Source organism: Coregonus clupeaformis, chromosome 29 (assembly GCF_020615455.1).
Source record: "Coregonus clupeaformis isolate EN_2021a chromosome 29, ASM2061545v1, whole genome shotgun sequence".
Classification (NCBI taxonomy): Eukaryota; Metazoa; Chordata; class Actinopteri; order Salmoniformes; family Salmonidae; genus Coregonus; species Coregonus clupeaformis.
The window spans coordinates 45007363-45151541 of record NC_059220.1 but is presented as its reverse complement, the minus strand read 5'-3'; the positions used below and the strand labels follow the sequence as shown (position 1 = coordinate 45151541).

Sequence of the window (144179 nt, the reverse complement as noted above, 5' to 3'; positions counted from 1 at the left end):
GGACAGTTTTATGTAGGCCCTAACAGTTTGTTGGCACTGTTTGTCACCGTTATGGTCCAATTAATGTATTGTTTAGTGTTGTGTTGTGTAGTGGCTTAGCTGGCGTGCATCTAAATGTTTTTTTTTGGTTTGCCCCACCAACATTTACATGCTAAAATCGCCACTGGTTAATACTATATATAGCTAATTGGTTCCTCGAGCTAAGTTCCTGGTAGCTAAGATCATGTTTTTTTGGTCACTACCATGGCAGGAAAATACCATGGTAACACTTTGTTAAGAATATTTACATACGTTTTTTCATTGTAATACCATTGCAGGAAAATACCATGGTATTTACACCAGTGCCATGGTATTTTCCTGCCATGGTAGCGACCAAAAAAACATGATATTTTTTTCATTGTACTAGCTACCATGGTACCATTGACTACTCCCTCTGCAATGGCAAAGCATACGCCTAGAACCCTCTTAAACCCCTTTAGCTCATAGTGAAAAACAACAACACACATGGTCTAGTAGTGTAATGTACCCTCTTAAACCTTGGGACCTGGATAGAGAATGGTGAGAAGAATGCAGGGAGTCTGAAACCTTGAAGATTTAAAATAGTTAATCTGGTGCATCTCTCTTCAATACAGTTTTCAGTTGTCTCGCTCTCTCTCATTCAACTGACTTGGCTACTCTTATACAATTATACAGTGAGGGAAAAAAGTATTTGATCCCCTGCTGATTTTGTAAATTTGCCCACTGACAAAGAACTTATCAGTATATAATTTTAATGGTAGGTTTATTTGAACAGTGAGAGACAGAATAACAACAAAAAAATCCATTAAAACGCATGTCAAAAATTTTATAAATTGATTTGCATTTTAATGAGGGAAATAAGTATTTGACCCCCTCTCAATCAGAAAGATTTCTGGCTCCCAGGTGTCTTTTATACAGCTATCGAGCTGAGATTAGGAGCACACTCTTAAAGGGAGTGCTCCTAATCTCAGCTTGTTACCTGTATAAAAGACACCTGTCCACAGAAGCAATCAATCAATCAGATTCCAAACTCTCCACCATGGCCAAGACCAAAGAGCTCTCCAAGGATGTCAGGGACAAGATTGTAGACCTACACAAGGCTGGAATGGGCTACAAGACCATCGGCAAGCAGCTTGGTGAGAAGGTGACAACAGTTGGTGCGATTATTCGCAAATGGAAGAAACACAAAATAACTGTCAATCTCCCTCGGCCTGGGGCTCCATGCAAGATCTCACCTCGTGGAGTTGCAATGATAATGAGAACGGTGAGGAATCAGCCCATAACTACACGGGAGGATCTTGTCAATGATCTTAAGGCAGCTGGGACCATAGTCACCAAGAAAACAATTGGTAACACACTACGCCGTGAAGGACTGAAATCCTGCAGTGCCCGCAAGGTCCACCTGCTCAAGAAAGCACATTTACAGGCCCGTCTGAAGTTTGCCAATGAACATCTGAATGATTCAGAGGAGAACTGGGTGAAAGTGTTGTGGTCAGATGAGACCAAAATCGAGCTCTTTGGCATCAACTCAACTCGCCGTGTTTGGAGGAGGAGGAATGCTGCCTATGACCCCAAGAACACCATCCCCACCGTCAAACATGGAGGTGGAAACATTATGCTTTGGGGGTGTTTTTCTGCTAAGGGGACAGGACAACTTCACCGCATCAAAGGGACGATGGACGGGGCCATGTACCGTCAAATCTTGGGTGAGAACCTCCTTCCCTCAGCCAAGGCATTGAAAATGGGTCGTGGATGGGTATTCCAGCATGACAATGACCCAAAACACACGGCCAAGGCAACAAAGGAGTGGCTCAAGAATAAGCACAATAAGGTCCTGGAGTGGCCTAGCCAGTCTCCAGACCTTAATCCCATACAAAATCTGTGGTGGTAGCTGAAGGTTCGAGTTGCCAAACGTCAGCCTCGAAACCTTAATGACATGGAGAAGATCTGCAAAGAGGAGTGGGACAAAATCCCTCCTGAGATGTGTGCAAACCTGGTGGCCAACTACAAGAAATGTCTGACCTCTGTGATTGCCAACAAAGGTTTTGCCACCAAGTACTAAGTCATGTTTTGCAGAGGGGTCAAATACTTATTTCCCTAATTAAAATGCTAATCAATTCATAACATTTTTGACATGCGTTTTTCTGGATTTTTTTGTTGTTATTCTGTCTCTCACTGTTCAAATAAACCTACCATTAAAATTATAGACTGATCATGTATTTGTCAGTTGGCAAACGTACAAAATCAGCAGGGGATCAAATACTTTTTTCCCTCACTGTAAATAGCCAACATACAAAAAAAAAACATTTGTAAAAAGGTATTAATTATCATCTTATCTCATCGATACATTTTAATCATGTAATTCTCAACATATCCCTTAAAACAGCAAGTTACAATGTTTCCCTTTGTTTACAATCAATGTTGCATTATGTGAGTACCATAAATTACTTTGTTTTTGGTCACATTTACATTTACATTTACATTTTAGTCATTTAGCAGACGCTCTTATCCAGAGCGACTTACAGGAGCAATTAGGGTTAAGTGCCTTGCTCAAGGGCACATTAACGTCATTTAGCAGACGCTCTTAGCCAGAGCGACTCACAAATTGGTGCGTTCACCCTATAGCCAGTGGGATAACCACTTTACAATTTGGGGGGGGTTAGAAGGATTACTTTATCCTATCCCAGGTATTCCTTAAAGAGGTGGGGTTTCAAATGTCTCCGGAAGGTGGTGAGTGACTCCGCTGTCCTGGCGTCGTGAGGGGAGCTTGTTCCACCATTGGGGTGCCAGAGCAGCGAACAGTTTTGACTGGGCTGAGCGGGAGCTATGCTTCCGCAGAGGAAGGGGAGCCAGCAGGCCAGAGGTGGATGAACGCAATGCCCTCGTTTGGGTGTAGGGACTGATCAGAGCCTGAAGGTACAGAGGTGCCGTTCCCCTCACTGCTCCATAGGCAAGCACCATGGTCTTGTAGCGGATGCGAGCTTCAACTGGAAGCCAGTGGAGTGTGCGGAGGAGGGGGTGACGTGAGAGAACTTGGGAAGGTTGAACACCAGACGGGCTGCGGCATTCTGGATGAGTTGTAGGGGTTTAATGGCACAGGCAGGGAGGCCAGCCAACAGTGAGTTGCAGTAGTCCAGACGGGAGATGACAAGTGCCTGGATTAGGACCTGTGCCGCTTCCTGTGTAAGGCAGGGTCGTACTCTCCGAATGTTGTAGAGCATGAACCTGCAGGAGCGGGTCACCACCTTGATGTTGGCGGAGAACGACAGGGTGTTGTCCAGGGTCACGCCTAGGCTCTTCGCACTCTGGGAGGAGGACACAGCGGAGTTGTCAACCGTGATGGCGAGATCATGGAACGGGCAGTCCTTCCCCGGGAGGAAGAGCAGCTCCGTCTTGCCAGGGTTCAGCTTGAGGTGGTGATCCGTCATCCATACTGATATGTCTGCCAGACATGCAGAGATGCGATTCGCCACCTGGTGGGACACAGACCATCATAATACATTGTAAACAACTACCATGCTTTCACGTTTCACTACATGCTGCTAGTACAAAACCATGGTCTTTTTTTCTTTGTAAATTATTACCATGGTTCATTTGTGTACCATGGTAGCTTGTACAATGAAAAATATATCAGGGATTTTTGGTCACTACCATGGCAGGAAAATACCATGGTAACACTTGAAAGTTACAGTTGAAGTCGGAAGTTTAAATACACTTAGGTTGGAGTCATTAAAACTTGTTTTTCAACCACTCCACAAATGTCTTGTTAACAAACTATAGTTTTGGCAAGTCGGTTAGGACATCTACTTTATGCATGACACAAGTAATTTTTCCAACAATTGTTTACAGACAGATTATTTCACTTATAATTCACTGTATCACAATTCCAGTGGGTCAGAAGTTTACATACACTAAGTTGACTGTTCCTTTAAAGAGCTTGGAAAATTCCAGAAAATCATGGGAAAATCAAAAGGAATCGGCCAAGACCTCCACAAGTGTGGTTCATCCTTGGGAGCAATTTCCAAATGCCTGAAGGTACCACGTTCATCTGTACAAACAATAGTACGCAAGTATAAACACCATGGGACCACACAGCCGTCATACCGCTCAGGAAGGAGACACGTTTTGTCTCCTAGAGATGAACGTACTTTGGTGCGAAAAGTGCAAATCAATCCCAGAACAACAGCAAAGGACCTTGTGAAGATGCTGGAGGAAACAGGTACAAAAGTATCTACAGTGGGGGAAAAAAGTATTTAGTCAGCCACCAATTGTGCAAGTTCTCCCACTTAAAAAGATGAGAGAGGCCTGTAATTTTCATCATAGGTACACGTCAACTATGACAGACAAAATGAGATTTTTTTTCTCCAGAAAATCACATTGTAGGATTTTTAATGAATTTATTTGCAACATATGGTGGAAAATAAGTATTTGGTCAATAACAAAAGTTTCTCAATACTTTGTTATATACCCTTTGTTGGCAAAGACACAGGTCAAACGTTTTCTGTAAGTCTTCACAAGGTTTTCACACACTGTTGCTGGTATTTTGGCCCATTCCTCCATGCAGATCTCCTCTAGAGCAGTGATGTTTTGGGGCTGTCGCTGGGCAACACAGACTTTCAACTCCCTCCAAAGATTTTCTATGGGGTTGAGATCTGGAGACTGGCTAGGCCACTCCAGGACCTTGAAATGCTTCTTACGAAGCCACTCCTTCGTTGCCCGGGCGGTGTGTTTGGGATCATTGTCATGCTGAAAGACCCAGCCACGTTTCATCTTCAATGCCCTTGCTGATGGAAGGAGGTTTTCACTCAAAATCTCACGATACATGGCCCAATTCATTCTTTCCTTTACACGGATCAGTCGTCCTGGTCCCTTTGCAGAAAAACAGCCCCAAAGCATGATGTTTCCACCCCCATGCTTCACAGTAGGTATGGTGTTCTTTGGATGCAACTCAGCATTCTTTGTCCTCCAAACACGACGAGTTGAGTTTTTACCAAAAAGTTCTATTTTGGTTTCATCTGACCATATGCTCTTCTGGATCATCCAAATGCACTCTAGCAAACTTCAGACGGTTCTGGACATGTACTGGCTTAAGCAGGGGGACACGTCTTGCACTGCAGGATTTGAGTCCCTGGCGGCGTAGTGTGTTACTGATGGTAGGCTTTGTTACTTTCGTCCCAGCTCTCTGCAGGTCATTCACTAGGTCCCCCCGTGTGGTGTCTGGGATTTTTGCTCACCGTTCTTGTGATCATTTTGACCCCACGTGGTGAAATCTTGCATGGAGCCCCAAATCGAGGAAGATTATCAGTGGTCTTGTATGTCTTCCATTTCCTAATAATTGCTCCCACAGTTGATTTCTTCAAACCAAGCTGCTTACCTATTGCAGATTCAGTCTTCCCAGCCTGGTGCAGGTCTACAATTTTGTTTCTGGTGTCCTTTGACAGCTCTTTGGTCTTGGCCATAGTGGAGTTTGGAGTGTGACTGTTTGAGGTTGTGGACAGGTGTCTTTTATACTGATAACAAGTTCAAACAGGTGCCATTAATACAGGTAACGAGTGGAGGACAGAGGAGCCTCTTAAAGAAGAAGTTACAGGTCTGTGAGAGCCAGAAATCTTGCTTGTTTGTAGGTGACCAAATACTTATTTTCCACCATAATTTGCAAATAAATTCATTAAAAATCCTACAATGTGATTTTCTGGATTTTTTTTCTCAATTTGTCTGTCATAGTTGACGTGTACCTATGATGAAAATTACAGGCCTCTCTCATCTTTTTAAGTGGGAGAACTTGCACAATTGGTGGCTGACTAAATACTTTTTTCCCCCACTGTATATCCACAGTAAAACAAGTCCAATATCGACATAACCTGAAAGGCCACTCAGCAAGAAAGAAGCCACTGCTCCAATACCGCCATAAAAAAGCCAGACTACGGTTTGCAACTGCGCATGGGGACAAAGATCGTACTTTTTGGAGAAAAGTCCTCTGGTCTGATGAAACAAAAATAGAACTGTTTGGCCATAATGACCATCGTTATGTTTGTAGGAAAAAGGGGTAGCTTGAAAGCCGAAGAACACCATCCCAACCGTGAAGCACGGGGGTGGCAGCATCATGCTGTGGGGGTGCTTTGCTGCAGGAGGAACTGGTGCACTTCACAAAATAGATGGCATCATGGCGAAGGAAAATTATGTGGATATATTGAAGCAACAGCTCAAGACATCAGTCAGGAAGTTAAAGCTTGGTCGCAAATGGGTCTTCCAAATGGACAATGACCCCAAGAATACTTCCAAAGTTGTGGCAAAATGGCTTAAGCACAACAAAGTCAAGGTATTGGAGTGGCCATCACAAAGCCCTGACCTCAATCCTATAGAACATTTGTGGGCAGAACTTAAAAAGCGCGTGCGAGCAAGGAGGCCTACAAACCTGACTCAGTTACACCAGCTCTGTCAGGAGGAATGGGCCAAAATTCACCCAACTTATTGTGGGAAGCTTGTGGAAGTCTACCTGAAACATTTGACCCAAGTTAAACAATTTAAAGGCAATGCTACCAAATACTAATTGAGTGTATGTAAACGTCTGACCCACTGGGAATGTGATGAAATAAATAAAAGCTGAAATAAATCATTCTCTCTACTATTACTAACACAGACATAGTGGTGAAGCATGAAGATCGGAATGCCGTGAACCAAGAGGTTGGGAGCTCAAATCTCAGTTGAGGACAATAATAATAACTGTTTGAATGAATATGTAATCATGTATGTTAAGTTAAAGTGAAGTTGAAAACATTGTATGTTAAAAGCAAGGGTTGTGTCACGAGTGGTTGTTGTGGAAATTCTAACCAGAAAGGAAGAGAGACTGTAGATTCTTCAAACAAAAACGTTATTATAAGATTTGCAAATCTGGAGCAGTTAACAATCCACTCAACAGTGCAGAGTTAAGAGCCCAACGAACAAGAGTGGGGTCTCAGCTTTTATAACCTTTGTGTATGTGGCAGTTTAGCAGGTGTGTGAGATCATGTTTTTTAAATTTTTACATAGCGTACAAACAAATGATAACGCCAGTTGTGTTACTCCTTTCTGCTGATTGTCGCTGCTGCTCAAGCTAGCCTCTGTTCTTTTCATACCTCCACACAGCTGTGCCCTTGAAAGATACGAAAAGAACAGGATGGACCAAAAACTGTGGTCACTCTCAGAGGCTCTTTGTCTTTGGCCACGTGACCAAGTTACTCAAAAACAAGAGAGGAAAAACACTGGCTTCTTCTTACATGAGAGAAACAGACAGTGGACATTTACAGGTTTAAGGCTCATACAGCGCATGTGCATAACAAAGTTTGTAATTTGCATCGCACGGCTGAGGCACCACTACAGCCTGGGGTTTGATCCTAGGCTGTGTCACAGCCAGCCGTGACCGGGAGCCCTATAGGGTGGTGCACAATTGGCCCAGTGCTGTCCGAGTTAGGGGATGGTTTGGCGGTGGGCTTTCCTTGGCTCATCCCGCTCTAGTGACTCCTTGTGGCGGGCTGGGCACCTGTAAGCTGACTTCAGTTGTCAGTCGAATTGTGTTTCCTCTGACACATTGGTGCTGCTGGCATCCTGGTTAAGCGAGTAATGTGTTAAGAAGCAGCGTGGATTGGCGGGTCATGTTTCGGAGGATACATGTTTCGACCTTCGCCTCGCCTGAGCCCTTTGGGGAGTTGCAGCGATGAGACAAGATTGTAACTACCAATTGAATACCATGAAAAATAAAATAATAATAAAAACAAAAGTGTTGGAACCAAAATTATTTTCCAATTGTTTCGTTCTGAAGATAACAATTATTTTTTGACATTCCATTCCACTGTTCCGACTAGCAAAATAATGTTATGAACAGGTTCGAAACCCAAAAAAGTACCGATTTACACTACTGTTCAAATGTTTGGGGTCACTTTGAAATGTCCTTGTTTTCGAAAGATTTTTTTTTTTTGTCCATTAAAATAACATAAAATTGATCAGAAATACAGTGTAGACATTGTTAATGTTGTACAATTGGCCCAGCGTCGTCCAGGGTAGGGGAGGGAATGGCTGGCAGGGATGTAGCTCAGTTGGTAGAGCATGGCGTTTGCAACGCCAGGGTTTTGGGTTCGATTCCCACGGGGGGCCAGTATGAAAAAAAAATGAAAATGTATGCACTCACTAACTGTAAGTCGCTCTGGATAAGAGCGTCTGCTAAATAATGTAAAATTATACATTATTTTAACCCATTTTATAAGAGATTCTCCAAAATTGAAATGCTCCAGGCATTTATATATAAACTCCAGTCGTACTTTATCAAATACCTTTTCAAAGTCTGCTATGAACAGCAGGCCTGGTTTCCCAGATTTTTCATAGTGTTCTATTGTTTCCAGTACTTGCCTTATATTATCTCCAATGTATCATCCATGTAAAAAACCTGTCTGATTAGAATGAATAATGTCCGACAATACCTTTTTAATTCTATGCGCTATACATTTTGCTAGAATTTTTGCATCACAACACTGAAGTGTAAGGGGCCTCCAATTTTTTTAATGGACTGGATCTTTATATTTCCCACTTGTATTCTGTTTCAGTAATAATGAAATCAGACCTTCTTCTTGAGTGTCTGATAATCTACCATTTACATAGGAATGGTTAAAACATGCTAATAACGGTCCTCTGAGTATATCAAAAAAGGTTTGGTATACCTTGACTGGTATGCCATCCAACTCTGGAGTTTTCCCAGACTTAAAGTATTTAATTGCATCCAGAAGTTCCTCCTCTGTGATTTCACCTCTTTCTGTATGGCTGTTAATTTTACATTATCAATAGAAAAAAAATCCCTACAATTAGCTTCAGTTAGAGGAGATGGAGGTGACTGAAATAAAAACATATGCTTTAAGTACTTTGCTTCCTCCTTCAAAATATAATTTGGTGAATCATGGGTGACTCCATCATTTGTAACCAGTTTCAGTAAATTATTTTTGGTAGCATTTCTATGTTGAAGATAAAAAAATAATTTGGTGCATTTTTCCCCATATTCCATCCAGTTTGCTTTATTTTGATAATATATTACACTTGATCTTTCTTGAATAAGTTTCTCCATTTCTTTTTGTTTTTCCTCTAATTTATTCAGAGCCTCTATGTTAGTTTTTATTGCTATCTGTCTGTTATGTTAGACCTTCTATTTCCTTTGTTAGTATGGACTATTTTGACCTAAATTGCTTTTGTTTTCGAGATGAGTACTGAATTGCATGGCCTCTAAAGGCACATTTAAAAGTGTCCCATACAATAAGGGGATTTGCTGTACCTATGTTATGTCGGAAAAAATCAGTTATAAATTCCTCTGTTCTAGTTAAAAACAAGTTAACATCCAATTGGCTTTGATTACATTTCCAATATCCTCGCCCACGTGGAAATTCAGTAAGAGTAATGTATATTATTATATGATGGTCCGACCGCATTCTGTCCCCTATCAACACTTTTTAAACTTTTGGTGCCAACGAGAATGACATAAGAAAGAAGTCAAGACGACTAGCTTGATTGAGTCTCCGCCATGTATATCTCACTAGGACAGGATATTTAAGCCTCCATATATCTACTAGTTCTAAGGTATCCATGACATTCATGATTTCCTTAAGAACATGAGGGTGATAGTTTGTAGTGTGATTTCCTTTACAGTCCATTGAGCTATTTAAAACAGTATTATAATCTCCCACCATAATAATAGAGTATTGTATTGCTTGCAGGGTTGATAATTTATTATATATATTGTCAAAGAAGTGTGGATCATCATTATTTGGTCCGTAAAGGTTAATGAGCCATATCTGTTTATGGTCCAATAACATATTTAAAATCATCCATCTACCTTGCGGATCTGTTTGGACAATTTGCACATTTGGATCGAAATTACTGTTAATTAATATCATCACCTACAAATAGATGTTACTATTGTGAAATGTTTGAGTAATCTAATCTAATTGAGTGCTCCTATTTGCTTTTTTGTTCACAGTACCATGTTTGCTGTGGTTCATTTCCCGAATTTCAAAAACCTGGTGCATCAAGGACAAATGTTATTGGCCTCCATACAAGAGCCAAGAGAGGTTAAGGAAGGCAGTGATGTCGCCCGAACGGCCTGACATATATACATGGGAGGTGTAATTACTGAAGACAAAGAGTGAGTACATTTACAGATGAACTGATAAGCTCCTGTTTCGTGTTGTTTTCAGATTCATATGAGAAAGCAGAAAAACGCTCAAGCCTGGAAACAAAGCCAGAGTCTCACCAAAGAAAGAAAAAGTAAGATTTAGTGTTTGAAATAAAAGGAATCTAAACACTTCACTACTACTCTGAAAACTTCATGCTTGCTGTCATTCCCAGGCGAAATCCTACAGGGGTCTCTGATGGGTCTGGGGGGTCTGACGCTGATCATAACCATAACCAGCCATAACCCACAAGCGCCAAACACCCCCAAATTCATCCAAAAAAGGGTTGATTCCACACACAAAAAAAGTATATGCAAGATTTAATTAATTCATACAAAGTATAAGTCTAATGTTCACAACCTGCATTTCATTTGCACAATTTGCAACAGTATCTTCTAGACCCTCTTTGTCACTCTCTCTGCTGGGGGTAAGTGCCTCTTACGTACTGAATGTAATGAAGTATATCACATAACATTATGCTTAAGAACTAATAATGTTATAATGTGTTTTTTGAAGGAATGCTGAAATAGTTTGGCTGTAAACTCAGATGTATAGGACAAATAACTATGCTTAACTTTGATCTGAACAGGTCCTCAGTCCTCTTCATCACAGGGGCCAGCTGCTCCCAGTCTGAAGGTACCTGATCTTGCCAATCATATTATCTGAGGTGTAAAGGGAGAAATGCTCTACAATGTTAATCTTTTCAAAATAACAAACACACATCTTCTGTCAGCAAGTTACCACGGGTGTGTTTCACAATAATTATGGCTTTCATGCAACGATTATCAGCACAAACCATTTGTTAGATTTAATTCACAAAATATATTACAAGTAGGATATATAAATAACGGAGAAATGTGACAGAAAATGTAACGTTAATAGAAAGTGTTTGTTATCTTTGCTAGCAAGTAGTCGAAAGCGATTCCTTGCAATCAAACCATTGTCCAACGGGGAAAGTTCACCGCTAGCTAGCCATGAACAAACTTGCCTTGTTCACTCCATGTGTTCACTTGCGAAACACGGTAGCTGACTGATTAAGATGTGCTTCATTCTTCCAGCAGTAGCTAACTTCCAAATCCCTATTTTAGCGCTAGTAATGCTACTACATACGGCCAGATGCAGTTTGTGGGAAACATTGTTGCAAAGGGGGCTTCCCTTTGCCCTTGTGAAAGTGGTTTCCCTTTGGGAATATCTAGCCAAGTCACTGTATCTGGATACTTTTCTGGATACTTTTCCCAAGACGAGATGTGAGCGATACTTACTTTAACTGAAATTCTACATTTTACATTTACATTTTCGTCATTTAGCAGATGCTCTTATCCAGAGCGACTTACAAATTGGTGCATTCACCTTATGATAGTGTCGTATCGGGTGAATGGTGGCAATTATTGCTGATGAACAAAGGAGTCCGCTCATACTGAACTTTGATCACAAGGTTTATTCAGATCACAAGCTTTCAGCATGAGTTACAGATGTCATGACATCCGGAGAGCGACGCCTCAGAATGGCCGCTCTGCCGCTCTTCTTCGTTTTTCCCCCTACTTATAAACAATGCAAAAAGATGCTCCTTCTTCTGGCCAATCACCAGTCTCCCCTGTCTACAACACACTTCCTGTCTGTTGTATGTGACGTTACACTAAAACATTCCCTCTTGATACTAAAATCAACATTCTTTCAGTTCCACTTAAAAACATTTAACAACGTCATAATCTCAATACACGACATATCCCCCCTTCGAGACGAACAGTCTCGAAAACAAACAGAATAGGATTATGACAAGTAACAATTTATCTTATTGAGTATCTTTAACATTAAACCAAAAACATTCTTCTCTAGAGTGTAAATACCTTTCTATGAAATAACTGTTTATGAAGTGTGAATACATTACTATGAAATATGAACAAATCTTTATGGAGTGTAAGAGCGAAAAACTGTCCGGCAACCTTCGTTCCAAATCCATCCATCAATCAAGACAGTAAAATTCTCTCACGGTCCCTCTGCCCCAGGCAACCACCTCGGTACTCCAAATAAACTCATAAACCATGTAAATGCATTTGAAACTATGATGCAATTAAATACACATGTAAGCCCCTGCAAACAAAATCCTATCCAAAAAATATCCACTCTAAGGCTGGTCAACCCATTGGACCCTATAGTGGACCTCTCCCTGCCTAGACTCCCTGTCCCTAAGTATTCACGAAATAAACAAAAACATCTAAGATCCTCACATGTATTCAATAACATCAAATATCCTTCTACAAAAATTAATCCCTAAGGCTATGACACAAATTATGTATTACACATGTCTATATTTCATTGCAGACACTGGAATGTAGTCCACTACACTTCATCTCCCCGTAGTCTCGACTTCCAATGTATTGTTGATGATGGAATCGGAATCTTTCCACACCCTCCTTGTTTCATCTCCTCCAGTCATATTGTCCTTTCATATTGTCCTTGTTTTGAGTATTTCAATCTCCACATGTTCCCCCAAATGCTTCTGAAAGAAAAGGAAAGACCAAACAGTATCAACTAAGAATATAAAAATGATATATAAATGATGTATGAATCACATTAACCCACTTCCCCCTTTTGATTCATAAAATCATACCAAAATCACACTAATATTGAAAAGAGAAAAAAAAAAAAAAAATCATCAACTTATAAAAAATAAAATTTATCCATTCAGTTCCACTTGTCCATCTTCATCCAGATCAGGAACAGTCAACACCGGCATCTGAGTGTTGTCTCCAGGCATCACTCTCCAACCTATCTCAATATCATAGCTTTCTCAAAGGTCAGTAACACATTACAAACCTCACACACAGTGTTATCAAAGCTGCCATTAAAATGTAACCCATCACTGCCCCTACTGGCCTACCTGATCTTGCAACCAAGTCTTCGCTGACTTCTGCTCCCTCAGATCTCCCAAATGCATCCCTTATATTCTTCAATGCATATATAACTATCTGAAGTATCTGGACTCAAAGTATAACTAATATTATCAATATGATCTTCCCAAATGTTACACCATACCATGGAAAAAGTCCCCCCTTCTCCCTTAAATTTATCATTCAATGATAGGCTTGAAGACTATGACATGTCTCTTTTCATCCAATTTCAAACCTAGCTTCAGATTTCTGTGTCCGGTGCTACCCCTCTTCTAATAGTAGAAACCTCATATGGAAGCTTCAACGTTGACATGTAACAACATCCTGTCCATCCATAATGTAAGAATATATATACTTTATCACCACAAACCCTCAAAATATCTCTAAAATTTCCCATAGTTACATTGACAGGCAAAAGCTGCTCTTCTTACTACCTGGAACATAAAAAGTTACATTATATTTGTCCTCTCTAACCTTATGTTCGTGCTTATCCAAAGTCATCATATAATCATCACAATCTGATATTCCCATAAACATACCATTTACATCATCTGTTTTATTAGAACAAAAACAACTTTTAGCCCTCACTGGTTTCACCTCCAATACTTCAGTTACGCTGTTACCTGACTTTACTTCACATCTAACAAATTCCCATAGGGTAATTCATTTAACCAAGAACACCTAAACCTAGGCTTAAACAAATGTTTTGACAACGACATTATTTTATCTGTTACTGACTGTTGTTGATACCACAGTCATGACAAAGCATAAGATTGACACATACTTGATAAAGGTCGAACGACCGTCTCTAAAATGTTTGGTGCTGGAATTCTCACCAGACATGGACCCTCAAGATTCCTCACTGATATTACAGAATGAGCTGCTGGAACCTGCCCATCTATCTCTAATTTTCACAACAGAAGAATCAAACCACTCCATTTAGTTTCTCTCTTCCCTAATGAGCGGTACTGATCAGATACCTCTCCTTGTCTGTCATCAAAATCAAAGACCTCATCCTGTACCTACATGATAGTATCCTTCACTATTTCAGATGAATCTATATTGTCTCTACCACTATCTGCTCTCCTATTTTAACCCTATTCGTACTATCATTGACAGCACTCTCCATCCGTAACATAAAGCCCTGAGTCCTTCTTGCTACCCCCTTTAATTTCAGAAAAGTTGTTGTCGGTGTCATACTTCCTACATTTGCTATTGCCATCGTATCATTTATCCCTTCCAAAGTTACCATTAAAGTAGTTGATTTAGCTGATGTATTAACCTTAATTATTTCTAGTGCGAAAGCTACCCATATCCTATGTGTATTATTTACTGTTGGAGTGACTACTGCAACATATTCTTCCTGAACTCCTTTGGTGACTGTGGAAACTTCAACAGACTTCAAATCTTCCATTATAAGCGTCACTTTACGAATTACATAGCCCTTTAACCAATAATTCTTAACCGGAACAAATTCTAATGCTTGCACTAGATAAGTATACTTCTTCTCCATAATTATCTCTCCATGTGGGAGGAACGTCCCCATCCTAACCCTAATAAGTATTTTTCCTCTAAAATTGGTGCTGGAGCCATTGGCTCCCTTATAATCAAATACGATATATTTATGGCTTTAATAACTATCAATGTTGAAAGAGTTAAATTGCTTCTCACTGTTGTTATAATAGACTGAAGTGTTAATGTCCTTGTTTCCCCAAAGCTTTGAACTCTTTACTTGTACTTCCATCTATCACCCCTAGTGTCACTTTTTCCCAACTCTCAGTCCTATCTCTAATCCCTGACTTTCAAACTTTTGATTATAAAAAATACACCTATAATTACCTTGATCTTCCTACTCTAAAGTGTCCTTCACCATTGTTCTCTCTCTTACTACTAACTTTGAAACTTAGCTTACTGTCTTAGAGTTCCTTCAATCTAGTTCTCCTAACTTCTTTTAATCTAATCTTTTCTCCTAACCTTTAAAAACCTTTTCCCACTGATTTATTCACAAAATCCCTTTACCACCAATTTTTAGAATATGTGATTGGGAAGTCCCCACATGCTTCTGACTTCTTTACACACAGACTTGGCAAACGACTAAACACCTTTTAGCCTAGCCTGAAATCTCTTGGTGTAAGAATGTAACCCAGAATAACAGTCACCCCTTTTAACTTTATTTTTCAGACAGATTGTCTAATAGGCAGTCTAATAGATTATCATCCTTCCTATGATATGATCTTTTTAAGCAAATATGATTCCCAAAAACCTACTTTTTAAACTCTTCTACCAGACAGCCATTTAGTGTACATCTTATTGTACAATTCAATTTAAACAATGCATCTCTTCCCAACACTGCAATAACCGTATCTTCTAATATTAGTATGTCTATTTTAATTTCTCCTTGATTTTTTATAGCATAGCTCAATTGGTTCCCTAAGAGTAATTAACTGTTTTACTACCTCAAATCCCTATCCTAATTAGTTAATTTTACATAGTGAGATGTTTAATCTCTTTTAGGCTCAACACAGATAAGTTTTTCCACTATTCACTATCACTTCTCATAGTCCTCTTTTTACTTCAATTGTTGGATATTTTCTCTTCTTCTCTAATCGATGCTATCAGCTGACACACCCCTTCGTATCTTCTAGGCACTCTAGAATCCTTAGGGTTCACCTGGAGAACAGGTGATCTTGACTGGCCCCTGTATCTTCCTTAAAAATGTTCTCTGTTGTTTCCTCCTGACTTGTTGCAGTCACAGGTAAAGTGACCAACCTGTCCATAATTATAACAGTCTTCTGGAGATTGCTGGAAGTGTAGCTGAAATCTTCCTCCTCCTTCTAAGCCTTCTCGTCCTCTTCCTCTCCAACTCTGTGTCTGTCCAGAAACTGGCTGTGGATATGGAACACCTGGTACCCCCCTTGGCTGGTACAATTGCATTTGATATTGTTCAGTTGAAGCTGTAACAGTGATTGTTGATTTGGTTCACTCTGATTCTTCATAACCAAAGCTTCTCTTCTCCACCAGTTGTATGATTGAGTTTTCTGAGAGTTTCTTCATCCTGTTCTTTGTTGTTGACATATCAGGATTCTTCAACAGCTTATATTCTAAGTTCTGTCCTCAAAATATCATCTTCCATCATCTTCTTACTTTTCTTCTGTGCCAGTCCTTGTAGGACAAACTCCTTTTGAATACACAGCACCTTCAGTCTCCTCTTTCTCGCTGTCTTCATATCAACCGGTGTAATGACTTTTATAGCCTTGCTGTCCTTTCTCCCCATTGTAACAACACTTTTATATTCCTTTATCGTGAATTATTTTATTTTAGACTATATAGCCTATGGCTTCCCCCCTTCAATTATTAATATAACCCAAACAACCCAATTATTATTTTTTTTATTTTTTATTTTTTTAATAAATCAATTAAAAATCATGAATAATTAAAACCAATTTTTATTCCTATATCCTATGTCACCAATTTATCAATTAGTGGTGGCTATCTTACCACAACCCATCAAATGCAAATGTAAGTTAGTTAACTTCAAAGCAATCCCAAAAACAAAGCCTGTAACCCCTTGCTCTATAATTCCCATAAACCCTTATCTTAATTTTACAGAATAATGTCAGTCCTTGATTCCCAACACATCTGTAATTAACCCAAGTGATGCACATAGCCTCCAAAATGCAATTTTTAATGAATCAGTTTGCCAAGCCTATGTGAAATTGTCATAACATCAAATATTTTGTAACCAGACCAGTCTCAAAACCTTTTTGACTTGATCCTCTGTCGCGTCACGTGATGCTACGTCACGCACCCCCTCTCCTTCTCTCTCTCCCTCCTGTCGTCTCCTATCGCCTCTCATATGACAAAAACAGAGACACAGAAAAATATTTTAGTAGTTAATGCAATCACTGAGTTATCTCAACCATATTCAACATTCCTTCGTTCACCCATTATTCACTCTAAGACTAAACTCAGAACTAAATAGATCGCTCAAAAACATTTTTATTTTATTTTAATCCGTCATTTAATTTAATTCATTATACTCCGTCAACATATATTTAATGTATAAATTCACTACATCTCAACAAATAGTTTCATGTTCAAACACCAGCCGCTTTAAAACTATAAGATTCGTGTTAAAATCTCTCCTCTTTGTTCCCACGTCTGTGTCTCCCTGTCTCCCCCTGCAGCCCAGTCTAGTAAAATCCCACGCATGCGCGATACATTCAAAAATACTTTTTCACCGTGGAAGGGAGATTCTTAGATCTCTCCCCAACCCCAAATAGACGGTTAACAGTCCAGCTGTACCTCCGTTTCCCCCTCATAGTCAAACAACATTTAACAGCGCTCACAAAACATAGAACTTGAATTCCACATACAAACATAATTTAAGAGGCTTTAATCCATCGCAGTGGACCTCTACGGTCACATGTTAGCATGCAGCATATTAGCATTTAGCCTTAGCATTTAGCCTTAGCCTGTATGCACCATGTAGCATAAAAACAATGTACCCGACATTGCGTCTTTAATTACTGTTTCCTTTGTCCTAACTTTAGGCTGCCGTGAGTATGGCTATTTATATGAGCGGTCCCCCCCACGCAGATATCCCGTCGGACAGAAGATGGGCAAGCAACCCCCAATAAATCTACAACCAAACCCCAGTCTAAGACTGACCTGAAACCTCTACCCACTTTTGCGCTGTTTTTAAAATTGTATAATGATTAGCCAGACCCCCAGTCATCAGCAATAACGCCACCCGAGGCACGGTCGTATGGTACATCTCTCCAGTGTACAATCACATAGCATCCAAACTAACAATCTGTGAGGAAAACTCACCCTTTTCTGGCACTTCAGACCGAGTTAGCTTGGCGGCTACGCATGAAGCAAAGGAGGATTGCAGACCAGCCCCACGTTGGGCGCCATTTGTCGTATCGGGTGAATGGTGGCAATTATTGCTGATGAACAAAGGAGTCCGCTCATACTGAACTTTGATCACAAGGTTTATTCAGATCACAAGCTTTCAGCATGAGTTACAGATGTCATGACATCCGGAGAGCGACGCCTCAGAATGGCCGCTCTGCCTCTCTTCTTCGTTTTTCCCCCTACTTATAAACAATGCAAAAAGATGCTCCCTCTTCTGGCCAATCACCAGTCTCCCCTGTCTACAACACACTTCCTGTCTGTTGTATGTGACATTACACTAAAACATTCCCTCTTGATACTAAAATCAACATTCTTTCAGTTCCACTTAAAAACATTTAACAACGTCATAATCTCAATACACGACAATAGCCAGTGGGACAACCACTTTACATTCTAGATTTGTGTATTGTGCTCAATTTGTAACAGAATCATCAAGGCCCTGTTCCCGTGTCTCTTCAGAAGATTTTCTGGCAGCAGTCCACAGTAATTTAAAGTATTCCACTGTACACTTGTTACAGCATACAGTGTATTAGAAAAGCAAAGTATGGCTACTACCAGCAGCAATTCTGTAAAGACACATTTAAATAAAAATAAGAAGTATTCTTATTAGCTGCATTCTTAGGTAGTTATTTTGGAAATTCTCATCTCAAACAGCTCAATCCTCCTCATCACTGGGCCCTGCTGCTCGTCAGTCTGAAGGTAACTGCAATTTGTGCTACTTAGTTGTAGTGTGAGGGGCTCCATAATTACATAAAGTGGAATGTTAAACAATGTTGATCTTTAAAAGAAAGAAGAGAGTTGCAGTACCAGACCACAGTAAAAACAGGAACCTCTTAATGCAACTGACCAATGGGACTCATGGGGGCATGGGGACATGGTTCTGCCAGAGGATATTGTGCTTGCTCTGAAAGACAGGCTGATGCTGGAGGAGCTTGAACATCGGCTTGCTGGGAAAATTAATTGGTAATTGGCAAGAACATGGTATCACACTAAATACAGTTAACACCAGAGGATTTTGGACAGCTACACTTTTTTATCATTGTTAGGGCTCTGTTTATGGGATTAAATAAAGTACAGACTATTGGGGTATTGTACATGTTAAGTAAGTGGGTGCTTATGTAGTCTGTGACTCGGAAGAGCTCCCCACTGCTTTTCTTTGGAGGGACTTTAGACCTGTAGTTTCTGTATGGTTCACTGCTCTATAGACCACTAACTATGGACAATTTATTTTACAGGTGAGGTTTTTGGCTGCTAAAGGGGGCAAGTCTGTCAAAGACTCAGTGAGGAGGATGTTTGCCTGCCTTTTCTCCAACGACCTGTCCAGGCTTTGTAACTGGACTGGCTTGGGACATAAGATCTGTTTCAGGAAGCTAGCTTTAAAAAGCATTGTTCACAGTAAGTTTTTATTAGTCTATGAATTCACTTTCTGGTAATATAGACATCTTTGATTAAACGTGGAGACAGTTTTGAATCTGAAACATGATGTGTTTAAATAGTTCTTGACCTTGTTCATTTATAAAGAACAAATATTGATAAGAATTGTTCTGTGGTTTCAGGAGCAATAAGAAAGAACAAAAAGGCAACAGAGGGGAACCTCCAAGAGGTGGTCGCAACATTTCTGAAGGGAGCTGCTGACAGAGAAGGGGGTAGGAAAGAAAGACAGGCCAATTTTCTGTTAGTCTGTGTATATTGTATTGTACTGTACATACACATTATTTCGTGGTACAGGACATGATTTTCTGTAATAACAATTAGAAAGCCTAAATCTATATATATATTTATTATTATTACTAATTGTATAATACTTATTTAAAAAAAATTATTAAATGTATAAAATGCATATTCATCGTTACCATGTATTCAATGTAGATATTTTTATATTGTAATGTGTCTTACAATAAAATTGCAACGATTAATCAGTTTTGTACATTATTTTGGATTCATTACTGTGTGGAAAGATACTGATAATATGAACAGGGGACCGACCGTGGACCGCCAACATATACTTATTATGAACCAGCGGCCCAGTAGCGGACCTCTGTCGGAAAAGTGGTGGTTGCCGCTGGTGGTCCGCTGGAAAAAACGATTAGCAAAACGCTGGCGAACTGCAGGCGGTGCCCGCCGGTGGGCCGCTAACTTTGCCACCGGTGGACCGCTACTGGCTCGCTGGCTATATGTTTGCTGGGTAATGTCATAGTCAGTCAGCTAATAGAACTAACACGTTAGTAAACCCGCTACAATCATACAGTAATGTTACAGTGTACAGCCAGTAAGCAGTTACACCGGCGGAACCCGGTGGCAATAAATTAGTAAAACCAAAAGCTTACCTTGACTTGGAAGAGTTCCAGTGCTGTGTTGGAAAGGCATAGCCAGCTAGCTAACATAGCATCCCTCTGTTTGAGCAGGGTGTTCCAGTAGGCTAAACTAGTTAGCTGCATTTGCTAGCTAAGTAACGTTAAGTAAAACTGAAAGTAAAAAAAAATAAAAAGACCAAATCTCTCTCTATTTCTCTCTTGCTTCTCTTTCATTTTAGAAGAAATTCATTTGTTCAAAACTGTTCAACTACTGTCTTTCTCTCTCTTTGAGTCAACTACTCACCACATTTTGTGCACTGCAGTCCTAGCTAGCTGTACCTTATGCTTTCAGTACTAGATTAATTATCTGATCCTTTGATTGGGTGGACAACATGTCAGTTCATGCTGCAAGAGCTCTGATAGGTTGGAGGACGTCCTCCGAAGTTGTCATAATTACTGTGTAAGTCTATGGAAGGGGGTGAGAACCATGAGCCTCCTAAGTTTTGTATTGAAGTCAATGTACCCAGAGGAGGACGGAAGCTAGCTGTCCTCCGGCTACAGCATGGTGCTACCCTACAAAGTGCTGTTGAGGGGACTGTAGACATTCTTTGGAAAATAGTTTTTGAATCAATTATTTGGTGATATGTGATTATATTTAGTATAGTTTTATCTAAAAAGGATAACTTTTTAAATGTTTACCAATTTTTATTTTTATGAAATTCACTGAGAATGATGGTCCTCCCCTTCCTCCTCTGAAGAGCCTCCACTGACCCACACCATTGCACCACAAAGTGTGATATATGTCAAATAAACACCAGTCCAAATGCATGCAATGTAAAATGACAGATGCTTACTTATCTAACACTGTTATACAGCTATTCCTATTACTGATGTCAACCTGTTGCATTCACCAAGCTGGGTAGCACATCCTGCAACACTCTAAATGCTAAATGTCAGGCTAATGTCAGGCCAACACCAATGTAGGATGTCATGACAAAGACAGAACAGGGGAGCAAGACAAGGGCACGTCTTTAGAATTGTCTCTGCCTCCTGCCAGAATAATTATCCAGCAGCCACAGCCACTACACTTCTGAACAACTGCCTATTGTGCCTACTGAACCTGAGAGTTGCAGTGAAACCATCTCCTAATAATGGACCTCATGGTTTATCCTCTGCTGCTGTCAAGGTTGAGGGGAATGAACATGAACAGAGTGGCTTCCTAACATGTTCATCGGATTGGAAAGTCGACTGATCACAATAAGGTTCAGACAGAAAATAGTTAATACCACTTCACCCTGAAGTAATGTTCTTCAGATGACTGTCACAGTCCTTGGGATGCTGTGATAGACATTCTGTTACAAAACATAATGAAAATACTTTATAGACTCCTGCTGCATTATAAATGTATGGGAGTCACAATCCAGCTGTTTCCATTAGCATACAAATCATAGCTTGATAGGGGCAAAGATAATTTAGGTCCAGTTGAGCAAATGATGAGCCAATTAGCATCAGCTAATTAACGAGTGGGTGCAAGAATCGGAGGCACGGCTATCTGTGTGGGGGTTTTATGAATAGTTAGTGACAGATGTATAAAGAGAAATGAAAAACGTAATGATGCTATGTTGCAGTATAATCATGAGAACACAATGTTCACTATGCTGTCTGTAGATGGTGCTCTTCTTCCGCATAAAATGTGTGATCAATCTAGATTGCCACATTGCATGTAGTTGTTAACAGTTCCAATGTGTGAGCTAATGAAAATGTCAATTATTGCATTACCAGAGATTTCAAAGGGAAATATATTTCCAAGGGAAATAAAGGGATTCACATTCCCTCATAAGAAACAGAAAGAATATGGGCGTCACGTTGATATTTTCTGGTAATATTCATGCTCTACCTTTACATACCATTGGATATACTGTCTTGTTTCTCATGTTGAAAATGTGTATGGAGCTCAAGAAGGGAAGGAGATGAGGACGAGGGGGACAGCAGCCTCTTCGTCACGGTCGATTTTCACTGGGAGCGTAGCAGACCCCAGGTTAACCAAGGGTTGTCTCTGAGCTACTATTACACAGAGTGTACCAAACATTAGAAACACCTTCCTAATATTGAGTTGAGTGCCCTGTGTTTGAAGAGAAAGCTATCTAGCCCGAGTTAAGGTCAATGTGCTTTATATATTCTGTAAAAGTTTCACAAAATGCTGATAATAAATTGATCAGAAATATATGTTTGATTCTGTGCATACAATACAGTGGACTTTGACATCCAATAAAGCCAAGTTTCAGTGCAGCTTTGATGAGCTTAGAGAGAGACACATTTACTAACATACCTTTCCATTAACAGTTCATTTGTAACAATATTTTAAAACAGAAAACAAATATACATGATGAACAAGAAATCTTAAAAGAACATCTCAGTGAAGAGAAAGGAATAGCACAGTGTGATAATATTGCAATAAAGGGATAGATAGAGTTGTTACATGTCAACAAGCATGTCTTGAGCTGACGTAAAATGTTCTTCAGCATTTGCTAGAAAGTTTACTTTGGAATAAGTGTATAGACATATCTGAGTGACCATTTAGTGCAATTGGAGTAAGCATACATGAATGTAAATCAAAACCAAATTTCATGTAGCTCATGCATTGAAGCTGCTCTGAAGATACTGTATAATTGTTATACTCTAGATGTCATATACCCCCATTAACTTGAGTTTCACTGAAACGATTGTGATCAAATACCTTGAAATAACAGGTATGCAGATTTGATGACATACATTCAAATACAACCACTTATCAGAGGTTTCCCACTTCTTATAGTAAATTCACATCCTTTCTTATCAAATCCATTATCCTTTACAAATCAAAACAAGAAACTACCTGAAGAGAACATTATCATCAGACTTCAACTAGCAAATTAGGTATTCATTGTTTCAAATATTCAAAATAATCTCTTTGACAGGTTTTTAGAAAGGATCTTCATTGTAGTCCTTTGTAGTGTTTTCATGAGTCAGAAGTTTGTCTTACGATGGGTAAGCAGCTAGACTAGATACATCGCTAGCTAGATTTGTACAAAAGGCTACAGTATTTCTTTGAAAGAAAAAGGAATTCCTCATCTTTGATTGCGTCTGACTCCTTTGAAAAATACTCCCCTCAGAATCTTGATTCATTTCTGCTTCGTCTGATTCTTTTTGTTGTTCCTCTCCAGTGACAAAACCAACGTATGGAATTCTTTGTATCAGAGGGTCTGATAAAATAACTCTGTCTCAGGAGAATGGGCCTTTAATTGTGAGCTAGAGGCTATCAAGGCTCATTGGAGCCATTGTACGAGCATAGAAGAAAAGGGACTTGTCTAAATAAATACGCTGTTTGTAACCTCAACCGCTTGCATCAAAGTAATGTGAATAAAATATGATTTAATTATTTCAGAGTAGAATCTAGGCCTATAGGCAATTATTTGATATAGAGAACAAGTGTTTGAACATTTGGGCATAGAATAAACAGGCGGTTGAAACATACTGCAACTGACGCTATATAAGCAAGAATGTATGCATAAAGAAAGATGCTGAAAAAGTATGCAAACAAATGCTTATTTTGGTAGACACAGGAGTACATTTAGTACATTCATGCATGATGTGTCACCTGTATTCTCCAATGGGAAGTCACACAAAGAACAAACAATGCACAGTAGTTATTTAAATCAAACAAAATCAAACCAAATCCAGTGATACAATGACCCCACTCTCCCTCCCTGTGACCAGAAATTCAGGTTATCTGATCCGTCTCAAAATGTTCCCTTTCTAACTGAAAGGAAATGGGAAGGTTGGCTCTGACTTCTGACAAAGCCATTCCCTTAATGGCAACAGCAACATTTTGGAGTTTGGAGTCACAGCTCAACAGAGGTTTCCTCCATGGTCTCAGGTGGCCATTTTGTAACTACAATCATCCTCCTCCCCGCGCCTGAGAGGTTGGCGGCTGATCAGAACTACTGTCAGAGCCATCCCTGTGCACCATGGGAGTGTGCCACTGTGCCTCTCCTCCCTCCGCTCTCTCCTTCTCTTCCTCCCGTTATCTCTCTCCGGCTCTTTCTATTTCTCTCTCTCTCAGATGTTCTCCAGGACATCACAGGGCACGTAGCCTCTCTTCTTTCCACTGGCAACTCGGATGAAGCCACTGTGTTCATCCTCACCGCTTACACAAATCTGGTGAAACAGAGAAGAATACTCTCGTAATTTGGTTGCTTTTTGTACAAGCAAAATACATTTGAACACATTGATTTTACGTCTTTTATACAGGATTAGTTCATGTTTGGAATATTGAGAGCTGCATAAGGATTTGGAGGATGAGGACATTCCATGTATTTATTTCTGTCAAGGTGGGTGCCAGAAGGTATGCGTGCCAAGATAGCTGGGGGGCCACTGGTGCTAATCTTGGAAGGAGTATGTGATGGAATATCCTGACTAGGGTGCAACACGATACCATATAGGGTGATCCTATATGTGGCGAGAAATGACACTCAGTAATGGTTGGCACCTGTTGGATAGAATTAGCTTGCAAACAAGTATATAAGCTAAGAGATTTCTTTTGTTCAGTTAGTTAATATAGCAATGGGCCACTCACGGGCCGTTTGCTATGTGAACCCGGTACCGCAATATTAAATACTTTGAATCAACTCTCCATGTAAGTGTTTAAGTATCTTCTTGCATACTGAATTACTTGATGCCAGAGAAAACTAATCATAACACACATTTAATTAACAATGCACATTGGCCCTAAGGGGCAAAGTAGCTTTAGGGCCACTGTAATAAATATTGGCTGTGTGACTGGATAGAGTGGATGTTGCTACTCATTGGGGATCGAGGCAGAGCTATGAGGTCACTGACTCATCTTCAAAGTGTTTGGAATGAATGCATCTCCATTTGGCGTTACTAGCCTGAACTCTCCTCTGAATCCCAAAATGCCCCTGCAAAGCATTATGGGAAAAGGATTTGAGACAGCAAAGCCATTTGCCATGGCAAAATGGTAATGCCATGGAAACTGCTGAGAGGCGGTGACTCCCAATTGGCCAGCTTTGAAGTGAATGTTCCAGGAGTGAACCTGTGGACTGAGTGGCCAGGATTGCCATTGCCTATGGGAATTGGTGTGAGGAGGAACTATGTCTGATGCCCACTTGTAGTTGGGGCTTGATCATGAGCTGCGCCAAATAAAGTAATACATGTAAACAATTAAGGGACTAACAATAAACATTCTTTAACAATGGATAATAACAATCATGTTTGCTTGTGTATCATTTCAATGCATAAGTGGGTCCTTTTTTGTTGCAAAGTAGTTTGCCATATTGTATTTTAATATAACAGTGGGATCACGTACCTGTCCCTCCTTCAGGGTGATCTGGCCTTGCTCCTTGCAGCCGATGAACGTCCGGTGACACCTGAACACTCTGTCCCCGGCCTTCACTTGGTGAGCAAAGGCTGCTGGGAAGAAACCGATCCTGTCCTCGATCACGCCCTGGAACCATCATCCAGAGGAAATGTCATACATCATGATAGCTACTACTTATACTATCATGGCAGCAGACTTGTGTGTGGTGTAGTGGTTTAAGTGTGAGTACTAGGTGCACTGTAAAAATAGAAAGACTCAAAACACCATGAAAAGTAGTAGTAGTAGTTGTGCACCTAACCTGAGATCTGGTGTTTGGAGGGGGTAAACCCAATGTAAGTGCTTTGAAAGTGTTTTAAAACAGAATAGAAGTACTCTGAAACACTCAAAGTGGTTCTTCAATCTGAATACAGTTTTTTAAGAGAGTGTAACACTTTTTGGAGTTTCAGTGAATTTAAAAGGCAGCATCAAAATGCACACACACATTTTTTGGGCAGAATGTGTCTATCAAATGGTTAAGAAATAAAATTGGTTTATAGCCGGTCTTGACACCTTAACACTCTGCCATAAATTAGAGAGGAGGAGAATCTATCTCTGGCCCTCTAGTATGGTGAAAGGAATGTGCTTTGTCCTACAGAAGACTTTTGCCGCCAAAACTATAATGTCCAAAAACAATATTCCTAACATCTGAATGTTTGGAATGGTCAGTGGGGAGCTAAAGACTAATCATGTCATATTGTTTATTATTTTGTGATGTCATAAAAAAAATTATAACAAAAATACTGTAATTTGGAAAGTATACACACTTTATATGTCAAGTTTACATCCAATATGTTGTGTATATAATATGGAGAATTACGAGAGTATTTTTGTTAAGATAGGAATGTGATTTTAGTTTTCTAACGAGATCATAGGTTTTCATATAAGCTATGCACGGTGACTAGACACGCCCTGAGTGAGCTCAGAGACCGTGTCAGCAAGTAGGAATGCCCCTTTTACCAGAGTGCATAAAAAGCCTTGGTAATGAAATTTACATTAGAGCAGAAAGCGTAGAGCTGTGGCAACACAGCTTAAAATGGTTAGACCAGAGAGACCAGAAAGCGTGGAGCTGTGGCTACACGGCTTAAAATGGTTAGACCAGAAAGACCAGAAAGCGTGGAGACGGTAGTCCACACGTTTGAAATGGTTAGAACTTTGAATCTCAACACGAGGAGAAGAAGATAAACTCACTAGACCAGAACATTGCCAGTCTGCAGCTGTGCGTGTAAAGTGATCTAGAACTTTGACTACCCACACGAGGTGGGAAGGAGAAAATCCCATCGCAGACAATCACAGAGTATCTGCTCTGAGTACACTCCACTACAAGCCAGAAAAAATAAGGACATTGTGACCTCTGGTGGACAATCAGAGCATAACAAGTGAGCTGAGCAAAGACCCAACCAAAACCTCCTTTCCAAGAGGGCTTTTTCTTATGTATTAAGTATGTATGTATTCTGTGTTATTATTTAGTTAGCTAGTAAATAAGTAATTCAGTCAATTTGTGTGGTGCTGAATCAAAGGTAAAGCTGGGATCTTGTGGATCCAAGAATTCTGCGACCATTCAGAATGACGACTGATAAGAGGTAATGATTGATACGTTGACTGTTTTATTCATATTGATAGGTAAATACCTTTTAGAGTTTAATTCGGGAGATGGTAACTCTATAAACAAATTATTCCGTGGTGCCCCAAATCCTAATGAGTTAATTGTTACATGATTAATTTAATCGAGTAACAATTAAACATAGTTAGTTGATTCGATAAATAACAGTCATCATATTAATGAAAGTCACGTCACGACAACCCATTCCCACATTTCCAACTTTTAATTGTAGAGACAAATACAGTATCCTGCAATGCTTGCTGTAAAACCTGTAGTTATTGCTGGTGGATTAAGCACTGTGCTCAACAATGCCTACCATAATGGGTTAAACTGGCAAATGATAAGATACATAAATCAATGTTAAACATAAAAATACTCCAGAGGAAGAGATGTAATTCTGCACTAGGCAGGATTTGAAACACCATAATAATGTTTAGAAGCTATAGAGAGAGGGAACGACACCAAAGGAGAAGGCATCTAATTCTGCACTAAATACAACTTGAAACACCAAAATAGTGTTTAAACATTTCCGGCAAGGTGTTGCGCAACACTTGATTAAGGGGTGTTACAACACACCACGTAATGTTTCAAAACATCTCAAGATGATGTCTTTCAATACTCCAACAAAGTTAAGGTTTCGTCTCCTTCCCATTGGTGGCAGCTCAGTTGCCACTAGTGTTCTGGTGTTACAAAGCACTTAATATAAACAGTGTGTCTTCCAAAAGTGAAACACTTTCATACCTTCCACCAATCATCATTGGAGTCGTCCGCCAGTACGATTCTGTCTCCGGGTCTAAATTGGAAATAAATTGCGTATTAAAAATCAATGTCACAGGAACAGACAAACACGTACATTGAGTGAACAATGTTGTTAAATCCACTTCAATCAGTGTAGATGAAGAGGAGGAGACAGGTTAAAGAAGGACTTTTAAGCTTTGAGACAATTGAGACATGGATTGTGTATGTGTGCCATTCAGAGGGTGAAAGGGCAAGACAAAAGATTTAAGTGCCTTTGAACGGGGTATGGTAGTAGGTGCCAGGAGCACCGCTTTGTGCCAAGAATTGCAACGCTGCTAGGTTTTTCACGCTCAACAGTTTCCTGTGTGTATCATGAATGGTCCACCACCCAAAGGATATCCAGCTAACTTGATACAACTGTGGGAAGCATTGGAGTCAACATGGGCCAGCATCCCTGTGGAACGCTTTTGACACCTTGTAGAGTCCATGACTAGACGAATTGAGACTGTTCTGAGGGCAAAATGGGGGAGTGCAACTCAATATTAGGAAGCTGTTCCTAATGTTTGGTATACTCAGTGTATAATCTAAAATATAAACTGGGTGGTTCGAGCCCTGAATGCTGATTGGCTGAAAGCCGTGGTATATCAGACCGTATACCATGGGTATGACATTAAACGGTAAAAACATTTATTTTTACTGCTCTAATTACGTTGGTTACCAGTTTATAATAGCAATAAGGCACCTCGGGGGTTTGTGGTATATGGCCAATATACCACGGCTAACGGCTGTATCCAGGCACTCCACATAGCGTCGTGATTAAGAACAGCAGCCATTAGCCGTGGTTTATTGGCCATATACCACACCCCCTCAGGCCTTATTGCTTAAACATATTGCTGGTATATCAGTATAAATATTGGAGGACAAAAGACTGTTGGATATCCTGGAGGACAGGATATGATGATTCAGAAACAGGCTACTGCTGTTTCCTACAGGGTAGCTGAAGTCAGTGAAAACAGCCTCTGCCGCCTCCTCACACTGTTCAATTGCACTCTATTATTGTCTGTTAATGGCCATACAAACGATGCCTCAGTTTTCACCTATTGTTTTTCCTTCCTTATGTGTCCTCATTGTTATCCATTCAAAGCCTTTGCGAAGCCTTGACAAATATTTTTCAACCAATGAGAATCAACAGGCAGTGTAAATGTTTCCTGCCTGTCATTCATCTCTTGTGGTCTAATTAGAGGACTGTTACTGAAAATGCTCTCTGAGTGACTCAGAGAGAATAGAGCTTTGGTGCTCTAAATGAGATCTCATCTGACAATAAGAAAGACAAACCTGAAATAATGTTGTTTCATTTACGACTTGTTGCTTCCTCAAGTCATACGTCTCTTTTAAACATGATGTCGATTGAATTGGGACTAGGGTTGCTTTTCATATATATACATTTTCCATATATCCTGGTTAAAAGGATTCCTGGAATTACGAGGGAATAAGCAGGAAATCCGGGAATCCTCCTACCAGGAGTTCTGGAAAACATGGGAATTTTGGGAAAGTTACAGAAATGTTGCTACCCTAATCAGGACTGTTTAGTTTGAACAAATTAATTAATTTTAAAAAGACAGTTGATTTTGAACAATTACGTATATAGCCAATCAGAATATGTTTGGAATCATGCTTTTAGAATTCATCATCACCATCATAATCATGTAGCAATAGGCTAATCAAAAAATGCCAAAGAAAGTTATCACAAGCCAGGTGTCAAATGTTCACAACATGTAATGTAAAAAGAGATTGAAATGTTCCCGCTTTTGATGAGGGTGCCTACATTGTGATTTTTTTGTGTCCGTCTAAAGTATTGATTAAGGTCTGTATTGGGATCCTGAGACCTTGATCCTGTCTAGCTTGGCTTTCATTGGAAAACATTTAAAACAACACTTGCAGCAGTGGGCAACTGTACAGCAGCTATTTGTGGGCTAGGAGTCATGCTGTGCTGTGGGTGTCAATACATTTCAAATTAAGTGTGGTATGATTGAAATCTGTCTAGGCTAGGGAGCAAGGAGGAGGATCTCAGAATATTGGAGTGTCCGAGAGAAGACTATCAGGATTACTGAGGGAACATTGTAGTAAAATGGATACTTAGGGCCAAGGGCTGTTGAGATAGAAACCCGAAAAGTGCCATAAAAAGGGTTCCCTATCTGTTAACGTTTAGGTAGTCCAGACAATTGGCAGTTTACCACAGGTTTCAGAAAATATCAGAGACAGAGACATTTGTCTCATAACCATCTTTCTATCACATCATATTGTCATCAGGTCAAATCACAACCGTATTCATATAACAATATCTTTATAATCTAATGCATTCTTTTCAGTTAATAATTGGTTTACACTCTGTGAAAATAGGGTACAGTTAGGGTACAGTATTGTTCCCTGGGGTACAAAAATATAAATACACATAATGTACCTTCAGAGTGATCTCACATGATACGGTTCAGTACCTTTTAGGGTACATGTGTGGATTATGTAGTATTATGGTACATTTTTGTCCCCAATATTTTGAATATAAAAGTACAATCCTTGGAGGCGTGGCTTAGTAGGGACGTAGTTTTCAGTTAGTTATTTCTGACCACTCCTGAGGGGAAGTGTTGTACCAGTTTAAGTGGTCTATGTTTATGTTGGTTAAAGTTTGAGCATGTCTGCTGCCAGTTCTAAAGACATTTACATTTTAGTCATTTAGCAGACGCTCTTATCCAGAGCGACTTACAGTTAATGCATACATTTTTTTTCTTTCATACCCCCTGTGGGAATCAAACCCACAACCCTGGCGTTGCAAACGCCATGCTCTATCAACTGAGCTACATCCCTGCAGGCCATTCCCTCCCCTACCCTGGACGACGCTGGGCCAATTGCGCGCCGCCCCATTGGTCTCCCGGTCGCGGCCGGCTATGACAGAGCCTGGATTCGAACCAGGATCTCTAGTGGCACAGCTAGCACTGCGATGCAGTGCCTTAGACCACTGCGCCACTCGGGAGATAAGACCTTATAAAGGCTTTCACAAGAGCATGTGACAAAGAGCTGCATTAATATTGTAGCAACCTTAAGCCAACACTGAGCGACCTTGCCAAGAGGTACAGACCTTTTGGCATAATGGTTAAGTTGTTGGCTTGACAGTTGCTGGACCCAGGTTCGAGTCCCGGTCGGGGCTACCCACTGAATTTGCTACATTGATGTCAGAAGTGGGATGGTGGAGTACACGTGAGGGTCTTGGTATAGAGAAGAGGTACATTTTTGCCACTTAATAGGAACACACAGCTTTGTCACTGTGGTGGTACCCTAAAAAGGTACATTTGTACCTTTTGGATCTTTGAAGGTATGAACTACAAGGGTACAATTATGTACTGATGGGTTCTGACTTATAAACTAGAAATATCCTTAATCATGTCACAGAGGGAGAGAGAGGAATGCAGGACGTGTAAGTACTGGCATAACATGTTATTGTTAATTATCAAGTATCCTATGGAAATGAGAAGTGCCATAGTCTGGTTTCTACACCAGAAGTAAATTGTTATCTGTAGGAAGAATGTATATGGTGGAAGCAATCACATGGTTGCAGTCACTGATAAGGGTGGATAGCTGTGGATCAGTGAGGAGTGAGGAATGAGGTCAGGTCACATTAAGGGAGAAGGAACAGTTTATTGCCCGCATCACTTAACTTCCTGCCTAGCAATAAACATGTAATGTTTAGAGGGAAGGGAGGATACTTCACCCAAATTGGGGTATATATATATACTTGTGCTGGTGGAAACATGTCTTTGTCTTATGCAGCTGTGGTACCCAGTGGGTGAATAAACTTAGTTGAGCTTTACTAATCGTCCGTGAGTTTTACTCTGTTCGTTTAGAACCTAACAGTACCTATAACTAATGGTACAATGGACGTACCTTACAGGGTACCTCGATAGCAGGGATACTCATTTTACATTTTTTTTTACATTTTAGTCATTTAGCAGACGCTCTTATCCAGAGCGACTTACAGTTAGTGAATACATATTTTTTTTATACTGGCCCCCCGTGGGAATCGAACCCACAACCCTGGCGTTGCAAACGCCATGCTCTATCAACTGAGCTACATCCCTGCCAGCCATTCCCTCCCCTACCCTGGACGACGCTGGGCCAATGTGCGCCGCCCATGAGTCTCCCGGTCGCGGCCGGCTGCGACAGAGCCTGGATTCGAACCAGGATCTCTAGTGGCACAGTTAGCACTGCGATGCAGTGCCTTAGACCACTGCGCCACTCAGGAGTCTCAACTACTATTTGAGAAGGTCCGGTCACACTAATTTCCTAGGTGGCAAAGGTCCGGATGGATATAGTCATTTATCGGTGTAGTAACAAACCCCCACCTCGCAACCCATGCAACCCCAAACTGTTCACACCCCTCTTGTTTGCATAGAGAACATTTTGCAATTCTATACAACGCTATGAGCCCCACAATCACGCCGGCGTGATTTAGTGCTTCCAACCCCTTTTAAACATTGTGTGTTTTTTTTTTTGTATTGGATTCGTTTATTTCTTCTGTATCCGCTGATACTAACCACTATGTGGGACTTATAGCGTAGTATAGAATTGCAGGAAATGAACTTTAAAACTGCAAAATGTTCTCTACGCAAACAAGAGGGGTGTGAACATTTTGGGGTCGCATGGGTTGCGAGGTGGGGGTTTGTTACTACACCGAGAAACACAATTTTCCCCCACCATGCTAGAATAGCTAAATGCTAATCCCGGATGTTGTGAATCGCGTTCAGCCAATCAGGTTGAAACTATCAGACCAGGGGTTCCGTTTCTTTTGCACCTGCTGCATTAGCAGCATCGCATTAGTGGAATCCAAGACTGTTCTCTGGGAAGATCTGTAGCTATATATGTTTGAGTTGCAGACAATTTTAGCATTTTAGTTTTTTTCCGCCTTCTCAACATTAAATAGAGTTAAGGAGGAAATCGAAGCATATGCAGCCTGAATGGAGAATGTTTTAGGTATGATCCGGTCCACGAGGGATACGAATGTATTGCCGGCTGCATACAATCTATTTGGACGGTAAGATGACACGACTCAATATCACCATCTGCTGGCCTTTGGGCTAGAGTTATAACCAGTTTAGGAGGGCATGCCATTTCTTGAATGGTTTTCCCCCATTGCCCCTCATTCTCCCGACAGTAGGGCCTGCTCCCCTCCATCACCCAACAGTTGAAGGTGCACAGTTGATAATCACCTCGATAAATGCCTCGAAATTTAACCTAAACTATACCGAAACTAATTTCACACATATACAACCAGCCGGTGACAATGCTACGTGCCGATTATCAGCACAAAATGTCCTGACTGAGAGAGCAGGCCCTACATCTCAAGCAAAAAACAACATCAGCAAAGCACTCACCAGCTTTTGTTGTTTATGTGACATGGACATGCTCCAACTGATGCCATTGCGTGAAGATGCACACCATGTAAGCACGAGCTGACAATAAAGGACTATTTTTGACTGCCGTCATATCGACACTTAACAGTATACTCATTATAATGGCATTTTTGCTTTTGTGCTGATTTTCACTATTTATCAAGCACACTTGGTGCTTATAAAGATGTTTAGGCTACTGATGTTTTCATCATTTGGCCGTGCATCTTGTTGACTGTGCATCTTGGTGGTTGGGGTATATACACTGAACAAAAATATAAACGAAACATGCAACAATTTCAAAGATTTTACTGAGTTCATAGAAGGAAAAAAGTCAATTGAAATAAATTCATTAGGCCCTAATATATGTATTTCACATGACTGGGCAGGGGTGCAGCCATGGGTGGGCCTGGGAGGGAATAAGCCCACCCACTGGGGAGCCAGGCCCAGCCAATCAGAATTACAGCCATAAATACTCCTCAGTTTCATCAGATGTCCGGGTGGCTGGTCTCAGTCGATCCCGCAGGTGAAGAAGTCAGATGTGGAGGTCCTGGGCTGGCCTGGTTACACGTGGTCTGCGGTTGTGAGGCCAGTTGGACGTACCGCCAAATTCTCTAAAACGATGTTGGATGCAGCTTATGGTAGGGACATTTTTATTCAATAATATTCAATATTCAATTATCTGGCAACAGCTCTGTTGGACATTCCTGCAGTCAGGAGACATCTTGAGACATTTGTGGCATTGTGTTGTGTGACAGAACTGCACATTTTAGGGTGGCCTTGAATTGTCCCGAGCACAAGGTGCACCTGTGCAATGATCAAGCTGTTTAATCACCTTCTTGACATGCCACAGCTGTCAGGTAGATGAATTATCTTGGCAAAGGAGAAATGCTCACTAACAGGGATGTAACACATTTGTGCACAAAATGTAAGAGAAATAAGCTTCTTGTGCATATGTAAAATATCTGGGATATTTTATTTCAGCACATGGGACCAACACTTTACATGTTGCGTTTATATTTTTGTTCAGTGCATTCGGAAAGTATTCAGACCCCTTGACATTTTCCACATTTTGTTACGTTACAGCCTTATTCTAAAATTGATGCAATTTATTTTCTTCCTCATCAATCTACACACAACACCCCATAATGACAAAGTGAAAACAGTTTTTTTAGAAATTTTTGCAAATGTATAAAAAATAAAAAACAGAAATACCTTATTTACAGAAGTATTCAAACCCTTTGCTATGAGACTCGAAATTGAGCTCCGCTGCATCCTGTTTCCATTGATCATCCTTGAGATGTTTCTACAACGTGATTTGAGTCCACCTGTGGTAAATTCAATTGATTGGACATGATTTGGAAAGCAACACACCTGTCTATATAAGGTCCCACAGTTGACAGTGCATGTCAGAGCAAAAACCAAGCCATGAGGTCGAAGGAAGTGTCGGTAGAGCTCCGAGACAGGATTGTGTCGAGGCCCAGCTCTGGGGAAGGGTACCAAAAAATGTCTGCAGCATTGAAGGTCCCCAAGAACACAGTGGCCTACATCATTCTTAAATGGAAGAAGTTTGGAACCACCAAGACTCTTCCTAGAGCTGGCCGCCCGGCCAACCTGAGCAATCGGGGAGAAGGGCCTTAGTCAGGGAGGTGACCAAGAACCCGATGGTCACTCTGACAGAGCTCCAGAGTTCCTCTGTGGAGATGGGAGAACCTTCCAGAAGGCCTACCATCTCTGCAGCACTCTACAAATCAGGCCTTTATGGTAGAGTGGCCAGACGGAAGCCACTCCTCAGTAAAAGGCCCATGACAGCCCGCTTGGAGATTGTCAAAAGGAACCTAAAGGACTCTCAGACCATGAGAAACAAGATTCTCTGGTCTGATGAAACCAAGATTGAACCCTTTGGCCTGAATGCCAAGCGTCACGTCTGGAGGAACCCTGGCACCATCCCTACGGTGAAGCATGGTGGTGGCAGCATCATGCTGTGGGGATGTTTTTCAGTGGCAGGGACTGGGAGACTAGTCAGGATCGAGGGAAAGATGAACAGAGCAAAGTACAGAGAGATCCTTGATAAAAAACTGCTCCAGAGCGCTCGGAACCTCAGACTGGGGTGAAGGTTCACCTTCCAACAGGACAACGACCCTAAGCACACAGCCAAGACAATGCAGGAGTGGCTTCGGGACAAGTCTCTGAATGTCCTTAAGTAGCCCAGCCAGAGCCCGGACTTGAACCAGATTGAACATCTCTGGAGAGACCTTGAAAATAGCTGTGCAGCGACGCTCCCCATCCAACCTGACAGAGCTTGAGACGATCTGCAGAGAAGAATGGGAGAAACTCCGCAAATACAGGTGTGCCAAACTTGTAGCGTCATACCCAAGAAGACTTGAGGCTGTAAACGCTGCCAAAGATGCTTCAATAAAGTACTGAGTAAAGGGTCTGAAAACGTATGTAAATAGAAATATTTCATTTTTTTATATATATAAAATTGCTAAAAAATATAAAAACCTGTTTTTGCTTTGTCATTATGGGGTATTGTGTGTAGATTGATGAGGGGAAAAAACAATTTAATCAATTCCAGAATAAGGCTGTAACGTAACAAAATGTGGAAAAGTCAAGGGGTCTGAATACTTTCCGAATGCATTATATATATATATATTTTTTGTTGTTATAATAAGAAACTGCAACCGCATAACATTTATTGAACACTATAATTTTTTGGGGTTATATATTTTTTTGTTTTAGCATTTAGCCTATGGTAACATAAACTAATGAAAATGCAATTGTGTTATTTGAAATCTTTTTTTGTATCTAATGTTACATAAGACCTTCATAAACACAACCAAATTATTATTGTTGCGATAGCATATATGAAATGTATTGATTACACCTTCAGAATGTTGCAGTCATAATAACCGTTCATTAGCTCAAAGGAGGGTCCCTCAAGGCCCAGCGGTTCTAGTGTTAATGGTGAAACTGCCACGTTAGTTTGGGATATTACAACAACAAAGAAGTTACTGCAAACAACAAACACTGTTTTTTGCACGCATGATAGAACAGAAGAATATGTACTGTACATTTTTGTACCACGCTGCTCACCTCCGTTTGGACGCGCCTCACCTCCATTTAGTTAACAACACAAAAACAATAACAAATGCGCCTGGGGCGACCAGTGGCGCTGTTTCAACTTTTGCGGATCTCAGCTTTACAGTTTTTCTTAATCACGTACAAGCAATTTTTGGATCTGTGTTGAAACGTATCTATAGCAGAATAGCATTGATCAAATGCTTAAATACATTTACAGAACTTCTGATACTTTTCTTGGCTTTGTACCTGACTTGCATATCTTAGACCACCTTTTCCTAAACTTTAAATTCAAATGTCATCAGTGAATACAAAATGCACTGTTAAAGGGGAAATCTGCACTTGCAACATCAATGTTTTTAACTTTAGAACCCAAAATATAAGCTTGTTTTCCTCCTATGCTTGTAAACAAAGTACATTTAAACACACTATATAGCCTCAAAACATGGTTAAAAACTATAATTTTGATATCATAGATGGTCAGCTTTTTACTGAAATAGGGGTGGGGAGATTGCTTTGTTTCAACTGCTGATTGCTGCTTGAAGTGTTTTGTTCACCGAATATTAACACATTGTTTTCATCAGAAGAGAAATGTGTGCAATTGTGTTTACTGTTTCCGGCAATCAGTGAACTAGTACTGCACACAATTCTAAATCACCCCATCAGTGTCATACCATGTACAATATAGAGAAATACTGTATCTAGGCAAATGGGGCCTGTCAAATTTGTATGATTTTTTACAATATTGCGGACATGCAGAGATGCAGAGACTTAAGTTGGGTTACTTCTAAGTAACTTTGGGTTACTCCTAAGTTATCGTCTCTAACATTGTGACCTTCATTTTAGAGCTTTGCTTTGGTGTGGAGGCCAATACATTCATATCAGTTGTGTTCCTCCATTGTATTCACCCTTCCTTATTTCAATTGTGAATTGTGTTTCTGTGCGCCAATGGAAAGTCTACAAAACTATGAGCAAACCAGTCTATGTATTGAATACATGGATTTGGATTGTGATGATACCAAAGAATGAATCCTTTACACAATGTGCTTTTTCTTCTTCCTTTTTAAAATCAGGAATAATATTTGATGTGTATGAAATGGTTTGGTGAAATATGCATGAAAAGGAGAGTAATTGCCCATAATTCTGCACCTTTGGATAGTTGTACTTCCAATTTTGATCATCATGATTTAGTGACCGCAAAGAAAATGTATTGATCTACTTGTATTTTTTACAAACTTTGTTTTGTCTGCTTGTACTCAAGAGATATGTACGTTTGCGTTAATCTTTTTAATTAATATTTTTGATGAATGTATTTGCAATTTTTTGATTAATGTATTTATGTTTTGAGAAGGCAACTACATTTTGAAAACACATGTACTGTTTCGCAAAAGGCCACAGAGTTGTGTGTCAACAATATTGTTCAAAAAAATGCTTGTACACGATTGAGAAAAACTGTACGTTCAATTCGATACCTTTTTTTCTGAGAGTGTATGATTAAGAGATGGTCTTACGGTTGTTAAACTGAGCAGGTATAAAACGGAAGATCACACAAATCACAGAAAATTAAATTATCATGCGTAACAAAAAAGACAATGTTTGTTCATCTTGTTTTAGAGAAGAACACTGACAAATATCTATTGAGCAGTGATTAGAGCATGCATTCCGTGACGCCTGCCTGCTTATCTAGGTAAACACAGTATGTGTTAGACATTCAAAAGGAGCAAAGGTAATTGTTAACACAATGTGATTACAAAGAAAATGTGTGTGTGTGTGTGTGTGTGTGTGTGTGTGTGTGTGTGTGTGTGTGTGTGTGTGTGTGTGTGTGGATCCCACTGACCTCATCTCCAGGTCTTCACTTTCCTGGGGTGTGAATGTGAACAAAGCCACGTAGGTGTTGAGCTGCAGTATGTCCTTCTGCAGCCGTCTCCTCTCCTACAAAGCAACACACACACACACACACACACACGCACGGGCACACACACACCCACACACAGAAGCTGTCAGCACAATCCACCAAACAGGTTGTCTGAGTATACACATGCAAAAAACGACCACAGCTTTTTGTTACTCACTAATCGAATCAAAGAGGAAATGAATTATTTATTTATTAGGTGTTCACAGCGACATGGTCAAATAATTCAAGCATACATTGGTAACTTTTATTCTAATTTGGCAGACAGAAACTTTGGAAACATTGTCAAAAAAAAAAGATCACTATCTATCACTGGAATTTTAGATACTAATGCTCTGCCATAAGTGACTACCCTTTTTTTTCTCTTTCCTTTCTTGTATGCTAAGCCATTTTGGAACACAAATCAGTCAGTATCTAACTATTTATGTTGACATTTTACATTGTTATATTATTACACAGTACCAGTCAAAGGTTTGGACACACCTACTCATTCAAGGGTTTTTCTTTATGTTTACTATTTTCTACATTGTAGAAAAACTATGAAATAACACATATGGAATCATGTTGTAACCCAAAAAGTGTTAAACAAATCAAAATATATTTGAGATTCTTCAAATAACCACCCTTTGCCTTGATGACAGCTTTGCACACTCTTGGCATTCTCTCAACCAGCTTCACCTGGAATGCTTGTCTTGAAGGAGTTCCCACATATGCTGAGCACTTGTTGGCTGCTTTTCCTTCACTCTGTCGTCCGACTCATCCCAAACCATCTCAATTGGGTTGAGGTTGGGGGATTGTGGAGGCCAGGTCATCTGATGCAGCATTCCATCACTCTCCTTCTTGGTCAAATAGCCCTTACACAGCCTGGAGGTATGTTGGGTCATTGTCCTGTTGAAAAACAAATGATAGTCCCACTAAGCCCAAACCAGATGGGATGGCGTATCGCTGTAGAATGCTGTGGTAGCCATGCTGGTTAAGTGTGCCTTGAATTCTAAATAAATCACAGACAGTGTCTCCAGCAAAGCACCCCCACACCAAAACACCTCCTCTTCCATGCTTTACGGTGGGAAATACACATGCGGAGATCATCCGTTCACCCACACCGCATCTCACAAAGACACGGCGGTTGGAACCAAAAATCTCAAATTTGGACTCCAGACCAAAGGACACATTTCCACCGGTCTAATGTCCATTGCTCGTGTTTCTTGGTCCAAGCAAGTCTCTTTTTATTATTGGTGTCCTTTAGTAGTGGTTTCTTTGCCGCAATCCAACCATGAAGGGCTCCCAAGTGGCGCAGCGGTCTAAGGCATTGCATCTCAGTGCTTGAGGCGTAACTACAGACCCCCTGGTTTGATTCCAGGCTGTATCACAACCGGCTGTGATTGGGAGTCCCGTAGGGTGGCACACAATTGGCCCAGCGTCGTACGGGTTTGGCCGGTGTAGGCCGTCATTGTAAATAAGAATTTGTTCTTAACTGACATGCCTAGTTAAATAAAACAAAATAAAAATCACAGTCTCCTCTGAACAGTTGATGTTGAGATGTGTCTGTTACTTGAACTCTGTGAAGCATTTATTTGGGCTGCAATTTCTGAGGCTGGTAACTCTAATGAACTTATCCTCTGCAGCAGAGGTAACTCTGGGTCTTCCTTTCCTGTGGCGGTCCTCATGAGAGCCAGTTTCATCACAGCGCTTAATGGTTTTTGCGACTGCACTTGAAGAAACTTTCAAAGTTCTTGACATTTTCCGTATTGACTGACATTCATGTCTTAAAGTAATGATGGACTGTTGTTTCTCTTTGCTTATTTGAGCTGTTCTTGCCATAATATGGACTTGGTCTTTTACCAAATAGGGTTATCTTCTGTAATCCCCCCCCTACCTTGTCACAACTGATTGGCTCAAACGCATTAAGGAGGAAAGAAATTCCACAAATTAACTTTTAAAAGGCACACCTGTTGATTGAAATACATTCCAGGTGACTACCTCATGAAGCTGGTTGAGATAATGCCAAGAGTGTGCAAAGATGTCATCAAGGCAAAGGGTGGCTATTTGAATAATCTCAAATCTCAAATATATTTTGATTTGATTAGTTTTGATGTCTTCACTATTATTCTACAATGTAAAAAACAGTAAAAATAAAGAAATACATATATGTTTATTTTAAGCAGCTCTTCTGCATACCTATCAATGATTATACCTTTGTATGACCTTGTGATCAATTTATTTTTGTATATATTTTATTTGAATTAACACTAGAGGCCATGAGTAACTTGGTAAAAAGGAATGGCACCAATTGGCCTATAGGTGGCGCTGTTATAATCAGTCTCACTTAAACCCTCATATCCGCTGCCCCGTTTGACCAAGAGAATTGAACATTTGTATGTAGGTGACTTTCCTCATGCTGAACGAATTTGCCTCAAGGACCCATAAGGTCCGTCAGGCCAGATTCTCCACCATCTTGGAAATGTTGGAAAGAATCTTATCATGAGTCCAAATAACACCAAATTTGGTATGTAGGCCCGAAACAGCTAAGGGATTGGTTAAGAGATGGCTGAGTTATTGATCAATCAGGAAATCAGATTTTACGTATCAATTTTCATCCTTTGTAAATCCACTTCACATTGGCCTATAGTCCCCTGTAGCTCAGGTGGTAGAGCATGGTGCTTGCAACGCCAGGGTTGTGGGTTTGATTCCCATGGGGGGCCAGTATGAAAAATGTATGTACTCACTAACTGTAAGTCGCTCTGGATAAGAGCGTCTGCTAAATGACTCAAATGTAAAATTTTAAGGGTCATCAAAGACATTACCATGATGGTCTGTAGTGACGCCTCAAGCACTGCGATGCAGTACCTTAGACAACTGCGCCACTCGGGAGCCCATGATGAACCATGTTAAGTTTGGAATTTATATCTTAAAAAATAAGGAAATATGAATTAACTTTTGTAATATTTCTTAGATCATTTTTTCCCCTTGACATCCGTTTTGCATCTTAGATTTAAATTATGCAGATGAACAATGTGAAATATCGTGATTAGTATATGATCTGTATAATCACATATTGCTGCCCTATTATGTGGTCTGAATGTAGTGAAAAGTGGTAATTTTATTCTGTAAAATGAGAATGAGTCCTGCCGCTAGGCAGTCAGCATATTACTGCTATGAGAGTCCATTGAACTATTTGGGAATGCTAATGTTGAGTGTACCAACTGAGATTTATATCAACACGGTAATGCTTTCACTGATTGCACATAAAGGAAGATAGTTCCTACATGATAGAGTGCTTGCTTTGTTATCCAACTAATCTTGTGTCCTTTCTGCCATCCTGTGAACCCCAATCATTGCTGCTTGGAGCTATGTTTCCTTTTGATTATTCCAAGATTATAATGAGCTGTTGTTCCAATTGAAGGAGGGAGAATTGCTCAAGTCGTTCTGCCACCTGCTACTGTAAAGTTTCCACAACATTATATCATCAACATGAAGCATCCCCTTGTTTAGTTTTTCTGTTTTCATAATCGGCCAGAAAGTTAAAAGACAATAAAAGCGGGGGCGGAGAGGATGTTGTTAGAGAAGTGCTAACCCAATTATCGCAGACACATTTTGCTAATGTAATTGCACACACCCACACCTAAAGACATTTTTCTACTTTTGTCACAATTAGTCGCGAGTTCACAATTACCTAAAATATTAATGCAACCAGTCAACAAACTTGTTCTCATTGTAGTTCTCATACAGGAGAAAATATTTTGGTGTCATGAATTGAGGGAGAATCATAGCAAAGTAGAGACCGCAATGTATTGTACATTTGCTAAATGGTCTTATTCCATTCCAACAGAAATAACAACAACTCAAAGTCCCTCTCCTCCCAGACTGCAGTTATGGTACTGCATAGCTATGATGTGTCGTGTCCTGGGATGTCCTAGTCCAAAATGGCCAGCATGCATCACCCAGGTGGGCACCTGATATTAGTGATGGATGAGCTGAGTTACTCTCTGGCAATGCTCTGCTGGCTCTGGGTTAAAAGGCAGTAAGGCACAACAGAAACTTTAGGGGATCCATTATGGCAGACCAACAGCTCTCTGGGGGCCATTCGACTCCGATGGCTAGCGCTAGGTGATAATATATGTACTGTATGTGTCTGTATGGTGGCCATTACATTGGGAAAGCGGAGATCACTGAAGAAAGACCAATGAGAAATAGTGAAGCATTAGAGGTTATATGAGGAGCAGTAAATAAGGTCTACAAGCTCACATTTTAGTGTGAGAAGTACAAGCCATTGATTAAAATCAAATCAAATTCTATGTCACATGCGCCGAATACAACAAGTGTAGACCTTACAGTGAAATGCTTACTTACAAGCCCTTAACCAACAATGCAGTTTTAAGAAAGAATACCAAAAAAAATCAAAAAAAAATCAAATATAAAATAATACGAAATAAAACTAACAAATAATTAAAGAGCAGCAGTAAACATAACAATAGCGAGGTTGTATACAGTGGGGAAAAAAAGTATTTAGTCAGCCACCAATTGTGCAAGTTCTCCCACTTAAAAAGATGAGAGAGGCCTGTAATTTTCATCATAGGTACATGTCAACTATGACAGACAAATTGAGATTTTTTTTCTCCAGATAATTACATTGTAGGATTTTTAATGAATTTATTTGCAAATTATGGTGGAAAATAAGTATTTGGTCACCTACAAACAAGCAAGATTTCTGGCTCTCACAGACCTGTAACTTCTTCTTTAAGATGCTCCTCTGTCCTCCACTCGTTACCTGTATTAATGGCACCTGTTTGAACTTGTTATCAGTATAAAAGACACCTGTCCACAACCTCAAACAGTCACACTCCAAACTCCACTATGGCCAAGACCAAAGAGCTGTCAAAGGACACCAGAAACAAAATTGTAGACCTGCACCAGGCTGGGAAGACTGAATCTGCAATAGGTAAGCAGCTTGGTTTGAAGAAATCAACTGTGGGAGCAATTATTAGGAAATGGAAGACATACAAGACCACTGATAATCTCCCTCGATCTGGGGCTCCACGCAAGATGTGCGGGGGCACCGGTTAGTCGAAGTAATTGAGGTAATATGTACATGTAGGTAGAGTTATTAAAGTGACTATGCATAGATAATAAACAGAGAGTAGCAGCAGTGGGGGGGGGGGCAATGCAAATAGTCTGGGTAAATAATAAATAATAATAAATTGGTCATTTAGCAGACGCTCTTATCCAGAGCGACTTACAGGAGCAATTAGGGTTAAGTGCCTTGCTCAAGGGCACATCGACATATTTTTCACCTAGTCGGCTCGGGGATTAGAACCAGCGACCTTTTGGTTACTGGTACAACGCTCTTAACCACTAAGCTACCTGCCGCCCCATTTTAGGGCCTTCCTCTGACACCGCCTGGTATAGAGGTCCTGGATGGCAGGAAGCTTGGCCCCAGTGATGTACTGGGCCATACGCACTACCCTCTGTAGTGCCTTGCGGTCGGAGGGTAGTGCGATGAGTTCTCAATCGTTCAATACATGGGGACATTAAATGTCTGTGTGTTCGGAATATGGGAAAATAAATGGGCTGTAAATTTGAACAGGCCAGCCAGTTGTTTGTGGCTCTTATTTCAGATAGGACAGGAGGAACCATGGGGCAATCTGCTCCTGCAGTGTGTGGTTCATTCAAAGTCAGAGCCTGTGTCTGTGTGCCATGCTTTTATAGACCTGCCTTCAGACAGACAAACGGCCTCCTCCCAGCTGTGCTAACCTCAGCCAGATAAGAGTGGAAAATACCACTTTACATGTTTCAGCGAGCTGGCCAGGAGAGATTGCATAGTATACAGTGGGGAAAAAAAGTATTTAGTCAGCCACCAATTGTGCAAGTTCTCCCACTTAAAAAGATGAGAGAGGCCTGTAATTTTCATCATAGGTACACGTCAACTATGACAGACAAATTGAGGAAAAAAAATCCAGAAAATCCCATTGTAGGATTTTTAATGAATTTATTTGCAAATTATGGTGGAAAATAAGTATTTGGTCACCTACAAACAAGCAAGATTTCTGGCTCTCACAGACCTGTCACTTCTTCTTTCAGAGGCTCCTCTGTCCTCCACTCGTTACCTGTATTAATGGCACCTGTTTGAACTTGTTATCAGTATAAAAGACACCTGTCCACAACCTCAAACAGTCACACTCCAAACTTCACAATGGCCAAGACCAAAGAGCTGTCAAAGGACACCAAAAACAAAATTGTAGACCTGCACCAGGCTGGGAAGACTGAATTCTGCAATAGGTAAGCAGCTTGGTTTGAAGAAATCAACTGTGGGAGCAATTATTAGGAAATGGAAGACATACAAGACCACTGATAATCTCCCCTCGATCTGGGGCTCCACGCAAGATCTCACCCCCGTGGGGTCAAAATGATCACAAGAACGGTGAGCAAAAATCCCAGAACCACACGGGGGACCTAGTGAATGACCTGCAGAGAGCTGGGACCAAAGTAACAAAGCCAACCATCAGTAACACACTACGCCGCCAGGGACTCAAATCCTGCAGTGCGAGACGTGTCCCCCTGCTTAAGCCAGTACATGTCCAGGCCCGTCTGAAGTGCATTTGGATGATCCAGAAGAGGATTGGGAGAATGTCATATGGTCAGATGAAACCAAAATATAACTTTTTGGTAAAAACTCAACTCGTCATGTTTGGAGGACAAAGAATGCTGAGTTGCATCCAAAGAACACCATACCTACTGTGAAGCATGGGGTTGGAAACATCATGCTTTGGGGCTGTTTTTCTGCAAAGGGACCAGGACGACTGATCCGTGTAAAGGAAAGAATGAATGGGGCCATGTATCGTGAGATTTTGAGTGAAACCCTCCTTCCATCAGCAAGGGCATTGAAGATGAAACGTGGCTGGGTCTTTCAGCATGACAATGATCCCAAACACACCGCCCGGGCAACGAAGGAGTGGCTTCGTAAGAACCATTTCAAGGTCCTGGAGTGGCCTAGCCAGTCTCCAGATCTCAACCCCATAGAAAATCTTTGGAGGGAGTTGAAATTCTGTGTTGCCCAGCGACAGCCCCAAAACATCACTGCTCTAGAGGAGATCTGCATGGAGGAATGGGCCAAAATACCAGCAACAGTGTGTGAAAACCTTGTGAAGACTTACAGAAAACGTTTGACCTGTGTCATTGCCAACAAAGGGTATATAACAAAGTATTGAGAAACTTTTGTTATTGACCAAATACTTATTTTCCACCATCATATGCCAATAAATTCATTAAAAATCCTACAATGTGATTTTCTGGATTTTTTTTCTCATTTTGTCTGTCATAGTTGACGTGTACCTATGATGAAAATTACAGGTCTCTCTCATCTTTTTAAGTGGGAGAACTTGCACAATTGGTGGCTGACTAAATACTTTTTTTTCCCCACTGTATGTGTGTGCAGTGTGTGTGTGTGTTTGAAGTTTTATTTCAAGTTTCAAGTTGTATTAGTCGTTTGTAGAGGATACACATGGTATACACCATCCACCAAAATGCTTACTTGCAGGTTCCTTCTCGACAATGCAACAACAATAAGAAATAATAAAAGATACGAATACGAACATAAAGTTAGAGAGGGTAAAGAAAAAAATATTTTTGTTCGGGCGCCAGGCAGGTATTAACCCTGCCGAAAGGAAAAGAGTAGGATAGATAGAGACCCGCTACCAGACACACACACATCAGCAGAACAGACTGCCTAGAGGGTAGCCTGTTTTCCAGATAGCTAGTGGAGAGAAAGGATAAGACACAGCACAGGTGTAACCCAACCAATAATACCTCATATAAGAATAATGGCAGAGCAATTCAAAGGCAACTTCATAGAAACAATTGACTAGAAAGAACCCAGTCATAACCCTTAGAGAATTTGCAATATTCTGTATTACCTCCCAGTGGAGGAGTGAGGGGGGAATGAATGGGTGAGTGGGGGTGTGTTCATAGACAAAATAAAGGCCTTAAAAAGTCCTAAATCTTCTCGGCCAAATGTCAATAGTACCACACCAAATCAATACAGTTCAAACAACAATAAATAAACTTGCACGCAACCTCCCTTTAACTAAAATGTCAACCCAAATCAATTTTTATTTGTCACATGCGCCAAATACAACAGGTGTAGACCTTACCGTGAAATGCTTACTTACAAGCCCTTAACCAACAATGCTGTTTTAAGAAAATAGAGTTAAGTATTTACTAAATTAACTAAAGTAAAAAAAGTAACTGATATAACGTCTTTTTATACAGTATTTGTTAATGTATTTAAACTCCTGAGATGTATGTGGGAGAGAGGATAAGGACACGCCATATGTTATTTATGTTACTGGTGGGTGCCAGAAGGTCTGCGTGCCAAGATAGATTGGGGGCCACTTGTGCTAATCTTAGAAGGAGTACGTGATGGAATAGCCTGGCTAGGGTGCCACACGATACCATGTAGGGGGATCCTATTGTAGGAGATGAGTGACACTCAATAATGGTTGGCAACTGTTGGATGGAAGTAGCTCGGAAAGCATTATATAAACTCAGAGGTTTTCTATGTAAGTCATTCAGATGACAATAGGCTACGCCCGTACCGCTTGTCATGTGAATCCAGTACTGTAAATATTAAATAACTATGAATCAACTCTCCATCTAAGTGTTTAACTACTCTCTTACATCCGGAAGTACTCGATACCAGAGAAACTCGTCAGAACAGATTGGTGTCTAAACGAACAGGATGCAGTTTACAGCCGAACTAACAGGTAAGCAGACTTTCATTTGTTGATTAGGTTAAATTCTGCTTATCAGTGGTAAAGCTGAGCTGTAACGAGCGTTTAAAATTAAATATTGTTTTGAAGGGAATAGATGAGTGGTATTCAAGTACATAAACAGATGTAAGGAGAAATATCAAATTAGACAATGACATGGTGCTATGATTCAAAAACAGGGTGTGTTCAGAGTAATGAGTAAAAAGCAACAGAGGATAAACGAGTGGGCGCAGGACTTCCCTTAATGTGTATTGACATTATAAAGAGATTGGATTAAAAAGATTGGGCGCAGGAATCCCTTAGTGTATAGAAACATTATAAAGAGATAGGTTATGGACTTATGATGTGTTGTATCATCATAAAAGGAATAGGTTATGGGCCTTTGGTCTGGTAAATCATCATAAAAATTAGTCCTTTGTGAAATTACTCAAAACGGTCAGGAAAGAGAGAGAGAACAATAACTCATACTGCATAAAGAATCAGAGCAGATACAATTAAGCATGTTGAATCATGGCACCAATGACAAAATAGGCAAAGACATTTTAATAAAGATCAAGTTGGGGATTTGATTCAAGTATTTGATTACTAATATTGCATGAACTAATAAAAGTAATGGATAGCCAACTTAGTAGACCGGTATCTGGAAAGACAGTCACCATTAAGAGTAAATCAGAGCGTCATTTACCTCGAAGAGAGAGAAAGGAAATGACTAAATTATTACAGACAAATCCGCATTTGAAACAAGTCTCTTTTAAAAGTAGTGAAAATCATGTGTGAATGGATGTTAAGTAAATTAGGATTTTTCTATGGGGAACCATATATCAGTGATTTATCAGCATGGACAGATAATGAGGATTCTTAAGAAGGTATTTTTAAAAGGGATAGGTTAAAGATACAGTGAGGGAAAAAAGTATTTGATCCCCTGCTGATTTTGTACGTTTGCCCACTGACAAAGACATGATCAGTCTATAATTTTAATGGTAGGTTTATTTGAACAGTGAGAGACAGAATAACAACAACAAAATCCAGAAAAACGCATGTCAAAAATGTTATAAATTGATTTGCATTTTAATGAGGGAAATAAGTATTTGACCCCTCTGCAAAACATGACGTAGTACTTGGTGGCAAAACCATTGTTGGCAATCACAGAGGTCAGACATTTCTTGTAGTTGGCCACCAGGTTTGCACACATCTCAGGAGGGATTTTGTCCCACTCCTCTTTGCAGATCTTCTCCAAGTCATTAAGGTTTCGAGGCTGACGTTTGGCAACTCGAACCTTCAGCTCCCCCAGATTTTCTATGGGATTAAGGTCTGGAGACTGGCTAGGCCACTCCAGGACCTTAATGTGCTTCTTCTTGAGTCACTCCTTTGTTGCCTTGGCCGTGTGTTTTGGGTTATTGTCATGCTGGAATACCCATTTACGACCCATTTTCAATGCCCTGGCTGAGGGAAGGAGGTTCTCACCCAAGATTTGACGGTACATGGCCCCGTCCATCGTCCCTTTGATGCGGTGAAGTTGTCCTGTCCCCTTAGCAGAAAAACACCCCCAAAGCATAATGTTTTCACCTCCATGTTTGACGGTGGGGATGGTGTTCTTGGGGTCATAGGCAGCATTCCTCCTCCTCCAAACACGGCAAGTTGAGTTGATGCCAAAGAGCTCGATTTTGGTCTCATCTGACCACAACACTTTCACCCAATTCTCCTCTGAATCATTCAGATGTTTATTGGCAAACTTCAGACGGGCCTGTATATGTGCTTTCTTAAGCAGGGGGACCTTGCGGGTGCTGCAGGATTTCAGTCCTTCACGGCGTAGTGTGTTACCAATTGTTTTCTTGATGACTATGGTCCCAGTTGCCTTGAGGTCATTGACAAGATCCTCCCGTGTAGTTCTGGGCTGATTCCTCACCGTTCTCATGATCATTGCAACTCCACGAGGTGAGATCTTGCATGGAGCCCCAGGCCGATGGAGATTGACAGTTCTTTTTTGTTTCTTCCATTTGCGAATAATCGCACCAACTGTTGTCACCTTCTCACCAAGCTGCTTGGCGATGGTCTTGTAGCCCATTCCAGCCTTGTGTAGGTCTACAATATTGTCCCTGACATCCTTGGAGAGCTCTTTGGTTTTGGCCATGGTGGAGAGTTTGGAATCTGATTGATTGATTGCTTCTGTGGACAGGTGTCTTTTATACAGGTAACAAGCTGAGATTGGGAGCACTCCCTTTAAGAGTGTGCTCCTAATCTCAGCTTGTTACCTGTATAAAAGACACCTGGGAGCCAGAAATCTTTGATTGAGAGGGGGTCAAATACTTATTTCCCTCATTAAAATGCAAATCAATTTATAAAAATTTTGACATGCGTTTTTCTGGATTTTTTTGTTGTTATTCTGTCTCTCGCTGTTCAAATAAACCTACCATTAAAATTATAGACTGATAAGTTCTTTATCAGCGGGCAAATGTACAAAATCAGCAGGGGATCAAATACTTTTTTCCCTCACTGTAAAAGGACCATATACAGTGGGGAAAAAATGTATTTAGTCAGCCACCAATTGTGCAAGTTCTCCCACTTAAAAAGATGAGAGAGGCCTGTAATTTTCATCATAGGTACACGTCAACTATGACAGACAAAATGAGGAAAAAAATCCTGAAAATCACATTGTAGGATTTTCTATGAATTTATTTGCAAATTATGGTGGAAAATAAGTATTTGGTCAATAACAAAAGTTTCTCAATACTTTGTTATATACCCTTTGTTGGCAATGACACAGGTCAAACGTTTTCTGTAAGTCTTCACAAGGTTGTCACACACTGTTGCTGGTATTTTGGCCCATTCCTCCATGCAGATCTCCTCTAGAGCAGTGATGTTTTGGGGCTGTCGCTGGGCAACACAGACTTTCAACTCCCTCCAAAGATTTTCTATGGGGGTTGAGATCTGGAGACTGGCTAGGCCACTCCAGGACCTTGAAATGCTTCGTACGAAGCCACTCCTTCGTTGCCCCGGGTGGTGTGTTTGGGATCATTGTCATGCTGGAAAGACCCAGCCACGTTTCATCTTCAATGCCCTTGCTGACGGAAGGAGGTTTTCACCAAAATCTCACGATACATGGCCCCATTCATTCTTTCCTTTACACGGATCAGTCGTCCTGGTCCCTTTGCAGAAAAACAGCCCCAAAGCATGATGTTTCCACCCCCATGCTTCACAGTAGGTATAGTGTTCTTTGGATGCAACTCAGCATTCTTTGTCCTCCAAACACGACGAGTTGAGTTTTTACCAAAAAGTTATATTTTGGTTTCATATGACATTCTCCCAATCCTCTTCTGGATCATCCAAATGCACTCTAGCAAACTTCAGACGGGCCTGGACATGTACTGGCTTAAGCAGGGGGGACACGTCTTGCACTGCAGGATTTGAGTCCCTGGCGGCGTAGTGTGTTACTGATGGTAGGCTTTGTTACTTTGGTCCCAGCTCTCTGCAGGTCATTCACTAGGTCCCCCCCGTGTGGTTCTGGGATTTTTGCTCACCGTTCTTGTGATCATTTTGACCCCATGGGGTGAGATCTTGCGTGGAGCCCCAGATCGAGGGAGATTATCAGTGGTCTTGTATGTCTTCCATTTCCTAATAATTGCTCCCACAGTTGATTTCTTCAAACCAAGCTGCTTACCTATTGCAGATTCAGTCTTCCCAGCCTGGTGCAGGTCTACAATTTTGTTTCTGGTGTCCTTTGACAGCTCTTTGGTCTTGGCCATAGTGGAGTTTGGAGTGTGACTGTTTGAGGTTGTGAACAGGTGTATTTTATACTGATAACAAGTTCAAACAGGTGCCATTAATACAGGTAACAAGTGGAGGACAGAGGAGCCTCTTAAAGAAGAAGTTACAGGTCTGTGAGAGCCAGAAATCTTGCTTGTTTGTAGGTGACCAAATACTTATTTTCCACCATAATTTGCAAATAAATTCATAAAAATCCTACAATGTGATTTTCTGGATTTTTTTTCCTCAATTTGTCTGTCATAGTTGACGTGTACCTATGATGAAAATTACAGGCCTCTCTCATCTTTTTAAGTGGGAGAACTTGCACAATTGGTGGCTGACTAAATACTTTTTTCCCACTGTATCATCACCCAGGCTACACCAATGGATGTACGGATAGAGGGGAGATCAACCTGGTATCATCTAAATCACTGCAACAGAGTACTACGAGGAAACCAACGACCTAGAGATGAGGGAGCTGAGGACGCTGGAGCTGACAAGGATCAGGTGATGGGAGATGATGGCAAGGGGAATGCTTCTAATGAGCTACGTGTTCTGGCTGATTCCCTCGGCGGAGGGACAGACCTTCGAGAACATCCAAGAACTTCAAGATCTTCCAGAATTTCAAGAATCACCTGACTTTCAGACCATTGATTTCTCTGTCTGTGGAGGGTTTCCCTAACAGAAATTGGGGAGTATATTCGAAATTGGTATTAAGAATAATTGGTAAAACATAATCATTTATCATATAGTTAATGCTTATATGGATGTGGTGTCGAGACAACGATGCTGATATGCTGTGATGACAAGAAATCCGCTGACACTGTCCTTGATTATAATGGTTTATTACATCAAAGATTACAGTATCAATTTACAGACTCCTGCAGACATCTGAAGAACAACTGGCCCAATCTCTAATATGTTATTCTCTCTGTCCTTTGTTCAAAACATGGTATTTATATCCTATGTAACACAAGATGGGTGGTTTTTGATAGACCAATCCCTGGCCTCCCTATATCTCCAAATGTGCTCTATTCCAAGAATGCTATGTAGTAATGCTTTCCAGATGTTTCAGCAAAGCAGAGTAAAGTTCATCTATTACACCATTTGCAAACGTCAGCAAAATCATAGACTTTCAGATACTACATATTTCCCCCCTTCGAGACTAATTAAGTCTCGAAAACAAAAAGAATAGGATTATGACAAATAACAATTTTTGTTCTTGAGTAACTTTAGCAATAAACCAAAATTTATGGAGAATAAACACATTTTTATATAGACACATTTTTGTATGGAGTGTAAATAAATTGTTATGGAGTGTAAATAAATTGTTATGGAGTGTAAATAAATTGTTATGGAGTGTAAGAGCAAAAAACCTGTCTGGCAGCTTTCATTCCAAATATCCATCAATCAATCAAGACAGGAAAATTCATGGAGAATAAGAGCACTTCCTCCCAGCTGCCCACTGCACTGAGGCTAGGAAACACTATCACCACCGATAAATCTACAATAATCGAGAATTTCAACAAGCATTTTGCTACAGCTGGCCATGCTTTCCATCTGGCTACCACTAACCCGGCCACCAACTCTGCACCCTCTGCTGCAACTTGCCCATGCCCCCCCCCCCCGCTTCTCCTTCACACAAATTCAGACAGCTGATGTTTTGAAAGCGCTGCAAAATCTGGACCCCTACAAATCAGCTGGGCTAGACAATCTGGACCCTTTCTTTCTAAAACTAGCCGCGAAATTGTCGCAACCCCTATTACTAGTCTGTTCAACCTCTCTTTCATAACGTCTGAGATCCCCAGAGATTGGAAAGCTGCCGCGGTCATCCCCCCTCTTCAAAGGGGGGTGACACTCTAGATCCAAACTGCTACAGACCTATATCCATCCTGCCCTGCCTTTCGAAAGTATTTGAAAGCCAAGTTAACAAACAGATCACCGACCATTTCGAACACCACCGTACCTTCTCCGCTATGCAATCCGGTTTCCGAGCTGGTCATGGGTGCACTTCAGCCACGCTCAAGGTCCTAAACGATATTATAACCGCGATTGATAATAGACAGTACTGTGCAGCCGTCTTCATCGACCTGGCCAAGGCTTTCGACTCTGTCAACCACCGCATTCTTATTGGCAGACTAAATAGCCTTGGTTTCTCAAATGACTGCCTCGCCTGGTTCACCAACTACTTCTCAGATAGAGTTCAGTGTGTCAAATCGGAGGGCCTGTTGTCTGGACCTATGGCAGTCTCTATGGGGGTGCCACAGGGTTCAATTCTTGGGCCGACACTTTTCTCCGTGTATATCAATGATGTCGCTCTTGCTGCTGGTGACTCTCAGATCCACCTCTACGCAGACGACACCATTTTGTATACATCTGGCCCTTCATTGGACACTGTGTTAACAAACCTCAAACGAGCTTCAATGCCATACAACACTCCTTCAGTAGCCTCCAACTGCTCTTAAACACTAGTAAAACTAAATGCATGCTTTTCAATCGAACGCTGCTGGCACCCGCCCACCCGACTAGAATCACCACTCTCGACGGGCCTGACCTAGAGTATGTGGACAACTACAAATACCTAGGTGTCTGGTTAGACTGTAAACTCAACTTCCAGACTCACATAAAGAATCTCCAATCCAAAGTTAAATCTAGAATCGGCTTCCTATTTCGCAACAAAGCCTCCTTCACTCATGCTGCCAAACATGCCCTCGTAAAACTGACTATCCTACCGATCCTTGACTTCGCGATGTCATTTACAAAATAGCCTCCAACACTCTACTCAGCAAATTGGATGTAGTCTATCACAGTGCCATCCGTTTTGTCTCCAAAGCCCCATACACTACCCACCACTGTGACCTGTACGCTCTTGTTGGCTGGTCCTCACTACATGTTCGTCGTCAAACCCACTGGCTCCAGGCCATCTATAAATCACTGCTAGGCAAATCCCGCCTTATCTTAGCTCATTGGTCACCATAGCAGCACCCACCCGTAGTCTGCGCTCCAGCAGGTATATCTCACTGGTCATTCCCAAAGCCAACACCTCCTTTGGTCGCCATTCCTTCCAGTTCTCTGCTGCCAATGACTGGAACGAATTGCAAAAATCTCTGAAGCTGGAGACTCTTATCTCCCTCAATAACTTTAAGCATCAGTTGTCAGAGCACTTACCGATCACTGCACCTGTACACAGCCCATCTGAAATTAGCCCACCCAACTACCTCATCCCTATATTGTTATTTATTTTGCTCTTTTGCACCCCAGTATCTCTATTTGCACATAATCTCTTGCACATCTAGCATTCCAGTGTTAATACTATTGTAATTATTTTGCACTATAGCCTATTTATTGCCTTACCTCCATAACTTGCTACATTTGCACACACTGTATATATATTTTCTGTTGTATTTTGACTTTATGTTTTTACCCCATATGTAACTCTGTGTTGTTTTTATTGCACTGCTTTGCTTTATCTTGGCCAGGTCGCAGTTGTAAATGAGAACCTGTTCTCAACTGGCTTACCTGGTTAAATAAAGGTGAAATAAAATAAAAAAAGAGCAAAAAACCTGTCTGGCAGCTTTCATTCCAAATATCCATCAATCAATCAAGACAGGAAAATTCTCTCACGGCCCCTCTGCCCCAGGCGACCACCTAAGTACTCCAGATCAATTTATAAATCTTTATCAATGCATTTTAAACTTTTTTTATTTAACAGGTAAGCCAGTTGAGAACAAGTTCTCATTTACAACTGCGACCTGGCCAAGATAAAGCAAAGCAGTGCGATAAAAACAACAACACAGAGTTACATATGGGGTAAACAAAACATAAAGTCAGAAATACAACAGAAAATATATATACAGTGTGTGCGAATGTAGTAAGTTATAGAGGTAATAAGGTAGGTAATAAAGGCCATACCGCTAAACGGTCGCTAATAGCAAGTAGCTAGTTAGCTGGCTAGCTAGCTAGTTTCAGCCAGAGGTTCTGGATAAAAATGTATGAAGAAACAACAGAATCCGTTCCACATTGGGTGAGGCGGGTTGCAGGAAAGTATATTTAGTTAAAGGATGGAAAGTGAGATTGAAAAATATATACGAAAAAGACAAAAAAACTAAAAACAGGCTATTTACATAAAGGACACTACAGAAAACACGACCGCACTGCTATGCCATCTTGGATTCAAAGTACTATGATGCAATTGAATACACATGAAAACCTCAGAAAACAAAATACAATCAAAAATGTCCACATTCAGGCTGGTCAACCCATCGGACCCTCCTGTGGATTCTCTCTGTCCCTGCCTAGACCCAATATCCCTAAGCATCCACGAAATAAACAAAAACATCTGAGGTCCCCACATGCATCCAACAACAGAAAACATCATTCTTCAAAAATTAATACAGAAAGAATATGACACAAATTATGTATTACACATTCAAATATGTCTATATATCATTGCAGACACTGGAATGTAGTCCACTACACTGCATCTCCTCAGCAGTGTCGACTTTCAATGCAACGTCGATGATGGAATCTGAACATTTCCACACCTTCCTTGTTCCACTTCCTCCAGTCCATTCATATTGTCCATGTTTGAGTATTTGAATCCCACTCTACACATACCCATATACTTCTGGAAGAAAATAAAAAAACAACCAGTATCTTTTGCAAAACAACACATGCAAATTAAAACATCAATATCAACAATAATATAAGAATGATATATATATGAATCACATTCCATTTCCCCCTTTTGATTCATAACAAAACACTAAATATCACAATAATATAATTATCCCACAATCAGATATTCAAAATTTCCTAGAGTTATTTCAACCCTAGTTTTCATAACTTTTTTTTTCTTTTTCCTGACTTTCCCCATTTTTTTCAAAAACCATTTCACTGATTTATCCACAAAACTCTCTCCCACTAATTTGAGGATATTTGATCGGGAAGTCCCCACCTGCTTATGACTTCTTCACACAAGAACTTTGCAACCGACTGAGCATATTTTAGCTTAGTTGGACATATTAGGACCTCTTGGTGTAGGAATGTAATAACAGTCACACCCCTGCAAACATTATTTTTCAGACAGATTGTGCACCTGCCTATGACATAGTCAACCTGTTAAAGCAAATATGGTTCCCAAAAACCATACTCCTTTGTGATCTTTCTCCTAACCTCCCCCCTTGCAACATTAGCTAACCCATGTGCTTCCTGAATCATCAGACCTAATAGGTCTAGAGGCGCTACTATCAACCCCTCATGGTTTCTCCAAAGGCAACAAAGGCATGTTACTCTGAGGATTTTTTATTGTCTTCAAAACACCTGCTTTCGAAAGTCCTTCAATTTGTGGTTCAATCCCTTGGATTGCTTCATCTTTCAATGGATACTGATTCTTCCAAGGAGGTTTTGCTCCTGGTCGAAGTTCAACTTTCACCTTAATTGGGCTGATTTCACAAGTCCAATATCAGTACTGTTTTGAGACCACAAACATTCTGGAACTTGTTGCAACATCTCCTCTTTCATAGGGTCTGAATCCATCTTCGCACTGCAAATAGATTCATGTGTCATCCGTACAGCTTGTGGCTCTCCTTGTCCTTGAGCCAAAATCATGATTTTGAGAAATCGCTGATCTTCACTCCTCCAAATCGCCAAATTCTCTTTCATTGGTACGAAAACAGCTTTCTCTGCTTCTGTCATCATTTCTCCTATATGCTTCTGCTTATAGTCTTCAGAAACCAACAAGGTCACATGTGGCACACTCTTCTCAATCTCAAATTCTTTATCCAGATAATCATCTGTGTTTATCTTCATAGCTGCTCCTTGTGGTCCTAAAATTATGCAACATGAGCTGAGTTGAACTTTCTTTGGTTGATGACTCAACCATTCCTCTGAGTTCGATTGGGCAGCATTCTTGAAATACTTGAGCGTACAATGAAATGGATATTCCGGAAGCCTCGCATCTGGCATTTGCCACAATGAATTTCTCCCATATCTTAGCCTGCTTCAAAAAATCTTCACTGAGATTTCCAATCCAGAATACTGAAGAAGAATCCATCTCTGTCGTCATCAACAATTGGTAAACCTTTTCCTTTGGCACTTCTACCAGACAGCCGTCTGGTGTACATTTTATTGTACAGTTCAATTTACACAATGCATCTCTTCCCAACAATGCAATAGGTGTATGTTCTGATACCAGTATGGGTATTGTAATTTTCTGATTTTCATAGCAGAGCTCAATTGGTTCCGTAAGAGGAATCAGCTGTTTCACTCCCTCAAATCCGATTGTCCTAATTAGTTGATTGGACATAGGGAGATGTGTAGCATCTTCAGGCCGAACACAGGTAAAAGCAGCTCCGCTATCCGCCATCACTTCCAATGGTCGTTTGTTTACTTTCACCACAATTGTTGGATATTTTTTCCGGTCCCCCCCTTTCGGAACTTCTGGGCACCTCTAGAATCCTTGCTCCGGGCCCCTATAAGGGTTCACCGGTCCTCCAGATGATCTTGACTAGCCCCTGTATCTTCCTCTGAAATACCCTCTGGTGTTTCCTCCTGGCCCATTACACTCACGGGCAAAGTGACCAACCTGTCCACAATTATAACACACTTCTGAAGATTGCTGGAAGTATGGCTTAAATCTTCCTCCTCTTCCTCTTCCCAAGCCTTCTCGTCCTCTTCCTCTCCAATTCTGTGTCTGTCCAGAAACTGGCTGTGGATATGAAACAACTGGTACCGCTATTGGTGGCTGGTACAATTGCGGTTGGACCTGGTTCAGTTGAAGCTGTGGCAGTGATTGTTGATTTCGTGCACACTGATTCTGCATAACCAAAGCTTGTTTCTTCTCCTTCTTATTCTCCACCAGTTGTATTTGATTGAGTTTTCTGAGAGTTTCTTGGTCCTGTTCTTTCTGGTTGTGTTCCTTTTTCCGGTACAGATCCACTTGATGGGCTATATGATCTGTATAGACACCTTTTGTCATGCTTCCAAGTCCAACCACCTCTGCCAGTTTGCTCCTTACTGATGAGGGCAGTCTCATCTGTAGTTTAGCTCTCAAAATTGACTGCTCCATTTGACTCACATCTGGATCATTTCCGGTAATATTTCTCCACACTTGATGAACTCTTGACACATAGGCTCTCTGATTTTCTTGTTGTCCTAGTGGGTCAATCAGAATGTTGTCAGGATGCACATTTGTTGGAAACGTATCTTTCAGTGCTCTCCACAGCCGATTTCTACTTACAGCCAACAATTCAGGATCATTCACCGCAATCCCCACATATCGATGAAGTCCAGCTCTCTGAAAAATGTCTTCCATACCTGGAATCCCAAGGAGATTAGCCAAAAGTCTCTTAATGTATCCTATGGCAGACTGTGTTCCCACTGTAATTTCTTCCAACTTTGAAATCCAAGGATATGCTCCATCTTGAAGAGTGGTTCAGCTTCTCAAGTATATCTGACATATCGGTATTCTGCAAAGGCTTATACTCCAGGTTCTGTCCTCGAATTATCACTGGCATCATCTTCTTACTTGTGCTCTCTTGTCTTGGCCTCAATGTATACCTCTTCTCCAATTCTTGGGATCCTTTTTTCAGCAGTTTTTTCTTCTGTATCTTCAGCTTCTTGAGTTGTTCTTCCAGTTCTCTTACTTCTTCTAAATTATTGGCCTTATCCAGGCATGATATGCATCGATCTATATATTTTCTATTTCTTCTGTGCTAGTCATTGTAGGATAAAATCCTCTTGAATATGAAGCACCTTTAATCTCCAAATCTTCATCGCTGTCTCCATCTCACTTTCATCAGAGATCGAATCTCTTGTATCCTTCTTCTTCCAACTTCCATCACCCCTTCTTTCCGCTCTGGCCAACCTCTGTCTGATCACAGGGTCATACCCACCCATGATCTCTTCTGAATCACTCTGATCATCATAATCATCATCTTCAAGTTCCATCCTCCTGAACCTCACTCCACCCTTAGTTTCCAGACATCTCGTTTTCTTCTTACTTTTGGAGTTTGGATTCATCTTTATGGTCGTTTCTGATTGTCCTCTCTCTATTATTAGTTCATCTTCATCTCTGATGCAATAATCACCCTCCTGAATGATCACTGGAAGCTGAGACGTCCTTAAACTCTACTTCTTCCTCGTAAGGTGGGGGTCTTTTTGCTGAATCCGTATGTGAGAAAGGTGTATTGACTTCTGCCATTAGTTTTTCTGTTACCTTCGCCTCTTTTGCCATTTTCTCTATACCTCTGTCTCTTTTCTTTTGTATCTTTTATCAGTTTTTGTCCTTCATTTTCAAACAGCTTAAGAACACCCAGCTCTCTTTGTCTCTTTTCTTTACGTTGTTCCCCTTTTTTCCCCTTCTTTTGACCTTATAAGTTGACACAAGCACTTTCATTATGTTGATGACGTCTGGGACAAGAGTCCCGTCCACTGGCCATGGTTGTTCAATGTCAGGCCAACGTTTATTCCATTTTCCAGATAACCTTGCAATACCATTAACTAGAGGATTACTATTTTGTACTACATCAACAGGAGTAATTACTTTCGTAGTTTTGATGTCCTTTTTCCCCATTGTAACAACTCTTTTATATTCCTTTATTGTGAATTATTTTATTATTATTATTATTATTATTATTATTTTAAACCAATTAATTTGTAAACCCAAAAAACTTTTAGCTATATTGTTTATCAATCCCTCCTATTTTTTATTTATTATTTATTTATAATTAATTAATTAATTAATTAATCAATTAATCAACCAATTAATTAATTAATCAATTAATTCATCCATCAATTGATCTACTTATTTATTTTAATTTTATTTTATTTTACCAAATTATTGATTAGTGGCAATCTTACCACATCCGATCAGGAATAGTAAAGGAAAGTAGTCAACTTCAGAGCAATCCAAAAAAGAAAGACCTGTAATCCAGCAACACTACAGCACTCACAAACCAATTGCTTAATAATCACCCAATTACCTTAATTTTACAGAATAATGTCAGTGCTGGATTTCCAACACAACTCTAATCAAACCAACCCATACACAAAAAACTCCAATGTGCAATTCTTAATTACATCAATTGATCAGTCTGTTGCCAAGTCCCTGTTAAATTGTCACAACATGAAATATGCTAGGCACACACAATATCCTGTATGGGAAAGTAAGTTTGTGAACAGAACAGTACTGGCCTTGATTGGACTGGATCCGCGGCAGCACACACTGTCGCGTGACGCATTGGTCAGCACCTCCTCTCTCTCTCTGTCTCCTCCTTCTCGTCTCTCACATGACAGGAGAACAAAGGAAACAGACAACAATTTAGTATTTTATGCATACCTATGTTCACATTCGCGCTAAGAAATAAGCAAACAGCTTAACTCAGGAATATTATAAATAGCGCAATAACATTTTATTTTATTTATTTATTTAATTATTTTAATTTTTAATCTGTCAACATATCTTCTCATTTATAAATTCAATGTATCTCAATCAAATTGTTTGATAGGTAAGCAACAATCACTTATCAAACAGAATACTTTATCCGTGTGTATTCAAAATCACCCCCTTTCTTCTCTGTCTGTAGCACTAAATCTGCGTGTCACAGCAGCTCAGTGTAGGCAGGGGAGTGGCATATTTGCTCTACGTAACTCTAAACTCATAAAATCCCACGCATGCGCAGCTCATTCACCAGTGCGATTTCAAAGCGAGAGGAGCTCTCCCAAGTAGCTCTCTCCAAGCTAAACAACAGAAAGCAGACAGACCAGCTGTCCCTCCGTTATTTCCAACACAGACAAACAGTAACACTGAACAAAACGCACAAACCAACAGAAAACAGAAAACACAAATCCTACTTCGAAGTTTCTTAACTTTACCACAATCTATTTTCTCTCTCCTCTATCTTCACATCTTTTAATCTAATCTGTAGACTTATTTTCTTATCCATTACATCTAACGTCCTCCCAGGGGCTCATAGGTTTTAACCTTAACTAACATATTTCCTTACAAAAAACTAAAACCCCTGTTATCATAGCCTTAGTCGACACACAGCAGAGACCTCCCCTTTTACACACACACGCATAGGCTATCTGCCTCTCACACAATTCAAGAGGAATGCATCCGTTCATACAATACACAAGCATAATACCGTCGCTCCTTATTTCTCATTGTTCCTTCCTAAATTTCTGCTACCTCGAGTTGCAGATATTCAATGAGAGGTTACTTCGAACACACACCTTGTCAACTATATGTCGAGATGTAACTTACAATGGAATGTATCTTCCACAAACTCCAGTTCCCAGAACTGACCTTAAAAATCAACCTAGTGAGTTTTCAGGATTTTCGGCCCATCCTAATGATCGCCTCGTTTGAGGGCTTCCTTAAACCAGCGACGTCCTAAAAGTATACTTTTTCCTTATTTCCTGGCCTTATTCCTTCATGCTATCCCTGGACACTCCTTTTAATTTTATTCAAGCCAAATATCCGTGTGCCCAGTGTTAACAATTCCTATAGACACTCCCCCCTAAAAGTATTTAGTCAGCCACCAATTGTGCAAGTTCTCCCACTTACAAAAATGAGAGAGGCCTGTAATTTTCATCATAGGTACACGTCAACTATGACAGACAAAATGAGAAAAAAAAATCCAGAAAATCACATTGTAGGATTTTTAATGAATTTATTTGCAAATTATGGTGGAAAATAAGTATTTGGTCAATAACAAAAGTTTCTCAATACTTTGTTATATACCCTTTGTTGGCAATGACACAGGTCAAACGTTTTCTGTAAGTCTTCACAAGGTTTTCACACACTGTTGCTGGTATTTTGGCCCATTCCTCCATGCAGATCTCCTCTAGAGCAGTGATGTTTTGGGGCTGTCGCTGGGCAACACAGACTTTCAACTCCTTCCAAAGATTTTCTATGGGGTTGAGATCTGGAGACTGGCTAGGCCACTCCAGGACCTTGAAATGCTTCTTACGAAGCCACTCCTTCGTTGCCCGGGCGGTGTGTTTGGGATCATTGTCATGCTGAAAGACCCAGCCACGTTTCATCTTCAATGCCCTTGCTGATGGAAGGAGGTTTTCACTCAAAATCTCACGATACATGGCCCCATTCATTCTTTCCTTTACACGGATCAGTCGTCCTGGTCCCTTTGCAGAAAAACAGCCCCAAAGCATGATGTTTCCACCCCCATGCTTCACAGTAAGTATGGTGTTATTTGGATGCAACTCAGCATTCTTTGTCCTCCAAACACGACTTAGGTTGAGTTTTTACCAAAAAGTTACATTTTGGTTTCATCTGACCATATGACATTCTCCCAATCCTCTTCTGGATCATCCAAATGCACTCTAGCAAACTTCAGACGGGCCTGGACATGTACTGGCTTAAGCAGGGGGGACACGTCTTGCACTGCAGGATTTGAGTCCCTGGCGGCGTAGTGTGGTACTGATGGTAGGCTTTGTTACATTGGTCCCAGCTCTCTGCAGGTCATTCACTAGGTCCCCCCGTGTGGTTCTGGGATTTTTGCTCACCGTTCTTGTGATCATTTTGACCCCACGGGGTGAGATCTTGCGTGGAGCCCCAGATCGAGGGAGATTATCAGTGGTCTTGTATGTCTTCTATTTCCTAATAATTGCTCCCACAGTTGATTTCTTCAAACCATGCTGCTTACCTATTGCAGATTCAGTCTTCCCAGCCTGGTGCAGATCTACAATTTTGTTTCTGGTGTCCTTTGACAGCTCTTTGGTCTTGGCCATAGTGGAGTTTGGAGTGTGACTGTTTGAGGTTGTGGACAGGTGTCTTTTATACTGATAACAAGTTCAAACAGGTGCCATTAATACAGGTAACGAGTGGAGGACAGAGGAGCCTCTTAAAGAAGAAGTTACAGGTCTGTGAGAGCCAGAAATCTTGCTTGTTTGTAGGTGACCAAATACTTATTTTCCACCATAATTTGCAAATAAATTCATTAAAAGTCCTACAATGTGATTTTCTGGAATTTCTTTTCTCAATTTGTCTGTCATAGTTGACGTGTACCTATGATGAAAATTACAGGCCTCTCTCATCTTTTTAAGTGGGAGAACTTGCACAATCGGTGGCTGACTAAATACTTTTTTCCCCCACTGTAACTACATAATGGGAAACAGGTGTGACCAATGAAGACAAAACCAGTCGAACATAGATACATGGATCGGTAGCAGCTAGTACTCCGGTGACGACGAACGCCGAAGCCTGCCCGAGCAAGGAGGAGGGGCCAGATGTTATTTATGTCACTGGTGGGTGCCAGAAGGTCTGCGTGCTAAGATAGATGGGGGCCACTTGTGCTAATCTTAGAAGGAGTATGTGATGGAATAGCCTGGCTAGGGTGCCACACAATACCATGTAGGGGGATCCTATTGTAGGAGATGATTGACACTCAATAATGGTTGGCAACTTTTGGATGGAAGTAGCTCGGAAAGCATTATATAAACTGAGAGGTTTTCTATGTAAGTCATTCGGATGACAATAGGCTACGCCCGTACCGCTTGTCATGTGAATCCAGTACTGTAAATATTAAATAACTATGAATCAACTCTCCATCTAAGTGTTTAACTACTCTCTTACATCCGGAAGTACTCGATACCAGAGAAACTCGTCATAACAGTAACACAATAAAATAACAATAATGAGGCTATATACAGGGTACCAGTACCGAGTCAATGTCAATGTGCAATGTCTAATATTTGTACATGCAGGTAGGTTGATTAGTTGTTCAGCAGTCTTATGGCTTGGGGGTAGAAGCTGTTAAGGAGCCTTTTGGATCTAGACTTAGCGCTCCGGTACCGCTTGCCGTGCGGTAGCAGAGAAAACAGTCTATGACTTGGGTGACTGGAGTCTATGAAAAATTTTTGGGCCTTCCTCTGACACCGCCTGGTATAGAGGTCCTGGATGGCAGGAAGCTTGGCCCCAGTGATGTACTGGGCTGTACGCATTACCCTCTGTAGCGCCTTACGGTTGGATACCGAGTAGTTGCCATACCAGGCGGTGATGCAACCGGTCAGGATGCTCTCAATGGTGCAGCTGTAAAACGTTGAGGATCTGGGGACTCATGCCAAATCCTTTCAGTCTCCTGAGGGGGAAAAGGCGTTGTCGTGCCCTCTTCACAACCCTCACACTGCCAGGTCTCTGACCTCCTCCCTATAGGCTGTCTCATCGTTGTCGGTGATCAGGCCTACCACTGTTGTGTCGTCAGCAAACTTAACGATGGTGTTGGAGTCGTGCTTGGCCATGCAGTCATGGGTGAACAGAGAGTACAGGAGGGGAATAAGCATACACCCCAGAGGGACCCCGTGTTTAGGATCAGCGTGGCAGATGTGTTGTTGCCTACCCTTACCACCTGGGGGTGGCCCGTTAGGAAGTCCAGGATCCAATTGCAGAGGGAGGTGTTTAGTCCCAGGGTCCTTAGCTTAGTGATGAGCTTTGTGGGCACTATGGTGTTGAACGCTGAGCTGTAGTCAATGAACAGCATTCTCACATAGGTGTTCCTTTTGTCCAGGTGGGAAAGTGCACTGTGGAGAGCGATTGAGATTGCGTCATCTGTGGATCTGTTGGGGTGGTATGCAAATTGGAGTGGGTCTGGGGTTTCCGGGATGATTGTGTTGATGTGAGCCATGGCCAGCCTTTCAAAGCACTTCATGGCTACTGACGTGAGTGCTACGGGGCGGTAGTCATTTAGGCAAGTTACCTTCTCTTTCTTGGGCACAGGGACTATGGCAGTCTGCTAGAAACATGTAGATATTACAGACTCGGTCAGGGAGAGGTTGAAAATGTCAGTGAAGACACTTGCCAGTTGGTCCGCGCATGCTCTGAGTACACGTCCGCGGCCTTGTGAATGTTGACCTGTTTAAAGGTCTTGCTCACATCGGCTACGGAGAGCTTGATCACACAGTCGTTCGGAACAGCTGGTGCACTCATGCATGCTTCAGAGTTGCTTGCTTCAAAGCGAGCATAAAAGGCATTTAGCCCGTCTGGTAGGCTCGCGTCACTGGGCAGATCGCGGCTGGGTTTCCCTTTGTAGTCTGTAATAGTTTGTAAGCCCTGCCACATCCGACGAACGTCAGAGCCAGTGTAGTAGGATGCAATCTTAGTCCTGTACTGATGCTTTGTCTGTTTGATGGTTTGTCTGAGGGCATAGCAGGATTTCTTATAAGCGTCCGGAATAGTGTCCTGCTCCTTGAAAGTGGCTGCTCTAGCCTTTAGCTTGGTGCGGATGTTGTCTGTAACCCATGGCTTCTGGTTGGGATATGTACTTACGGTCACTGTGGGGATGACGTCGTCGATGCACTTATTGATGAAGCCGGTGACTGAGGTGGTATACTCCTCAATGCCATTGGATGAATCCCGGAACATATTCCAGTCTGTGCTAGCAAAACAGTCCTGTAGCGTAGCATCCGCATCATCTGACCACTTCCGTATTGAGCGAATCACTGGTACATCCTGCTTTAGTTTGTGCTTGTAAGCAGGAATCAGGAGGATATAATTATGGTCAGATTTTCCAAATGGAGGGCGAGGGAGAGCTTTGTACGCATCTCTGTGTGTGGAGTAAAGGTGGTCTAGAGTTTTTTTTCTTCTGGTTGCACATGTGACATGCTGGTAGAAGTGAGGTAAAACGGATGTAAGTTTGCCTGCATTAAAGTCCCTGGCCACTAGGAGTGCCACTTCTGGGTGAGCATTTTCTTGTTTGCTTATGGCCTTATACAGCTCGTTGAGTGTGGACGTAGTGCCAGCGTCGGTTTGTGGAGGTAAATAAATGGCTACCGAAAATATAGATGAAAACTCTCTTGGTAGACAGTGTGGTCTACAGTTTATCATGAGGTACTCTACCTCAGGCGAGCAATACCTCGAGACTACCTTAATATTAGACATTGCGCACCAGCTGTTATTGACAAATAGACACACACCCCCACCCCTCGTCTTACCGTACATACAGTAGCTGTTCTGTCCTGCTGATGCACGGAAAACCCAGCCAACTGTATATGATCCATGTCGTCGTTCAGCCACGACTCGTTGAAACATAAGATATTACAGGTTTTAATGTCCCGTTGGTAGGATAGTCTCGAACGGAGCTCATCCAGTTTATTCTCCAGTAATTACAAGTTGGCTAATAGAACAGATGGTAGAGGTGGGTTACCCACTAGCCGACTAATTCTCACAAGGCACCCTGATCTGCACCCCTGTATTTCCTTATTTTCTTAATGCGAATGATGGGGATTTGGTCCTTGTCTAGGAGCAACATTATATCCTTTGCGTCTGACTCATTAAATAAAAAAATCTTTGTCCAGTTCGAGGTGAGTAATTGCTATTCTGATATCCAGAAGCTCTTTTCGGTCATAAGAGACGGTAGCTTCAACATTATGTACAAAATAAGTTACAAACAACATGAAAAAACACACAAAATAACACAATTGGTTAGGAGCCCGTAAAACAGAAGCCACCCCCTCTGGCGCCATTCTTCATTCAAATACGTCTGGCAAGGCAATAATAGTCCAGCGACTCTGAACATCAAAAGGAGCGCATTGAAAAAAAGAAAATCTGCTGCAGTGTAAAGCACTGGAACGATAGAGGGAAAATGAGAGTAAGAGAGAGAGAGAGGGGGTCTTAGCTGTTGACTTAAACACTTTACAAACTAAGCAAGCTGAAAATAAACAAGACTTCTGCAGAGTTGCACATACAGTGGATTGCGAAAGTATTCACCCCCCTTGGCATTTTTCCTATTTTGTTGCCTTACAACCTCTGTCCCGGCTCAAATCTCTGGAAGACTGAAACAAGTTTCCCTCAAGAATGTCCCTGTATTTAGCGCCATCCATCATTACTTCAATTCTGATCAGTTTCCAATTCCCTGTTTCCAAGATGCTGCCACCACCATGCTTCACTGTGGGGATGGTGTTCTCGGGGTGATGAGAGGTGTTGGGTTTGCGCCAGACATTTTCCTTGATGGCCAAAAAGCTCAATGTTAGTCTCATCTGACCAGAGCACCTTCTTCCATATGTTTGGGGAGTCTCCCACATGCCTTTTGGCGAACACCAGATGTGTTTGCTTATTTTTTTCTTTAAGCAATGGCTTTTTTCTGGCCACTCTTCCGTAAAGCCCAGCTCTGTGGAGTGTACGGCTTAAAGAGGTCCTATGGACAGATACTCCAATCTCCGCTGTGGAGCTTTGCAGCTCCTTCAGGGTTATCTTTGGTCTCTTTGTTGCCTCTCTGATTAATGCCCTCCTTGCCTGGTCCGTGAGTTTTGGTGGGCGGCCCTCTCTTGGCAGGTTTGTTGTGGTGCCATTTCTTTCAATTTTTTTATAATGGATATAATGGTGCTCCGTGGGATGTTCAAAGTTTTTGATATTTTTTTATAACCCAACCCTGATCTGTACTTCTCCACAACTTTGTCCCTGACCTGTTTGGAGAGCTCCTTGGTCTTCATGGTGCCACTTGCTTGGTGGTGCCCCTTGCTTAGTGGTGTTGCAGACTCTGGGGCCTTTCAGAACAGGTGTATATATACACTGAGGTCATGTGACAGATCATGTGACACTTAGATTGCACACATGTGGACTTTATTTAACGAATTATGTGACTTCTGAAGGTAATTGGTTGCATCAGATCTTATTTAAGGGCTTCATAGCAAAGAGGGTGAATACATATGCACGCATCACTTTTCCGTTATTTATTTTTTATAATTTTTTGAAACAAGTTCATTTTTTCATTTCACTTCACCAATTTGGACTATTTTGTGTATGTCCATTACATGAAATCCACATAAAAATCAATTTAAATTACACAACCGAGAGCTCCCACACTGAGCCGGAAGTGCTATCTTTATTTTCTCCTTCCTGACTGCTGATGCACTCTTAAAGTGGCAGCGCACAGTGAAGGCTCCATGCAGGATTTCGCCACAAAGTAATTGGCTTTGAATAAACATTTACTGTATGTGTTGCAGTGTGTGTGTGTGTGTGTGTGTGTGTGTGTGTGTGTGAAAAAAGCTGTGTGTATGTAGTGCAAGTTTGATTGTATATCTTTGTGTTTATCTATGTGTTTGTGGTCTTTTCCAAAGTTGACATTAAGGATAAACATGTCAAATGTATTATAAATAGGGGCTGGATAGAAATATTACAAATATGAAAGTTCTTCTAGAACTTTGTCATTCTACCATCGTAGAAGCCAGAGAGAGGGCAAAATAAATATATCTGAGATTTGCACATAAAATATTCAATATTATAGTGGGCAATCTGGAGTTTGCACTGGTTTGCCAACTTTCACTGAGACAAAACAATGAATTCTGTAACGTGTCAGCTGCACGCAGATAATAAATATTGCGCAGACCAGAGCTGGATATATAAACATTAGGGTCAGAGCTTATTCATATCTGTGTGTGCCAGTGGCCAAGGCAGGGATATAATTTGTCTGTAAGGGAGATATGTTTTTCTCCTAACTCCTGGGAAATTCGGAAGTGATGGGAGTCTGGCCAAGAGTAGCACACAGATGGACACACACACAGCAAGAACTGGCTCAGGATCAGTTCTCAGGCTAAAGGGGCAGAGTAGATTACAGCCCGCCAGCAAGCACAGTACAGATATTTCTCAGAGGCTTTCAATAGCATACTGTTATTAGCTCCAGAGCAGTTGGTGCTATCTTTAGAATTCTATGATGTCAATGTGTTAGTCCGTAGGACAAATGGACACTGGATAGCCGTGGGCAAAAAATCCTGCAGCATGCACAAACAATAAGGACTGAGAAAATAATTAGCCACTGGGCTCCACAAAGAAACATTAGCTTTGCATTTTCCATTTCCTGATCAGAAGTTATGATTTGTCATGAACAGCTCTCGTAGAATGTATTTATACCTGTGTTACATGTGCCAGCAGTCTTTTTCAATGCGTTTGTGCTTGGTCATAAAAGAGCGCAGCACCCAAGACAAAGGGTCTGTTAATGAGGCAGGCGCCTCGTGAGAGACGTTATTTGTGACCTCATAAAACAGTATTAAAATCAAACAAATCCTTATTCATGTTTGTGTGTTCTACTCTGTTCCACTAGTGTAAGACAGACAGGCCGCTTCACACACCCACATGTGCCACACCGTACCATTTTCTCAACCATTTTCTCTCTCTAGTGTTACATCCATTTTCTCTTTCTACTGGCCCTGTTTAAAGTATCTGGGTGTTAGGGGGCCTCCTGGATGAGTAAAAAACACAATCAAACACTATAGCATTCCACTGATATACAGTGCATTCGGAAAGTATTCAGACCCATTTTACTTTTTCCACATTTTGTTACGTTACAGCCTTATTCTCACATGGATTTAAAAAATAATAATCCTCTTCAATGTACACACAATACCCCACAATGACAAAGTGAAAACAGGTTTTCAGAAATGTTTGCAAATGTATTAAAAATAAAAAACAGAAACACCTTATTTACATAAGTATTCAGACCCTTTGCTATGAGACTCGAAATTGAGCTCAGGTGCATCCTGTTTCCATTGATCATCCTTGAGATGTTTCTACAACTTGATTGGACTCCACCTGTGGTAAATTCAATTGATTGGACAGGATTTGGAAAGGCACACACCTGTCTATATAAGGACCCACAGTAGACTGTGCATGTCAGAGCAAAAACAAAGTCATGAGGTCAAAGGAATTGTCTGTAGAGCTCCGAGACAGGATTGTGTCGAGGCACAGATCCGGGGAAGGGTTTGGCCTCCATCATTCTTAAACAGAAGAAGTTTGGAACCACCAAGACTCTTCCTAGAGCCTGCCTCCCGGCCAAACTGAGCAATTGGGGGAGAAGGGCCTTGGTCAGGGAGGTGACCAAGAACCTGTTGGTCACTCTGACAGAGCTCCAGAGTTCCTCTGTGGAGATGGGAGAATCTTCCAGAAGGACGACCATCTCTGCAGCACTCCACCAATCAGGCCTTTATGGTAGAGTGGCCAGACGGAAGCCACTCCTCAGTAAAAGGCACATGACAATCCGCTTGGAGTTTGCCAAAAGGCACCTAAAGGACTCTCAGACCATGAGAAACAAAATTCTCTGGTCTGATGAAACCAAGATTGAACTCTTTGGCCTGAATGCCAAGCATTACGTCTGCATAAAACCTGGCACCATCCTTACGGTGAAGCATGGTGGTGGCAGCATCATGCTGTGGGGATGTTTTTCAGCGGCAGGGACTGGGAGACTAGTGAGGATCGAGGGAAAGATGAACGGAGCATTCATGAAAACCTGCTGCAGAGTGCTCAGGACCTCAGACTGGAGAGAAGGTTCACCTTCCAACTGGACAACGACCCTAAGCACACAGCCAAGACAATGCAGGAGTGGCTTCGGGACAAGTCTATGAATGTCCTTGAGTGGCCCAGCTAGAGCATGGACTTGAACCCGATCTAACATCTCTGGAGAGACCAGAAAATAGCTGTGCAGCGACGCTCCCCATCCAACCTGACAGAGCTTGAGAGGATCTGCAGAGAAGAATGGGAGAAATTCCCCAAATACAGGTGTGCCAAGCTTGTAGCGTCATACCCAAGAAGACTCGAGGATGTAATCGCTGCCAAAGGTGTTTCAACAAAGTACTGAGTAAAGGGTCTGAATACTTATGTAAATGTGATATATATATATTTTATTTATTTATTCTACAAACCTGTTTTTGCTTTGTCATTAAGGGGTATTGTGTCGAGATTGATGAGGGGAAAAAACAATTTAATCCATTTTAGAATAAGGCTGTAACGTAACAATGTGAAAAAAGTCAAGGGGTCTGAATACTTTCCGAATGCACTGTACTTTAGCAGGAATTAAAGGGCAATTCCGTCACTTTTCAACCTCATATTCATTATCTCCAGCACCCTACCAGTGTCTACATACATTGCTGTGGAAAAGTATTTGTAAAAGCATTTTCTCTACTTTTGCATATGTATGATACTGAATGTTATCAGATCTTCAACCAAAACCTAATATTAGATAAAGGGAACCTGAGTGAACAAATAACACAACAATTACATACTTATTTAATTGATTTCATAAACAAAGTTATGCAACCCCCAGTGCCCCTGTGTGAAAAAGTAATTGCCCCCTTATACTCAATAACTGGTTGTGCCACCTTTAGCTGGCAATGACACCAACCAAACACTTCCTGTAGTTGTTGTTCAGTCTCTCACGTCGCTGTGGAGGAATTTTGTACCCCTCTTCCATGCAGAACTGCTTTAACTCAGTGACATTTGTGGGTTTTCAAGCATGAACTGCTCATTTCAAGACCTGCCACATCTCAATTGGGAATAGGTCTGGACTTTGACTAGGCCATTCAAAAACTTAAAATGTGTTGCTTTTTAGCCATTTTCAGGTAGACTTGATGGATGGCCTGACATTCTCCTGTAGAATTCTCTGATACAGAGCAGAATTCATGGTTCCTATTATGGGAAGTCATCCAGGTCCTGAGGCAGCAAAGCATCCCCAAACCATCACACTACCAGCACCATGCTTGACCGTTGGTATAAGGTTCTTACTGTGGAATGCAGTGTTTGGGTTTTCACCAGGCATAATGGGACCCATGTCGTCCAAAAAGTTAAACCTTTGACTCATCTGTCCATAGAACATTCTTTCAAGAGTCTTGATGATCATCCAGATGCTTCCAGGTACTTTTTGGCAAACTTGAGTCAACTTTTTGGACGAGATGGGTCCCATTGGGTGTTGCATAACTTTGGAATTGGGTGTTGCATAACTTTGTTAATTAAATAAATCAAAATAAGCATCAATTTTTTTGTTATTTGCAAAAATAGAGAAAATCAGAAAGGGGGCAAATACTTTTTCACGGCACTGTATGTGAAATCGGCAAGTTTCTATCTTTATTCTTTGGTTAATAAGATAGGACGAAAGGTCCTAAAAAATGCTTCTCTGTGACATCACAGGGTAGGATTAAAAGTAAGTAAAACAGTGATTTTCAAAACCTGCAACCTGTATTTTCTTGGTCCCCAGGTCATTGCGAATCTCATAGTGTTTGAAAATCACTGTTTTTAAAATGTCTTAACTTTTGATGATGTCATCGGATAGAACTTTTGAACTTTATATTTTATTCTACAAAACGTTGAAATGCGCCATTTTCAAATATGTATACAATGATATTGTGTTGGAGATAATGAAAATGAGGTTGAAAAGTGGTGGAATTGCCCTTTATATTAGTAGCACTAAAGTAATTTACAGTAGGAAAAGGTCTGTGTGAAATATGAACTCTTCTCTCTGGTTCTGTCTACCCAGCATTAACATTAGGATGATAACGTCCCACAAACATTCAAAGAATGTTTTTGATCACCAAATATATTTTCTAAGAATAAGATATCCTTGGAATGTTCTCCTAACATTCACTAAAATGTTGTTCACAACATCTGTAACAACTACCACAGAACATTCCCCTAAGATTCTCATTATGTTGCCAGGGAATGTAATAACACAATTTTCCTGTAATGTTCTTAGACCGTACTGCCGCAACAAAATGTGGGAGCAATATAAGTGGTTCTGAGGAAACATTACAGGATTGTTCTGCTAATGTTGATGGATATGTTACTCAAAACACCCATAACAACAAGGAGGGAATATTCCTATAATGGTCTCATAAAGTTATAGTGTGACATTATGACATGATGTTCCAAAAATATTCCCTGAACATACTTAAGCAATTATGTCCAGATTCAATTGAATAGGTTTTAAGAAAACATTACAGGAACGTTGTGCTGATATTCATAGAGACGTCATCCAAAACACACAAAACAACATGCAGCGAATTCATTCCATATAGTTATAGTGTAATTTTATGACATGACTGTTCCAATAATGTTCCCTGAACATACTTCAGCGATAACATTTTGGAGCAATAGAAGTTCTGAGAAAACATTCCTGGAATATTCAGCTAATGTTGATGGAGATATTAGTACTAACACCTATAACAACAATTATAAAACGGGTTGTTTGGATCCTGGATGCTGATTGGTTGATATGCAGGAGTTGTGGAACACCTTGTTTAGCATAGCAATGTCAAATAAATATAATGATTAGAATTAATGACTGGGTCAAAACATGAGAAGATAACTAACGACCAGCCTGCTTGGGTAGCAAATTCAGAATGCAAAGGTTTTCCGATGCGGGCCTGGAGGCAAGGGAAATAATGGCTGTGAGTGGCCATCGGTGTGAGAGCTCACTCAAGAGTTATTAGCAGCCCCTAACATGGAGAACAGAAAGCGCTGGAGTGACATTTTAGCTGGCAATGATGTGAGTGGGACGTCCCATTCTCCGCCAAAGAAGAAGCATGCACTGACTGTCACCAACCAGCACCAGGACCATGGACTGTTCTTCCACTCGTGCGCCATCAACGGAAACGTCACTATTAACATCACCAACTAGCTTGGTTAGCTCGGACTCACCAACCATAATAGTTGTTGCCTATGTAGGCCTATTGGATATCTATTAAATCATTATTTATTGTAGTTATTGTCTCTCATCATCATTGAATCTCTGCTAGCTTGCTACATGCCAATTATTTGTTTAGCAAAGCAATGTTGAATAGGTTTATTAGAATTAACGACAGGGTCAAAACATGAGAAAATAACTAACAACCAACCAAAAAATTAGTTAAAATATGTAATTAATATTTTAATAAATATGTTGGCAAATGTTTTATAAAAGCAATAAGGCCCTCGAACCCGGGCCTAAGAACAGGCCTTAGTCGGGAGTTATCACACAATAATCCCCGGGTTCTCATGCCTTAATGCTTAAATAAGAAACATTCCTTCGAGAATCTTATAAAGTTATTCTGTAATGTTATGGCATGATGTTCTAAAATAATATTCTAAATTATTAATAATGTTCTAAAAACATACTTCAACAATAATGCAAGTAGTTCTGAAAATTTTTTGCTGCAATGTTCTGCTTATATTGATAGTGTAGTGTAACATTATTATATGAAGTTGCCAAACTTGTACACTAATGGTATTTCAATCTTCTCTCATGATATTTGATTAGGGTATTGTCCAAACATAGTTACAGCTTTTTAAAAGAAAGGCCATCAAGTAGATTTGAACCTGCGATCTGCCATCCCTGTAGGCCAGCGAACCACAAAATCACTGCCAAAAATATATTGGCGGTCAAATTTAGTCAATTTTATCAGTGAATGTAACAGATTAAAGGCCTATTATTATTATTATTATAAACAATTTGCATTGTGAAAAGTAATATAAAATTGCTTATAATACCTTAATACTCCAAAACTTTATTATTTTTGGAAGAAAGAAAATCTAAACTAAACAAATCTAAACAAATTAAATCAAGTTCGTAAGGAAAATAAAAGTCAAAACATCCCAACTTTACAGTATATAATGAGGATTGGTTGAGTAAGAAATAATAGAGGATACTATTTTTTTTTTTAGATTTAGTTATCCTCTCTCTGCAAAGACAAAACCCACAACCTGGAAGTTAGAGTAAAGGTGCGAACAGCTTTATATTTGTGTATAAATCCAATCCTAGTGGTGCAGTGCATTCATTCCGGGGAAAACACTCCAAAACTCCCAGGTTCGATTGTGAATATCAACAAAATACAATAAAACTATGTTTGTACAACCAATGCCTAATAAACTGTCATGTGATTACATATACTTGCCATATGTGTTTTTATATGAATTGTTGTACAAACAAATTCCTCAACTGTGCACCCTGATACAAACATTGTAAGAATGTCATCACAACTGGACATATTTTGCATTTTGGGAACCTAAATAAAAAACTTCAAGCATACTTCCAAAGTTGTGGCAAAATGGCTTAAGGACAACAAAGTCAAGGTATTGGAGTGGCCATCACAAAGCCCTGACCTCAATCCTATAGAAAATGTGTGGGCAGAACTGAAAAAGCGTGTGCGAGCAAGGAGGCCTACAAACCTGACTCAGTTACACCAGCTCTGTCAGGATGAATGGGCCAGAATTCACCCAACTTATTGTGGGAAGCTTGTGGAAGGCTACCCGAAACGTTTGACCCAAGTTAAACAATTTAAAGGCAATGCTACCAAATACTAATTGAGTGTATGTAAACTTCTGACCCACTGGGAATGTGATGAAATAAATAAAAGCTGAAATAAAGAATTCTCTCTACTATTATTCTGACATTACATTTACATTTTAGTCATTTAGCTGACACTCTTATCCAGAGCGACTTACAGTTAGTGAGTGCATACATTTTTCATACTGTGACATTTCACATTCTTAAAATAAAGTGGTGATCCTAACTGACCTATGAATTTTTACTAGGATTAAATGTCAGGAATTGTGAAAAACTGAGTTTAAATGTATTTGGCTAAGGTGTATGTAAACTTCCGACTTCAACTGTAGACAGGTGTGTGCCTTTCCAAATCATGTCCAATCAATTGAACGTTCCACCGGTGGACTCGAATCAAGTTGTAGAAACATCTCAAGGATGATCAATGGAAACAGGATGCACCTGAGCTCAATTTCGAGTCTCATAGCAAAGGGTCTGAATACTTAAGGTATAGAAGGTATTTCTGTTTTTAATTTTTAATACATTTGCCTAACATTTCTATAAACCTATTTTTGCTTTGTCATTACGGGGTATTGTGTGTAGATTGCTGAGAATTTTTTAAATATTTAATCAATTTTAGAATAAGGCTGTAACTTAACAAAATGTGGAAAAAGTCAAGGGGTCTGAATACTTTCCGAAGGCACTGTACAGGGTCAGTTCCAGTACCATATTTACAATGTGCAGGGATACTGGATCGATAGAGGTAGATACTGTATGTATAAAGGTAAAACCTTTTGCCAAACCTTTTCAACCTCCTGAGGGGGAAGAGGCGCTGTCGCGCCTTCTTCACGACTGTGCGTGTGTGTGTGTGTGTGTGTGTGTGTGTACCATTTTAAGTTCTTAGTGATTTGGACACCGAGGAACTTGAAGCTCTTGATTTGCTCCACTGCAGCCCTGTCGATGTGGATGGGGGCGTGACCGTGACTTCTCGCCCCCCCCTTCCTGTAGTCCACGATCAGCTCCTTGATCTTACTGACGTTGAGGTAGAGAGAGGTTGTTGTTCCGGTCTCATCGTCGCCGGTGATCAGGCCTACCACTGTCGTGTCATCAGCAAACTTGATTATGTTGGTGGAGTCGTGCGTGGCCACGCATTCGTGGGTGAACAGTGAGTACAGGAGGGGACTAAGCACACACCACTGTGGGGGCCCCCGTGTTGAGGGTCAGTGTGGCGGAGGTGATGTTGCCTACCCTCACCACCTGGGGTCGTCTTACCTGTTTTAGTTAAATGCACTGACTGTAGGCCTAAGTTGCTCTGGATAAGAGCATATTCTAAATGACCTCAATTTAGAGCGATTAAGACTGAAGGATGAGGACAGAGACCCCAGCAGAATGCTCTGCTCAGCACCTGTAGCCTAGAGCTGAGCACTGCACACATATGAACATTTACAACATGAACATAAAAAATAAAAAACATCAGCGGCAGTACTGGATAAGTCAATCTATTTTTATTTCACTCTTCACCTCAGATTGCATGGGTTTAGTTAAATACACAAACAATTGGGCTTGACGGTAAAGTTGTTAGGAGTAGAGCAGCTATGCCGCTTCAGGCTGCTTGTCCCGCTCTCGGTTGGAAGCCTATTTGATTAAACCACAGCATTTTTTTACAAGCCCTGTAATCGGTTCCTTCCTTGTCAAAGACAACTCCATCAAATGTAGCTAAAACATCGCTCTTGCTTTGGCTCTAATGTTAATGTTAGTGATGGTTCCTTGGCTGCAACAAGACATTGCAATTCCTTGAAGGCTTCATCATTTAGCCTAGTGATGTAGGTTGGCATCTGAGGTAGCCTAGTGACTGGCAACAATTGGAGCGAGGCAAGTGAGCCGACGGAAGGGGGAGGGGGGAAATGACCATTAAACAAATATATACAGTACCAGTCAAAGGTTTGGACACACCTACTCATTCCAAGGTTTTTCTTTATTTTTTACTATTTTCAAGAGTGTGCAAAGCTGTCATCAAGGCAAAGGGTGGCTATTTTAAGAAATTCCACAAATTAACTTTTAAGAAGGCACACCTGTTAATTGAAATGCATTCCAGGTGACTGCCTCATGAAGCTGGTTGAGAGGATGCCAAGAGTGTGCGAAGCTGTCATCAAGGCAAAGGGTGGCTACTTTGAAGAATCTAATATCTAAAATATATTTTGATTTGTTTAACACTTTTTTAGTTACTACATTATTCCATATGTGTTATTTCATAGTTTGATGTCTTCACTATTATTCAACAATGTAAAACATTTTAAAAATAAAGAAAAACCGTTGAATGAGTAGGTGTGTCCAAACTTTTGACTGGTAGTGTATATTTATTAAGTAAACTATATTAGGCCTAGCCTACAGAGTTGTTGTTTTTATGAAATGGTCAGGTGTTAACCTCAATTGTGCATCACATGTCTTAATGACGCATCATTAAAATCACCGGCAACCAGAAAAGCAGCCTCTGGATGTAAGTTTTCCTGCTTGTTTATATAATAATTGTATATTATTTTATAGTATGAAGAATACAATTGAACATAGCTGAATAAAATATAAAGGATATTTTCTCCAAACGATTTGAGGGAGTGTGCACATGTGGCTATTCTGTGTTGAGCGTTTAACAAAGAAACAGGTACTCCTATATGCTTAATTTAGAATGATTTATGTAACTTTAGTTGTGATACAAATGTTGGGCTATATGTTTTGATTTTTTATACATTCTAAGGCTGCATGATGCGACTCTAATGATGACTTGAAAAAAGTTGCATGAAAGGTATGAGCTCTGCTTTGTTTTTTGCGCAGGCTGTACACACTTCATCAGTCTCTCATTCACAAAAGTTGACCTATTCTATTCTGTGTGAGAAATAAATATTCCAAACATAGTCCGGGATAGTTGTGGGATGCGATAGATCCCAAATTAATACAACCAATAGCATTAAAAAAAACTGTTTTAAGCAATGAGCCTGACGCAACAGATGAGAACGTTTAGCTTAAAATGTTGATAAACTATTAGGCTATTTCTTCACATTATAAGCGCAGCAAAGCGCACACGGCAGTAGGCTATAAGCGTGAATGTTCCATTAGCAGGAAAACACCATTCTCAAAAGTGATTAATGCATGTAATGCTTTTATTATTTATTTTTTATGGTGAAAGTATCTTCCCCAAACCTGAAACTCACGCGCTGCTTATGTATGCCAGTTAGGCTCTACACCCCTTGTAAAGAGGATGAATGTGCCTAATTTTAAGAAGTTATTTGGCCACTTTAGTTGTGATCAAAACATATAGGCCTATGGGCTAGGCTACATGAGGTGTGCGACTATGATTTGAAAAAGTCGCAAAAAAAGCATGTGTTGTTTGCCTTAAGCTGGGCATCATTCACAAGTGATAATATACCATTCACAAGTGATAGGCTAATATTGTCAACCATCACACTATTATTGATTTAATCTTGTCTTTACATATACTAAATAATATATGTGTGAAATTTGTTTTGATTTAGAATGGACCATTATCATGCGCCTGTTTCAAAACAGGGGCAGCAGAAAAAAATATATGTCATCTATGCACTTAAATAGCGAATGGAGGACGCTTTTCCCTTGGTTCATTTTCATGCCAGCCAGGTAGGCTATACTCCTGTTTTAATGAGAAGCAATGTGCTTAATATTAGGAAAGTTGAGAAATAATTATAGTAGGCCTAGCCTATACAGTGAGGGAAAAAAGTATTTGATCCCCTGCTGATTTTGTACGTTTGCCCACTGACAAAGAAATGATCAGTCTATAATTTTAATGGTAGGTTTATTTGAACAGTGAGAGACAGAATAACAACAAAAAAATCCAGAAATCGCATGTCAAAAATGTTATTAATTGATTTGCATTTTAATGAGGGAAATAAGTATTTGACCCCTCTGCAAAACATGACTTAGTACTTGGAGGCAAAACCCTTGTTGGCAATCACAGAGGTCAGACGTTTCTTGTAGTTGGCCACCAGGTTCGCACACATCTCAGGAGGAATTTTGTCCCACTCCTCTTTGCAGATCTTCTCCAAGTCATTACGGTTTCGAGGCTGACGTTTGGCAACTCGAACCTTCAGCTCCCTCCACAGATTTTCTATGGGATTAAGGTCTGGAGACTGGCTAGGCCACTCCAGGACTTTAATGTGCTTCTTCTTGAGCCACTCCTTTGTTGCCTTGGCCGTGTGTTTTGGGTCATTGTCATGCTGGAATACCCATCCACGACCCATTTTCAATGCCCTGGCTGAGGGAAGGAGGTTCTCTCCCTAGATTTGACGGTACATGGCCCCTCCATCGTCCCTTTGATGCGGTGAAGTTGTCCTGTCCCCTTAGCAGAAAAACACCCCCAAAGCATAATGTTTCCACCTCCATGTTTGACGGTGGGGTTGGTGTTCTTGGGGTCATAGGCAGCATTCCTCCTCCTCCAAACACGGCGAGTTGAGTTGATGGCAAAGAGCTCGATTTTGGTCTCATCTGACCACAACACTTTCACCCAGTTCTCCTCTGAATCATTCAGATGTTCATTGGAAAACTTCAGACGGGCCTGTATATGTGCTTTCTTGAGCAGGGGGACCTTGCGGGCGCTGCAGGATTTCAGTTTACGGCGTAGTGTGTTACCAATTGTTTTCTTGGTGACTATGGTCCCAGCTGCCTTGAGATCATTGACAATATTACAGAAAGAGCCCAGGGCAGATGAGTCGAAGTCAAAGATGGAATTGAGGTAATTAACTGCCAATCTGATGTTCAAAAGTTATTGTCGGTTGTAAGAAATGATAGCGGATACATTTAGTGAAAATAAAGTAAAAATAAACTACAAAAGAATCACAAAATAGCAAAGTTGGGTCAGAGCTTGCAAAACGGAGGCAATCCAGTACGGCGCCATCGCCATCTTCATACTATACTGTATGTTCAGTGTTTGGGCTCCTTACCGGTGAATCATCAAGTTTCCTCTCGGCCACATGGCAATAGGGAATGGGCTCCGTCCCGTTCTCAAGTGATGTGAACACTGGAACACAAAACATTCAATAAATCACCACATATCAATGACAAATACTTAAATTATCAAAGACATTAAACCTGGCTTACCTGGTTAAATAAAGGTTAAATAAATAAAACATTAAAAAAATTAAAAGCTAGAGAAGACAGAGAAGCTTGGTTGAATCTCTACAGCAGTGGGATTTTATCTACTGAATGTCCTGGAATAAACCTAAGCATTCATTTTACAAGCTTTGGTAGAGAAGCTATTTCATGAATAAATACTGTACATACAGTTGAAGTCGGAAGTTTACATACACCTTAGCCAAATACATTTAAACTCAGTTTTTCACAATTCCTGACATTTAATCCTAGTAAAAATTCTCTGTCTTAGGTCATTTAGGATCACCACTTTATTTTAAGAATGTGAAATGTCAGAATAATAGTAGAGAGAATGATTTATTTCAGCTTTTATTTCTTTCATCACATTCCCAGTGGGTCAGAAGTTTACATACACTCAATTAGTATTTGGTAGCATTGCCTTTAAATTGTTTAACTTGGGTAAAACGTTTCGGGTAGCCTTCCACAAGCTTCCCACAATAAGTTGGGTGAATTTTGGCCCATTCCTCCTGACAGAGCTGGTGTAACTGAGTCAGGTTTGGTTTTGGTGGGCGGCCCTCTCATGGCAGGTTAGTTGTGGTGCCATATTCTTTCCATTTTTTAATAATGGATTTAAATGGTGCTCCGTGGGATGTTCAAAGTTTCAGATATTTTTTTATAACCCAACCCTGATCTGTACTTCTCCACAACTTTGTCCCTGACTTGTTTGGAGAGCTCCTTGGTCTTCATGGTGTCGCTTGCTTGGTGGTGCCCCTTGCTTAGTGGTGTTGCAGACTCTGGGGCCTTTCAGAACAGGTGTATATATACTGAGATCATGTGACAGATCATGTGACACTTAGATTGCACACAGGTGGACTTTATTTAACTAATTATGTGACTTCTGAAGGTAATTGTTTGCACCAGATCTTATTTAGGGGCTTCATAGCAAAGGGGATGAATTATGCACGCACTACTTTTCCGTTATTTATGTTTTAGAATTTTTTGAAGCAAGGTATTTTTTTAATTTCACTTCACCAATTTGGACTATTTTGTGTATGTCCATTACATTAAATCCAAATAAAAATCAATTTAAATTACAGGTTGTAATGCAACAAATAGGAAAAACGCCTAGGGGGATGAATACTTTTGCAAGGCACTGTAAATCATTTCAAATTCCTTATATTAAGCAAACCAGATGGCACCATTTTCTTATTTGTTCTTGTTTTGTTTTTTTTACGGATAGCCAGGGGGCACACTACAACACTTAATTTACAAATGAGGCATTTGTGTTTAGTGAGTCCGCCAGATCAGAGGCAATAGGGACGACCAGGGATGTTCTCTTGATAAGTGCATGAATTTGACCATTTTCCTGTCCTGCTAGCCATTCAAAATGTAATGAGTACTTTTGGGTGTCAGGGAAAATATATGGAGTAAAAAGTACATTATTTTCTTTAGGAATGTAGTGGAGTAAAAGTAAAAGTTGTCAAAAATAGAAATAGTAAAGTAAAGTACAGATACCCCAAAAACCTACTTAAGTAGTACTTTACAGTATTTTTACTTAAGTACTTTACACCATTGGGTACACCGTGTACAGTACTCACCATTATCACTGTGCTTCCTGGTGAGTTCATGTTGACTGCTGTGAGCGATGGCCTCTTCTGGAACCTGGGCTAAGTCACTGGTCTGTGGGAGCAGATAGACGCTATTACATCTAACTGACAGATTGATACCAGTCATTCAGATCACCCGTTATACAGTAGATAGGTACCCAGAACACACACACACACACACACACACACACACACAGAAACACTGCTTTCTACAACATCCTAATGTTTGCCACACTTCTGAGAATCGTAGAGGGTTGTCTAGATGTAGGACCACTTTTAGGACCACCAAAAAAGCTTTGATGTTATCTTGAATTTACAAAAGCTGCTCAATGGAGCTCAAAAACATTGACTAATATTATGACTGGGCAACAGTTGGAGGAATCATAACAACACTGATGATCCAATCAACTGAATGTGGAAGTAAAGCAATATGGGATCAAAATCTACAGTTGGTCATTATTATCGTCTGTAGTGGTAAATAAAAGGGGTGGGTGAGCCTAGTTTACTTGGAAATGCCCTCTGCTATCATTGACGGTAACCCTTGCTGTGATCACATTGTCCCAGTGTCTAAACCCGTAGTACTTTAGACCCACACCATAGCAGTTGCCGTTGACAGGACTGCCCTGGTTGCTTTGAGACATCCTTTTAGAAAGGGCTGATTCAAGTCGCAGTACAGTTAATGTGAAATTTACACAGATAAACTGTAGAGTCTTCGAGTCCTCCTCTCTGTCTAAAAGCTCTTTAATCTGAGCGTTTTTTATGAGCAGATATCTCTCCTGGAGTCATCATTCCAATCCCCCCTAGATTTCCTTTATTGGTCATATTTACTCCACAGTGGCTGTATCCGAGTACACTATCATCGCTCAAGGCAGATATTAAAGAGCTGGAGTAAACATACAACAAGAACACCTGTGTTGAAGCTGTTGTACTGTAGCTTTTCAATATGTTCTTTGTCTCAATTGTACAATCATTGCATTCCAATCATTGCTGTAAGAGACAGAGCACACTAGTTTTGGCACGTACTTCAATGTGTGGCTCTCGTCTATACCACTAGTCCAGCTGAATATGACAGAATATATAAAGTACATAATGTATTCACTTGACCCGTCATCCATGCTCCCAGGCTAAAATTAGTGATCAAACTCTAATCAATTAAGCCGGTGTAACAGCAGCCACGCAACTGTGCCGGAGCACAGATACACCACCATGTTTCCTACGTGCCAGTATCTGTCCTACACTTATTCTCTGATTCAGAGGGGTTAAATGCTGAAGACACATTTTGGTTGAATGCATTCAGTTGTGCAAATGACTAGGTATCCCCTTTCCATTTCCCTTCCCTTATTCACTCACAGTAGGTAAAGATTAATGCTGAGCGATTATTCCAAAATGTCTGTTATTTTTCATTTTTTAAACAACTAATTGGTTCAATTATTTGAATTCCATTTCGTAATGTTTTTTCTTCTTCTGTGAGCTCGATGTGTAGTTTCTGTAGAGATAAATCAGATCAAGCCTGAACTGTGCGATGTAGTAGGGAGTTGTAGTTTCAAAACACCCAATATTCGACATAGTTTAGTGCAGAAAATGTGGTAATTAACTACTATGACCATAATCCATTGCGTGCCCGCTTAACACTAGAACCGCCTGGCCTTTCAGCATATAAGTATCCACTAGGGAACGTTACGGGGCGAACATATGCCTCAGATACATATCAACCCACAAGGTGCGCAAACATGCTTGATGTATAAATTCTTGATAAATAGTGCATAAACTATTGTAAAGGATTAATTGCATGAAGAAATATGCGTGGAAATATAGAAATAAATAAAAAATTAGTTTAGATCGAGTCAAGGATATGTTTTGTATAATTCTACAAAGTCCTAGAAAAAACGTAGGCCTATAGCCTATTTTAGTTTCCCTTACAATAGAAACATTACAGTGTAATCCATGATCAACTTTATTTGTAGATTCGATTAGTAATAGAAAAAACGAAAAAGATGATAATAATAATAATAATAATAATAATAATATAACCTGCCAGGTGCTTTATTCCTAAACAAAAGCACCAGTGCATGAACAATTGTAAAGGATTAATTGCATAAAGAAATATTTGTGGAAATATATTCATGACAAGATATAAAAACAGTCATTTGTTGATTGTATCGGACACTGTATTGTGCCCTTATACCCGTGCCTTTACACATGAATCAATCGCGTCTTCTCTTTATGCTTCGGGTCCACAGTCAGCACACAGCTTCGGGGCTTTGTGTGAGCAAGCCCCACAAACAAATCGGTTGCACTGCACACAGTTTTCATGGGCCTTCTTTCGTGTGCACCTGCTGACTTGACATTGTGTCTTCTTTTTCCCGAGTGGGAGCTGTGGTGCTTGGTGAAGAGGGCGAGCAGGACCTGCTACCTTGGCAGCCTGCTTGATGGCTGTAGCTTCTTTCTAGGCGTTCATGTGGTTCTCACAAAGCTCACATGCCAGATCCATGATGAAATCTCTCCTGCTGACTGTCTTGTCAAGGCATTGCTTGTACAACACGTGTGCGTTGATAGCACCCATGTCTAGCACGTTGTAGAACACAGCAACAGGACAGCTGCGAGTACCTCCTTTTACAGAGAACAGTCTTGCCATCTGGTCGAGCGCACCCACACCAACCTATTACATAAAATAAAATAGATAAGGTTAGAATTATATATAATAATAATAATAATAATAATAATAATAATATGAACGTCATATAATAAAAGGGGACAATATTTGGTGTTTGGCAGATGGAAAGGCTATCTGTACAGTGGGGAGAACAAGTATTTGATACACTGCCGATTTTGCAGGTTTTCCTACTTACAAAGCATGTAGAGGTCTGTAATTTTTATCGTAGGTACACTTCAACAGTGAGAGACGGAATCTAAAACAAAAATCCAGAAAATCACATTGTATGATTTTTAAATAATTAATTTGCATTTTATTGCATGACATAAGTATTTGATCACCTACCAACCAGTAAGAATTCCGGCTCTCACACCCCTGTTAGTTTTTCTTTAAGAAGCCCTCCTGTTCTCCACTCATTACCTGTATTAACTGCACCTGTTTGAACTTGTTACCTGTATAAAAGACACCTGTCCACACACTCAATCAAACAGACTCCAACCTCTCCACAATGGCCAAGACCAGAGCGCTGTGTAAGGACATCAGGGTTAAAATTGTAGACCTGCACAAGGCTGGGATGGGCTACAGGACAATAGGCAAGCAGCTTGGTGAGAAGGCAACAACTGTTGGCGCAATTATTAGAAAATGGAAGAAGTTTAAGATGACGGTCAATCTTCCTCGGTCTGGTGCTCCATGCAAGATCTCACCTCGTGGGGCATCAATGATCATGAGGAAGGTGAGGGATCAGCCCAGAACTACACGGCAGTACCTGGTCAATGACCTGAAGAGAGCTGGGACCACAGTCTCAAAGAAAACCATTAGTAACACACTACGCCGTCATGGATTAAAATCCTGCAGCGCACGCAAGGTCCCCCTGCTCAAGCCAGCGCATGTCCAGGCCCGTCTGAAGTTTGCCAATGACCATCTGGATGACCCAGAGGAGGAATGGGAGAAGGTCATGTGGTCTGATGAGACAAAAATAGAGCTTTTTGGTCTAAACTCCACTCGCCGTGTTTGGAGGAAGAAGAAGGATGAGTACAACCCCAAGAACACCATCCCAACTGTGAAGCATGGAGGTGGAAAAATCATTCTTTGGGGATGCTTTTCTGCAAAGGGGACAGGACGACTGCACCGTATTGAGGGGAGGATGGAAGGGGCCATGTATCGCGAGATCTTGGCCAACAACCTCCTTCCCTCAGTAAGAGCATTGAAGTTGGGTCGTGGCTGGGTCTTCCAGCATGACAATGACCCGAAACACACAGCCAGGGCAACTAAGGACTGGCTCCGTAAGAAGCATCTCAAGGTCCTGGAGTGGCCCAGCCAGTCTCCAGACCTGAACCCAATAGAAAATCTTTGGAGGGAGCTGAAAGTGTCACGAGTTGCTAAGCCAGAACCCAGAAGCAGACCAGGACAAGGTAAGTTGAAACGAAGGTGAGTGTTTATTTACAAATTCAAGAGTGATGCTGAATAATCCAGGGAACAGAGCGGGCGGCGTTGATTAGTTGTTGGGGGTGCAGTGGTTGATCCCATCCTGGGTCGGCAGCCGCCGACCACCAGGCAGAGGTTGGATGAAGGTTCCGGACGGGTGACTGCAGATGGAACAAAACGGGGGTAAGTAAGCAACAAACCAACAAGGTGCAAAAACAACAAAACTAACGCTAGGCTCTAAGACTGATACTCTGGTAAACCTACTGTTCATGGCTAACGATCCGGCAGGGAATGGATGTTAGGCCAGAGCCTAAGAAGGGTGATGATCAGGACCAGGTGTGCAGATTGCTGATGGGATGCAGGTGCGGAAATCAAGAGAGCTCCCCGGAGCGTTCCCGAACCCTCGGGAAACTGGAGATCACGAACAGAAAAACTAGTCCACAGACAGGACCCGACTCAGACTGCCGGGATCGTTACAGTACCCCCTCCGGCCGAACGCCACCGGGCGGACTCCCGGAGCGCCAGGATGGAGGCGGTAGAAGTCACGGATGAGGTCAGCATCTAGGATCTGTCGCCGCGGAATCCAACTCCTCTCTTCAGGACCATACCCCTCCCAGTCCACGAGATACTGGAAACCCCGGCCCCGCCGTCTGGAATCCATGATGCGTCGCACCGTGTAGGCAGGACCACCTCCGATCATCCGAGGAGGAGGAGGAGGAGGCGGAGGAGGCAACAGAGGACTGAGGAAAACAGGCTTGAGGCAGGAGACATGAAAGGTGGGATGGACTCTGAGCGTCCTCGGTAGTTTGAGTCGAACTGCCACTGGATTGATCACCTTCTCCACCACAAACGGACCAATGAACTTCGGTAACAACTTCCTAGACTCAGTCCGTAACGGAAGATCCCGTGTGGCCAACCAGACCCTATCTCCGATGGTATAGGTGGGAGCGGGGATCCGGCGACGATTCGCCTGGAGCTGATACCGGTCCGAAACTCTAAGGAGTGCCTTTCTGGCCCGATGCCAGGTCCGGTGGCAACGACGAATATGGGCCTGAACAGAAGGCACTGAGAGCTCCTTCTCCTGAGAAGGGAACAGGGGAGGTTGGTAGCCATACAGGCACTGGAAGGGAGACATCCCAGTGGCAGATGTAGGGGAGAGTATTGTGGGCATACTCAACCCAAGGCAACTGAGAGACCCAGGAGGTGGGGTTGGAAGAGGCCAGGCAGCGTAGCGTGGATTCCATCTTCTGGTTGGCTCTCTCCGCCTGACCATTGGATTGGGGGTGAATACCAGATGTGAGACTGACTGTAGCTCCAATGGCCAAACAGAAGGACTTCCAGACAGCAGAGGTAAACTGAGGGCCACGGTCGGAAACGATATCACTGGGCAAACCGTGGACCCTGAAAACCTCCCTAACCAGGATCTCGGACGTCTCCGAGGCAGAGGGAAGCTTGGCAATTGGCACAAAGTGGGCGAACTTGCTGAATCTGTCCACGATAGTCAGAACGACCGTGTTCCCCTCAGAAGCGGGCAACCCAGTGACGAAGTCCAGGGCCAGATGCGACCATGGTCGCCAGGGAATAGGAAGGGGGTGAAGTAGTCCAGAGCTGGGCCGATTGGTACTCTTATTCTGCGCACACACTGGACAGGCAGCAACAAAACCCCGAGTATCCTCGGCCATGGCAGGCCACCAAAAACGTCTGCGAAGAAACGCCATTGTCCGAGCCACGCCAGGGTGACAAGCCATCTTGCTGGCGTGGGACCATTTGAGGACAGCAGGACGAACCGACTCAGGCACAAACAACCGACCGGGTGGACCGTTACCGGGACCGGGCTGAGTCCGAAGGGCCGCCAGCACCTCCTCCTCAATCTTCCACATAACTGCTCCCACGACGCAGTTCCGGGGAGAATTGTCTCGGTCTTGGACCCACTCTCCTCCGTCTTGGAGAACATCCGGGACAAGGCGTCCGCCTTGCCGTTCTTAGATCCAGGTCGGAACGTCAGGGAAAACTTGAATCGTCCGAAAAACAACGCCCACCTGGCCTGACGGGGAGTTGAGGCGTTTAGCCGATTGCACGTAAGCAAGATTCTTGTGGTCAGTCCAGACAATAAACGGTTGCTCCGCCCCCTCCAACCAGTGGCGCCACTCCTCCAAGGCAAGTTTCACCGCGAGAAGCTCCCGGTTACCCACATCGTAATTCCTCTCCGCAGGCGAAAGGCGACGAGAGTAGTAGGCGCAGGGATGGAGTTTACTGTCCGTGGAGCATCGCTGCGACAGGATGGCGCCAACTCCCACATCAGACGCGTCCACTTCAACGAGCGAACTGACGGGCCGTGTCCGGTTGAGAGAGAATCGGTGCGTTGGTGAATCGCCTCTTCAAATCCAGAAACGCTCGATCCGCCTCCGGATTCCACTTGAAGGTCCTGATACTGGAAGTCAAGGCAGTTAACGGAGCGGCCACACGGCTGTAATCCCGGATGAATCTGCGGTAGAAATTGCAAACCCCAAAAATCTCTGGAGCTGCAATCTCGTACGGGCTGGGCCCATTCCAGAACCGCTCTAACCTTCTCCTGGTCCATCCTAATCTCTCCCCTGGAGATGATGTACCCGAGAAAGGATGTCGTGTGGGCGTGAAACTCGCACTTCTCGGCCTTCACGAACAGGCGATTCTCCAACAATCGCTGCAGAACCTGCCGGACATGCTGGACGTGGTCGGAAGGTTCCTTCGAGAAGATCAGAATGTCATCCAGGTAAACAAACACAAAGAGACCGATCATATCTCTCAGGACGCCGTTCACCATACTCTGGAATACCGCTGGAGCATTGGTCAGTCCAAACGGCATCACCTGATACTCGAAGTGACCCATCGGTGTATTGAAACCCGTCAACCACTGCGTCCCCCTCTCTGATCCGGACCATGTGATACGCATTGCGTAGGTCTAGCTTGGTGAACACCGTAGCACCCTGTAAGGAGTCGAAGGCAGAACTCATCAAGGGCAGGGGATACTTGTTCTTGACCGTGATGTCATTCAACCCCCGATAATCAATACACGGTCGAAGAGAGCCATCCTTCTTACCCACAAAGAAGAATCCTGCCCCCAGGGGTGATGACGAGGGACGAACGAGACCAGCAGCTAGGGACTCCTTGATGTAGGTCTCCAAAGCCTCACGTTCAGGTCGGGAGATACTGTATAACCTTCCCTTGGGGTAGACAGCTCCAGGGAACAGGTTGATGGCACAATCATAGGGTCGGTGGGGAGGGAGTGACAGAGCCTTCTGCTTACTGAAAACTTCCCCCAAATCGTGATATGTCTCGGGAACCAGGGACAAATCTGGGGGGTTTAGCCTCAATCACCTGACTGGGAACCGAATGGGGGCAGGCAGTCTTGAGACAGTTAGCATGACAATCAAGGCTCCAACTCGTTACCTTGCCCGTCACCCAATCGAACGTGGGATTGTGTTCCTTCAGCCAGGGTATCCAAGGACCAAAGGAACATGGGAAGACGGCAGAATGAAGAATGAAATCATCTCAGAATGATTCCCCGACAACCGCATCTTAACCGGTTCAGTCCTCATCGTGATACGTGCCAGACTACTGCCGTCCAGAGTGGTAGCTTCAATGGCTTCCGGCAATTGCTCCTTGGAAAGCCCCAGCTGTTCCACCAACTCGGCATCTAGAAAGCTTCCATCGGCACCTGAATCGATAAAAGCGTTAATCGCTAAGCTCTGATTCCTGTTCATAAGGGTAGCCGGGAAACGGGGTCTGACAGAGGTATTGAGAGGTCGAAACTGGCTCGCTAAAAGTCCTCCCAACTTTAGCGAGCCGCGCAGTTTGACGACCCGACTGGAACCTGAGAAGCTGATCGGTTGGACGGAACCCATTGCTTCTCCCTCCTTCGCTCTCGGACTCGATTATCCACCCGAATAGACAAGGCTACCAAGCTGTCCAGGTCACTAGGCTCCGGATAGGAGATCAACTCATCCTTGAGCTGCTCCGACAGACCCTGGTAAAAGGCCGCTTGCAGAGCCTCCTCATTCCACCCACTCTCCACAGCCAACGTCTTGAACTCGATCACGAAGTCGGCCACGCTGCGAGTTCCTTGGCGAAGCGAAAACAGGCGCCTAGCTGCGTCCCTCCCTCGGACGGAATGGTCGAAGAGCTTCCTCATCTCGGCCGTGAACCCCTGGTATGAAGCCATGCAGGGATCCTGTCGTTCCCAAACGGCTGAAGCCCACTCCAGCGCTCGACCACGCAGCAACTCAATCACAAAGGCTATCCTAGCCTTGTCTGTGGCATAAGAGTAGGGCTGTAGATCGAACACTAATCCACACTGCATAAGGAAGGAACGGCATCTTCCCAGCTCCCCCTCATATTTATCCGGCGTCGGAACCTTGGGCTCACGGAAGGACACAGCTTCAGAAGCGGCAGGCGAGATGGGTGAAACCGGTAGTGGATCCTCCACCGGACACTTGCGTTGGTTCTGGACCTCCGTCAGACCGGTAGAAAGGTTCCGAACTGACAACGCGATCTCCTGTAGTACCGTGCTATGATGGCCCAACATCTTCTCCTGCTGGGTAATGGCATGGCGAACAGAGTCCAGGTCCGCTGGGTTCATTACTGGCCGGATCGTTCTGTCACGAGTTGCTAAGCCAGAACCCAGAAGCAGACCAGGACAAGGTAAGTTGAAACGAAGGTGAGTGTTTATTTACAAATTCAAGAGTGATGCTGAATAATCCAGGGAACAGAGCGGGCGGCGTTGATTAGTTGTTGGGGGTGCAGTGGTTGATCCCATCCTGGGTCGGCAGCCGCCCGACCACCAGGCAGAGGTTGGATGAAGGTTCCGGACGGGTGACTGCAGATGGAACAAAACGGGGGTAAGTAAGCAACAAACCAACAAGGTGCAAAAACAACAAAACTAACGCTAGGCTCTAAGACAGATACTCTGGTAAACCTACTGTTCATGGCTAACGATCCGGCAGGGAATGGATGTTAGGCCAGAGCCTAAGAAGGGTGATGATCAGGACCAGGTGTGCAGATTGCTGATGGGATGCAGGTGCGGAAATCAAGAGAGCTCCCCGGAGCGTTCCCGAACCCTCGGGAAACTGGAGATCACGAACAGAAAAACTAGTCCACAGACAGGACCCGACTCAGACTGCCGGGATCGTTACAGAAAGTCCGTATTGCCCAGCGACAGCCCCGAAACCTGAAGGATCTGGAGAAGGTCTGTATGGAGGAGTGGGCCAAAATCCCTGCTGCAGTGTGTGCAAACCTGGTCAAGACCTACAGGAAACGTATGATCTCTGTAATTGCAAACAAAGGTTTCTGTATCAAATATTAAGTTCTGCTTTTCTGATGTATCAAATACTTATGTCATGCAATAGAAAGCAAATTAATTACTTAAAAATCATACAATGTGATTTTCTGGATTTTTGTTTTAGATTCCGTCTCTCACAGTTGAAGTGTACCTATGATAAAAATTACAGACCTCTACATGCTTTGTAAGTAGGAAAACCTGCAAAATCGGCAGTGTATCAAATACTTGTTCGCCCCACTGTATATGGCAGAGATATATACCTTTGTGCGATTGTAGTCTGTCACTGTCTTCTTCTGGTCACTGCCGATGGCAACAGTGGGATGCATGGTGCTGAGGATGCAAACACTTATTTATTTTACATCTGTACACCATGAGTGTTGCTTTACCACAGCTCGACTGGTATGTTGTTTTGCGCAGAAGGGGGCAGCTCCTGCCTTTGTTTGTTCACTGTTCTGAACAGGCTAGTCTTCTTTGCAATCAACTTGTCTGCCAGGGAAATGTATATGAAGAAGTTGTCCATGGTCACATTTCTGTCTTTGCCCATGTAAGGCTCCACGAGTCTCAAAACCACAGTCTCAGAGAATCGCTCACCCGCTGGCCTGGTTTAATCTTTCTCCAGGTATGGAAAGCCATTGAGCAAGTACTTGGTTTCGACATCTGCGGTTAACCAAAATGTAACTGAAGTCACATGCACCATTAAATCAAATTGTATTTGTCACATACGCCGAATACAACACCTTACAGTGAAATGTTTACTTACTTACAAGCCCTTAACCAACAATGCAGTTTTAAGAAAAATAAGTGTTTAGTAAAAAATAGAGAAGTAAAAAACACAAAATCCAAAGAAATAACAAATAATTAAAGAGCAGCAGTAAAATAACACTAGTGAGGCTATATACAGTATAGGGTACCGGTACAGAGTCAGTTTCTATCTGGTTTCTATCGCCCATTCATCCAATGACAACAGAATAGCATATTTTAATTGTAAGTGTATTATGTTACTACTTTTTGCTTAGTAGCCAGAGCAATGCTGCCACGCGAGTGGTCATGTACTGAATGCATGGACAGCATGGATATTCTTGAAAAAACCTCTTGAATTTTTAGAGTTATTTAAAAAAAGGTAAGTGTCATAGAAACAGCAGAATATGCTCTTTCAGATACTATGTAGAAATCAAAATGTTTTACCTGCATGTGACTCTGAAGGAGGATTTGTTAAAGCGATGCTCCTTTATAGGCCTAATAATGTCACTCTGGCACACCCTGTTTCACCTGTCTTTGTGATTGTCTCCACTCACTTCCAGGTGTCGTCCATCTTCCCCATTATCCCCAGTGTATTTATACCTGTGTTCTCTGTTTGTCTGTTGCCAGTTCATTTTGTTTCGTCAAGCCTACCAGCGGTTTTCCCCTTGCTCCTGTCTTTCTCAATTTCCTGTTTTCTAGTTTTCCCGGTTTTGACCATTCTGCCTGCCCTGACCCTGAGCCTGCATGCCGTTCTGTACCTTGTCACACCACCCTGGATTATTGACCTCTGCCTGCCCTGACCCTGAGACTGCCTGCCGTTCTGTACCTTTTGGACTCTGATCTGGATTACTGACCTTTGCCTGCCCTTAACCTGTCATTTGACTGCCCACTGTTTTTGTAATAAACTTTTGTTACTTCGACATTGTCTGCATCTAGGTCTTCTCCTGAAACGTGATAGTACGAACTGGCCATGACTGACCCAGCAGACTCGGACCAGCTGCACAACGCCATCTCCTCCCAAGGAGCCACCATTGGAAGGCACGAAGAGTCGCTTCGTGGTCTCATGGAAGGGTTCCAGACCTTGGCCGAACGCCATGACCGAGCGTTTAACACATTGCTGGAAGAATTCCGCGGGTTGTCTGTTAGGCAGCCTACCACGACGGTAACCTCCCAGCCCCTCAGTAACCCAGCTGTTAGCAGCGCGGCCACCCCGGTTTCCCGAGAACCCTGCTTACCTCCCCGGAACGCTTCGCTGGAGAGTCGGGAACCTGTCAGGCATTTCTCGCTCAGTGTTCGCTCATCAACGAGCTGCAGCCCTCCTCCTTCCCCTCAGACCACTCTAAGATAGCGTACCTCATCACGCTGATGTCCGGGGGGACTCTCGCCTGGGCTACAGCAGTGTGGGAACAGCAGTCGGCCATATGATTCAGTCTGGAGGAGTTCATGCACGAGGTAAAGAAGGTTTTCAATGCTCCATAGTCCGGGAGAGAGGCTGCCTGGAAGTTACTCCAGCTTCTGCAAGAATCCTGCAGTGTGGCAAACTATGCAGTGGATTTCCGGACGTTGGCAGCTGAGTGTGCCTGGAACCCGGAAGTGCTGTTCGACACGTTCCTGCACAGAGTATCTGAGGATGTAAAGGACGAGCTTGCAGCCTGGGAACTACCGACGGATATCGACTCGCTCATCGCCTTGACCATTCAAATCGATGGGCGACTACAGGAATGAAGGAAGGAGGGGAAGTCCGATTCCACTCGCTCGCCCAAGGATTCCACCTCGACTCTGAGGCATCCCGGAAGTCCCCGACAGCTCCGTTGCCAAGAGAACCCGAGGCTACCCTAGTCTCCGAAGTCTGCCGATTCACCTCTTCCCGAGCCGATGCAACTAGGCAGAGCTAGGCTGTCTCCAGCCGAACGGAAATACAAGCTTCACACGAAGAGTTGCCTGTAGTGCGGGACTACTGGTCATTTTGTGTCCACCTGTCCACTAAAAGACCAGGCTCACCGGTAGGAGCGAGTACTTAACTTAAGTACGGATAACTTTCCTCTCCCCTTACTTGCACTCCCTTTCATGCCATCTTGCTGTGGGGGAACCAGTCTAAATCTCTCCGGATTATCATTGACTCTTGGGCCGATGAGCGCTTTATGGACGCTGCCCTGGCGTCTGAGCTGGGCATCCCCACTCAGCCACTCTCCATGGACGTTAGAGCGCTGGACGGGCGCTCTATAGGCCGGGTCACCCAAAATACCACCCTCATCAACCTACGAGTATCAGGGAACCGCAGCGAGACAACCCAATTCCTGCTAATTAAGTCTCCTCAGGTTCCCGTGGTATTGGGTTTCTCTTGGCTCCAGCGACACAACCCCTTTATTGACTGGTCTACTGGTGCCATCATGGGCTGGAGCACGTTCTGCCACGCTCATTGCCTGAAGTCAGCGCAGCCTGCCCCGGGATGTCTTCCTGGGGGCTCGGAAGTTGCCTCGGACCTCTCCACCATTCCCGCGGAGTACCAGGAACTCCAGGAGGTGTTCCTTAAGGCACAGGCATCTTCGCTTCCGCCGCACCAACCCTACAACTGCGGAATCAACCTTCTCCCAGGCACCACTCCGCCCCGGGGACGACTGTACTAGCTGTCGGGTCCGGAGACCAAGGCTATGGAGACCTACATTGAGGACTCCCTAGCTGCCGGGTTCATCCGTCCTTCTGCCTCCCCTGCCAGCGCAAGGTTCTTCTTTGTGGAGAAGAAGAACCGGGGCCTTCTTCTTTGTGCATCGACTACCTGGGCCTCAACGACATCACGGTGAAGAACCGCTACCCGCTACCACTCATCTCCTCGGCCTTCGAGCCGCTCCAGCGGGCCAACGTGTTCTCCAAGCTGGATCTACGGAACGCCTACCACCTGGTGCGGATACGGGAGGGGGACGAGTGGAAGACTACCTTCAACATGGCCAGCGGTCACTACGAGTATCTGGTCATGCCATTTGGTCTTACCAATGCTCCAGCTGTGTTCCAGGCCCTGGTTAATGATGTTCTCCGCGACATGTTGAACCGGTTCGTCTACTTCTATCTCGATGACATCCTCGTTTTCTCCCGATCTGCCCAAGAACACGTGCTCCACGTCTTGCAGGTCCTCCAACGCCTCCTGGAGAACCAGCTTTTTGTGAAAGCGGAGAAATGCGAATTCCATTGCTCCACCATCCCCTTCCTGGGCTACATCATCGCTGCAGGGAGTATACAGATGGATCCTGGGAAGGTAAGAGCGGTGGTGAATTGGCCCCAGCCTACGTCCAGAGTGCAGCTGCAACGTTTCCTGGGATTCACCTACTTTTATTGCCTCTTTATCCGGGGTTACAGCACCCTGGCTTCCCCCCGTCTGCACTCACCTCTCCCAAGGTTCCGTTCACATGGTCCCCAGCTGCTGACTGGGCGTTCCGGGACCTCAAACACCGTTTGCAGTAGCTTGCTTGCTAAATCGGCCCTTTCCTAAGCCATGGCTGGAGATGGGGATTTGGACTTGTGTTTTTGACTTAATTCCCTGTACAGGCCAATGATTATGATGGCGATTCTGATCTAACAATAAATTATTATGTTGTGCCACTGGCCTGAGATGATTGAAGTTCAATATGTAGCCTAGATGTGTCCTAGTAGGCTCACTTTAACTAGCTAGCTAGTTAACTTAGCTGGTTCATTGTTGCCCATGCGAGGAACTTAGGCTAGCAAACATTTTAGCTAGGTAGCCTATGACAACCAAAACTAAAAGTGTTTTGTTTGTATGACTGAGCCATAGACCGTTTTGCCAACATGAAAGAGAGGAGGATGGCATTGGCGTTCAACTAGTCTACAAGTAGGGTGAGTCAAAAAAATGTGTTTACTTGCGCACACACGCACAGGCACACACACACACGCGCACACACACACACACACACACACACAGATAAATCAGTACCATGGACAGCCACATGATATTTAGCAACATTGATTGACTAAATAGTTTTTGGTATCTTTAAATGTGTTTTCAGTGTATTAAACTAAGCATATATAGCCTTGTTGATTTGATGATGTTTAAATGTTTACATTGAAATGGTGCTGGAATAGTGGAGGCAGTGCTCCTGTTGTCTTTGTGGTGACTTGCGGTAACTCCGTGGTTCTAAATCAGAAGTTGTTTAGTAAACTGTCGAAAAGATGAACTTACTTGACCATGCTACAGGTGATATAACTGTTTGTTACATGCAATATTTGCTTTGTGGACTTCACTGGACAGATGTTGCTCTCCGGTTTTGTGATGAAACAAACATATGTGTAGTTGAATTTATTCCGGCACTGTGTGACTGTAGTCACGGCCTTATTGTACATCAAGGTGGCGTATGAACGAATGGGTTATAGAGCAAACAACGCAATTATCACAACATAGGTTGTAATATGTATTTTTTACCGGCTTGGTTTGCTCAGTGATTTTACCCGCACACCGCTACGGTTGATGGGGTAGTGTCCTAAATGACTGTCAGCTGGTGAGTTGCTGATGAGGTAGTTTCATTAATACATTGTGTTGTTGTTGTTCTTACAGAGTTTCTATGGGGGGACTCAGAGCCACTGGCCCTCTTGTTCTTCTGTGCCAGAGATGTCCCGAACCGGAGAGCTTCATACACCGGGTCCACTTTACTGCCACAAGCTGGGAGGAGACATAGAGAAAATCTAATTTCAGTCAAAGCAATCACACAACAAGAACCCCTCCATGATAGTCTAGTTGTGTATCAATGTAGCCTACTGTTCATGTTGTCATTTTGAAAGGAATATAGAGTCCTCTGTCTTGTTTCAGTAAATGATGAAGGCATTTGCTGAAACGTGATGGTTTCAACAACAAAATATACTTTTTTTAAGGAAACTTCCATTGTCTTGCCAAGAATTGCTGAGTATCTTCTCATCCTCAGTTTACTCCACTGTTCATGCACCTTGGTTTGTAGTGACATCTCTAGAGTATTGTCAAGGCAAAGGGAAAGAGAGCGCGCTTACCAATGGGCATGACTTCTTTGATGCAGCCAAACTGCTCCGTTATCAGCAGTGGGGAGCTGTAGTACCGTCGAAAGCCCTTTGGCTGTGGATGGGGGAGGGAGAGGTTAAGAGAGGGCAGGAACATCATAGTGAGTGATGGATCGATACGTCAACAGACAGCACAGCACACCACCAGCAAAATACATTAGAGACACTGCATAACCTAATTTCTCTGTTAGTTTCCACATGCACTGTATACATCAAATCAAATTGTATTTGTCTATACTGTACTTTAGTCTGGGTTTCAGAGTGTTTCTGCATTCAGCCACGCAACATCATTGTTTGGCTCGACAATAATGAGTTGGCTAAAGCAGAGGAGCCATTTTAGATATATCCCAAGCGAGAAAAACGGGTTAAAACCCATTCACCACTTTAGTCCACTCTGTGACTTGTCCTTCCTATTTCCCCCTTAAACTGCCTGCTGATCACTCTCCCTACATCAGCCATGCTAAACAATATTACGTAATGTTTAGTTTAAATAGTTTATTGAGGGTTGATTGAAGACGTGCACCTGGACCAGGAGCAGATTAGTCCAGCATCAATTATGTTACTTTGAGTAGTTTGTGTACAGTTTGTACAGCTCAGCTGGCAGAGTGCCAGACAGCAGATTTCATAGCCCGTATTCACATAGTCTCAGAGTAGGAGTGCTGATCACGAATCAGTTTAGCATTTTAGAGCATAATCTATAAGATTATATGGACAGGAGGGGGGACCTGATCCTAAATCAGCACTCCTACTCAGACACTTTTTGAATACAGGCCCAGAGTCATTACGAAGATGTATACCAGTTTCTTTGCAGTTAAGTCACTTTCCATTCCCCACATACCAAGTTCAAACAAGGACACTCCTCCCGACATCTATCATCTATCTAACCATGACATTTCTGTGTTTACCGTCTCCCATAAAATCAATATTTCCCATCAGAGATGTGTCCCTCGTATATCCAGAAAAATGACAGTGGACAGCCTCAATTTTCTGAATTTCAGTCTCAGTATCTCACCCAAGAAAGAGTAATCTGAGGCAAGGATGGTAATGTCAGTGCAATACATGATTGTATAAGACAAGTAGGTGGAATAATTACCATTTTACTGTAGTTGGCTAAATCATGGCTCACACAGTGTTTCTTGGTAGTCTTAAACAAATCTACTTTGAAACAAAAGTATTCACCTCACACACATGGTTATGGGCTTAAAAAATGCTCAGATATAGAGTTGAAATGTATTACATTTTGAGTTTGCATCCTAATATTACACTTTATATACATCACAGAAGACTGAAATATAATAAAACCGCTTTACATAGAAACACCAGATTTCCAGCTGGTTTTTTAAATAATGTTTATTAATCATTAAATTATGAAAATATTAATAACATTCCATCCATGAGGCCACTAGGTCATTTGACCGCAGGAAAGGGCTACACTAGGTGTTTATCAATAACTATGTTTATCAAAACAAGGACAGATTCAACTCGGCATCATATACAGTGAAAGGTAATTTCCTTACTGGGATAATAATCTGACAATGAAATCTACTTGTATTGTGTTTAGATTTTTGGCAGCTACACAGATGATGCGTTAGTCCTACAATTAGCACAATCATTCTGCCTCCACTGCACAAAGGAGGAGAGGCCTCATTTTGTTTGTTTACATTTTGTATGATCAACCGTGTTCAAGCAATCTGCATAAGTAATCTGCCTTGATTAATTCTCAATGTGCCGTGGCTCATAATGAGAAGCTAAAATAAGCAACTCTTCAACTCTATAAGCACCTCTCAAGTGGAGCCCAATAGTCACAGTTTCACTGTTATATTTTGATCTTAAACTCAAACGTCACATCATGATATATATTTGGTTTCAAGATAGTCCCAAGCAGCAATGTATTCTCTTTTTTCTCCGACCAAATTCTGTTGCCAAGAGAAATAAGCAGGGTTGAAGAAATACAACCTGCCAAGTTTAGAGAAACCTTCATTTAGAGGCGAGCCCCACTGGGAGTATATTCTCTTTTTATGCTTTACCCTTCAACCTAATTTTCCACTCCTGAAAGCTGATCCATATCTCTACAAAGCTCATCCTCAAGGCATTGGGCAGCTCATGGAAGAAAATAAAAGGAGGGCAAAGGGAACACGTGTCTTCCTGTATCCAATACAGTCTCATGGTTCACAAGGTTCACTGAACCCAAGGTCAATCCTGATCATTTTCATTCAAACCCACCCATTACTGGTCAGTTCTCCATTTAAACTCAGTAATGTCTAGTTATTCCCAGTAATTCCCTGTCAATCCCAGTAAACTCCCTCCCATGCAGGCCAGGCACACCTGGACTCTGGAGGAGTTAGTCACTGGAGAGCCAAGGCAATCACACATCACAGAACCGCACATGCTGTATATTTTCTGTGTGGGACGTGTGATTCGATGTGAATGACTTAAAACCCCCAGTGTAGTCGTGACTGCCAGTTCCCCTGAGTACAGTGGACGACGGCGAAATAACGGATGGGTGTTGGTATTCTCTGCAACTATCCACTCCCCCTTTCTCACAAACTGTATCCTTGAACATCCTGTTGCTGAATTTTTTTTGACTCATATGGTAGCACCATGATTATTCAATACTGTATTTGCAGTGCCGCATTACTAATCTATCTTTCATGTCTTTGTGATGAGTACATTAACCTCTGTGGAGTTGTGCCTCGCTGAACAATATGTTCCACACCACATCTTTAATCTGGTATTCTGTTGGGACTTTTGAGACAAATATATGAACATGTGAATAACACTAAGCAACAGGCTTCAATCCCAATGGTGTACTTCTAACAGAATGGCATATACTGTAGCACGTCAATAAATGACATGCAATGAAAAGATGCCTCGGGTCCAGACCTATTGACCTTGGATTAATGCTTTATGTGGGGACACATGCTGTTCTGTAGGCACAAAGAGAGCTTGATGGCACTGCTGATAACGTTAATACAATATTTTCAATATGTTCTCTGGCTAGCTGGGGAGAATGCTGATGATTACACTGATGATGATGACATTGTGATAGAACATACAGTATATGTATCTCTATGGATGATGACAGTGATGTAATTGATGACGACAATAATGATGACACTGGTGATGATGTCCATAGAGATACAGTACATACAGTATAAATACTAGTATAGTACTACATTTAGTTCTATACTGAACAAAAATATAAATGCAAGAATTTCAAAAATGTGGAAAAAGTAAAGGGTTTTGAATACTTTCTGAAGACACCCCATGTGTTTTAATAAAAACAACTACACTGAACAAAAATAAACGTATCATGCAACAATTTCAAAGATTTAATGAAATACAGTTCATATAAGGAAATCAGTCAATTGAAATGAATTCATCAGGCCCTAATCTATGGATTTCACGACTGGGAATACAAATATGCATCTGTTAGTCACAGTTATCTTTAAAAAAGGTAGGTGTGTGGATCAGAAAACCAGTCAGTATCTGGTGTGAACACCATTTGCCTCATGGAGCACGACACATCTCCTTCGCATAGAGTTGATCAGGCTGTTGATTGTGGCTTGTGGAATGTTGTCCCACTCTTCAATGGCTGTGCGAAGTTGCTGGATATTGGTGGGAACTGGAACACACTGTCATACACATCAATCCAGAGCATTATAAACTCGCTCAATGTGTGACATGTCTGGTGAGTATGCAGGCCATGGAAGAACTGGGACATTTTCAGCTTCCAGGAATTGTGTACAGATCCTTGCAACATGGGGCCGTACATTATCATGCTGAAACACAAGGTGATGCGGGCAGCGGATGAATGGCACGACAATGGGCCTCAGGATCTCGTCACGGTACGTCTGTGCATTCAAATTGCCATCGATAAAATGCAATTGTGTTCGTTATGCCTGCCCATACCATAACCCCACTGCCACCATGGGGCACTCTGTTCACAATGTTGACATCAGCAAACTGCTCGCCCACACGATGCCATACACATGGTCTGCGGTTGTGAGGCTGATTGGACGTACTGCCAAATTCTCTAAAACGACATTTGAGGCGGCTTATGGTAGAGAAATGAACATTCAATTATCTGGCAACAGCTCTGTTGGACATTGCTGCAGTCAGCATGCCAATTGCACGCTCCCTCAAAACTTGAGACATCTGTGGCATTGTGTTGTGTGACAAAACTGCACATTTTAGAGTGGCCTTATTGTCCCAAGCACAAGGTGCACCTGTGTAATGATCATGCTGTTTAATCATCTTCTTGATATGCCACACCTGTCAGGTGAATGGATTATTTTGGCAAAGGAGAAATGCACACTAAAAGGGATGTAAACAAATTTGTGAACAACATTTTAGAGAAATATGCTTGGGATATTTTATTTCAGCTCATGAAACATGGGACCAACATTTATTTACATGTTGCATTTACATTTTTGTTCAGTGTATATTACATTTTGTGACGATGTTGAGGCTCTTACCAGCTTGCCTTGGCAGCGTTGCGATCCCACTCCTTTTTCACACTTGTGGTGGATGCTCATCTTGCAGGCTTTGCAGCGAAGGCCATGCTTGGCTGTGTTGCCTGCCAGCATCACCACATGCTTGGAGGTGGTGCCTGTTGAAAAAGGACAACATGAAGTCCATTTCAATAATCTTTAAAGAGACATCAAAGTTATGTGATGTGTTCATAAATTATTTGGCTGAATTTACATTTTCCATTACACAGTCCATTCGGCAATTCCCATGGCAGAATATAATTCCAAAACACAATTCATTCCACATTTTCCATGACACAGTACAATTTCATGACTCAATTCACTCAGCATTTTCCATGACATAAGAAAGGGGATTCAATCACAACTACCATGTCATGTCATGATTGCTTTCACCAGCCTACATGCAGAGGAATTGAGGACAGGTTAGTTAACTATCATTCTGTTGTAATCACAGTCATTGCTACTAAGTACTACTAAGACATTGCCCATTTGCAGTGCTGTCAATCTGAGCCACAGCAGCGTTCACCTTGAGAGTGCAGTGGACCAGACTTATCTAGACTTGTCCGTCTGGCTAAGGTAATTAAATCAAGTCTTCAATAAACAAAGGGAACAAATATGACCTCCCTCAACCCCAAACCATTTACCCCAAACTTCCTCTCAAACTTTGATTAAATTGGACCCAACTTACTCTAATACTCTTTTCCTCAGTGTCTAGATGCGCTTCCATTCACATTCAAAATCTTTCCCCTAGTCTGGCTACACATTTTTTAAAATCCCCATGCGGAATGATACCTCCTGTCTCTGTGTCTAAGCTGCCGCGTTTCATTGATGTTTGAGTCACAGACGTTGGCATAAATGAAGATTAATTAGGCTTAATTGCGTTCGGAAGTTATGAAACAGACAGTGAGAGAGAGAAAGAGAGAGAATTGTTTGGGTGAAGGAGCCCTGGTGATGATAGCAGATGCTTGGCACCATCTTTCTGACTGGCTGCCACATTTTTATGAATGGTATTTTTTGGGTCGGGAATCAGCAGCACGCTATGGCTGTCTGTAAATAAAGTTAGTTTTTTCTTAAAGACATTTGTCACTGAGGACCTTATCACTGGGCTCTCATTTTCAACCTTTGACCCTTGGAATGTCAGAGCAGAGGGTCGTTTCAGCTTCACTGAGGTCAATTAGATTTAACATAGAAGGTTAGTACTTTTGAATGAAGATATAGCTTAAATCCTAGCCACATATACCATGCTAATGACATGTAGCATGTGGCTGGCCTGATAAACTGCAGTTAACTACCACTGATTAAACTAAATGTCCTTAATACTGGATTTTATTATCACACAGTCCACACCCAAGCTGGTGTCTGTGTCTATACCACTTCCTTATCAACCCCTTTCCCTCTCTTTTCTGCCCATGTTATTGATTGGCTTTGTAGAGTAGACTTTACACTAGCATGTTTGTATGAAACCTAACTGATATTTCATTCCATCGACAATGGTGCTCACATAATGATGTTAAAATGCAACATATGAGTTCCCTATTCGACTGTAAGAAATATGCCATGGTGAAGCCCCACTGTCATTTGCCATTTGTCTGGCAAAACGATTTCCTTCCAGCAATTCATTAATCAATGAGCACAAGCCCATGCAGCCCAGACACTGTGTGCGTGCGAATATGTGAACACACAAAAGCCTGATCGATTCCTTCACATCGCATCGAGGCAGAGTGAGCCCTGGTTTGTTTGAGTTCTATCAGTGTCCATGTTGACTTCCTGCACAGCCATCATTCATAATTAACAGTGGAATCTGGATTAGTGGTGAGATGTGATACAGGCCCAAATTACAGCAGTAAAACCTGATCCATAGGATGAGCGCTGACATGAGATATACAGCTCAAGTTTGGAGAGGCCATGTCCAGGCTAGACTGATGAGACGCTCTGTGTCTCTGCCCCTCGTCAAACTGAAATGATCCTTACTTAATGACTTGTAGACATGTGACTCTCAACGCATCAGTGCTTGAATTGAGCTGGTGCACACCGGTATGGACTACATTGGCGTACCAGCACCTAAAATGTAGAACTTCAAGAGCAGGGATGAACAAAACGGCAAAGAGCAACAGTTCCCATAAAAAAATGGTCCTATATGTACACAGTAAACGCAGTAAAAACAGTCATCAATGCCTTCCAAGCCATACTAGTATGAGTTCAAATTGTTGTAACACTTATTGAATATCTGCATACATTTAATAACTATTTGTATATTGTAGTTTCATACAAAGTAGTATCTATGAGCACCTACCTATAAAAAAGGTTAATGATGACGCAATTATCATCATAACTGATTTTTCCATTTGACTGGGTCTTAACAGGTCATGAATGACTGAGCACAACTTCACATCCCTCATCTGTCCAAAACAACTTTAACCAGAGGGAAAAGCTAGGTTCTTATCCTGCAATCTGTCCTGTGTTGTTTGACCAAGCCTCATTAATAGACAACAACAGTAGTTGTTAGTGATACTGAGATGGATACCAGAGGAATAGGATCCTTGTCAGATCACAATCAACAACAAGGCAACAAACAAACCAACAGCAACTGTAACCAGAGAGGAACCTGAGCCCTATAAACCTACACCTGTAGAGATTTCGGTCAAGCAAAGTCAGGTTACTGATAGTCTCGTGCACTAGACTTCATAGGCCTGGGGACAAGGTTAGGTTACTGCTAATGTCAAATGTCAAGGTTACAACAAAGTGAACTCATACTAGTATGACTTGGAAGGCATGGATTACCGTTTTTACTGCGTTTACTGTGTACTCTTTATGACCGTCTTTAATGGAAACTGTGGCTGGCCTTGATCACAATATATTGTGATCACTGCAATGTCTATCCGGATAGCTTAGGGTGCCTGATTGACAGCATAGCAAACCTGTGTGGCCATTTTGAGACAATGAAACAGTGATCACTCACGTCACTTCCTGTTGAACGCGGAACGAGGGAGAGCTTGGTTTGTTGTTTTGGAAAGTTTGTTGTTTTGAAAGTGTATTGAAAAGTTTCTTAGTAGCTACAGTGAGGGAAAAAAGTATTTGATCCCCTGCTGATTTTGTACGTTTGCCCACTGACAAAGAAATGATCAGTCTATAATTAATGGTAGGTTTATTTGAACAGTGAGAGACAGAATAACAACAACAAAATCCAGAAAAACGCATGTCAAAAATGTTATAAATTGATTTGCATTTTAATGAGGGAAATAAGTATTTGACCCCTCTGCAAAACATGACTTAGTACTTGGTGGCAAAACCCTTGTTGGCAATCACAGAGATCAGACGTTTCTTGTAATTGGCCACCTGGTTTGCACACATCTCAGGAGGGATTTTGTCCCACTCCTCTTTGCAGATCTTCTCCAAGTCATTAAGGTTTTGAGGCTGATGTTTGGCAACTCGAACCTTCAGCTCCCTCCACAGATTTTCTATGGGATTAAGGTCTGGAGACTGGCTAGGCCACTCCAGGACCTTAATGTGCCTCTTCTTGAGCCACTCCTTTGTTGCCTTGGCCGTGTGTTTTGGGTCATTGTCATGCTGGAATACCCATCCACGACCCATTTTCAATGCCCTGGCTGAGGGAAGGAGGTTCTCACCCAAGATTTGATGGTACATGGCCCCGTCCATCGTCCCTTTGATGCGGTGAAGTTGTCCTGTCCCCTTAGCAGACAAACAGCCCCAAAGCATAATGTTTCCACCTCCATGTTTGACAGTGGGGATGGTGTTCTTGGGGTCATAGCCAGCATTCCCCTTCCTCCAAACACAGCGAGTTGAGTTGATGCCAAAGAGCTCCATTTTGGTCTCATCTGACCACAACACTTTCACCCAGTTCTCCTCTGAATCATTCAGATGTTCATTGGCAAACTTCAGACGGGCATGTATATGTGCTTTCTTGAGCAGGGGGACCTTGCGGGCGCTGCAGGATTTCAGTCCTTCACGGCGTAGGGTGTTACCAATTGTTTTCTTTGTGACTAAGGTCCCAGCTGCCTTGAGATCATTGACAAGATCCTCCCGTGTAGTTCTGGGCTGATTCCTCACCGTTCTCATGATCATTGCAACTCCACAAGGTGAGATCTTGCATGGAGCCCCAGGCCGAGGGAGATTGACAGTTATTTTTTGTTTCTTCCATTTGCGAATAATCGCACCAACTGTTGTCACCTTCTCACCAAGCTGCTTGGCGATGGTCTTGTAGCCCATTCCAGCCTTGTGTAGGTCTACAATCTTGTCCCTGACATCCTTGGAGAGCTCTTTGGTCTTGGCCATGGTGGAGAGTTTGGAATCTGATTGATTGATTGCTTCTGTGGACAGGTGTCTTTTATACAGGTAACAAACTGAGATTAGGAGCACTCCCTTTAAGAGTGTGCTCCTAATCTCAGCTCGTTGCCTGTATAAAAGACACCTGGGAGCCAGAAATCTTTCTGATTGAGAGGGGGTCAAATACTTATTTCCCTCATTAAAATGCAAATCAATTTATAACATTTTTGACATGCGTTTTTCTGGATTTTTTTGTTGTTATTCTGTCTCTCACTGCTCAAATAAACCTACCATTGAAATTATAGACTGATCATTTCTTTGTCTGTGGGCAAACGTACAAAATCAGCAGGGGATCAAATACTTTTTTCCCTCACTGTAGCTATCTTTTGAGTTTGGATCCCGCGACGTGGTTGGCATCAGTTGCTGGGACTGCTACTCTCTGTCCAGCACAAGAGGTTGGTGGCACATTAATTGGGGAAACACATGGTTTCCATGTGTTTGATGCCATTCCATTTGCTCCATTCCAGCCATTATTATGAGCCGACCTCCCCTCAGCAGCCTCCACTGCTGTCCAGTGATCTTGCTGACCAAGGCCGTGTCTGAGGAGCTATTTGGCGTAGCAGCTATCAAGCTAGCAGGGTTTTCTTGAGTGCTTGAACGCAGCCCACGACGCGGTTAGCAATTGTGGCTGGGACCTCGGATTGTCCCGGGCTTGTGGCTGTCTAGACCCCTGCTGTTTGTTGTTGTTTCCAATCTTCCCTGTGACCTGCCCTGTCTGGAACTGTGAGGAGTAACAGCGTAACCTACGTCGCTACCATGACGAAGACCAAAGCCGGCGGGAGTACCGTTGAGGACAGTGGTGTCTCTATCACAGGTGAAGGATCTTTTAAACGAACCAAAAAGAGTTCTACAAGCAGTTGTTACAACAACAAGAAAATAGCTTCAAGTGTTTTGTCCAAATACTGGTGGAGTCAACTAATAAAATAATGGATGACCTGACCAGAGGTGTCCAGGACCTGAAGAACAGTTTGCATTTCCCCTAGGGTCAGCTCGATTAGTTTTAACAGGAGAACGGCAAGATGACAGCAATCTGTAAGTCATTGAGAGAGGACATCAGTTCTGTATGTGAATCCATGATAACAATGACGGAGAAATCAGATTATCTCGAAGGACAATCAAGGCGAAACAACATGGTTGTGGACAGAATTGCAGAATCTCCACGAGACCTGGACAGAATCTGAGGACAAAGTTAGGGAAATTATCTCGGAGAAATTGAAGATGGACCACAGGAAGATTGAGGTGGAGCGCTCTCACAGAACTGGAAACCCACCACCGGCCCAGGTGACAGGCTCAGGCCGATAGTGGTCAAGTTCCTAAGGTTCAAGGACAAGGTAGGTGTTCTGGAAAGAGCCAAGAACTTGAGAGGAATGTATATCTTGCTCAATGATGACTATCCTGAAGCTGTGCACCAGAAGAGGAAAGAACTTATCTCAGCCATGAAAGCTGACATAGCGCGTGGGGACATTGCTTACATCTGCTATGACAGGCTCATTGTCCACCCTCCCTCCCAAAAGACTGGAAGAGTTGAGAGAGCCAAGCCTATGGGTTCGTAGCTTCAACCCCACAGCACACACACACACACTTACACACACCAACTGATTAATGGACTGCTGAATGTATCTTTTTATATCTTGCTTTGTTTGCTCTTTTCCATATTATGTCTATCTCTGATTAGCTACCCAGGAAAGGGCTGAAAATAGCCCATATTAATATATGTAGCCTTAGAAATAAGGTTCATGAAATCAATAACCTGCTAACATCAGATAACATTCATATATTAACAATTTCTGAGACTCACTTAGATAATTCATTTGATGATACAGCAATAGCAATACAAGGATATAACATCTATAGAAGAGAGAGAAAAGCTTATGGGGGAGGTGTTGCTGTATATATCCAGAGCCATATCCCTGTAATGCTTAGAGAAGATTGTCAAGTGTTATTGAAGTGTTGTGGTTGCAGGTTCACTTGGCACATCTAAAGCCGTTCCAGGTTGTAAGGCAACAAAATAGGAAAAATGCCAAGGGGGGTGAATACTTTCGCAAGCCACTGTAGGATGAGCCATGGTGCCCAAGTGCCTAGATACTTCCATCTTACAAGCCATCCCCACTGCCCTTTCAGCTGGGTAATGACATATGGTGGTGAATGGTGGCTGGTGGGGTGAGTTGGCAAGAAGCTTCAGATTATATCAGGAGAAGTGATGGCACCATGGCATCCAATCACGCTGTGGTGGCATTGTCGCTCTTGGCTGACAGCGCAAACTGGCTCTAACCAGAATAGAAAGAGGAGTGGGAGGCCATCTCTCAGACTGCCCATCTTAATCTTTTATTTTTATTGGCCAGTCTGAGATAAGGCTTTTTCTTTGCAACTCTGCCTAGAAGGTGAGCATCCCGGAGTCGCCTCTTCGCTGTTGACGTTGAGACTGGTGTTTTGCGGGTACTATTTAATGAAGCTGCCAGTTGAGGACCTGTGAGGCGTCTGTTTCTCAAACTAGACACGCTAATGTATTTGTCCTCTTGCTCAGTTGTGCACCGGGGCCTCCCACTCCTCTTTCTATTCTGGTTAGAGCCAGTTTGTGCTGTTCTGTGAAGGGAGTAGTACACAGCGTTGTACGAGATCTTCAGTTTTTTGGCAATTTCTCGCATGGAATAGCCTTCATTTCTCAGAACAAGAATAGACTGACGAGTTTCAGAACAAAGTTATTTGTTTCTGGCCATTTTGAGCCTGTAATCGAACCCACAATTGCTGATGCTCCAGATACTCAACTAGTTTCAAGAAGGCCAGTTGTATTGCTTCTTTAAATCAGCACAACAGTTTTCAGCTGTGCTAACATAATTGCAAAAGGATTTTCATTTAATGATCAATTAGCCTTTTAAAATGATAAACTTGAATTAGCAAACACAACGTGCCATTGGAACACAGGACTGATGGTTGCTGATAATGGGCCTCTGTACGCCTATGTACAGTGGGGGAAAAAAGTATTTAGTCAGCCACCAATTGTGCAAGTTCTTCCACTTAAAAAGATGAGAGAGGCCTGTAATTTTCATCATAGGTACACGTCAACTATGACAGACAAATTAAAAAAAAAAAAAAAAAAATCACATTGTAGGATTTTTAATGAATTTATTTGCAAATTATGGTGGAAAAAAAGTATTTGGTCACCTACAAACAAGCAAGATTTCTGGCTCTCACAGACCTGTAACTTCTTCTTTAAGAGCTCCTCTGTCCTCCACTCGTTACCTGTATTAATGGCACCTGTTTGAACTTGTTATCAGTATAAAAGACACCTGTCCACAACCTCAAACAGTCACACTCCAAACTCCACTATGGCCAAGACCAAAGAGCTGTCAAAGGACACCAGAAACAAAATTGTAGACCTGCACCAGGCTGGGAAGACTGAATCTGCAATAGGTAAGCAGCTTGGTTTGAAGAAATCAACTGTGGGAGCAATTATTAGGAAATGGAAGACATACAAGACCACTGATAATCTCCCTCGATCTGGGGCTCCACGCAAGATCTCACCCCGTGGGGTCAAAATGATCACAAGAACGGTGAGCAAAAATCCCAGAACCACACGGGGGGACCTAGTGAATGACCTGCAGAGAGCTGGGACCAAAGTAACAAAGCCTACCATCAGTAACACACTACGCCGCCAGGGACTCAAATCCTGCAGTGCAAGACGTGTCCCCCTGCTTAAGCCAGTACATGTCCAGGCCCGTCTGAAGTTTACTAGAGTGCATTTGGATGATCCAGAAGAGGATTGGGAGAATGTCATATGGTCAGATGAAACCAAAATATAACTTTTTGGTAAAAACTCAACTCGTCGTGTTTGGAGGACAAATAATGCTGAATTGCATCCAAAGAACACCATGCTTTGGGGCTGTTTTTCTGCAAAGGGACCAGGACGACTGATCCGTGTAAAGGAAAGAATGAATGGGGCCATGTATCGTGAGATTTTGAGTGAAAACCTCCTTCCACCAGCAAGGGCATTGAAGATGAAACGTGGCTGGGTATTTCAGCATGACAATGATCCCAAACACACCGCCCGGGCAACGAAGGAGTGGCTTCGTAAGAAGCATTTCAAGGTCCTGGAGTGGCCTAGCCAGTCTCCAGATCTCAACCCCATAGAAAATCTTTGGAGGGAGTTGAAAGTCTGTGTTGCCCAGCGACAGCCCCAAAACATCACTGCTCTAGAGGAGATCTGCATGGAGGAATGGGCCAAAATACCAGCAATAGTGTGTGAAAACCTTGTGAAGACTTACAGAAAACGTTTGACCTGTGTCATTGCCAACAAAGGGTATATAAAAGTATTGAGAAACTTTTGTTATTGACCAAATACTTATTTTCCACCATAATTTGCAAATAAATTCATTAAAAATCCTACAATGTGATTTTCTGGAAGTTTTTTTCTCAATTTGTCTGTCATCGTTGACGTGTACCTATGATGAAAATTACAGGCCTCTCTCATAAGTGGGAGAACTTGCACAATTGGTGGCTGACTAAATACTTTTTTCCCCCACTGTAGATATTCCATTAAAAATCAGCCGTTTCCAGCTACAATAGCCATTTACAACATTAACAATGTCTAGACTGTATTTCTAATCAATTTGATGTTATTTTAAATGGACAAAAAATAAGTTTTTCTTTCGAAAACAAGGACATTTCTAAGTGACCCCAAACTTTTGAACGGTAGTGTACGTTTTTCCAGCATCCGATTAGGATCGATAATGTCAAAAGCCGCACTGAAGTTTAACAAAACAGCTCCCACAATATTTTGATCAACAATTTCTCTCAGCCAATCATCAGTCATTTGTGTAAGGGCCGTGCTTGTTGAGTGTCCTTCCCTATAAGCGTGCGTAAAGATGGTTGTCAATTTGTTTACAGTAAAATAGCATTGTATCTGGTCAAACACAATTTTTTCCAAAAGTTTACTAATGGTTGGTAACAGGCTGATTGGTCAGCTGTTTGAGCCAGTAAAGGGGGCTTTACTATTCTTGGGTAGTGGAATTACCTTTGCTTCCCTCCAGGCCTGAGGGCACACACTTTCAAGTAGCCTTAGATTGAAGATATGGCAAATAGGAGTGGCAATATCATCTGCTATTATCCTCAGTAATTTTCCATCCAAGTTGTCAGACCCCAGTAGGTTGTCATTGTTGATAGACAATAATGTTTTAACCTCTTCCACACTCGCTTTACGGAATTCAAAATTACAATGCTTGTCTTTCATAATTTGATCAGTTATACTTGGATGTGTAGTGTCAGCGTTTGTTGCTGGCATGTCATGCCTAATATTGTTAATCTTGCCTGTAAAAAAATAATTAAAGTAATTGGCAATATCAGTGGGTTTTGTGATGAATGAGCCATCTGATTTAATGAATGATGGAGCTGAGTTTGCCTTTTTGCCCAAAATTGTATTTAAGGTGCTCCAAATCTTTTTACTATCATTCTTTATATAATTTATCTTTGTTTCATAGTATAGTTTTTTCTTCTTTTTATTCAGCTTAGTCACATGATTTCTCAATTTGCAGTACGTTTGCCTATCGGTTGTGCAGCCAGACTTATTTGCCATTCCTTTTGCCTCATCCCTCTCAACCATACAATTTTTCAATTCCTCATCAATCCACTGGGATTTAACAGTTTTTACAGTCATTTTCTTAATGGGTGCATGCTTATTAGTAACAGGAATAAGCAATTTCATAAATGTGTCAAGTGCAGCATTTGGTTGCTCCTCATTACACACCACATACCAACAAATATGATTTACATAAAAAAACATAGGAATCACTACAAAACTTATTGATGACCTCTTGCACACTATATTAGGCCCAGCCTTTGTAACTTTGGTTTTCCTAGATATGGCTACTATATTGTGATCACTACATCCGATGGATATGGATACTGCTTTAAAGCACATTTCTGCAGCATTAGTAAAGATGTGATCAATACATGTTGATGATTTCATTCCTGTGCTGTTTGTAACTACCCTGGTCGGTTGACTGATAACCTGACAGTTAGAAGCTTTTTCTTGAGTGGGCAGCTTGATGAAAGCGAGTCAATATTAAAAAATCACCCAGAAAATACACCTCTGTTGATATCACATACATTAACAAGCAGTTCACACATGTTATCCAGATACTGACTGTTAGGGCTTTAGGTGAGGCAGATGAACATGGGATCCTATCTAAGCTTTACAGGAATGTGTTTCTGAATATAAACAGAAACACTTCCACCATCGGTATTTCTGTATTTTATGTAGACATTATAACCATGTTTTGCTACCACTGTATCATTAAAGGTATTATCTAAGTGAGTTTCAGAGATAGTCAGAATATGAATGTCATCTGTTACTAGCAAGTTATTGATTTCATGAATCTTGTTTCTTAAGCTACATATGTTAACATGGGCTATTTTGAGCACTTTTCTGGGATGCTTGATTGTTGTCATTGCTTTACTGGGAAGCTTAGCAGAAGTAGACATGCTCATGTTATTTATGTTAATGAGCTGCACACAGTGGACTTCCTACTAGGGCACACCGCCTCAGTGCTAACAGTATAACTCTGGTTCATAGGCACATGATTACTGCATACAATAGCTGTAAAATCAGCAGAGGCATTCAGGGCAGTTAGGGGGACATAAATTAGGTTACTTACATTGTGTCTACCAATGCCCCTGGGATAATGTACATTTGCTGAAACATTATGACAACTCAGAGACACAATGGTAGGGATTAACTGAGTTGGGCTTAGGTCATTGATAAGTCATTATCTCAACGCAGCCTTATAATGCTGTGAAAGGATCCAGGAACCAAATTTATTTGGGTGGATCCCATCCTCCTTATAAAACGTGTTTTGTTTCCAAAAGGTATCGACATTTTCAACAAAGGTTACACCCATTGAGCTGCAATAATCACGTGGGCAGTTGTGAAGAGAAAGAATCCTGCTAAAGCGTTCAATGCCACAATTCAGAGAGGGCACAGGGCCAGATATGATGGGTCTTTTATTAGTGTCTAGCAGAGAATCAATCACCTCTTTAAAATCCAGTTTCAACTGTTCCGAGCTGTCCTTCATAATGTAATTAAAACCCACATGGACTACGATAGAATCGATTTCCATTTCCTGGCGCAGAACATTTGGGAGCAGCTTAGTAATGTAATTTACTAGAGCTCCGGGATAGGACAGTGTTTTTGCACCAGGAACAGTGACATTTCTTGCCATGGAGCTGCCCAAAATCATGGCTGGCGAGAAGGACGAGGAAATCTGCCCACTCCCACTCCCAGAAGGACAGGCGAGAGGCAGGATAACTTGAGCCCGTAGCTCCCGGCGCCTGGTGCAGGCCTCTGACAGATGGAGAAGCCCCATTCGATCCAGAGCAAGGACAGAAGGTTGCCGACGTCGACTTCTAAATTGTAGGGGAAGGAGTAGGCACAGCGTCCGCAGACACAGGTACCCTAAACGAAGGTGCAGGAAGATCAGGCTCCAGGGCGGCGAAACTATTCATTGTTTGTATCCGCTCCGGGCCTCTCGTTGGGAGTGTAACCTGCTTTGCGGGAGGACGTTGTCTTCGGCTTCCACGGCTCGTGACATGCAACCATCGTTGATTGGCATGCTCCTCTTCCTGTGCTCCTTCGACTCCGCTATCAGATGGGGGAGGAGAGGTAGGAGATGGCTCCCCTGGCGAACGAACTCCGGGCAACACTGGCCATTAGGACAACGACAAATGGCAAGGCAGAGATGCAGCCAATAAGCGCGAACTCCGTCCAGCCACCGGTGTAGAAAAGGTAAACATTCCACTCTACGTTTTCCCCAGTTTCTTACGTAGACTGGCGACCTGCTTGATCAAGGAAGCCACTTCCATCCTATAATCCTCAGCAAGCAAACAATTGCCGCATTGGAACTCAGAGGGATCCAGCTTGTCCCGAAACAAAGCGTAGTAGATGCAGCTCCTACAGCGCTGGAAACGTTTATTTACTTCTCCAGACAAAAAATGCTCCATTGCACAACTCATTTGGGACTAACTTCGTTAGCTTGATGGCTAGGAGCTTAGCTAGGAGCTTAGCTAGCAGCTTAGCTAGCTAATGTTAGCGGCTCTGTCAAGCAGGCTTCAACCTGTCTGTTAAGTGGGATTCTGGGACAAGAAATAGCGGTCCTAGCTGTTAAAAGCTAACCGCGTCGCAGAATCCATGCAAAAAACAACAGAAACATCAAACTGAGTGTTTCCAGCATACAGTGTTCAGCTGCGCACTCTGATGACGCGAGTATGGGTATGCTTGAAATCGGCAAAGACTGGGGAGTTCTTCAGGATAAAAATAAACGGAATGGAGCTAAGCACAGGCAAAATCCTACATGAAAACCTGCTTCAGTCTGCTTTACACCAGACACTGGGAGAGGAATTCACCTTTCAGCAGGACAATAACCCACAACACAAAACCAAATCTACACTGGAGTTGCTAACCAAGAAGTGAATATTCCTGAGTGGCCAAGTTACAGTTTTTACTTAAATCTGCTTGAAAATCTATGGCAAGACTTAAAAATTACTTTCTAGACATGATCCTCAACACCATGACAGAGCTTGAAGAATTTTGAAAAGAATAATAGTCAAATATTGCACAATACAGGTGTGCAAAGCTTTTATGAGACATACCCAATAAGACTCACACCTGTATTTGCTGCCAAAGGTGTTTCTACCATGTATTGTCTCAGGGGGGTGAATACTTATCTAATCAAGGTATATTAGTGTTTTCTTTTTCATTAACCTTAAAAAAAATATCTTCCAATTTGACATTAGAGTATTTTGTGTAGATCGTTGACAAATAACTGACAATTCAATCCATTTCAACCCCACTTTGTAACACAATAAAATGTAAAGAAATCCAAGGGAGGTGTAGACTTACAGTAGGTGACCAAGAACCCAATGACCACTCTGACAGAACTACAGAGTTCCTTGGCCAAGATGGGAGAACCTGCCAGAAGGACAACAGTCTCTACAGCACTTCACCAATCTGGGAGTGTCCAGACGGAAGCCACTCCTGAGAAAAAGGCACACAACATCACGCTTGGAGTTTGCAAAAAGGCACGTGAAAGACTGAGCACCAAAGGCAAAATATTCTGTGGTCTGTTGAGACAAAAAATTTTACTCTTTGGCCTGAATGCAAAGCGCTATGTCTGGAAAAAAACACTCACAGCTCATCACTCGTCTAACACAATCCCTACCGTGAAGCATGGTTGTGGCAGCATCATGCTATGGGGATGCTTTTCAGCGGCAGGGACTGGGAGACTGGTAAGGATAGAAGGAACAACGAATGGAGCCAAATACAGGCAAATCTTGATGAGATCCTGCTTCAGAGTGCAAACGACCGTAGACTGGAGCGAAGATTAACGTTCCAACAGGACAATGACCCCAAGCATACAGCCAAAGCAACGCTAGAATGGCTTCAGAAGAAGAATGTAAAAGTCCTTGAGTGGCCCAGCCAAAGCCCAGAATTGAATCTCATTGAACATCTGTGGAATGATTTGAAGATTGCTGTTCACTGCCGCTGCCCATCTAATTTAACAGAGCTTGAGAAAGTCTGCAAGTAAGAATGGGAGATAATCCCCAAATCCAGATGTGCAAATTGATACAGACATACCCAAGATGACTCAAAGCTGTAATCGCCGCCAAAGGTGCTTCTAGAAAGTTTTGACTCAGGGGTGTGAATACTTATGTAAATTTGATATTTCTGTATTTCATTTTCAACACACTTGCTAAAATATCTAAAAACATGTTTTCATTTTGTCATTATGGGGAATTGTGTGTAGATGGATGAGAGAAAACATTTATTTAATCCATTTTGAAATCAGGCTGTAACACAACAAAATGTGGAACAAGTCAAGGGGTATGAATACTTTCTGAAGGCACTGTAGATTTAAGCAGGTGCTATTCTTTGAACTCTTGGCTTAGAATGGTGTTGTTTTATATTTCCCTATTTCTTTCCTGGAGCAATAACGCCTCCATTAGCAGTGCGAGGGTCAGCGGTTTGTTCACTCGCACCCGCCCGCAATTGCTAATAAGCCATCCGCAACCGCCCGACTATATGTGATGAAATGAAAATGCGCTATAGGCTACAGTTAAAGACTGCAGAACAATTTTTTGACAGGGTGTAGCATTTCTTGTTGTTGCCTGATTTAGATATGTTTCTGCTTATAATGTCCGACATTTTGGTAGGCTATTTGTTAGTCAACTTGTTTATAATTAGATACATGTAGCTTCTCTTTTGTCATTATAATTTGCCCTAGAAGACTAAATAAACCCTTACTCAACAGAATAATGTAATAGATAGACAGAACGAATGCTTCAATCTAGTTGACATCGGTGAAGTTTTCTCTGTCATCTTTCGCGGAGCAAAGACGTTTAGGGACTGGAGAGAAAATACAATAAAACAAACAAATAAACGGGAAAGATTTTCTGTGCAAAATTACCAAATTACATCAGTTTGACCGGTTGTAAGGAAAAAGAAAGCTGTGAAAACGACCCAACGTGTTTCTGATAAGATTTCAGTTCAGCTTCGATGCATATTTTATGTGGTTGAAATACTATCAGCTTTTATGATGCGTTTATGATGAATATAGCACCTCTACAGATGGTATCTAACTGAGCATTGCATTCTCTCAAGATGCAGAAGTAAATAAATCATATTTCTCCACTCTTGTTCCCAAGTCAAAATTTTGCATACATTTGGTATATAATTTTACAGCAAGAAATGCTTAATTCTGCAGGAGTTATTATTAAGGCTATAGCCCTATTCGCACTGGACTAGTATTACTAGAGAGCGTTGGTTATGTATTTATTACCCCAGAATGTCCGTTATTCCAGAGGCGCAATATTTTTTTATGATGCATTTGGCGATGTTCAATTCATTCGCACAAAACATATAAACAAAATAATTCACTGTGAAAGGCCCTTCATATATAGGCTATGCGCAGCACTTCATTCAATTTATCGAATCAGTTATTGTTTTCTTGGTCAAACCGCGAGCATCACCTGTCAAACTCAAACATTTCTCTCAAAACACAGGGATTTCAATTCGCACGGGACTAGTATTATCAGAGGACTTTGGAGTTTGCCAAAAAATTTGAGTTTATTCTGGTTAGTCAATGTCCAGATTTCAGTTTCCATTTAACCCATCTAAACAGTAGGCTATAGTTCCCTTGACATGCCATAGGCCTATTTGAAGTCCCATCTTGTGACTGTTGAATTTGTATAGAGCCTCACAATCATCACACATAACATAGCCGGCACTGCTATCATCCTCTTTTACCACTTCACCAAATTTTTCCCAAACATTACTTTTCTGGACCTCCCTTCTCCTTATTTTCAACTCTCCTTTCGCAGCTTTTGTCTAATTGAATTAAAACTTCGACAATGTCCTTTTTGCATCCGTGGTTTGACGTTAACTTTTTCTGCCCTTCCCAAAATCATTATTTGGCGATTAGCTGTGTAGGCTATTTAGCGCACGTACAATTAAACCCTGAAGTTTAGGCTTATGCACTAATACCAGATAGCCTAAAGTAATTAAAGAAAAACCTCAATGTAGCCTATGTAAATTGCACAATAAGTATACATTTATGGATTTTTAAAGGTATTGTTTCTCTTTTTTCAAACCGTCCGCCACCCACCCGCCCTTTAGCCCCACAATATTTATTGACCCTAAACCCGTCCACCCCGTGGATTAACTGCGGGGACTGCGCGTTATGAGTCAACCCGCACATAACGAGCCTCCATACATGCCTTATAAGCTGTATAAATCAAAGTTTGTTAGTTAAATACTCTTACACACACGCATACATACAGCTTACGGCTAGAATATTATTCATATCGAGGCATTGAGTAAAAGCTGGACGATTATTTATAACCTATTTTCAACAGTAAATTACTTTCCACCCTCTGTCACCCTCCTATAGCTCTCCTATTCACTCCCCAGTAACAAGGTAGACTATTATTTAATAGGTCATTTGCAGCAAGGCCCTTTAATCAATAACCGAGTAACGTGCAGTGCTCAATCAGAGGCAACCCATCTGCTGTGGAGTTCCCATCACGTTCAATAAGACAGCCTACATCCGCGGAACACAAGGAGCCTTCTAGTCAATTAAATGGCTTTTTGAAAAGCCTTCGTCGACTGAAGCTAATTTCCATCAAAATTTGAGGGTGCAACGCACAAGACATCTTTCAAGTGCTTGGGGCCAGTCAGAAAAATAATATCACCTTTAGAGAGAGAGAGAGGGAGAGAGGGGGAGAGAGAGTGCTAGAGAGTATAGCGTGGTCTTTTCTGAAATATTTTATGCAACAAAAGCAAAAAGTGCAAAAAGGTTGTTGTTGACTCCTGGCAGAAAATTCTCAACAGGTCTTCTAATTTACTTACTTACTTACCCGCACTTACTTTCCAACTTTCTACAGTCTAGATAGGCATTAGAGATGCATTGATCGCTGAGGAAAGTTCATCAGGCCCCTTAATTGATGCATAGCATCTCTGGCTGCCATTCTGTGACTCTCTGACTAAGTCTCAGTATGACAGATAGACATCTGGGCTGAACCTCAGCCAACGCTCCTTCCACCTGGGCTCATTAAACAGTCTCTCTCGCTCTCTCTCTCTCATTTGGCTATCAGCTGACCTCTCCCACCACAGCTCAGGAGCGGTCTCAGTGTTGACCATCAAACATGCTCTCATCAGAGCTGGACAAATTGTGAGCAGCACAGCGCCACTCGATATGTGTCACTGGCTATGGGCTATGAGCTATGGGGAATGGGCATTCCATGCATTAAAAAGACCAGACAGCTCATTCATGGTTTATACACTTTCATGATAACCTCTAGAAGTTCATGTCACCTTTGTGATAATACAGTAAACAAAAAGTGTCCAGAACTCATATATGAGTGTTGAAAGAAAAAATATTGGGTTCATTGAAATCTTCAGTGAAATCTACTAAGTCCACTTCTCAATCTATGTACAGACATACAAAATAACAAAGCACTTTTTACATAATAATAAAGCACTATTGTTCTCAAAAACTCAGAGAGGAAACAAATCCCCTGGTAATCCCATCTCCCCAACACATCAAACAACACCAAAAGCACGTGGTCCTTACCTACCGTCTGTTTTGTTTTATTGGCTAGCAGAGAGGCTGTCAAACACTGGCTTAGCAGATGGTCTGAAGCGACCCTCGTTACTACCTTGTTACATAAGCTCCCAGTGGTCCCTGCCTGCATGGTGCCTAACAAGGGGGCAGGGAAGGTGGAGCATCTGTTTGGGGACCGCCATATGGATCTGTGCTGCCTGTCAGACACAGAGAGACCGACTGACCTCTTTCACTAAGCACCCTGTTCATGCTGCAGCTCCTGGACAGCTCCGACACATTTCCACTGTCCCTATGGTTACATTTAAAAAAAATTACATTTACGTCCCTATGGTTACATTTACATTTTTTTACATTTACGTCATTTAGCAGACGCTCTTATCCAGAGCGACTTACAGTTTTTAGTGAGTGCATACATTTTTAATTTTTTTCATACTGGCCCCCCGTAGGAAACGAATCAACAACCCTGGCGTTGCAAATGCCATGCTCTACCAACTGAGCTACATCCCTGCCGGCCATTCCCTCCCCTACCCTGGACGACGCTGGGCCAATTGTGCGCCGCCCCATGGGTCTCCCGGTCACGGCCGGCTACGACAGAGCCTGGATTCGAACCAGGATCTCTAGTGACACAGCTAGAGACCACTGCGCCACTCGGGAGGTATCCACTGTATCCACTATGGGAATGAAGCTAGTGGATACAGTATGACACTTGTGAACCCCTGACACATTTTTATGGATAGACCTACAGCCCACAGAGAAAGGGGTGGTTTCATAACAATGCTTTCTCTTAATCATTGGAATATCATATGCAGTAATTACAGAGGAGCATTTCAAAACATCAACGAGAGTCACTGGATAAGTGACACCTTCCAGATCATCTGCATTGATGTTTTCTGCAATACAATACGGTGCAAATGTTTGTTTGGGTTGGAAGGGTGACCATTACCTACGATCATGTGGTTGCAGATGTCGCAGAAGGTGGGCTTCTTGAAGATGTGCTCCATGAAGCCGTGTCCGGTGGGGTCGATGTCGAGGGGGTGGCGTCCCGGGGAGTAGACCAAGGAAGGGGGGGCACATGGGATGGCCGGGGGCGCATTAGAGATCACCAGGTTGGAGGTTGAGCGAGGGGGGGCATGGTGGACAGGATGGGCCACCGTAACCCCGATGACGCTCATTTGGCCCGTGATGCTGCTGTTGTCCGAGAGCAGCTCTGTCGACAGCTTGGCGTTACTGTTGTTGCGCTGGAAGAAATTGTCTGCGCTCTTACTGCGCATGCTCTTGGTTTTGAAGGAAAGGGAGCGCTTCAGCTTCTGCATCTGGAGAGAGAGAGAGAGAGAGAGAGAGAGAGAGAGAGAGAGAGAGAGAGAGAGAGAGAGAGAGAGAGTAATTGACTATACAAATTCAGTCAAACTGGCATCATGACTGTAGTATGTATGGGTATCTTTGCTCCTGAAATTGCCATCACTATAAGCATTACATCTGTACAATGTGTGGTAAAGTCCTGTTCTGCACTATTACTCCTTATGACTTCTCATTGGGCTGTTCCAAGAAAACTCACATTTAGTCTTGCCTCAACTGAAAGAGACAACCATTCATGATTTTTCATTCATTTGTAGCTTTCTGATGCTCAATATTGGCCACTTACATTGCCAAGGCAACCTGATTTTTGTTGTTGTTGTGAAAAACTGTATCCAGTAGGTCCGGTCCCACACCTCGAAAGGAAACGTAATTTCCCGGGTTAGGCTATGCATCATGGAGGTAGCCTATTATTTCTACCTTGCTGGGCGGCAATTCCATGCCACAACCTGCATCAATTTCATTACTGCTTCTCTTTTTTAAACTATAATTTATAGAGCAACCCGGGAGAAAGGATCGTTTACTACGCTCCCACTTGGGTCGTGACAAAGTCTCAACCAAACGACTCGCCACCAAACGATCATTTCATTGCTTCCGTATCTGTCCAGTCAGTGCCTGCAGCGTCACATTGAAGAGCACTTCTTTATAAATGATGGTGAATGATGATCAGAGAATGGACTCATAAAAAAACATTATGTTCAATTACACAGGACAGGGTTGGCTCTGTAATGGGGACCCAACACTGAGTGGCTATTTTCTGCTTGCTATTTAGGTGCATTTGTCCCTGCTGTTCAATCGAGTACAGGCTTAACTGAATGAACAACAAAGACGGACTGCAATGTGACATTTTATTAAATAGTTTGGGGAATGACCTCGTTTCCGAGGGAAGATCCTCGGAGCCAGATGATGTGATAGCAGGTAGCCCTATGCAGGGCTGCTGGCATCGAACCCCCCCACATGACGGGCCTTAAGATTATTATAGCTGCTGGTGGTGGTGAGGTGGATGGTTATTGAAAACTGTTACCAAAAAACAGCAAGTGAGAGAACAGGGGTAAGTTGACATACAGTATAAATACATCCCAAGAATTACACCCATTGATTGAGAAAGAGGAAGGTGCTAATTGCAAGAGTGAGCCCATAGGTTAAACAGCAAGTGTGAGGAATGTGCATTATTGTGCCGTGCTTATAGGCTGTAAGGTAAATACTGTAGGTGAAGGACGTTCCACACATGGCTAATAGGAAAGAAGAGAAGCAACAAGATGCTATGCTGAGGATGATGATGTTTGTATTCATTCCCACTATGCCCGTAGAATAGGAAACAAAAGTGAATGATGTTATGCTTCCCGGATGAAGTTAAACGAGCATTCAGACCAGCCTTCATGATTGATCTTTCGTAAACTACATTTGATCTGCTTTTATTAGATTGGCCTCAACAATGATTTCTAGGTTACGACTGGAAAGTGTTGAGGTTAACACACATTAGCCTATACAGTCAGAGGATCATTCATGTTTCGTTAAGTTAAAATCACCTGTGGTGGACAATGATTGTATAACAGTTCAAATCAACTGAGTGGAGTTGCGGCAGTATGTGTGTGATCATGACCTATTGATTACTCTGGTCAATCTGGAAACAATCAATCCAGCCCTCTACCACCCACACACCACAGTACTCTGGGAGTTCACTGAAGCTTTGATGTAGCCTAGCCTTCACTCTAGGAGATGGTGATTAGGAAAGAAAATACCTAGCGATAATGTTTAGAAACACACAACCTCCTCACTGAAAAATGCTACCTTTCCTGTTTGTTTACCTTCTTAGTAATGAGATGGAAATGAAACTATGGTCAAGATAACAATGTTGGCATACATTGTGGCATCTTCAAAGTCAAATTATCTCTTTCCATTTCAATTCAAGTCTAATTGAATTAAACAGATAAGGTGGGGTAAGACATGAGCTGATAACTTATCTAAGGAATATCTGTTCTCCATTTCAATAGGACCTGGCTGAGAAGTATAATTATAAAAGCAATGTCTAGCTTGGGATAGATAAAATACAGGTGCTGTCACACCCTGATCTGTTTCACCTGTCTTGTGCTTGTCTCCACCCCCCACCAGGTGTCTCCCATTTGTTTCCATTATCCCCTGTGTATTTATACCGGTGTTTTCTGTCTGCTGGTTGCCAGTTCGTCTTGTCTCGTCAAGCCTACCAGCGTGTTGTTCCATACTCCTGTTTTTTCCTAGTCCGTTTTCTAGTCCTCCCGGTTCAGACCTTTTCTGCCTGCGCTAACACTGAACCCGCCTGCCATACCATTCAGCCTTCCCTGACACTGAGCCCACCTGCCATACCATTCAGCCTTCCCTGACACTGAGCCCGCCTGCCATACCATTCAGCCTGCCCTGACACTGAGCCCGCCTGCCATACTATTCAGCCTTCCCTGACACTGAGCCCGCCTGCCATACCATTCAGCCTTCCCTGACACTAAGCCCGCCTGCCATACCATTCAGCCTGCCCTGACACTGAGCCCGCCTGCCATACCATTCAGCCTGCCCTGACACTGAGCCCGCCTGCCATACCATTTAGCCTGCCCTGACACTGAGCCCGCCTGCCATACCATTCAGCCTTCCCTGACACTGAGCCTGCCTGCCAGACCATTCAGCCTGCCCTGACACTGAGCCCGCCTGCCAGACCATTCAGCCTGCCCTGACCTCCAGCCTGCCTGCCGCCCTGTACCTTTCGGACTCAGACCTGGTTTACGAACTTCTGCCTGTCCTCGACCTGCCCCTTGTATTTTAATACATATCAGAGACTCGAACCATCTGCATCTGGGTCTCATCCTGTGTCGTTATAGGTGCATTCTCATTGCATTTTGCACTTCTGTCTCTACTAAGACCAGAGAGAGACATAATACACTCGACATCAGTACTTTATGAGCATACAGTGCATGTGTGTTACCCACTCTATCATGAGCTTAGTGGCTGGAATAAGTAGTCAGAGAATAGGCTAAATGGGATATATAAAAAATATATTGTCCACTCTCTCCCTCCCTTAGTAAGGGGATGATCTGTCTGTGTTATGATTAAGTCACAGAGCTACTATGGAATGAAACAGAATGTACTGTACCTCAATTAGATGCCCAACTAAAATGATTTGACATGCATTATATTGTATAGAAAACATGTTTACCTATATATTGCTTCCCTACTATGAAAAATAAAACAAACTACTTTCTGGACGAAGAGCTTTCAGCTCTTTCTATTTCTAAACAATTAATGCTCAACGATGCAATGTTTTCTTTTTCAAGACTGGAAATTAACATAAAGGTTGTCAGCATAATAAGAAAATAAATGCATCAAGCAACACCAGACTGTGGGTGCACCATTGAGAAATGGCTGGCTGTTGATACGGGATCTATCACAAGAGCAATAGCCACATGGACAAGCTTAAAAGGAGCCATGAGAAGGGGGGATTTCAAGCTAAAACCTAATTTACCAAAAACACCTCAGGGAATATGATGAATTATGATTTTCCCAAGGCATCTTAAATAGTGTTTGTCATTAAGACTATACAAAATGAGAGTTTTAGCAAAGAGACTGATGAAAGTTTTGATAGGGCACTTCACTTTTCTTACTTTATGAACCCCAACTTTGCCTTAAAAGGAAAAACCATGAAAGTCACATTGAAACTGTTACGGATACAGGTATCCTGTGTCTTTTTGTGTTTTTCCTCTCCTTCTGCCCTAATCACAGGTGTCCTGTATGTTCCTGATTGGTGGTCGTTGGGGTGTCTGCTGATTGCTGAGGTGGACCAATCAGTGGACATTCCTCTGCATTGCACCACCTGTTTCTGGTTTGTCAATCACACATCCCATTGTTTAAAAGCCAGTCAGTTGTGTTTGTTGAGAGAATACTATTTTCAGTATGTGAGTATGGATACTGTGGTGTCCTGTGTTTTGTGTACTCACTCATTTGCTGGTTACTCTGTTTGGTAACTTTGTTGTGTGTTTCTGGGAAAAGGGGAATTTAAGCAAGTTGCCCTTGGGCATACATTACCCGTAGGAAGAAAACTGTCTAAAAACACTAGTTAGACCTGAGCGGACCACCCACTTTATTTTTGTATGATTAGCAGTAGCTTAGCGGTTCTTGAGGCAGGCAAGATCAGTTTAGGTTTTTTTTACACTATTGTTTCATTTCTTGGGTCCTGCTCAGCCCTTTTTCCCAAACCTTTACCGTATGTTCAAAAAGAAACCTTTTATGTTTGACGGTAGTTTATGGTTGTCGTGTAGTTTTTGTTCTCACTGTTTCATGTCACGATACTAATTTGCATGAATTATGTTACGGGTCTCTTGTCCATCCACCCTAGACGTTCAAAGCCACGGGGTTCGTAACATAATGTGGGGGCTCGTCCGGGATATATCTCATTGATACTCATGCAAATTAGTTAGTGTCTGGTTCAGTGTTGAGCTTGGCAGCTGTAACTACCTGTTTTTTTTGTGTTCAGTATTCGTCGGCTCGTGTTGCTAGTTTAGGATGGCAACTTTTGAGTTGGATGCATTTTTGGAAAACCCTACGTGGGAGGGTTTTGAGAATTGCCGTAGAGTGGATCTACAGGCTTTGGCTGACCACTTTTCTGTACCCATATCAAGGGTTTTAGTGAAAGCAGAAGTTAGGAAAGCAGTGTTAGAGATATTGTTGAACGAGCGAGTGCTTGAGTTACCGCCGCCTGAGTCTGCTGCTCCTGTAGGGGATGTGGCTGCTGCTCCTGTAAGCCCGTCGGTGTCTGAGGACGAGGCTAAGGCTCAAGCCACATTGCCCCGTTTTGACCCACTCTCCCCACTGACTGACAGTGATGCCAGGATGGATTAGGCTCAAATTAGGCTTGATCAGGAACTGGAGACGCGTAAGATGGAACTGGAGATGCGTAAAATGGAACTAGAGGCAGAAACAGCGAGGTTAGTCTCTCCTCATACTATGTCTTCTAGTGAGCTGTCCGCACCAGCTGTGGCATCTGCTACTTTTGATATTAGTAGACAGATCACCTTGGTACCTGTGTTTAGGGAGTCAGAGGTTGATTCCTATTTCAGTGTTTTTGAACGTATAGCAGTAGCATTGAAATGGCCCGAAGAGGTATGGTGCCTATTACTTCAGTGTAAATTAACAGGTAAAGCCCAAGAGGTTCTGTCAGCGCTACCTCTTGAAGACAGCTTGAATTATGATGTGGTCAAAGCTACTGTTCTTCGTGCCTATGAGCTGGTTCCTGAGGCATATCGACAGAGATTTAGGTCTCATAAAAAGGCTTCTACTCAGACTTATGTTGAGTTTGCTAGAGACAAAGGAAATCTGTTTGACAAATGGCACAGTGCTAGTAAGGTAACTGATTTTAACTCTCTACGGGAGTTAATCTTGTTAGAAGAGTTTAAAAATTGCTTACCCGAACGCATTGTAGTTTATCTGAACGAACAGAAAGTATCCTCACTGTCGGAAGCATCTGTATTGGCAGACGAGTTTGTGTTGACGCATAAGAGCGTGTTTTCGGCTCGTACGGAGAGCAGGGCCGCAGAGTTGTTAACTTTTTGTCCTAGTCGACCAGCAGTACATCCAGCACGCCCAAAAGATGTGCGTCACTGTTTCTATTGTCATAAGGTGGGACATATGGTTAATGATTGCTTTCTGCTAAAACGCAAACAGGGGATGCCTCAGCACGCCAGGCCGCCAACGGGTGTTGGGCTGATTCGTACGGTTGTAAGGCCGGAATCAAGACAGAGGCCTCATAGTGAATGTGGTTTGAAAGTCCCTGTCCCAGTCCCAGATCACAGTTATGAACCGTTCATTTTTGAGGGGTTTGTTTCCATATCAGATGACGAAGCGTCTCAGCGTCCAGTTAGAATCCTCAGAGATACTGGTGTGGCACAGTCGTTCATACTATCTGATGTGTTGCCCTTGTCCAATAATACATATTGTGGTTCCAGTGTGTTAGTACAAGGAATTGAAATGGGATTCGTCCCCGTGCCATTGCACTTTGTGAACGTACACTCTGAGTTAGTCAGTGGATTGTTCAGAGTTGGAGTACGTCCTATGTTGCCAGTAAAAGGTGTGACATTTATAATGGGCAACGATATTGCCGGAGGAAAGGTGATACCCGTATTGGAGGTATTGGATAAAAGTGACCAGTCTCTCTCTGAGGAGCTGGCACAGGGTTATCCAGATGTGTTCCCCGCTTGTGCTGTCACACGTGCTCAAGCACGACAAGTGGGTGACGTGATAGATTTGTCGAACACGATTCTATTCAGAGAGTGTGACACAGAGGATAGCTCGGGTGCTACCTCTGGTAAGCTGGTGCAGTCTGACCAACAGCCCAGAGAAAGGAAGAAGGATGTGGAACTTGTTGCTGAGGCAATACAGTTACCAGTCACTCGTGAGCAGCTGATTGCTAACCAGAAGGTTGACATTAGCCTGGCTAAATGTTTTTCTAGTGTTGTCTCAGAGGAGGAGCTAAAGAAGAAAAACATGGCGTACTTCATTGATGGTAATCTCCTCATGCGTAAATGGACATCCCATGTTGACGCTGGCGGAGATTGGAATGCTGTTTACCAAATAGTGATTCCTACAGCCTTTCGACAAAATGTTTTATCCCTCGCTCATGATCACCAGTGGTCCGGACATCTGGGAGTCACCAAGACTTATGATCGAGTTTTGCGACATTTCTTTTGGCCTGGTTTAAAACAAGATGTGGCTCAGTTCTGTCGGACTTGCCACACCTGTCAAGTAACTGGGAAACCGAACCAGGTTATTCCTCCCGCGCCTCTTTGTCCCATACCGGCCATAGGTGAACCATTCGAACATGTGATGGTTGATTGTGTTGGACCATTACCAAAGACAAAATCTGGTAACCAGTTTATGTTGACGATTATGTGTGTGGCCACCAGGTACCCAGAGGCCATTCCTCTGCGACGGATTACTGCTCCGGTGGTGAGTAAAGCGTTGATCAAATTCTTCTCAACTTTTGGGTTACCTAAGGTGGTACAAACTGATCAGGGTATGAATTTCCTTTCTAAACTTTTCAAACAAGTGTTAAAATCCTTGTCAGTTACACACCGTGTGTCAAGCACATATCACCCAGAGTCTCAGGGTGCGCTTGAACGTTGGCATCAGACACTGAAGTCTATGCTCCGTAAATATTGCTTGGAATCTGAGAAGGATTGGGATCAGGGAGTTCCTCTAGTTTTGTTTGCTGTCCGTGAGACAGTACAGGAATCCTTAGGGCTCAGCCCAGCTGAACTGGTGTTTGGACACACCATGAGAGGACCTATGAAAGTCCTTAAGGATCCGTTTTTATCACAAGAGTTGTGTGTGAAAGAAAATGTGTTGGACTACGTTAGTCGCTTTCGTGAGCGCCTACATGGTGCCTGTGCTCTAGCAAAGGAAGCGCTGTCTTCCTCACAGAGACGGATGAAACGACACTGACACACAGGCTGTTTCTCGTTCACTGCAGTCAGGTGACCAAGTTCTTGTATTGTTGCCTGTGCCAGGAGCGTCATTGTCAGCCCGTTTCTCTGGTCCTTATGTAATTGAAAAGAAACTAAGTGAAACTGACTACGTGATACAGACTCCTGATAGAAAACGCCAATCTCGTGTGTGCCACGTTAACATGTTGAAGACAAACCATACCAGACCCGTCACTCAGATAGACAGTCCAGAGAAACTGGCCGAATCGGCTGTCTCTATTGCTGCTACGGCTGTAGTGGGAGGTCATGTTAATGATGTGGACGGAGATGGTTTGGAGTTGCGCAATACTCAGCAGCAGTGTGCTAGATTGCCCAATTCAGAGATGCTGCTGTCTCTCCCGTCAAGCCTGATTCATTTAACGGACGGACGGACAGTCGGATGATATTGTGAGACTATTACACAGCTTTCCATGTCTTTTTAATGATGTTCCTACATGCACAAATGTGTTAGAACATGAAATTAATGTTGGAAACGCTGCACCTATCAAGCAACATGCTTATCGTGTCAACGTCTCTAAAAGAAAGATAATGAGGGATGAGGTCAGTTATTTGCTGGAGAATAACACAGTATTGGCTGGAGTTCCTAATTGTAGTGCTTACCTTGATGATCTGGTAATTTATTCAACTGAGTGGTCTGATCATGTTAACACTCTAAGGGTAGTGTGTGAACGTCTAGCAGCCGCTTCTCTAACCCTGAACTTAGCAAAGTGCGAGTTTGGGAAGGCCACTGTTACTTATCTTGGTAAACAGGTCGGCCTTGGTCAGGTGCGCCCTGTAGATGCCAAGGTCTCAGCTATAAATGCATTTCCCGCACCTACCACCAGAAGAGAGCTACGCCGCTTTTTAGGGATGGTTGGCTTCTACCGTAGTTTCTGTAAAAAATTCTCTGCGGTAGTTGCTCCATTAACGGATTTGCTCAGTCCGGCGAGAAAATTTGTATGATCTGAAGATTGTCGTACTGCTTTCAACACTGCTAAAGCACTCTTATGTAGTACTCCTGTTCTTGCTGCGCCAGATTTTGAACGACCGTTTAAACTGGAGGTAGATGCAAGTGCCAGAGGTGCTGTTCTACTGCAGCAGGACCAGAGTGGAGTGGACCATCCTGTCTGCTATTTTTCACAGCAATTTAACAAGTGTCAGACAAACTATTCCACCATTGAACAAGAAGCTCTAGCTTTGTTGTTAGCTCTGCAGTACTTTGAAGTTTATGTTGGTTCCAGTGCATTACCAGTGATAGTGTATACTGACCATAACCCCTTAGTTTTTCTCCACCGGATGTACAACCAAAACCAACGCCTTATGCGTTGGGCACCTGTAGTGCAAAATTATAATTTGGAGATCCACCACAAAAAGGGGTCGGATAATGTGTTGGCAGATTCTTTGTCTCGTGTTAGAACTAGGTTTTTTGTTATCCCGTCAGGATGCTGTTGATCGTTGAATTTTGGGTGTTGTGATGGTACGTGTGTCGCAAACCATTGTGGTTTGCTCTTTTAAGGGTGGGAGTGTTACGGATACAGGTATCCTGTGTCTTTTTGTGTTTTTCCTCTCCTTCTGCCCTAATCACAGGTGTCCTGTATGTTCCTGATTGGTGGTCGTTGGGGTGTCTGCTGATTGCTGAGGTGGACCAATCAGTGGACATTCCTCTGCATTGCACCACCTGTTTCTGGTTTGTCAATCACACATCCCATTGTTTAAAAGCCAGTCAGTTGTGTTTGTTGAGAGAAGACTATTTTCCGTATGTGAGTATGGATACTGTGGTGTTTTGTGTACTCACTCATTTGCTGGTTACTCTGTTTGGTAACTTTGTTGTGTGTTTCTGGGAAAAGGGGAATTTAAGCAAGTTGCCCTTGGGCATACATTACCCGTAGGAAGAAAACTGTCTAAAAACACTAGTTAGACTTGAGCGGACCACCCACTGTATTTTTGTATGATTAGCAGTAGCTTAGCGGTTCTTGAGGCAGGCAAGATCAGTTTAGGTTATTTTTACACTATTGTTTCATTTCTTGGGTCCTGCTCAGCCCTTTTTCCCAAACCTTTACCGTGTGTTCAAAAATAAACCTTTTATGTTTGACGGTAGTTTATGGTTGTCGTGTAGTTTTTGTTCTCACTGTTTCATGTCACGATACTAATTTGCATGAATTATGTTACAGGTCTCTTGTCCATCCACCCTAGACGTTTAAAGCCAGGTTCGTAACAGAAACGAATGAAAGAGTCCCTATATAGTGTCTTTAAAGAAGTAGCCTAGCTTTTTTCTCTGCAACGTTATGAACATGTATTACAAATGGTTTATTATGCATTTTGAGTGAAATCAACAGTCTGTGCCATGTGCATTGAATCACACGTTGAGGTATGGTTGCATGCACTACTCTGACCTTCTAGAATGCCCTAGAACCCTCAAACTCAACTCTAGACCTCGAAGCCGACGGGCTTATTGTTCCCCTCTAATCAGGGACTGATTTAGACCCGGGACACCAGGTGGGTACCATTAATTATCAGGTAGAAAAGAGAACCATCAGGCTCCGGACCTCGTAGGGTAAGAGTTGAATGCCCTAGCGTATCAATGGCATTCTGGGAGCAGGTATCATTTCTGATTATTAAAGAGTGTCATGACACCTGGCCAAATAGCTCATTATCCATTTAGAAAGCAATCAACATACTCACAGTCATGCACCTCTCTCAAAGGAACCCAACCATAGCATCCCAACTGAGACACCAGGAAGCAAGTAGTACAGTTGCTTGCCCACAGCTGCTAACTATGCCAGGATACCTGCCAAGAATCCCTTCAAACAGCACAGTCTAGTGACCACATTTACTGATGTGTAGGGATGGGGAGTGCTACAGTAATGTAACAATGAAAGGGAAAGAGTTCTGATTTTACCATCGCTGGAGCAACTGGCTGCCATGGAAAGGAAATGGAAAAACTGAAATGGTTTTCTCAACTTGAGACCGTCATTTACGAAAACCCAGAAGCGTGTCTAAAGTGTCCCGCTTAAGCCTGAGAGATTTGGGACAGGAAGGGAGCGTAACTGCTTTAAAATCTATAACCATAGTGATGGTGACTGGTCCAGTATTTTACATCTAATTGAAGTACTTACTCAGGGTTACAGGTGACCCAGATAAATGGGTGTGGACTACAAAACTACAGATGTAGAGTCTTAATTTGATCACTCTATTGTTGCTGAGAATATTCCTGCAGAGCAGGAAATGCAAACATGTAGTGTATGAGTTTTTAAAAGTCTTCTAAAGTTTGTAAATTCCACTTTGAAATTTCAGACTTGATTTGCCCTAACGAAAAATGTATCAACCTTATAATTACTTCATTAATTGTAATCCACAAAATAGTTAACCATTTCCTGTTGCTGCATGGTTATTTCCCTGCTGTTGCATGACTATTTTCCTGCTGTAGCAAACTGGCTTAAATTAAGATCTTACATCTGTAGACAAAATGCCAATTGCAACGCTGGAACACTCCTGTAGTTCCCACATGTTGCAACCCCCATAACTTTTAGGGTCCATCTGTCTGTCCTATTCATAAATATTAAGCTGTTTATGATACTGTACTTTCATTGGCAAGGTTGAATGTCATACATTTATATTATTGGCTGAAAACAATAAGTGGAAGAACTCAATTCAGACTTAATGAACTCAGGAACAAACAATGTTGTTATGATAGGATATTGAGCTACAGTGGGGAAAAAAAGTATTTAGTCAGCCACCAATTGTGCAAGTTCTCCCACTTAAAAAGATGAGAGAGGCCTGTAATTTTCATCATAGGTACACGTCAACTATGACAGACAAAATGAGAAAAAAAAATCCAGAAAATCACATTGTAGGATTTTTTATGAATTTATTTGCAAATCATGGTGGAAAATAAGTATTTGGTCAATAACAAAAGTTTCTCAATACTTTGTTATATACCCTTTGTTGGCAATGACACAGGTCAAACGTTTTCTGTAAGTCTTCACAAGGTTTTCACACACTGTTGCTGGTATTTTGGCCCATTCCTCCATGCAGATCTCCTCTAGAGCAGTGATGTTTTGGGGCTGTCGCTGGGCAACACGGACCTTCAACTCCCTCCAAAGATTTTCTATGGGGTTGAGATCTGGAGACTGGCTAGGCCACTCCAGGACCTTGAAATGCTTCTTACGAAGCCACTCCTTTGTTGCCCGGGCGGTGTGTTTGGGATCATTGTCATGCTGAAAGACCCAGCCACGTTTCATCTTCAATGCCCTTGCTGATGGAAGGAGGTTTTCACTCAAAATCTCACGATACATGGCCCCATTCATTCTTTCCTTTACACGGATCAGTCGTCCTGGTCCCTTTGCAGAAAAACAGCCCCAAAGCATGATGTTTCCACCCCCATGCTCCACAGTAGGTATGGTGTTCTTTGGATGCAACTCAGCATTCTTTGTCCTCCAAACACGACGAGTTGAGTTTTTACCAAAAAGTTCTATTTTGGTTTCATCTGACCATATGACATTCTCCCAATCCTCTTCTGGATCATCCAAATGCACTCTAGCAAACTTCAGACGGGCCTGGACATGTACTGGCTTAAGCAGGGGGACACGTCTGGCAATGCAGGATTTGAGTCCCTGGTGGCGTAGTGTGTTACTGATGGTAGGCTTTGTTACTTTGGTCCCAGCTCTCTGCAGGTCATTCACTAGGTCCCCCCGTGTGGTTCTGGGATTTTTGCTCACCGTTCTTGTGATCTTTTTGACCCCACAGGGTGAGATCTTGCGTGGAGCCCCAGATCGAGGGAGATTATCAGTGGTCTTGTATGTCTTCCATTTCCTAATAATTGCTCCCACAGTTGATTTCTTCAAACCAAGCTGCTTACCTATTGCAGATTCAGTCTTCCCAGCCTGGTGCAGGTCTACAATTTTGTTTCTGGTGTCCTTTGACAGCTCTTTGGTCTTGGCCATAGTGGAGTTTGGAGTGTGACTGTTTGAGGTTGTGGACAGGTGTATTTTATACTGATAACAAGTTCAAACAGGTGCCATTAATACAGGTAACGAGTGGAGGACAGAGGAGCCTCTTAAAGAAGAAGTTACAGGTCTGTGAGAGCCAGAAATCTTGCTTGTTTGTAGGTGACCAAATACTTATTTTCCACCATAATTTGCAAATAAATTCATTAAAAATCCTACAATGGGATTTTCTGGATTTTTTTCTCTCAATTTGTCTGTCATAGTTGACGTGTACCTATGATGAAAATTACAGGCCTCTCTCATCTTTTTAAGTGGGAGAACTTGCACAATTGGTGGCTGACTAAATACTTTTTTCCCCCACTGTATATTGCAACATAGTTGCCTAGAATAGCATTTCAGAGTATAGGCTTAATTTGTCAATCATATAACTCTACTTCAAGAATGCCTATTATGGGACAGAAGTTTTAATTAACATTTTTGGAATACATCACTGAATACATTAAATATGTATGAATGGGTGGAATATAAATCAAATCAAATGTTATTTGTCACATGCGCCAAATACAACAGCTGTAGACCTTACAGTGAAATGCTTACTTACAAGCCCTTAACCAACAATGCAGTTTTATGAAAGAATACCCCCCAAAGAAATCACAAAAAAAAAATAATTTCGTATAATTTTATATTGTAACAAATAATTAAAGAGCAGCAGTAAATATAACAATATCGAGGCTATATACAGGGGGTACCAGTTAGTCGAGGTAATTGAGGTAATATGTACATGTAGGTAGAGTTATTAAAGTGACTATGCATAGATGATAAACAGAGCGCAGCAGCAGTGAAAAAGAGGGGGCAATGCAAATAGTCTGGGTAGCCATTTGATTAGATGTTCAGGAGTCTTATGGCTTGGGGGTAGAAGCTGTTTAGAAGCCTCTTGGACCTAGACTTGGCGCTCCGGTACCGCTTGCCGTGCGGTAGCAGAGAGAACAGTCTATGACTAGGGTGGCTGGAGTCTTTGACAATTTTGAGGGCCTTCCTCTGACACCGCCTGGTATAGAGGTCCTGGATGGCAGGAAGCTTGGCCCCAGTGATGTACTGGGCCGTATGTACTACCCTCTGTAGTGCCTTGCGGTCGGAGGACGAGCAGTTGCCAATCCAGGCAGTGATGCAACCAGTCAGGATGCTCTCGATAGTGCAGCTGTGAACCTTTTGAGGATCTGAGGACCCACGACAAATCTTTTCAGTCTCCTTAGGGGGAATAGGTTTTGTCGTGCCCTCTTCACGACTGTCTTGGTGTGCTTGGACCATGTTAGTTTGTTGGTGATGTGGACACCAAGGAACTTGAAGCTCTCAACCTGCTCCACTACAGCCTCGATGAGAATGGGGGCGTGCTCGGTCCTCTTCTTTTTCCTGTAGTCCACAATCATCTTCTTTGTCTTGATCACGTTGAGGGAGAGGTTGTTGTCCTGGCACCACATGGCCAGGTCTCTGACCTCCTCCCTATAGGCTGTCTCGTCGTTGTCGGTGATCAGGCATACCACTGTTGTGTCATCGGCAAACTTAATGATGGTGTTGGAGTCATGCCTTGCCATGCAGTCATGCGTGAACAGGGAGTACAGGAGGGGACTGAGCATGCACCCCTGAGGGTCCCCCGTGTTGAGGATCAGCGTGGCGGATGTGTTGTTACCTACCCTTACCACCTGGGGGCGGCCCGTCAGGAAGTTCAGGATCAAGTTGCAGAGGTAGGTGTTTAGTCCCAGGGTCCTTAGCTTAGTGATGAGCTTTGAGGGCACTATGGTGTTGAACGCTGAGCTGTAGTCAATGAATAGCATTCTCACATAGGTGTTCCTTTTGTCCAGGTGTGAAAGGGCAGTGTGGAGCGCAATAGAGATTGCATCATCTGTGGATCTGTTGGGACGGTATGCAAATTGGAGTGGGTCTAGGGTTTCTGGGATAATGGTGTTGATGTGAGCCATGACCAGCCTTTCAAAGCACTTCATGGCTACAGACGTGAGTGCTACGGGTCGGTAGTCATTTAGGCAGGTTACCTTAGTGTTCTTGGGCACAGGGACTATGGTGTTCTGCTTGAAACATGTTGGTATTACAGACTCAGACAGGGAGAGGTTGAAAATGTCAGTGAAGACACTTGCCAGTTGGTCAGTGCATGCTCGGAGTACACATCCTGTTAATCCGTCTGGCCCTGCGGCCTTGTGAATGTTGACCTGTTTAAAGGTCTTACTCACATCGGCTACGGAGAGCGTGATCACACAGTTGTCCGGAACAGCTGATGCTCTCATGCATGTTTCAGTGTTACTTGCCTCGAAGCGAGCATAGGAGTAATTTAGCTCTTCTGGTAGGCTCGTGTCACTGGGCAGCTCGTGGCTGTGGTTCCCTTTGTAGTCTGTAACAGTTTGCAAGCCCTGCCACATCCGACGAGCGTCGGAGCCGGTTAGTACGATTCGATCTTAGTCCTGCATTGACGCTTTGCCTGTTTGATGGTTCGTCTGAGGGCATAGCGGGATTTCTTATAAGCTTCCGGGTTAGAGTCCTGCTCCTTGAAAGCGGCAGCTCTACCCTTTAGCTCAGTGCGGATGTTGCCTGTAATCCATGGCTTCTGGTTGGGGTATGTACGTACACTCACTGTGGGGACGACGTCATCGATGCAGTTATTAATGAAGCCAGTGACTGATGTGGTGTACTCCTCAATGCCATCGGAAGAACATATTCCAGTCTGTGCTAGCAAAACAGTCCTGTAGCTTAGCATCTGCTTCATCTGACCACTTTTTTATTGACCGAGTCACTGGTGCTTCCTGTTTTTGCTTGTAAGCAGGAATCAGGAGGATAGAATTATGGTCAGATTTGCCAAATGGAGGACGAGGGAGAGCTTTGTACGTGTCTCTGTGTGTGGAGTAAATGTGGTTTAGAGTATTTTCCCTCTGGTTGCACATTTAACATGCTGGTAGAAATGAGGTAAAACTGATTTAAGTTTCCCTGCATTAAAGTCCCAGCCCACTAGGAGTGCCGCCTCTGTATGAGCGTTTTCCTGTTTGCTTATGGCCATATACAGTTCATTGAGTGCCCTCTTAGTGCCAGCATCGGTTTGTGGTGGTAAATAGACAGCTACGAAGAATATAGATGAAAACTCTCTTGGTAGATAGTGTGGTCTACAGCCTATTATGAGATATTCGTGCCTGTAGTTCGTCCACTTTATTATCAAGTGATTGTAAATTGGCCAATAGTATCGATGGCAAAGGCAGATTAGCCACTCATCGCTGGCTCCTTACCAAGCACCCCGATCTCCTTCCGCGATACCTACTTTTCTTTCTACTGCAAATGACGGGGATGAGGGCCCTGTCAGGTGTCTGGAGCAAATCCCTCTTGTCCGACTCATTAAAGAAAAATTATTTGTCCAGTTCAAGGTGAGTAATTGCTGTTCTGATGTCCAGAAGCTCTTTTCAGTCATAAGAGACGGTAGCAGCAACATTATGTACAAAATAAGTTACAAACATTTTGAAAAAACACACAAAATAGCACCGTTGGTTAAGAGTTCATAAAACGGCAGCCATCCCCTCCGGTGCCATATACAGTGTGAATATGTTTTTGTTTCCACCATGGGGCATGAGCGAAGTATGACCATGTCCAATATATGAGCCATTTAAAATATACAAAATATATAATTAATTGAACAGGCTAAATTTGTCAAATACATGTCCAGATTGAGAGGCATTCATGCATCCTCTTTATCTATTTAAGACCATTCCACGATCTATTATTTCATGGAATGGGTGCATCACCTAAAAACGACCTTCTTGGGTACACTACCTTTGTCTCCTGTCGACTAGTGCTGGGCGCTGGTGATTGAGGTGTCTCGTGCTGCTCGCGCTCGTTCTTGACCAAACTCTCCTCCTGCATGATGTTAGCGGGTGGAATCATTTTCTCTCCTCTTGGACAAAAAAACTGAAAGAACGGCTTCGTGTTGCGTTGAGGAAGTTTTTACGCTCGTGTCCAGCTTTAAATATCCCAGTTGGCTACATATTTCAGTGTTTTTCCTGTCTTCGTCGTGACTTCTTCAACTGTCCCTGTGAAGAGAAGTCTGTCTGATGCTGGCGGTTCTGGAATACCGTTGATGATGTCTGGAATCCCGTCGAAAGGGAAAGGTAGGCTACAGAATCGACTCTGATGAAAATAAAAAAATGTGGTGTGTAGAATAAGGTTTTAAAATGACCTTTAGGTATGTGGACACACACTTGTAAGGCAAATGAGTTATAATTCACCTACTATCGACTCTGTTCAGTGCTTTCCACCACTATTGTGCTGCGTAATGTTGCCAACAATACATCCGTGTCCATGCGCGCGCTGCCTCTGGTTTCGAGCTGTTCGTGCCCTTGCTGTCCTGTCAGTGATCAGCTGGATTCTGCTGTCAGCTTGTTTATGGGTGGATAGCTGAGCCAGAGAGCTGTATATAATGACGAGATGATAATGTCTCCGCCCTGACAATGGGAGTCCTTGTCCCAAGGACGGGAAGGCGCAAAATAAATAGAAACGCATTGGGCTTATTTTGGACAGATTTTGGCTAGACTAAAACCTCTCGCTTCGCCTCTTACTCTCTGTTTGAGCGCTTGCCTCGTGGTGGCTGTGGAGGGATGGGGACTTTCTTGTCAATGTAGTTTGGTAAGGCAGTCCCAGACAGCCTTCTATTTTTGTCATCTACATTTCAGAAAGAATACTACATGTATTTGGTTATTATTATTGGGTCAGACTGAAGCAGGCAGCAGGCAGGCTATCATATTTACATATAAAATATAAATTGAGTGTACAAAACATTAGGAACACCTTCCTAATATTGAGTTGCACCCCCTTTTGCCATCAGAACAGCCTCAATTTGGTGTTGAAGGTGTTCCACAGAGATGCTGGCCAGTGTTTACTCCAATGCTTCCCACAGTTGTCAAGTTGGCTGGATGTCCTTTGGGTGGTGGACCATTCCTGATGTTTTTCCAAATCTCCAGTGTTCAGTGTTTTTGTTGAAAATAAGTGGAACTCTGTAAGGTCGTCGGCTGCCATACCCCCTTCGTGTCAAGGTATGATGAATTGTGCATTCTTTTATGGGTCTTTTGGCAACAATGTTGTACTGGACTAACTGTAGCCCGTCTGTTGCTCTGCACAATTCGTGTCAGCCTCCTTTGTCCTCTTTCATCAATGACCCGTTTTCGACCACTTGCCTGTCGTTGGCTGGATGTCCTTTGGGTGGTGGACCATTCTTGATACACACAGGAAACTGTTGAGCATAGAAAATCCAGCAGCATTACAGTTGTTGACACACTCAAACCGGTGCACCTGGCACCTACTACCATACTCCGTTCAAAGGCACTGAAATATTATGTCTTGCCCATTCACCATCTGAAAGGCACACATACACAATCCATGTCTCAATTGTCTCAAGGCTTAAAAATCCTTCTTTAACCTGTCTCCTTTCCTTCATCTACACTGATTTAAGTAGATTTAACAGGTGACATCAATAAGTGATCATAGCTTTCACCTGGATTCACCTGGTCAGTCTATGTCATGGAAAGAGCAGGTGTTCCTAATGTTTTGTATACCAAGTGTATACTGTATATTATAAACTGGGTGGTTCGAGCCCTGAATGCTGATTGCCTCGGGAGTTTGTGGTATATTGGCCATATACCACACCCCCTCGGGCCTTAACGCTTAAATATACATGTTTGGCATGTTGGGCAATTTGTTTGCAGGGCCTTTGGATTCTACGGAAAATCTCAGTCAATGTCACCTCCTGGGTTCCGTGAGATTCATTCATACATTGATATAATTTATTTTCTGAAATACGGTATGTTATACAATCATGATCAACTTTTCACTATAGTCTAATTCATATTCTGGCAATACTTTCACCTTGAAGTTCTATAATTTTCCTGTCACTCTCCAGATCCAGCATATCTAGTTTAAATTAGAAGACTTGATAACTCTTTCAAGCAATTGGACCAAAATGCCATGACGTTTGGTATAATTAATTTGTGTTTCTGCATACCTTCAACATTACTTCTGCAGGAGAGCAGAAACAGAATTCTGCGCGAGACAGCCAATACAATTAGACAGACATGCGTCTTTATTGCCAATCAATTTGGTATTATTCCCCCAATATGTTGTAGCCACAAACAAATGATGCATATATCTTAAATGTTTTTCTTATGTGTTGTCATTATGTTTTACATTGACTTGTTTTGTAGTACAGGACTCTAATGAAAAAAATTTTTTTACTCACAAATGAATCCCTGTCTTGTGATCCTAGTAGTGACAGATCTCTGTGCCTCCCCCAAGGCTCCCCTGTGAGGTGATGTCCTTGAAATTATAGCAGAGTGAGCTAGACTGCAGCCTCGCTGTGACTTGAATACAAACACCACAACAGAGCAGGATATGAAATACAGATATTATGATACTGATCTTCTATCAGGATGCATTAATCCAAAAATAGTAAGGGTCAGAAATAACAATAGTCTTAACATCATAGCATGGCCTATATGTCTCAAATCAATTCTGATATTTAGTCTACTCTATGGTAAAGTGATACAGGTTTTTGTTATTATCTCCTGCAGGCCTAGTGCTGCTTGAAACGAATGAAGACAGCAATCCCTAAATAACATGGCAGTGGCGTTTATTCAAGGATGCCAAGGGAAGCCAAGCTTCTCAAAAACATTTACCCCCCCAAAAAATATGTTTTATCTTTCGTCTCTCTGTGTTTCATAATTTTCCTTCAATTCATAAGAGGCTAAATGTATCTCACAGGAGAATGCATCCGAGAGAGCGAAACAGCGCCCCTCTGTCTCTCTACGTGTGGGCCATCTATCTGATGCTGTCTGGTCCAAACGAGTATGACATTGTTGCCACCCGTAGCGTTGAAGGCAAGGGAAGCCAGTATGCATCTGGCCTCCCTTCACAAATTGTTTTGCCAATCAGCATTGAGCTAAGCTGAGCGAGCTCAACTGTGAATTGGCCTGGCACACCAAAAAAAAAGTGTCAAGGGAAGGCAGCTTGGATTTGGCGTCACTCCTATCAAATCCCATTGAGAGCATACGTCATTTACAGAAAAACTTGAATTGTTGCATCTCCTTGTGTTGTTGTCCTCCAGTGACTAGCTAGCCAGCTAGCTAAAATTGGCCCTTTCCTAAATTAGCCATGGATGGAAATAGGGATTTGGACTTGTGGTTTACTTAATTCTCCGTACTGGCCAATGATTATAACGGCGATTCTGATCCAACCATTAATTCATACACTGTTGTGCCCCTGGCCTGAGAGGATGGAAGTTCAATATGTAGCTAGATGTATAAGGCTAATGTTAACTAGCTAACGTTGCCCACAAATGGAAGTTAGGCTAGCGAGCAAGCATTTTGGCTTCCTCAGTGATTTTACCCATGCACCACTACTGTAACATGGTAACTTATTTTGTTGTAATCCATAACAGCAGTCAGAAGGACACATTTTGGCCACTAAGTCTTTCTTTCATCAGCATAAAGACTCAACAGTGTCAGATCAACAGGTTCATGACACTTCATTATGCATAATGAAATCAGTCACAAGTGAGTGAGAAGTACTCACACAAGTGAGTGAGTGTGACTCAACCAAGAAAGTGGGTTACAGAGAACCAACTCATCAGTGAATAAGACGAAAATGTATCACCACTTGTAGACAGGAAGTGGGAAAGTGAAGGAGAAGAAACACTATAATTTCTACTCTCAGCTGCTGGTCATGACTGAGAGCCAAAGGGCTAGGAGAGATGCAGGGTTAATTATATCAAATTAAGGGTCTAGGCTGAGGCACTGTGACGAGCTGACTTGTGTAATTTCATGGCTGACAGACTGGTTAACACAGATTCTTTTTTTTTCTATCAGTTCTTTCTTTCTTTCTTTCTTTTCTTTTTTTCTTTCTTTCCTTATTTGTCATGGCTTCCGTTAAGCACCAAGACTCTGCTTAAAGAAAACAAAGGCTAAAGCTTCACCTCTGCCATTGGGAAAATGTTAGTCCAACTTCTCCCATTGTTCTCTCAGGCAAGAGTTCAGATATGACAGTTTGAAGATTTCCAGGGTTGTTTTTCAATTAGCGTTCGGAGACCGAGGTTATTATTTGAGGGAGGAAAAAAAATGTAACTAGATTTATTTTGCATTATGACTCCAATATGCAGTTGCGGTTCCCCAGCTAAACCTGGCAGAGTAATAAAGAGAGTTTGGGATACCTGGGCAACTTTGTTCATTCTAACCTTGACCTTCTACTCATGTTACTGAGAGAATCTAATCCAGGGGGTTTACAGTGTTTGCCAGTCTCTGGAAGAAATCCAGTGAGATTGTTTGCGTGTTATGGAACTCTACAGTATAATGTACATCCTATCAGTATGGGATCTACTAATACATTTTAGTAAGACTTCTCCTTGATTTAGCAAACAACACTATTGAAGTGCTAATCTTCAATTACCTTTTCAGTGAGTGTTCAAACTCTGTTCTTGGTACCAGAATCATAGTGCCAAGCAGCCACTTCATGGAATGCTATTTGCTAGATGGAATGAGGGATGATACATACATGAATTAACTTGGAATTACCTTTCAAGCACTGCATGACTGAAAGTCTTGAATAATGAGAGGTCGTGATCATTAACTTCTCAACTGGATATAAATGGGTGCCAGTTTTATTTTTCACATTGGGGGAAATCCAAAGCACAGAAGAAACACTTAAAAATGACAAATATCCACTTGAAATAGCTTTGACATTCACAGGTTGAATGTTTGAGAGCCCAGTGCGTGTGGTTCCCCTGGCAACATTTCAGCAACTTGCAATTTCCCCCAAATGCAGGAAATACAATTCCATAATTCCATAAAAGTCCATTAGCTTGTGTATCAAATCAAATGAAATTGTATTTGTCACATGCTTCGTAAACAACAGGTCTAGACTAATGGTGAAATGCTTACGGGTCCTTTTCCAACAATGCAGAGTTAAAGATAAAAAAAAAAAAAAAACATTGAAATAGTGACACGAGGAATAAACACACAGTGAATAACGAATAACAAAGCAAGTAAAAATAACATGGCTATATACAGGGAGTACCAGTACTGAGTCGATGTGCATGGGATGTACATATAGGTAGGGGTAAAGTGACTAGGCAACAGGATATATAATAGACTGTAGCAGCAGCGTATGTGGTGAGTGTGAAAGTGTGTGTGTGTGTGTGGCGTCATTATGCATGTGTGCACATGTTATGTCTGTGTGGGCGTATGTAGTGTGTGTGTGTGTGTGTGTGTGTGTGTGTGTGTGTGTGTGTGTATGTGTGTGTTGGGATGTCAGTGTAAGTATGTGTGAGTGTGTGGGTAGAGTCAGTGCAAGAGAGTTAGTGCAAAATAAATAAATACATGTAAATTAAATGTTTATGTTGACAGCTACTGTACATCCGGTGGATCAGAATGATTAGAAAGTATAAAAGGTAAGAGTTCTTTGTGTAATCTATTCTGGGAGAGGACAGTATGGCACAAGCCCATCTATTAGCAATCAATGTAATTCTAAATTGGAGAAAATGGAAATCAAATGAAGAATACTCCAATCTCAGCCCTTTAACAACCTAATGTACAGTACCGACACCAATATCAACCATCCTTTGATTTAATTTCAGATGAAGAAATATAGAAACTCAGGCCCAGGGTGGCTATTCAAAGGATTGGAGGTCATAATATTTACTATATGGATGTTGTGTGCTACACAGAGAATAGAGAAACAATGGGTTTGGCTGTGATGGATGCGTCTTTTGCGATAACGGTCAATGCCTTGGGAGTGCCTTTCATGATTTAGTCCTTGTACGTTGCAGACATATCCACAGAATCAGTGCTGTGCTGTCAGACCCACTGCCTCCAGAGAACACACACCACACACACACATAACATCCATTAGAGCCCAGAGATTCTACTAATTAAGGGGAGGTCATTTCAAGTCTCTCAGTGGTCTCATCACCTACTGTGTGTAGCTAGTATAAAAACACGCTCAATATTCTCTGCTTTTTACCATTATAACATTACATTTATAGTCATCACAAAGGAACGAGAGAGCTGGTGTGTTAATAATAATAATCATAATACAAATAATAATCCTATGTGTTCAATTGAGAGCGCTTCTGCGTTTTCTCAGCTCTCAATGTATGAACATCTACACAGTCTGGTCCAAGACCACAGCCTTTCCACCAGTCCCTATGATCCCATAACCGTTCTGTGGCTCCCACCATTCTGTAGGCCTATGAAAAGCCTGAGCACCTCCTATTAGATATGACTGATCTCTTAAAGACTGTGGTCCTGATGGGAGCCTCTTTCCTAGGTTAAGCTACCCAGTCCTGAATGCTGTCCTGTACTGTGTCCATTATCCATGCATTAGCCTCTGGGAAAGGGACTAGCTACCAAGATACCTGTTTTTATTTTTGTTTGAGTATTTTTTGTGAGTATTGTTCTGCCACAAGCATTTGGCATTTAGCAGCTTATTGGTAATGTTGACTCTGCCAAACCACATGTTACACGTTACACATGTGCACATTGTAATGATGTCATTGTCGCTGCCAAACCACACCCAATTCAAACACGGTATGATGATTATGGAGGCAAATGGAGATATTGGCTACAGAATCAAGGTTTTGTCTATGAGCCATATGCATCTGTGATTACCATGCTAATCCTTACATAACAGATGATGATATAGGCTACTAGGTTTCAGAATCACTAAATATACAGAAGCCTCATTCTCAGTACCTTCACCAGGTTGTCAGACCTTCTGGTTTTATTTTGGGACCTGTCGAGTTAAACGTGTGAATAATGTACTGGGGTAATTGTGCTCACTAGCTGTTTGCACCAAGGAGCTGAGAATACTCCACTGAACAAAACTATAAATGCAACATGTAAAGTGTTGGTCCCATGTTTCATGAGCTGAAATAAAAGATCCCAGAAATGTTCCATATGCACATTTTGTCCACAAATGTGTTTACGTCCCTGTTAGTGAGCATTTTTCCTTTGCCAAGATAATCCATCCACCTGACAGGTGTGGCATATCAAGAAGCTGATTAAACAGCATGATCATTACACAGGTGCACCTTGTGCTGGGGACAATAAAAGGCCACTCTAAAATGTGCAGTTTTGTCACACAACACGTGCTATATTGAAATAATATGATACAGCTGCTCGGTTCCCTCCCTATAATGCTCTACAATTAACCTAGAATTAGTCACTAGTACTGATATAGCATATGCAGAAAGGCTTTTTATGGCTATTTGTTTTGACTTTTGTTGGAGATCGTTTTGCGTTACAGTAGAACACATTTCCCTATGCCGGCTGCTCAATTCTCATTCCACACCAAAAACAGTGCCAGAATGAGATAAGATGATCAAAATAACTGTAGATTGGAAAGGGACTCTCTATCTCTCTCTACTTCATGAATTACATTTGCCTTGATGCTGATCAAAATGTCAGGATACAATTTTTTTCCGATGCATTTGTCTCTGCCAAAATCTCAACTTC

At 42.2% G+C, this 144179-nt stretch overlaps 2 protein-coding genes across 2 annotated transcripts; both read right to left on the bottom strand.

The window, feature by feature from the left end:
- Positions 1-22628: 22628 nt before the first annotated feature.
- On the bottom strand, positions 22629-38954 carry LOC121545116 (SH3 and cysteine-rich domain-containing protein-like). Its single transcript, XM_041855517.2, has 4 exons — positions 38421-38954; positions 28068-28119; positions 25676-25813; positions 22629-24507 (listed from the first exon to the last, which is right to left on the bottom strand). Exons 1-4 carry the CDS (start codon positions 38423-38425, stop codon positions 24409-24411), a joined length of 294 nt encoding a protein of 97 aa, XP_041711451.1. The 5' UTR covers positions 38426-38954; the 3' UTR covers positions 22629-24408.
- A 40743-nt stretch (positions 38955-79697) lies between these two features.
- LOC121545115 (SH3 and cysteine-rich domain-containing protein-like) lies at positions 79698-137021 on the bottom strand. Its single transcript, XM_041855515.1, has 7 exons — positions 136459-137021; positions 119803-120172; positions 101392-101525; positions 96887-96968; positions 96439-96545; positions 81735-81816; positions 79698-80065 (listed from the first exon to the last, which is right to left on the bottom strand). Exons 1-7 carry the CDS (start codon positions 136567-136569, stop codon positions 79956-79958), a joined length of 996 nt encoding a protein of 331 aa, XP_041711449.1. The 5' UTR covers positions 136570-137021; the 3' UTR covers positions 79698-79955.
- Positions 137022-144179: the final 7158 nt, after the last annotated feature.

Excerpts from the sequence above, each read along its gene's own strand:
- LOC121545116 (XM_041855517.2), bottom strand. Across the intron at positions 25,814-28,067 it reads CCAATGATGATTGGTGGAAG|GGCGTGATCGAGGACAGGAT; the intron begins GTATGAAAGTGT and ends TGATGGTTCCAG. Across the intron at positions 24,508-25,675 it reads TCACCCTGAAGGAGGGACAG|ATTTGTGTAAGCGGTGAGGA; the intron begins GTACGTGATCCC and ends CTGTTTCACCAG.
- LOC121545115 (XM_041855515.1), bottom strand. The coding sequence starts at position 136,569 with ATGATTCCACCCGCTAACATCATGCAGGAGGAGAGTTTGGTCAAGAAC. Across the intron at positions 101,526-119,802 it reads CTGCAACCACATGATCGTAG|GCACCACCTCCAAGCATGTG; the intron begins GTAATGGTCACC and ends CTTTTTCAACAG. Across the intron at positions 81,817-96,438 it reads AGTCCCCCCATAGAAACTCT|ACCAGTGACTTAGCCCAGGT; the intron begins GTAAGAACAACA and ends CTGCTCCCACAG.